Here is a 118,719-nt window from a genome sequence, read left to right as displayed (position 1 = left end):
GAGGCCAACACTTTGGTTTGCACTTCCACGGGGCATCGGTTCCCAAAGAACCACAAGGAATAGTCAAAACACTGTGTTTATCCCCAAGAATTCTACCTTTAGATACCGCATTGATGACCATCAACTGTGCACAAATCAGCTTGCCCACTAAGTGAGAAACCATGAGTTACTTTGAATGTTGATTATTTACACTGCAGGGAAGAAGTCAAAACTTAAGGTACTGCCATTCCACTTGATTATTTGCAACTTTAGAAATTGCTTTTCTGAAAATATTACCAGATCTATCACTTGATTGTAGACATCCATTCTGCAGCTCGGAGAATAAGCTAATGACATGTGGCTTCACTGTAAAGGTGATGCATCAGGTGCCTGGGAAGGAGACGCTTTCAGAAATCGTTTCCTAATGATTCTCAGTGTTAACGAGAGCGCAGGTCATCAAAACAGAACCCTCCAAGAAGGAGCGTTTCCGGGACTGATGAAATGAAGCCGTGCCTGCCTCCCTGCCTGTCAGAAGGATTTCTGCTCTCTCTGCAAACGCACACTGTTCCCGGCCCGCCAACCTCGGCGGCTACTCCAAGGAATGTGCTTCCTCCTCGGGCAGGAAACCCACGCCGCAGTAGCCCCTTGTGTTAACGTGGGTTGGAGTGGGGTGTTGATCCAGTTTTTGTTCTTTTTTCTTTCTTTCTTTGAGGTACTCACAGCACATCAGAAAGACGTATTTACAATAAACACAGCAAACCTCACTTTCTACAGCACAGGAGGCACATGAAAAAGTGTGGCCACCGTCTCCCATGCTCGTGTGTGTCTTCTCGAGCAGACCCGAGCACATGATGAGTCCACTAGCCCAAGGGGTCCCCCGTTGCCTTTAGGGACCCTGGAAACTATAACATCAGCAGCAGGACTTCTCTTGGCGGAAGTAGCTCCAGAAATCCTGCTGAGGGACAGAGGGGTGGCCTCAGGACATTTCCCAAGGACATCTGCCCTTCTTTTCCGAACCGGGGACTCTCGATGGCCTCATGTGGCTTCACTCCGTCCAGCGAGCCCCCAGCCCTGGGCCGCCAGACTCAGCCAGGAAGCCCACAGGTGGGGCAGAGGCGGTGGAGGGCTGCGGTCTGTGAATGGGAGACAGGGAGGTCCCCCTGGCCGGTGTCGTGCTCAGCCTGAAACTGCCCCGGGCCTGGCATGTGTTCCCGACAATCCCAGTAAGCAGCAGCTGCTTGCGCTGGCCCACTGACCCGCCATGACAGACGAGGCGACTCCCTCGTCCCGCGGGGTCCCCAGCATTTCACAGCCTCCCCAGCTCTGGGGTCCGTGACTCTGCCGCGTGCAGACACGTGGGCTTTGTCAGGTGCCCAGCGGCAAAGCTTTGCTCCCTGCCCTCAGGCGTGGTGGAGGGCCCCAGCCAGGCCTCCGCTCCTTTCCTGGTGGTTCTTTCTGCTGGTTTGTTTGCTTTTGTTTTTTTTCCAAAATAGAACACGGAATTTTAAAGCATGTTCACGACAAAGCAGCCACTATAAATGAGTGTGCGTCACAAACTACTGTAAATGAGCATGTCTGAGCATGAAGAGTGTCTCAGGTGTGAATGAAGCCAAAGAATAAAAACAAAGGCTTTGCTGAAGAATCTCTATTTTTCTCTGAAATGTGTAAAGAAATGCCTGGCAGCGAGGCCTAAGATTGTATCCAGGCGGTCAATAAAAGCATCAAAAAGCTCTGGAGTCCGTGTTTGAAGGTACCTTTTCCATAAAGGCTGGCAGTGCGGGAGGGAAGGCCAGGAGCTGGCCCTGGCCTGAGAGGACAGCCCGGGGGGGCCCGGTGGCCTTTCTTCTTAAAACAGTGTCTTTCTTACATGCGTGCTCCCAACATGTGGAAGTGCTCTAATGAGCAAACCATCATTGAAAAGTTGAAGTCACTTCCCTGTGTCATCAGCAAACTTTTCTAATAAAGGTTTCAACGGAAGTTTGAGTTTGAAAGACCCTAAGGATTTTTCTGGACTGTCACTGCAGGCGAGGTCAGTGGCTCTGCCCTGCTCTCCGCGTGGGGGGTGTGGACACTGCCTTCCCTTTATCGGCTGCGCTTTGTTCCTTCCCACGGCTCCCGTGTAGCAGCGACCTGGGGCGGGACGTTCTGAGGGCCCCTCCATGCCAGACACCGCAGGACCTGCCCCCAGGAAACACAGAGTTTCTAGGAAGGACGGCCCTGACCTTGGCAGAGCAGAGAGGCAGCAAAAGTGGGTGCATGAGCCATTGCACCTTGGGGACCATACCACGCTGAGCTCCCGGGGCTGTTATGAGAACCAAACAAATTCATCCACATGAAGCACTCAAGTGCCTCGCGCGTGTGAGGTGCTCAGTAAGAGTCCTCTATTATTAATAAGAGAACAAGTCAGCAGAGACCACCCAAAAAACTTACCAAAAAAACCAGAACGAATGCAAACTCATTGCAGATGCCAGGGAGGCGCCTATGGGGGTGCATTGAGACGTTTAGGGACCCGTGGTGGAGGCGGGGACAGACGGCGGGGGGATTCTGTGGCTGGATTACCTGCCGCGCAGCCCTGCAGTTTTCCTCCAAGGCAAGTCGTCATCTGTGTTTGAAAGACCCAAAGGGCCCCGATCCCGCTGTTACGCAGATGAGCTCCGGGGTGTCCATTAGAGAGTCGATGTGAATGGGGATGAGGAAGCACAGATGTGCAGTGTTTAATCAAAAAGAAGCAGCGATGTGGGGAAAACCCTCATCGTTGTTTGGGGGGGGTACATGTCCCACCTCCTTACCTACCTACCCTCCTTGGCCACTTCCGATACCATGGAGAGAATCGATGTCAGTTTTTCTAAGAAAACCCTGTTTTAAAACAGCATTGAGCCTATCTTCGGGTACCCACTGTTACTAAACTGCCCAACCACCAATATTTAAGAGTTTTTTCTACAATTTAAATAATTTTGAAGAGAAAAAGGCAGGAAGCATTCTCTGGGAAGAATCATCAGCCACACAGATTGCTTGGTGCTGCCTCAGTGGGGCCACAGTGTCCCCTGGTGAATTGGCTGACACAATGCATTTTGTCACTGAGCCAGGAGGTGACGGGCCTCAGAAGACTGACTCATGCTAATCCGGCTCACGAGAGAATGAGGCACGACATGTACAAGGCCCACTGACAACCGATATTTGTCTCTGGCCACCTTTAGGTCTCCCTCCAGCCACCAACTGGCTATGAATCAGGGGTGCCCACAACCCTACCTCAGGATGAGTAATTCACTAGAATGGCTCACAGAACTCAAGGAAGCGCTTTACCTACGCTTCCCAGTTTGTTACAAACATGCAGACTCAAGAGCAGCCCCATGGAAGAGCTTCGGGGCAGGTATGGGGGGCAGGGGGGGGCAGTGCGGGCTCCCTCCTGGCCAGGCACCCACCCTCCCTCCCAGGGCCCGCAGTGCTCAGCACGCTGACGCTCTCTGAAGCCAGTTGTTGAGGGTGTTTCCGGAGGTTTCATTAAGTAGGCACCATTAATGGTATCATTGGCCATTAGTAATTTGCCTAAGATGCAGCCCCTCTCCCCTCCTTCAAGGCTAGGGGTTGGGGCTGAAAACCAGGCCCCGTCCTGCAGCTGTGTGGGCCCCCAGCCTCAGCCTTCACTGCAGAGATTCCAAAGGGCGTAGGAGTTGGGTACCAGGGACCAGCTATATATTTCTCATCTTTATTTACCTTCATTATTTCACACCTGTTTTATATATAATAACTATACATGAATATAAGTAATATAAATGAATATAAAAAATAATATAACACACATATAATAAGTATGCATATTTATGCTATCATAGTAGCATTTATTGTGTGAAATTTTAATCACTTATTATTTCCCTTCTCCTAGGAGCAGACAAGAACATAGCTATTATACTCACCAAACCTACGTAGACAATCAAAGGACAGTGAAAAGCTTTCTTGTTGAGTCTAGACTCAGAGCTCAGTGACCAACCGCATGGTGTTGTTGAGCAGTTTCCCAGGGACAGACACCTTGATTCCCATCACGACTCTGGTCTCAGGTCCAGTAACCCACGTCCCCCAAAGGAAGCCCCGAGACCTGTGATCCAAGGGTTCTGCCCTTGAACTCCCCGTTAGAACTCCATTGCCCTCTGCCCCCAGTGGCCCAGGTGGCCTGACCTGTACCTTGGGCGTCCCGAAAGCTCTCCAGGAGCACACGCACTGGGTTTTTCCTTTCTACAGAGAGTATGTTGCATCCATGATCCTTGGGTTCTTAATTTCAAACGCTGAGCGGCTACAATAGCATTTTTGAGGGGTGCTATTTAGCATCCAATCTCCGCTCAGTATTTCTCCCAGTCAAGTTTCCCTTATGTTTTTATTTGTATAATGAAATAATCATACCATTATCACTTGCTCATTACAAAAGGTAAAAAAAGGCAAAGGGAAAAAATAACAGGCACCACCTAGAAATAATTATTTTTCAACTTAATATTTCCACTTAAAAACATATGATGGGCCTCTTCCCATATCAATAGGTTTCTAAAATGACAATTTCTCAGGGCTTCATCATGGTCTAGAGTATGGTAATTGACTTAATGTTTATTTGCAATTTTCAGAACTAATTCAGAAGTGTTTTTCAGGTAGTGATTAAACAGTTTGGATATGAAAACTATGGTGAACATAAACAAATATTTACAATATAATGGGTAAGTGAGAAGTTTACCAAAACTGTATGAGTCCTGGAATTGCAATTATTTTTAAAAATTGATTCTAAGAAAAAAATATCGAAAAACTGGCACAAAAATGCAGTTTGCTATGGTGATAAAATTATAAATGATTTATTTTTTACTTGTCTCTACCTTCCATGTTTTCTGGCAGTGTGAAAAATCACTTTGTAATGAAAATTTTTTTTCTTAAATTTCCCATGACAGCACGTAGCTAAGGAGTGAAGGTTTTCTAATCAATAATTTTGATCTTGAGCTTTACTAAAATGATAACAAAACATAGTAAAGCCCCCCTCCCTAATGCTTCTTTCAACGGAGTTTTGCCAGATGAGTTTGGGCCAGAAGGGACCAGGAAGCGAGCTGGACTGAGTCTCTGGGGAGACGGCTCTGCCTCCAGCCCCAGCAGGGAGGCGACCTCCCTGAGTTTCTAGTGAGCACCTGCTCCGCCGTGGCAGGTGACCTGCTCCCGTCTCCTCTGCTCGCCCAGGACCGAGATGCTCCCTGGCACGTGGCAAGACCCCTAAGGAAACAGAAGGCTAACACGCCAATGCACAGAGCCGCTCGGTCTTAGTAATAGGAAAGCTGAGGATTTTATGTCTCTGATTTTGCCCTGGAAAAGCACCTTTCCCAGTGTGACCTTGATCTATGTCAGGAAGCTGTGCTAGTCCAGCCACAGCCAATGGGGTGTGTGAGGAAGAGGTGAACTCAATGCCAGGCGCAGGGCGGTGACTGATTTTGTTCATAAGTCATGGGGTATACTTCTCCTTTTGTGGAAGTAAATCAGGTAAGTTAAATAAAGGCATTTTAAATTTTCTTTAAAAAAGGTTTGAAAATGGAGCCAGCCTTGGGCAAGCAGGGCCGAGCTCGCTGCCACGCCCGTAGGCCCCACTGAGTGGCCAGGCAGTGGGCACAGCCCTGCGGCAGGTCCGGACGCCTGGCCGAGGTTGGCTCCCGGGCAGCCCCGGGCTCCTCCTCCGGCAGCCAGACTTGGTGACATTTCCACTGATCCTCCTCAGGCCAAACTAAGCAGGAGGCTGACGTCTCCGATGCTGACGCCTGCCTAAGAGGCTTATCCCACCGAGAGCAGCATCCGCTGAGCGGGAGTCAGCCCTGAGCCTCCCTTGGGGCCCCTCCCTTGGGAACAGAGCATCCCTCCATTCTGCGATGCCGCCCCCTCTGCACCGGCCTGCCCGAGGCCGGGTGCTGAGCGTGGATTCCCATGGGGTCCACCAAGAAGAAGCCGATCAGCAGCCCCGGGGGAGGTACGTGTATGGCACACGACAAAAAAATATCAGGAGGTTAGAGAAAGGAGGGGTAAGACCTGTGCTTCTCACCTGGTTTTTCAGGGCAGGGCATCCAGGTTCTCCGACACTGGAAACTGTCCTAAAAGATATAGTCTTAACACCTCCCCTGTTCATCGGGATTTTCAACATCAGAGGCCACGCCTAGGATCTTCTGAAGTAACGTTTATATGAGTTGAGCAATTCACGTGGTTTCACTTCATTTTCTTCTGTTAAGTTTGTGTGAAATGGAAAGTATTGAGATATTTCACAAGAAAAGAGCATGTCCAGTATGGCTCCCTGCTGGTACCACAAAACCACGCCTGTTTGCGTTTGGTCTGCCATCCATCCATCCTCCCGCCGTGTGCCGGCACAGGGATGAATGAGTGATACTTACCGAAAGCAAAGCTGGTTTTTGGGGGCTGGTGATTTTGGGGGGTGATTTTTCTTTTCTGTGCTTCTCTTTAGTACTTGAATTCTTTATTATAAGGAGATACCATTTTCATAGAAAAGTCATTCCTTAAGAGAGAGAAGGCCGACAGAAAATGTATAGGTCAGAGACCAGCCTCGTTTGTGAATATGGATTGGGGGTTCTCCATGTGGCTCAGGGGGAGACAGCCACACTACAGTGCCCACATGGATAGAGCCAAAAAGTAGAGAAGCGGCCTGGGTCCAAGGTGTTCTGTTAAAACGGAACGTCCATCTGTTGGGCAGGAGTGTGTCCCAAGGGGTCTGATTAGTGAGTTACCTGTCGCCAGGGCTCACACACCTGGACAGAGGCATGGCGGGTGGCCGTGGAGGCCCGGTAACCGTACGTGGGGGCTTCCTGAGGACCTCCCCGACTGGACAGTTCCATACCGACTTTCAGGCCACCAAGCCTCCTGCAGATGCTGGATTTCCTTTCCTGGCTGTTTTGCTACATGTCTGCATTAATATTCACTAGTTGTACTTATGCGTGTGCACGAGCTAAGGTAATTCCCTATGACCCAGAGAACTTAGATGTGGGCATTTAAAATTTTTTAAAAACCTGTAAAAACAGTTTCAACAGCATATTAAGAGCACTGCCCACGACAACCAAGCAAGTTTGAATCCCATTCATTTAATGATTTATTATTATTGTTGAAAGATCTATAAATATAGCATGCCACAAAAGAGTGAAAATTTATCTCATAAAATGATTTTATTCGATGGCAAAAGTTTGGTGGAAGTAAGTGTCTATTCTTACTGAAAAGCACACCTCTAAAACCTATAAGCTGAAAGATGCTTTGCCAGCCTGGCAAAGAAAATGACTCATTGGCGAAACCTGTAGGACACTCACGAAAGTCAACCCTCATCGAAATAAGAAACACCGGAGTGACCGCTGCTGGTGACTCATCCGGCACCTGTTCCCCCCCTTTTCCTGACCAACCTTGATTTTGTTCAGTTGTCCACTCCTCCCCTCAGGGAAAGGGGGCTGGCCCCACCCCCAGAGAAATAACAACGTACACCCGCACAAAATCTTGTACGTGAATGTTCAGAGCATCTTTATGCATAAGAGCCAAAAGATGGAAACGATCCAGGTGTGTCTTGGCTTCACCCTGAGGAGCGGCCGTTGTCGTGTCTTCAGACTAGAAAAGGTGTGTGAGTTTTTTCACGGAACAATCTAAACGTACCTCTGGCAGGGTAGCTCTTCTTTAGACACAACGACCACCCCATCTAGTCAGCGTTAATAATAGAGCAGCAACCACGGACCCCGGCCTTCAGAGCCACGCACTGTGCTAAGAACTGGACGCATCCAGCCTCGTTTTGCTGCAGAACGAGGTGACTGCCACTGTCCCAGGGAGGAAGAGACCTTGAAGAGACTGCCTTGTTCAAGGTCACCCAGCGAGGACACGGCCTCCCCCGCTCCCTGGGGACTGAGCTCTGGGCTATGAACCCCTCTCTGTAGAGCACCCCGTGCGGGGACAGGGGTCGTCAATGCTGAGATCTGATTCCCCTGCACACGTGGCCCCCAGAGGCGTGCATCACGCCGGTGGGACTGGCTCATGCCACAGGATCACCTACTCACCCAATTCATCAGGTTCAGGCAATTGGCTTTAGTTCAGAATTTTTAAAATGTATCAGATGCAAACGTTTAGCCTCCCCATGGGTACCCTAAAGCGAAGCACACCTGTGGCATCCTTGGATGACTTCGGTGACAAGTGAAACACAATTAAAGACTGTTTCAGAGAGACACAGGCTGATTTCACCCGTGATTTCACTTCCCTGGGTCTCATCCACGCTCAGTGTGGTCCCTTCACAGTGGGAAAAACACACTCCTCTTTTCATCCAAGGAGCTGGCAGTTTTTATCAGTTGCCATTTTCCAATCCGATATGGGGATTGTTTTAGCTCATGTTTTTTTAGCGCTTCCTGTAAGAAATCTATCGTTGGATTTTAAAAATAAAAGATAGACTAATGCAGTTTATAAAATAACTGCTACCTAAAAAATGGTGACGGATACTTCGTTATCACCGTCTTTTACATCCGACATGAAATTACTCACTAGTATGATGAGATAGAGTCATTTGGTTTTCTTTAACCCTGCCCTCTGCTCTTTGGGGTACTATTTGCTTCCCTGTATAAGAGAAAATATTGTGAATTTAGACTGGAGGAGGCTGTCCAAAAGCTCATGGGGGTAAAGGAAATGCACGGTAGCCCTTGGGCCCCCCCTCTACACCCCCCAGCCCCGTCACCCAAAGCTGCCAGGTCACTGCCCCGTGACTTAGGGAACAGTGGTCCCTTCGCATCAGAGGTTCTCTGGAGCATGTTTTTCAGGAAAAGAAAGCAGCCACTGCCTGAACAATGGGTGACTGTCACTGCTAGGGGCCAGCGTGTTCCCAGAATAGACCACGAGGAGGTCCGGCAGCCGTGGGCCGAGAGCATGGTCCAGTTGGGAGCCAGCGAGGCCTTTTCATCAGGACGCGGCAGGTCACATGGGCAGGCGAAGGACGATGGGGGGCTTGGGGGCCTGGTAAAGGGCGCCCTGGGAGTTGGGGAAGGATTCCAAAACTCACCCTCCATGCCCGAGAGTCGAATTTCAGTCTTGCCAACACAGTGGTTAGGAGTGGGGACCAACGTGAGGGAGAGATTTCTTCCCAGCGGTGTGTTTGCACCGTGCAGCTCTGTCGGAACCGAACGCATGTTGTTTCCCAGAACATTAAGGACAGTTGTTCTGATGCGCCCACAGAACTTCCTTAACAATGACCTGCTGCCGAGGTATTTATGCCAGAACTTGGGGCGCATGCAGCCTTGAAAGGACGCATAGGGGGCATTGGAGAAAAAGAGGAAAATAAACGGTCAGGGGGCAGACAGACGGAAATCCAGCCCTCTTTCTCATGAAAGGTAGCCGTGATTGTGAAATGTTTTCTCCAGTGGCCTCACGTTTTAGATGCCCTGCTCCATAGGGGGGACCGCAGAGCCCTCGATGTGAGGCCGCCTGGGGACCCGGAGCTGTGAGCACCGCCCCCCACCTGACAAGCCCCCCATCTCAAGGCGGTTCTCCACGTCGGACGTCCTGCTGGGGCTGTCTGGTACCAAAGAAGGAAGGAGAACTTTCCTCTCCAATGTGAGGCGGACGTCTGCCTCGCCGAACAGCGTGCCCGGCGGCAATGAGTGTGCTGTCCGTGCCCACAAAAGCCTCTCTGTGACAGGTCACCGGTCACCGCGGACACGGCGAATGCAGTCACCGCAGAAGCTGTGCCTGTCTTTGCTGCAGGAAGTGAAATCCTGCTGCGGGGAGCGCTGCCGCCCCCGCCTGCCTTTTTCCGACACTGATTTGCATCCTCAGTCATTTCAGGTGGTTTGCGGCCTGGGAGAGATAGGAGGTCTGATAACAGTGATTCTGATATGTTTCACTTTGAAGGGGCTGGCCAAGTTCCTGACCATTCGCCTAACCGCCAGCAACTTAAGTATCACCCGTCAGATGACAAAAAGCCACAGTGGCAAAATACATGTCCTGTTGGGGTGTAAGGTTTCAGCCAAGGTCAAAGAGAAGAGCTCGAAGGTCATTGCGATTCCCCCGTGGAGTTCACGAACTGTACAGAGTCCCTCGCCTTTTCAGGTCTGAAGACGCATCGGAAGGCACTTTCCAGGCACTCCTCTGTCCCTTCATTCATTGAACTAACACTTGCCGAGGGACATCTCTCTGTAGCAGTCACCTTGTGCTGGACCCTGAGCGGAGCTGGTCAAGCAGGGAGGGGAGGGAGAGTGGACTCAAGGTTGAAAGTTACATTATCTCTGACAAAAGAGCCAGAGCAGCATTGGAGCCAGTCACAATACTGAAGCCATATTAAATTCTTGAGGATGATAATTGTATTGTAACTGCGCAGGAGGAGGTCCTGTTCTGAAGGGACATATATTTAGGGGCAGAACGTCACGATGTGTCCAGCTGTCTGATACTTTGGCAAAAGGTACGTATATGCCTGTATATGCATATATAACGTATAGTGTATATACATTGTTATCAATATGTTATTGTGTGCATGTGTGTCTACATAAAGAAGAAGCAAACACTGCACATTAGTAACAATTGGTTAATGTAGGTGAGGAGCACAGGGGTGGTAGTTTTCATGTTTCACAATACGGAGTTAGCGGGAAATCTATCTGTGGCCTCAAGGAACTTACTGTCCAGAGATCAATTTGTTTTTCTAAAGTAAGAGAGGGAAGAATGTGATGGAAGGCACAGCATTAGGAGTCACTCAAAGATCATGAAAACTAATATTAGACCCAAGGCCGGGGTCTTTGGCGAGGAAGCCTGGGCAGCTCGTGTCTGGCACTCGGGCCAGTTCCGACCATAAAGGAGTTGGCCCTGCAGCAGGTGTGCTGGCCCGTGCTGAGCCCCCGCCTCCGTCCACGGGTGCCAGCTAGGTTCCCTGAGACCCCAGCATGGGTGCCCTCAGGGGACCAAACACTGCGAGGTGTCACAGGGACCTGGAGAGGTGCCCTTGTCATAGCCCCGCCCCCCCAGAGAAGACAATAGTGATGTGAGTGTCTGAGGCTGGGGCAGGGGCCTCAGGCCAGTGAGGGACAGGTACCTGGGGACACTGGAATGGGTGTTTAGCCACGAGGACTGTAGCGAGGACGCTTATGACCGTAGATCAGAAAGAAGGCGGAGCAAACGCCCTGCTTTACGGGGTCTCAGGGGACTCCACAGAAGGCCACAGAAATGCACGTGGCTGCAGGGATTCTCCTGGCTGCATGGAAGCTCAGCCCCCCTGGGAGACCAAGGGAAGCCCAGTTTCTTTGATAATGACGTTGACCGGAGGGGACGGAGAGAGGAAAGGGGGAGCGGGAGCTGGCACAAGGAGGGCTGGGCTCAGACCCAGCTCTGGTGGCCTCAGCGCCAGGCTGGCCTTGACCCAGCTGGGGAGCTGAGGGGCCACCCCGAGCCTCAAGGATAGGATGAGAGTCAGGCTCCTCCCCACCCCCCAGGGCCGCAGGCCACTTGGCAAAGCTCTGATCGTAACCCTCCTGCCTGTCCACTTCTGTGCGATGACACAGTCAGCGGCAGCCACCAGTAAGTCCTCCATCGCGAATACGTGACAGTATCAGGGGAGTCGGGAAACGGAAACGAACATCAGTGGCCCCGGAGGAAACCTCCGCGGGGACCACAGCTCCCTGCCCACCGCCTGCTGGTGCCGGACCCAGGACGCAGACCCCAGGCTGTTCCGCCCCCGCCTGCGTCTTTCCTGAGTGCCATGAATGCGCTCTTGCCCCACTGGGGCTGAGTCCGAGATTTCCTCTGTCCCGTCGTGCTCAGTGGCATTGACACCCACCTTGACCTTCCCTGTGCCCCAGCCTCACAGTTCTCTGAGCTTCTAATGCTTTCGACCCAAGGGTCACCTCAACTGGCTGGCCTAGACCATCCCCCCAACACGCCCGGTTTGCCCTTGGGCTCCCAATCCCAGAACTCTCTAGGTCGTTAGATGGGTTACCTTGCACATGCGTGGTCTCCAACTGCGCCCGGGGTCCCCTGCTTCCTGGGAATCAACAGCTCCTGTGCTTGGTGCGTCCCAGCTGCGCTGACGAGCCTCAAGGTCCCTTCGAGCGGCAACAATTACTTGCTCTTCCTCTGGTTGACTCTCACGTCCTTGAGTAAATCGAGTCCATCCACTTTGCTGCCACTTGCTCCTGTTTCCCAGAAAGAATTTTTTTTCTGTTGGCCAAGGCTAAGCCCTCCCACTCTGTGCCTTGAATCCTTCCTGGGACCTTGTTCTATTCACTCCCCGTCTTGTTCTAGGATTTTTGACCACCTGCCCCCCACCCCCTGCCTCCCTGAGTTTCTCCAATATCCAGCCTCTCTCCCACTCCATCCTCACATGCTGTGAAATGCAAAGCACACGCCCTGCCCCCGCACAGGGGAAGTGGCCATGGGATGTTTTGGGGACATAAAGATTCCAGGGCTTGTATCACGTACTTTGATGAAAGCAGCCTGTACCCCAGATATGACTGACTGGACCAGTAATTGGTGGTCGAGCCTAAGGGAAAACCCATGTGCGAGGCAGCGAGACCCCAGCTGTGACCTGAGCAGGCATTCCCGTCAGGCCCCGTTCCAGAAGGACGGCTCTGAAGTTCAGGCGGAGGAGACCGTCTGACCTGCTGGCTCGGAACTGGGCTGGGTCCGCCCGTCCAGTCCGTCACCCAGTCCGCTGCCCGTCCGCCTGTGGAAGGTGCTGGGCGCACCTGGATTCCTGCACTTCCTCCGGTCCCAGGTCACCTTGCATCAACCCACCGCCTGAGGGCTTCCCAGCTGTGTGTTTCCTGAGCGCTGCAGAGCCTGCCAGGCCTTCTTCCTGTGGGGATGTGGGGCTGGGCTCCCGGGGCCACCTCGCAGGAGGCTTGCCCCCTCCCGCACACCGTGTGGGACACCATGGGTGTCGTAGTCAGGGGTCTGGCCCCACGGCTCCACCTGGGCCACGTGCTTCATCAGCACGCAACGCATAGTTAGAACTCCGCATGCACAGTTGACCCAAGGGGTCCCCTCTCGTGTCTGAATTTCCTTTAATGGTACCACCAATTCACAGCTTCGCAATTCCTTCTGATTCCTTCTCCTCTCTCTAGCGGGTTATTCACGCTCCCCTTTCAGCTTCTACGGGGCCTGTCGCATTTGCCACCACCTTCCCGTCCTTGCTGTCACTGCCGTTAGGCTTCTAGCTGGACTTTCTGACCTCGTGCCCCGACCCTTCAATCTGTCCTGTACAATTCTTTCAAAAGGCAATTGCTGTGTAGCGCTCCCGCAGGGATAACTTTTGGCTCATGGAGGAACTGTTCTGTGGTTTTAAAACACTTAGAGGATATTCAGGTTATAGAGTAGGTGGGGGCCCGGGGTTAGAGCAGGCGGGGACATGGTCGTCTGTCCCCGTCCTCTACCCACTGGAGCTGCAGAGAAGAGCCCCCCAGAACATTGCCGGCCCTGTCCGGTGCAGCCAGACAGGAACACCTCTGAGGGGGACGGACAGACTGTTCCTGCTTTCAGAACGGGGTGCGGGGTTCAAAGCAAAGGAGAGGCAGAGGCACACCTGAGGACAGAACCCACGCTGCGTGCAGTTGGGGCGCTGCCTTCCAGGTGAGGTGGCCTCTCTGGCCATTACGCCTGCCGGTGGCCACACACGCAAGAGCAGAAGCGTCGTCTGCTCGGTCAGCACAGAATTCTGAGGCATCTGCAATCATACTAAGCGATGAAAGTAAAATAAATTTTTTTCTCTATTATTTTTATACAAAGGAGCTGGCTTTCTTAAGGCCATTAAAGGCCTTTTTGTGATTTTGAGATTTTCAGCATTTAAAAGCAACAGCGGTTTCCCCAAAGGATGAGCTATTATTTCAAAAAGGATTATAAAAGGTGAAGGGATTAGGCAAAAGCAAACAAACAAACAAAAACTGATAGACAAGAGTATGCTGGCCACCAGAGGGAAAGGGGGTAAGTGGGGGAGGGGGAAGGGGGTAAGTGGGGGAGGGGGAGGGATGGCGAGTTCTTTTCTCTCACCCTTCCCCTCTCAGGCTGCGGATGGTGAGCTGATGATGCACATTGTGTGGTAGAAACAAGAACAGGGAAGAAGCCGTGCCTGTCCCCCCTCCTGGGTGGAGCAGCTAATGGGGGAGGGGTGTGAGATGCTGTTGGTTGAATACAAGGATTGTAGTCAGTTGGATACAAGGACTGAGGACAGATTAAAGGGCCAAGTCCTGAGGCCCCGATGCAGCGGTCACAGCCATGGCCTGGGAACCGAAGCCGTGGCTTTTCTGGGCCGGCCCCTTCCTTCTAGCGAGCGGCAGGGTCCGGTCAGCCACTCCTCCGTTTGTGCGCCCGGAAAACGTGAATGGGCCCAGCTGATCTCTACGGTCCCCTTTTTGTCCTAAAAGTCTATGCTTTTGATTCCTAGTGATGATTTCCGGTGAGGACACGTTAAATTAAGTTCTGACTATTCTGCTGAAGAGCACAGGCAAGTATGTGCTTGATAGTGTGAACGTTTCCATCACGGTGAGTCGGATTTGAAAACCATTTTGTTATTTAAAGATGTGAGGCCTAGAGACTGGGTGTGAGTGCTGGGGAGCCTCTCAGCCCCCAGGGTGCTCTGTGGAGGCCGCTGTCCCCACCCCCGCAGCAGGGCGCGCCCAAGGTCAGAGCTTGTCAGGGTCTGAAAAGCACACTGGTTCATGCACACAGCAGCCCTGAAAGGCGGCTCCCCATATCGAACCCCAGTTTTCTTCCAGAGACAGGATTATTACTCAAGCCAACGAAAATCGGGGATTTATAATGCTGTTAGCTTCTTCCTTCCTGAGGAGTCAGTGGTCTCTGAAGATCGATAACATACAGATAATTTCCTATCTCCATTACAAATTATTTTCAAACAGCAATTATTTCACAATTAAGACAAAGGGAGTTGAAGATGGTACCGCTGTCCCTCGCCTCTTGGCTGAAGAGGCATTTGCTTCCCCTTATTTCAGTATTTACCCCTTAAATGAGATCAGAACTTCCCAGCGAGGGCACGTGTCTTGACTGAGGAAACACCCGCTTCTTTACTCTCTTCTGTCCACTTACACCCCGTTCTCTCGTCTGTTCTGTGGGTTCCAGTGTCACGTGTTTTGTTGGTTCCTTTCCACTCTGAGACTACCTCTCCCGGTGTGACTTGTTTGGGACACTGAACCACTGGTTTTCCATGGACAGGTGACACCCCCAGAACATCCTGTGGACAGAGGAGACAATGCTCAGAGCTGTCCAGACCCACCCCACCTCCACATCCGAAAAAGCAACCAGGGACCCTTCCTCGGTTTTCTCCCAAGACGACACCCACACTTACGCCTCTTTACTCCTTCGACAAGCGTCTGTCAGAGGCCGTTCCGGGCAGACAGTCTCACAGAACGCTGGAGTCCCAAGGAATTTCTAAAATAACCAGAGCCAATGCCTTCATCCTGCAGTGAGAAAACCAAGGCTCCTGCCAGGGCTCAGGCGCAGCCAGTGCCTCCCTCGGTGACAGGCAGCGAGTCCCTTGCAGAGTAGCCCAGGCCAGGGCACGGGCAGCCAGGTGTGACCTTGTCGGGGCTCAGCCGGGGCACCCTGAGGTGTGACTCTTCTCATGCAGACAGAGAAGTGAGTTCCCAGGTTCAAATTCAAAGACATAGCCAGGAATGCGAATGTCCTTAATGTTGACCGCAGCGTTTTCACCACCCCCAGGCCCCCCAGCTCCAAGTCACCAGAAGGAGGAAAGAGCTCGCGCAATTGAAACATGTTATCAGAGCACATCTTGACTTAGGAAAGAAAAGGACCAGTCCGTGGGTGGGGGTCCACTCTGGGATTCTCAGGGCCTGGCCGCGGACCCCGGGCCACAGTCCTGGATCGACTCTGAGGTATGCTCACCTGCGTCCCAGTTTCTCACCTGCAGACTGAGGAGTGGGGCGGGGTGCTCCTCGTGGCCCCGCCTGGCTCATCGAGGAGACCTTCTTTCTAGATAAGCTTTGCTCCCATCACGTAATTTCTCTGGGGCTGGTGTGGTCCCCGAACTGCGGCAGGTGCACCACCTCGGAACTTGTTAGAAAGGTATATTCCCAGGCCCCACCCAGATCTACCAGGTCAGAGACTCCGGGGTGGGGCCCAGAACGCTGTCACCTAACCAGCTCTACAGGTGGTGGTGACATCCCTGAGGACTGCGCTCCACCGTAAACACCAGACCATGTGGGCAGGAGCAGGCCTTACCGCCCCGCTCCTGGGAAGCCGAGAACCAGTGAATAGCACTCACTCAGGAACTACGAGATGTCAGAAAGCATCGCTTCAACACATTAGCTTTGGTCAGCAGCGTGCGCCACGCTGAGTAAAATTTCACAAACAATATATAAATGTGTCGTTTAATGTAGTTAAATAATTTTGATTTTTAAAAAGAACAGGGTAGTTAACCAGATACTCCTACCTGATTAAATATACAATAGACACAAAGCTTTCATGGATGAAGACCTATACTAATTAACTTAGAGGGATCTGTGAAAATTATTTTTCAAAGCCATGTCATCGAACTTTCCAGCGGGGGATAACTTGTAAAAGCAAAATGAATTTAAGTTCAGGTAGATAGAGTATATACGTATTTAGTTCCAATGTTGTGAGAGTTAATTGTTTTTTCTTTTAATTTAAAAAAAAATGTTTTTTTTCTTTTAACGATTTGTAGTCATGCATGGCCCTGTGTTCTAGCTCCCTTCCTAACACAGAGGTCTGGCTAAGGTTTGGGCCATGATATTATTATGTGGATAGGGAGGCAGATGGGAGCCAGAATGTTCTTTTGTGTGGCAGCTCTTGGGTGGTACTCGAGGTGAGAGACTGTCTTACGTCTGGGGCTGGCTCGCCACGTGACAATCCCCCCGCCTCCCGCGTCCAATGCCGTTTCTATACCTGCGGGTAGTGGGAGGCAAGCTGTGTATCAGAGGTTTGCTTTGGGTTGTCTGTCTGGTGTTTGAACTCTAAGAAACAAGGCCTGCTCAGCGACCCAAGGCAAGGCCTGCGCCTCATTGATTTCAGGTGAGGAAACAGTGTTGGCTTTTCTGGCAGGAAGGGGCTGAGTGGTAACAGCTACCTTCTAACCGCATGAACGGGTTCTGGCGGCACACGGCTGCTTTTGTTTTCCAGGGAAAAAAAACAGAGAGAGAAAGGTTTGCTATCTGAGCTTTGGAACAGGGCTAAGTGTGCTGTGGCACGGGGTACCCTCTGCTTCCTCCCCATTCTCCGAATGAGGTTTTGGGGTTCCAGACGGCCCTTTAATTTTCTCCGTTGTCAGCAGGCCTCCCAGTTTCCATGGCACCTGCCGCTGTCCACCTGCCCCCGCTCTGTGTCCTGCCCTCCAGGTCGCCTTTGCGGAGGGCCCTCTGCCGCCGCCCCTTCCGGCCCAGGCCCCAGGACGCCGTCCCCGTTCTCGTGTGCCCTGCTCACCTCCCCGCATGTCCCTCGTCTTGTCCCCACCTTCCTACTGCTCAGACCCCTCCCCTCGGCCCCCACGCCGGATGCAGCCCTCACTGACCGGTTCAGCGGGTAAGGATTCAGCTCCAGCTGTATTTCAGTTTCCATAAACAACCAGCATTTTGCAGTACGACTATGCCCTGCATATTGCACGGTGCCCAAGACTTGCCTGGCGAGCGAGCGAAGGTTGCACGAAAGCTACTTCTGCTACAAATGACTACCTATCTGAATTCACGTTTAATTGGCAACCTGTGTCACCTGCCAGACGCAAGCCGATCACTCGCCGCCAGTTTCACCAGCTTGCAAGGCTGGCTCCTCCCGAAAATTCTACTCCGGTCGAGATCTCTTTCTCTTGAGCATCAGAGTCCTGCTGCCTGTGTTCCATTGGCCCCATTGAAGGAGGATCAACGGATCTCTCAACATTAACATGCCAAAGGCTCATCTTTACCCCCAATACCAGCGCTGCTCACAGGTACCTCTGCACCCCCATTAGCTCAGCCTGGAAGCCCTGTGGTCCCGGCCACCAGCAGCTTCTCCTGGGCCATGACACACACCTGGCCTGTGGGCTTGGCTTTTTCTTACCGACTTGCAGGATAAGAGTTCTCCGTCCGTCATTGATGTAACAAACGTCTTCTCACTCTCTGTAACTTGCCTTCTGACCCTTAATGTGCTCTCTTGTAATGAACAGAAAGTCTTCGTTTTAGGATAATCCCGCTCCTCAGTCTTTTCCTTTACGGTTCATGCTTTGCGAATCCTGTTTAAGAAAACCCTCTCTATTCCGAAGTCATGAAGATAGTTTTCTACTCTGTCTTCAACGACAAATGCCTTGTCTTCTCTTTCCCCCAGGAGTGGCTTCTGAGTACAGTGTGAGGAAGGTCTAGTTATACTTTTGCGTGGCCCTCCAATGGACTCAGCACTATTTTAGTGGGTTCTTTTTTTTTTTTTTTCTAACTGTTCTTTCCCCACTGCCCTATAGTGCCACCATCATCATAAATCAAGTGCTGGTAGGTACATAGAGCTATTTCTGGACCTTCCCTTCTGCTTCATTGGTCTACTTTCTATTCTTGGACGGTTTTAATCAATGCAGCAGTATGAAACACACCCGTAGCTCTTGGGTCTGACAGAGTAGGCCCCCCCACCGCTGGATCTTGGCTCTGCATTTCCATTTAAGTGTGAGAATCAGCTTGAACATCTGATTACATCTAAACTATAGACCATTTTAGGGGAAATTTACATCTTCGGGTTAATATTTGAATTTGTGTCTATGATATATTCCTCTGTTTGTCTCTTTTAATTTCCTGTCATGGAGCTTTATGGTTTCTTGTTAAAGGTTCACACATCTTTTATCAGATTCATTCTAAGGTGTTTGAGCTTTTATGCTAGCATAGCTATTTTGCTTTCTTAAATTTCACCCTTTTAATTCATCATCGTGCATGTTTTGATTCTCCAAAACTAATGTTGTGAAGTAACCGCCATTTCAATGTGTTTCTGGGGGCTGTGGAGAAGCAAGCGGGACATGCTCAGTGAGCGTGCCTGCTCTCCGCCCCACAACGTCCGGCCCGGCTGGCGAGACCCGCACAGCCGGGGTCACTCCAGCGGCTGGAGGACCATCTGGGTGCAGTCTGCACTGACCTGCAGGTGGGGCCCCCCTGGGACTGGTCCAGAGCCCTTTGTGTGCCCACGCGGGGGCTTGGGCTTCTGCCAGCTCTGCGGCCAGGCCCTGGGAGGGAGACCATTGACAGGGACCCTGCCGCGCCCCCGCGTTGTTGGCGACGCAGGAGGAACTTCCTCGGCCTTTTCTGACAGGACATTACGCAACCGCATTCTATCAGTTATAGTTGAGTCCTAGGCCACCAAGATGCCAAGGAGGAGAAGGGGACCTCATTTCTTGATGGGGAGTGGCAAGCCACACTGCAGAAGAGCACGTGGGACAGCAGAGATCGCCATGGCATCTCTGGAAAATATCTGTCACACGCTCTGGAGATACTGCTGATGTTGAACCTTGAAAACTCGCTTTTTAATTCTAATAAGTTAGCTGTATAGTCTTTTGGCATTTTTTAATCCAAAAATGTCTTTGTAAATAATGGAGATTTTCTTTCTTCTCTTTCAGTTTTTACTTCTCTTTCAGTAATTGCTTTCTTCATTGTCTCAGAAGTGATTGTATTTGCTCATCCTTCTTTCTCAGGATACAGTTGTTCTGAAAAGTGTTCTATACAAACACGCAGAAGGTGCCAAGGTTACAATGAAAGGGGGGGAGCAGGAAGGACCCCTTTTCTTCCTAAAGCACAGTTTTGAGGCCCTTTGATCCCCTTTTTTCCCCCTCGGGGCCTGACTACAGAGTGGGGCAAAAGTAAGCCTACAGTTGTTTGTACAGAAAATAGTGCAATAATAATAATACAAGGATACTCTCTGTGCTTTTCACACTCTCAGCTGTAAACCTACTTTTGCCCCACCCTGCGTGGAATTGGCTTGAAAATATTTGTTTCAGAATTTAGCCAAACTGTGATCAGGTGACCGAAAACAGGTCTGGCTGCCACTAGGAAAGCCAGGGCTTGAGAGGCAGCGCCTGATGTAAAGGAAAGGGGTTTGTTTTCAGGTGCCGGCCGCCTGGGAGGTGGGGGCCTCACATCTCAAAGCTCATCTCCTGGGAGGTGGGGGCCTCACGTCTCAAAGCCTGTCTCCTCCTCTCAGTGGAGGCAGAGGTTTTTATAAGGAGGGAGAGGGGAGCAGAACAAGAGATCAAGGGAAGGGGTTGCAAAGATGAGCACAGTCCATTCTGATGAGGCAGATGATGGTCCAGGTGGATCATCCTGGTTTAGTCGTCCCGGCTCCGCGTCATCCCAGCTCCATGGATGAAGGTCAGCAACTCTCCTGGAGCTGGGATGCCTGAAAGTTGGAGCCCATAACTTTTCAAGTTAGTTCCTAGGATTCTTATACAAACATGCTCTTTATCTACAAGCTACCGTATTAGTCAGAGTCCGCACTTACAGAAATGATGTCAAAGGAATGGTGGGGTGGGTTACAATTTCCCACCGTAACAGCTTCTCTCTGTTACAGTTGTTAAGACATCCCCTAAGAGGGTTCTATTAGAAACAAATGATCAGGCTCCTCCTTTTCCGTTCAGCCAAGAACTGACTGAAAAAGCCAGTGGGGAACTGCCCCCCGCCCCCACTGCCCCCAGCTCCCGGGCCGGCTCCGTGCAGAGTCCTGGGCACAGCAGCTCCTGCGCACTGAGCGCTTGCCATCTGGAGCTGGGTCCGGACGAAATGTGAGTGCACACGCGGGCCGCGTACTTCAGGGGAGGCACGCACAGGGGCAGGAACACGGACCAGCTCTCACCGCGCCTGCCCGAAGGCAAAGCCTGGCCCTGGGTCGGCAGGGCAAGGCTCTGAGATTGCAGAGAGCGGGGTGATGCCATGTCACTCACTCAGTCCCAAGGAGCCGTGTGCTCCTGCCTGCCAGTGCTCACGAGGCAGGTGCCGCGCTGCAGACAGTGGGGGGCACGAGTGAGTGACAGAGGCAAGGAAACACGCGCCCGATTCTACAGAAGGAACTGTGAGCGTGGTTTGGAGGATGCCGAGCAAGGCACGGCCACGAGGGAAAAAACTCCCGAAGGACCCTGTCCGTGGAGAGGCCAGGAGGAGCCTACTGGGTGGCAGCACATCAAGGCTGCCAGGAAGAGAAGGAGCCGTGACAAGCTCAGGGGCCAGGTGTGGCCAGGGTCTGCGCCAGTGTATCCGATGGCCTGCCACAGCACGGTGGGGGCCGTGGGGACTCACAGGGACCTTGGGGACCAATGCTGCCGAGCTGGATGCATGGTGACATCGGGAAGAGCCCTCCGACCTTGGAGGGCCACCTCCACCTCTGTGCTTTGGGCATGTTGGCATCTCTCTGTGCGGCATGTCACAGGTCCCCCGCTTGCCTGTGTCCTCCGGCAAAGGTTCCTGCCCAGCCAGCTGCTGCAGGTCCTCCTCTGGTTACTGGTGACGTCTACTGCCTTGGGCCATCCAGGCCCTTCGGGGGAGGTCCGGCTGGCACCGCTGTGTCCTGCAGCTTCAACTTAGAGGGAAGCTCTCGTCCCCCAGCCAGGGGCGCCCTGTATGCAGAGCATGGTGGAGGGGACAGGGGACACTTCAGGCTTCCTCACTCCCATTCTCTGTCCCATGCCCCCGAGTCCAGCAGGTGGGCAGAAGACGGACTGCGCTCCCTCTTGGGAAAGGCCACCCCCAGCTACGATGGCACTGGTTTCCTCTGCCAGGGTCCTAACCCACACCTGCTCTTCTCCAAAAACCTGAACTCTATGTCAGCACACTCAAAATGTTTTTTAAAAATGAAGCCACTTTAGAACGGAGTCAGAACTGCCGTCCCAGAGGACCTGCCTTGCACGACCCGGGCCTCAGTGCTCTGGAATGTTAACAGGGCAAAATAACCCTTGGACTGGGCCTAAAGCAACATTGTGTCCCGAAAACTGTTGCAAAGATAACAAGAAAGGCCATATTATGACTACCAGACTGAAAGTTAGAAACATTGTGTAGAATCCGCGTCCTTGTGTTATGTTATCTGCACCAATAGGAAGCCTTCCTTCTATGGATGGAATCGCTCCCCTTCCGTCTCACAAACACCCCTGCCTTGGTCTCTGATCCGAACACTATTGGGCTTCTGCCTGAATCAGTGCCTTGTCTCTCCCTTTGGCCTTTTCTTTTCACATTAATGAAAGCAATGGAAGACATTTAATAAATGGCATGAGAGGGTGGCAATTTGCTAATTATCTTAAACAGGTTACACCGTGTACAGAAGATGAACTAAAAAAGAAGTTAAATGTAGAATGATAGGACAGTGACTAGGAAAGAGAGCTGAGCGTTGCAGCGTGGAGACCGTGGACGAAACGGAATGACAAATGGAAGTGTATGTGCAGACGATGAGTGAAGGCCAAGACCAAGGCATGACCTGTCAACGCATAAGACTGGGTCTCACAAAAACACCTACAAGGGGTACAAATAAAAAGAAACACTTGGAAAGAGCTTGGACTTGACATGTAATATACAAAAATTGTGAAACTTGCCAAGCATTTTTTAAAGTATGTTTTATTGATAATGCTGTTACAATAGTCCCAATTTTGTTCCCTTTGCTCCCCTCTGCCCAGTAACCCCCTTCCCTCCAGCAATCCCACCCCCCTTAGTTCATGTCCCTGGGTCGTGCATGTAAGTTCTTTGGCTTCTCCCTTTCCTATGTTATTCTTAACGTCCCCCTGTCTGTTCTGTACCAACCAATTATGCTTCTTACTCCCTGCACCATTTCCCCATTTCTCCCCCTTCCCCCTCCCAGCTGATAATCCTCCAAATGATCCCCATACCTATGATTCTGTTCCTGTTCTCGTTGTTTGCTTAGTTGTTTTAGTTCTTATTTTTCAGATTCCCTTGTTGATGGTTGTGAGTTTATTGTCATTTTAATGTTCATAGTTTTGATCTTCTTTTCCTTAAAAAAGTCCCTTTAACATTTCATATAATAATGACTTGGTGATGATGAACTCCTTTAGCTTTACCTTGTCTGGGAAGCACTTTACCTGCCCCTCCATTCTAAATGATAGCTTTGCTGGATAGAGTAATCTAGGTTGTGGGTCCTCGCTTTTCATTACTTTTAACACTTCTTGCCAGTCCCTTATTGCCTGCAAAATTTCTTTTGAGAAATCATCTGATAGTCTTATAGGAAACCCTTTGTAGCTAACTCTCTACTTTTCTCTTGCTGCTTTTAAGATTCTGTCTTTATCTCTCACCTTTGGCATTTTAATGATGATGTGTCTTGGTGTGGTTCTCTCTGGAGCTAGCTTTTTGGGACTCTCTGTGCTTCCTGTACTTGTATGTCTATTACCTTTGCCAAATTTGGGAAGTTTTCCTTCATTATTTTTTCACATAAGCTTTCCATTACTTGCTCTTCCTTTTTTCCTTCTGACACCCCTATGACTCAGATGTTGGCACATTTAAAGTTGTCCCAGAGTTGCCTAAGCCTCGCCCCATTTTTTTCAATTTTTGTTTCCTCATTCTGTGTTGGTTGACTGTTTCTTTCCTTCCTTATGTTCCAAATCATTGATTTGAACCCCAGTTTCCTTCCTTTCACCAATGATGTTGCATGGTTTTCCCTTCATTTCATTTAGCTTAGCCTTCACTTCTTCCCTTATGTATTTGCCATACTCAAGCATATCTGTCAAGCCTGTGAGCATCTTTATCACCAGTGTTTTGAACTCTATGTCTGTTAGGTTGGCTATCTCCTCATCGCTCAGTTCTCCCACTGGAACCCTGACCTGTTCCCAATTTGGAGCCGTACTTCTGTCTCCTCAACTTGATGGGCACCTATGTTTGCCTCTGTGTCTTAGGTAGAGCTGTATGTAGCACCTGTTACGATGTAAGGGGCGAAGCCTTAGGGATTTGTCAGTACAGGGCAACCTGTTTCACCACATTGTGGTGCTGTAAGTGGGGGAGGGGTTTGAGAGTCAACAATGCCACTTGCTCAGCACTTGCCCCTTTTTCAGGTACTTCTCCCACTTTTGTATGGGACTGGCACCCCTCTAGCTGTTGCCCTGGCTGTTGTACCTGGAGTGGGTGGGTCTGCAGACATTCTAGGACCGTGGGGGCCCTTTAAACAAGCGGACTCTGCTGAGAGACCAGCAGTTTCTTCCTCCGCCCCAACCCCCACGGGTCTGCACAGTCAGAAGCACTGAGGCCTGATTTTCCCCGGCGCTGGGACCATGAGCTGTGCTGTTTGGTCTTGTGCTGGGAGCGCTCCCCAGGTGTCCCTCCTGACTTTATTTTAATGTGTTACTATACTTTCTGCCAGCCCTGCTGCTGCCTCTGCCACCACTGCCACTGCCACACACTGTCCTCTCACTCCTCCTCCCTGTCTGGATGAGTTTTGCTTCTCTATACCTTTGTTTGTTGGGCTTCCACGCACTTTGATTTTCTGGAACTTCTGGTTGTCTCTAGTTTTGAGGTAGTTGTGTTCCTTCTTAGTTGTGGAGGGAGATGCAGCGTGTCTGTCTACACCTCCATCTTCGCCAGAAGTCCCTCCCACAAAACAGTTTTAAGGCATTAACAAATGCTACCGGCGGGGTAATGAGCTGCTGTGTGCTTATCAGCACGTTCAGTGGGACTTTATCCCCGACCATCGCCCCAAAGGAGAGTGTTTGCTGTAATGCTGGTGTATTGTTCTGTGTTAGAAACCACGGTCTGAGTGAGGCACACCTGAATCTGCTCGGCTATTTACCTCTGAGGAAGTGACTTGCTCCGACTGAATTTCAAACTCCTCATGTATCAAATGAAAGAAAGAAAAGAATCTGTTACAAAGTGCTTAGTGTTGGATGAGAGGAAGCAAGAGAAACTGAGGACTGAGCCGCCACAGGGAGCCCGGAAGCCGGCACTGTCAACCAGGACAATTACGAACATCATTGGGCACTAAGTAGGAACGCTATTTGGAAAGTACTGGGAAGTGAAGTATAGAATTCTGCCAAGAAAATCTGTTAAGGGCGTGCAAAATAAAAATACGGTGGAACTTTCTGCACTACTATGATTTAAAAATCATAGTAGTACTACTACTTAAAAATATGCATGCAATATGAGCAAAGACTAGAAAAGAGCCTACTATGTGAAACTGAGGGCTGTGATTTTATGGAGAGTTAGAACTTTTTCTTAAGTATATTTGTAATATATGCCAACCAAGGATAAAGAGGGGCCTGAAAAGAAACGGTTTTGAGTTAGAAGAGTAGAAATAGTTCGCCTGCTTGTGTCACCAGGCGGTACAAGCGATGACACTCATTTATTCCACTAGCGTGTATGGAGCCCTAGGACATGCCCGGGTTCTGCAAACAAGGATCTTGTCCTCCCAAGCTCGCAGCGAACAAACACACAGGAGCAGCTTAAATGCATTGGGCATCAATAAGTGCATTGATACAGGAAGGTTCGGGCCAGTCTTCCTAGTAAAGGAGTGGAGGACTTCCTGGAGGAGAGGGGAAGCAAGTCTCCAAGGCTGGGTGATGACGTGAGTCACCTGATGAGCGGTAAAAGAAGCGTGGTCCCTGGAAAGTATGGACCAAGGCAAGCAGTGAGACTAGGGAGAGAGGGAGGGGCAGATGACCAAGGGTCTTGTACGTTACCTGAAGGCGTTTGAGCTTTATGCAGAAACAGGTAGTTAAGGAAGAGATCTGTGTGTGTGTGTGTGTGTGTGTGCGTGTGTGCACACAGTCACCAATAGAAAGGTGATGGGACCTGATCCAAAGCCGAGGGCCACTTGTAAATATCCTCAAGAAGAGAATTAACGGGATGCAAGAGGGACAGAGAAGCATCAGAGATACCAATGAAGCCATTGTTCGCCAAAACAGGAAACCAGAAACTCGTGGGAGGGGCTGCCAGGGCGCAGGCAATGCGGGAGCCAAACGGTCAGTTTTGGGTCACGGTCCATTTGAGACGCCTTTAGGGTCTCCCCATGAAGATGTTCATCGGGCCTCTGGGTAGATAGAGTGAGGTCTAGGAGAGACACCGACTGGAAATGTGGTTCTGAAAGTCACCTGTATTTTAATGGCCGGGATCAGGAGAGGAGGAAAGAATGGTCATTTTCTGAGGTTCTACACTCTTCCCAGTGCTTCCCAGGCCCTGTCTCATTTGAATGTCTCGTCCACCCCATGGCTTTTATGTCTAAAGAAGCCGAGGCTCTAAAAACTTACAGGAAGAATCAGAACTCTTTGCCACATCTTGCAAATCAGTCACGAAGCTACGTTTTATTGAACCAGACTTGGCTTTGGCTTGAAATGGGGAATCATGGAGAAAAGATGCCATGTGTTTTCTGCCGACTTTGGCCTGATAGTTGCCAAATCCCCAGATTAATTTTGTTTGGGTGGACCTGACTATGTGTAAACTCAAACGTGTGACACTTCAAATGACGAGCAGGAGTTTAAGTAGAAATTCTCTTTTTAACCTTTTAATGCCGACAGATTTTTCTTTCAGGCTTGTTTTCCAACTGCAGGGCTCGGGAAAGCAGCGGGGGAAATGGTAAGGTGGGAATATGAAAAACCGAGTCAGCTCTGTCTCGTTTGCCATGTAACCCGGGACCGGCAGACTCAGCTGTCCTGGACTCGGCCGCGTCCCCTGAGAACCGAGAGACTGGGACTGAAACTGGGACTTCTCAGGCCTTCCCATGCACAGGAATCTCCTGGGGCGTTGTTTAAATGCAGCTTCTCTGTCACCAGGTCCACGAGCGCACTTTCTCTGAGGCGCCGGTAGGCTGTAAGCTTAAATGGTTGCCGAGTAGTAAATAAAAGCATTATGTCAACAATTGATAACAAATATCTGTTTTTAACATAAAAACACCTTGGTGTTCTGTTTATAAAAGCAATGCATGCTTTTCCAACATTTTTTACAAGTCATGCAATAATGTAAATGCAGGGGCTGAAAATCACCCAGGATAGTGCGCTCTTCACCTGTTTATGAGGAATATGAATGCCAATGGTCAGTATTGTCCTATAAGAGCTTGTCTCTCTCTCTTATTTAAAAAAAAATTATTTACTTATTTATTTTTAGAGAGAGGGGAAAGGAGGAAGAAAGAGAGGGAAAGAGACTTGATGTGTCAGAAAAACATTGATTGCTGCCTCTCATACCCCCAGCTGGGGACCTGGCCCACAACCCAGGCATGTGCCCTGATCAGGAATCAAACCAGTGACCTTTTGGTCCACAGGTCAGCGCGCCATCCACTGAGCCACACCAGCCAAGGTGTATATTGCCTGGTCTCTTAAGATCAGATGGTGAAGCTGGTAACTTTTAAATTTGTTACCCATCAGTTGGGCATCACTTGATTTGAACTTAGTTCTTCCGGTTGTGGTAGATTTGCTCCTGTACTGAGTGATTTCCAGTTGCTCATTGCCTGGGTGTGGGAGGAGGTTGGGCGTGACTTTCCAGGGGCACCCCTGCCAGGCTGAAGTGCCCTTGACAATATCCAGAAGAGAAGGGAGCTAAATGAGTACTGAGAACAATTTTTAAGAGGTTTAAACAAAATTAAGATGCACTGAAAGCTGGTCTAGACAGGGCTGCGCACGCACATTCCTGTTTTGGGAATGACTTGGGTCACGACCCTTACTTGTCGCGGAGGAAACCCTGCCGAGGGCCCCCGCTCTTCCCTCACTGAGGACGCCGAAGCCGCTGGGGTGCACTTATAATGGTTGGAGCATCAACACTGAATCCATAAGAGCTTGCGGGTCATTGAAAACATACAGATGGCACATTTTAAAGGTTCTGTTAGAGCTGGTTGAAATATACAACAATTAAATGTAAGGTTATTATCGCGTTCAAATACCAAATTGACTGCATTATTCACCCTTTTTTCTTTGTCTTCTTGAAGCACCCACAATTCCTACCGTGTCCCAATTTACTGTCACCAGCAAGTGAAGGGACAGCCATTGCCTAGCATCTGCTTTACTTTGTGCATTACAGTTTTTTTGAATGTTTGACAAGTGGATGGTCAAACAAATGGCTTCTCTATCTTTCTCCCTGTGTTTTTATCTGAGGCTGCATCTTCTTCTGCAGCCGTTTCATTGGCTTTCTGCATATCTTTTGTAAGCTCCCAGCTTCTGCCTCTTATCTCCTTTGCAATCTCTCCAGCTATCAGCATTCATTTCTTGCCGTCTCCACAATAAAGACACCCTCACTCTCACCCCCTTTATAGTTCGCTGTGAGACAGAAGTGGTGTGGGCAGGTGCCCCACTTCTCCGCTCCATCCTTCGGCCATCGCCGAACTTCGTACAGACTGTGGTAATTACCTCTTCTATGTCACACCTTAAGTATTTACCTGTCTCTCCCCTAAGACTTCAAGCACCTCGGGGCAATGCACGTGTCAGATTCATGGTTAAGTCTTCAGCAACTAGCACCGTCTCTCAAATATTTGTTGGACTGGGTTGTTAGTGACAATGAACTTTTCACAGCTTCTTGTTTAAATAGACATCGCTAAATAAGGATATCTAAAATTAAGTTAGACACGAAATGGCGCGCTAAACAAAGTCCATACAATTTAATCCATGAATGTGGTACTTCCACTTTAAATTTTTAGGGGGTCACTTTTTCTCCCATGTGTCTCGGCTACATTCCGAGGTAACTGAGACCCGGAGCAACACCATCTAAACAGGCAAAGTGCTACTGTAGCAATAACAAACCTGCTAGTAATCGTTGTACTCAAAATGGAACAAAGACATGAAAGTGCTGAGATCTGAATAAGACTTGCAGTTGTCAACGATTTAATTTCAGCTTCTACTGAAATCATTGATTATCACTGTAATCAATATAGTACAAGTATATGCAATTTGTAGATTTTGAAATAAATTTCCATTCAAAATTCAGATATGAACAACAGTGCCTGTGGAAGGGCACTTTGAAACCTCTTTGCAAGTTTCCACAATACTCAGAACAAGTGGATTGTAAAACATATTTGAAAACTCATGTGGGAGGACTTTTAAAATTGCACTGGGTGCAAGAAAGTTCTGTGAACACCTTTTATGAGCCTTGCTGTATGGTCACACTTATATTCACATGCACATTAAAAGAAGCCATTGCCACCAGTGGGTTTTCTGCGTGGACCCCTTTTTATGCCTTAGAAATCCTTCTTCCTCATCCCCAAACCCTGCTTCGTGAATTATAGAGACCTCTCCTTCCATGTAACCAAAACCAGCTCCTTCCATCCTCTCTGTCCTCAGGGCACACTGGTTGGTTGGTTTGTTTTGTTTTGTTTTTAACACTTTCGTGGCTGTTAATAATTCTTCAATGCGTTCGTCATTTTTGAACATTTAATTTCCCCCTGTAAGTTGTGAACATCTGAAGAACAAAGGCGAACACAGAAGACACATGTAAATAAATACGCAAGCATCATTTGTACACTGGCTCTGATAGTGAACATCCGATGGGCACACATCTTGCCTGTAAGAACAGCCACAGGTTGTAGGATACAGTGTGGGGAATGTAGTCAATACTTTCGGAATAACTGTGTAGGATACCAGGTGGGTAGGGTACTAGCCTTGTCGGGGCGATCACTTCATACGTTATATAAATGTCTAACCCGCTATATTATACGCCTGAAACAATTATATTTTATGACAACTGTAGTTGAAAAAAAATGTTTTTAGTTAAAAATACATCCTGACTCTTTGGAGAGGGAAATGATCTTTTTGTAAGGAATGTTAGAGACCTGGCGTTTCTGGACTTTTAAAGTTGTGGAGACACTGTTTTGTTACCCAGGTCTGCGGAAACCCTCTGTAACGCGCCGTGAGTGACACGCGCCTGTGCCCGTATGTGTGTGTGTGTCTGTGTATGTGTGTGTGTGTCCGCGTGCGCGCGCGCGCCTGTGCGCACAGGGCTCAACCCCGCGGGCAGGGCCGCCTTGCAGGGCGAAAGTGCAACGGCCTCTGAGCCTCTCCTTCCCGTTTCTCACCATCTCGATCTCCCGAGCTTTCAGGAGCATTTCGCGGGAGGAGCCTTGCGGCTCTTCAGAGTGGAATGCAACCTCCTTCCCGCACAGCGCACAAGGTGAGGGGGGCCTTTGAAAGTGCGGGTGTTCACACTACTAATTGATCGCCTCCTCGCCGTGTAAACAGGAGGCAGCGCGGGACAGGGACATTTGCAGGCTGGCGTCCGCGGGCGCTGAGCCCGGAGGGGCCATCGGGCCGGGATGCAACAGGACCGGGGAGGCGCCGACGAAAAGAACGGCCGTCCGTCGGGCGTTGTCTCCGCTCGGGCAGGCTCTCCGCCCGTGGTTCCAAACGCGCGCCGCCCGGCGCCCTGGCCCGCGCCTCGCCTCGGAAGGGGCCGGGAGTGACTCACGTTTCGCCAGCTCGCTCTTCCCTCCCTGTAGCTGCCTGATTGTAGCTTTAAAAGGAAGTGACATGTGGTGGGGAGAGACGTCAGCCGAGGACCACTTTTTTTCCCCCCGAAGGGTCCACCCCGTGGGTGGAGTCTCGCCTTTTCTTTCCAGCGCTGGCCGACCTACAGCTCCCAGAAACTAGTGGCGGTCCCCGCAGCCCAGCCCGCGCCTCCGGGGTCTGGGGTCTGGGTCCCTGTGTCCCGCGCGGCGGGGAAGGAGGTACGTGCGGCCGCGCACCGTTCCCGGGCGACTGCGCCTCTGGGCGTGGCGGGTGGCTGTCCCCGTCCCTCTCCCCGGGGCTGGATTTCCTGAAACCCTCTGGAAGGAGCAGGTTCGGACCCAGCAGGAGTGGAGGCGGAGGAGAAGGAAGTGAGGCGGCAGCGGGAACGTGCGGGGCAGTCCCGGAAGGCAGGGGGGCTTCGCTGCCCCCCAAGGGCCCCTCCTTTGTGCTCAGCGGGGTGAGCCCGCCTTTCCCGGCCATCGCGACCTGCGCCTCGGGGCCTCCCGCGCCCCGGCCCCCGCCGAACCCCCGCTTTAGGTCGTTTTTTCCGCAATAGGTACAGCCCGGAGAAGGTTCCCGTTGCATGTGGGTCTCTTTTGTGTCATGCAACATGTTCTTCCCTCTCGGGCGTTCCTATGGCAACCACAAAAATACTACGCGAGACGCAGCCCCGGCTTCCACTGATTGATGTGCCTCCAGCGGCTGGCCAGCGTCCAGCAGGCCGGCTACCCCTCCTCACCTCGCTGTTGGTTTTTCCCTGTGGCAGCAGGGCTGGGGGAGGGGTGTTGTCAGGGAAACAGGGATCGGTAATCGCCTCTTTATTTACTTAATTTTTGGCCTATGCATTTCTGCCTCATATCTAGGAATTAGAAAAGGGGCGCTTTGATGTTTGTGTAAGCCTTCAGTTTCTGGTCTTTTTGAAGGAAACCCAAACAGGTCTCCAGACGTGATGTTTATGCTGTGGGCAGACTCACTGGGGTGGGCAGGAGCGCTCACTTCTTTATTGATGAGACCCTGGAAAAAAGTTTGAGAAGGAGCTCTGAAAGCCATGGTATTATTGTCTGCTCTGGTTCGCCCAAAAGCCTAAATGTTGAAAGGAGGGGGGGTCTTTGCTCTAGTCTGAACTTACTTAGCACCAAATCGTGAGTTCAGCCAATATGGGGAGTGACAAAGGTGTCTGCATGCGGGCAGGATGCTCCGTGTTCGTGCCTTGCGTGGGTCCCTGCCCCCCGCTATCCACTCTCCTTACCCTCACCATGGTCAGACCTTCTCTTTTTGAACGCTGGGAAAGGGTTCACCCATCTGTGATTGTCAGTCCAGCACCCTCCGCTGGAAAAAAAGGTATCCTGAGATGAGGAACCAAGTGGGGGGGGGTGTGTTTCAGTGTGTGTAGGCGGTATGTATGTGGAGGTGTCGGTGTATGTTATAGTGTGTGTGTGTGTTTATGTGGGTAGGGACTATGGAATCTTGAGAATGCCCTCAATGAGGAGAAAAAGAATTGGTTTGCAGGAAAAATAAAAAACTGGACAGGGAAGCATCACCCACCTAGTAATATGCAAAGTTAAATATGATTAGAATCTAATGAACACGTGTTAGGAAGACATAGTCCATATGGGCCTAGAAACAAGAAGGAAGAGTCAAACTGATTTTTTATTCCTACATCCTAAAAAAAAGAATGGTGTCCATTATCAAACATTTCTAAATCACCACATTAGCCTTTATAGGATCTATCAGTAGTAATCTCATCCTTGATTCTTAAAGTTTTTGGTAGTTTTGGATAAAGACTTATGAAGGTCGCTTACAGCTCACAGTGCCTTCCCGCTATCAAAGCCAAAGGCGTGACTTAGGAACCTCACCGTAATCCCTCCACGCGGAAGCAGGAGGAAGGGGTGGTTTTCATGAGGTTCTGTTGGCCAAGATTTGTATCTAAACCTGTTATTATGTATGACTTTTAAAAGTTACTAGGGTGCGAGAGGTCTTGAGGATATCAGATACACAACCTGCCTGAGACGGGGGTCTGGAGAGCGTGGCTCAGAGCTGAGCAGGGCTCCGTGCGGTCGGAGAAAGAACTCGTTAAAGGGCATAAAACGTAGAAAAGTCATGACAAAGAACATGACTCATCTTGAAAGGCATGTGTTAGAACACAATCAGTTGGATGGTGGGTTTTCAGTGTTTGCGAAGAGTCCCACAAAGCAGTGATGCCAGTTCCTGGTCCTCAAGCGTATGGGTATTCTGCAGAACCCTTCAGAGCAGGTGGACAGTGTATAAGTCCAAGTCTGTGTGTGGGCACAAGGGTTTCCGGACCTAGGAACCGCACAACGGAAAGCCTTATGGGGTGGAGCTCTCAGGAGGGGAAGCAAGAATCATTTGGAAGGACAGCGAAAAATAAAAATATAATAGCTGTCCTATCATCGGACCCTGAGTATAGAGGTTAAACACATGATAAGTAGCCTTGGCCTGGGGAAGGTCCATGGAACTGCAGATGCAAAGCCAAGTTCAGGGTCCCCGGAAAAGCTGAATAGGGGTGATGCCAAGGAAATCGCCACTGAAGTTGGGGCCAGTCACCTTTGTACGGGACCCCACTATCTGCAGGGCTCTGAAGCAGGCGCTGGGAAGTTTGTGAAGAAGACAGTCAATAGACGGTATTGTCTGTGCTAAGTTCAGACCCACCAATCAGGGCTGACGGCATGTAAAGATGAGCACGGAGTGGGTGGGAAGGAGGCCGGGCAAGAGTAGGGTGAGAAAACGGGATGCAGTTAGTCCGAGAAGAACGTGAGGAGGATGACGACGTTGAAGGCTGGAAGGAGAGGAGACAGACACAGTCCAAGGGGAGGAGGGCACAGGTGTCCCGGATGACAGGGATGGGTGCTAAGAGACGGATCACGGTTCAAGGTTCTTGTCCCCAGCGGAGAGAAATCCATCTGCGGTGTGGAAATAGGGCAGGTATACTGTGTGCTGGTGGACAGAAGTAGTGGACAGGGACAGAATTTTGTTTTATTCAGAACAAGAAAGCTTGGTAGGGGGAAGGCAATGGGCATAGGAAGCAGAATCCTTCCTAATCCAGTGTTGTTGAGTGGACGTTCAAGAAGTAAGGGCTGTACTTAAATCAGACTTCAGACAAGTGAGTGGTTTGAGAGTGGGAATCCCACGTGCACCCACACATAGTGCTAATAATACCAACCATAGCCCTCACGTTCAGTTCTGTGGCGCTCCCTTGAGCGTTTGGCAAACTTGTTGCATTTTGTGTGATCCGCTACATTCTGACAAGAAGGTCTAATGGGCGTAGGAAGGTGTTGCGTTCACAGTTCAGAATCGTTCTTGACACCTAAACTTTTGGAGAAGCGTATGTGGTCAAGCCTCGCTCAGAAATTGTTACCCTTACCCCATCTTCGCCCAAGACAGGATCCGCTGGGAACGCGAGTTCCGGAACTCCGAGCCCTGGCTGCGCGATTAGGCCAGGGAGGCTCCCCGCTGGAGCCGTGGGAGAGAGGAAGCCTCGCTCATGGTCGTTTAACAGTGTTTTGGTACATTTTTGATTTGCCAAGTGCTGTGGACACTGTGAGCAAAACCAGACACCGTATAAATAGCTACTGTTTTCACCTCTCTGAAGGATTTTAACGGAGATGCAGTGACTGGCTGATCTCTGTACTCTCTTAATGGCCGAGCAAGAGGTAATGCCTTTAAATAAGAACACCTTTTTGGTGAACGGTATCATGGAACAATCCTGCCGACAGCTCTTCCTCTCTTTGTCAAGAAGCACTCTTGCTCCACAAAGATTTTCTACCTCTTTTCATGTTTGTCTTCATTTTGTTACTCCAGTCTGGTTAGCTCTACTTGCTTTGACCCTCGGTCCTACCTTCCAGTCACCGTTCATTCATCATCCGTTCACCCATCCATTTAGTCATTCACTCAACAGGTGACATTGAGTATCATGTGTCAGGCACTATGTATTACGGATATAGAAATAAATAGGAAAGAAACCATTTCTTCCCTAAAGAACCCTAGGAACTAGCAGGGAGATGGTGTAGAAATAGCCACGGAAACCAGGGGATGTTATTTCTGGCAGAGGCATTCTTTTTGTCCAACGGCACTGACGCATCCTTTATTACTGAACAGTTTGGTACCTAGCTGTGCTGGGCAGAGAGGCAGAGAGTCGTTAGCAGCTGACTATTGTCCATCTTCTGATTGTCTTGTGTCTCCCAGGTTGCTTGAGTTTATGGCCGCTGTCAGTAAGCATTTGTTGATGAACTAAGGGAAGAAGAGGGATTTCTGGCCCCGGAGGCATGGAGGAGTAGATCCAGAAGTACGTTCTGTTCCTGAGAAGTACAAGCTGAGCGAGATAATCCCTCCTAGCCAGTTACTCATAGCCTTCCATGGGGCTGCAGTTCCCTCCAGATGAACTCAAAGCCACATATTTAAAAGGGAAACTCCCACCTGCATCAAAACCCCATGCCCAGTGGCTTCCTAGATTTCCTCTTGTCATTTAGAGCTAGATTGCCCACAACACGTTCAAGTCCGACAAAACCAAGCAGCTTTCAACACCTTAAGTCTAATTACCCAAAATGAAGAATGCTTCTCTTGGTAGAACTGTTTTGCCCCACTCCTACCTTCAGGGTGGAAATTATATGGGCGACAGAACCAAGTTTCTCGGGGACACTGTCCTCCTCTGCTGGCCTGGCAACGGGAGAAACAGTCTGGCAGCTTCCACTTCTTCTCTTCCCGTGTCTTGATCGCAGTTGAGATTAGCTTCTCCCGGAGGCAGGACGCTCTTCCAGGTAACTGGTTGCCACAGGTCTCCCCCTCTGAGCTTGAGTCATACTTAATAACTACAGCAGGGTCATTTCTGTAGGATCCTACAAATGAAGAGTCACTATTTGAACTTCATGGTCGTTTGAAGCTGGACAGTAAAATTCCTGCAGAGGGTTATTCCACGGTCTGGGCGATGATAGGGAACCCAGAAAAGCCATCAGACACTCTATGGTGACAGCCAACCTGTAGGCTATGGAAGAATGAGAACAGTTCACCTTTCCTGAGGGCTTCCTGTGTGCCGGTATGTGACCTAGACTTTGCCTTTCTTAATCCACTTCACCCCCACGGCACACTGAGCAGGTAGAAACTATGATCCTGTTCCATGTTACGGATAAAGAAAGTAGAGATTAAACAAGGGTGCTCACCTAGTATCACAATAAGTAACAGCTGCAATGTGAACCCAGCCTGCTGTCTTCCAGAGCCCCCGCTATGAACCGCGGCTTCATCTGTCTGCCTCCGGGGCCAGCGCAGGGCCAGCCCAGGGCCCGCACGGGACCACAGCAAATATTCTGGAATAAGGAGCACCTATCTGTCCCGTAGTTCTCCCCTCGCCATCCCTCCCGGTTTCTAAAAGTGGCAGAACTGCTAGAAGAAAGAGCAGCATCTTAGAATACGGGGGAGAACCGCGAGCCGTGGGCGTCAGACGAGCGGCTGTGCTTTGAGGAGCTTTGTTGCTCTGTTGTGGTTGAGCCTGCTGGCTGTGCCGTGGGGAAGGGGAAGGGCCCTGGGATGACAAACCTGAGGGACTGGGCAGAAGCCACCCGTCCAATTAAATGTGAACTGTCCTCAAACCAGCGGCATTTAACCACAGACGGACCGCGGCTGAGAAGTCCTCTCAGGGATACCTGGGAGCTGCTCCCGGGGTCCCCAAGGCCATAGGTAGAGTCAGAGACTTCATGTCCCATTGTCCATTGTCAACACACCTCTTACCAAGTTCAAAGGCATCATGTGATCAGAAAAGACAGGGCCAGCGCTTTCCTTGGCCCAACTCTGAAAGGAGGTGGGAGAGATGGTGGACCCAGGTGTGAAACTTGGGCTTTCCCCTCTCCGCTCCCTCTGCGCCATCACCCCTCTGCGAGCAGAGGTTAACCAGGCTGATTCAGGAGCCCACCCAGACCAAGTGCTCCTGGGCTGCTGCCCTCATCCACACACCTGACCCCGCCCACCGCCCAGGTGTGAGTGATCCTGAGGGCTCCTCCTGACCCCGCCCACCGCCCAGGTGTGAGTGGTTCTGGCTCCTCCTGACACCACCCACCGCCCAGGTGTGAGTGATCCTGGCTCCTCCTGACCCCGCCCACCACCCAGGTGTGAGTGATCCTGAGGGCTCCTCCTGACCCCGCCCACTGCCCAGGTGTGAGTGATCCTGGCTCCTCCTGACACCACCCACCGCCCAGGTGTGAGTGATCCTGGCTCCTCCTGACCCCGCCCACTGCCCATGTGTGAATGATCCTGGCTCCTCCTGACCCCGCCCACTGCCCATGTGTGAATGATCCTGGCTCCTCCTGACACTGCTTACCGTCCAGGTGTGAGTGGTTCTGGCTCCTTCCTCCTCTTCCCTCTCCTGCTCGAGAAAGGGAGGCGGGCCAGACAGGCAGTGAGGGGCTTCCCTCCACAAATGCGTGTAACCCTCCTCGCCGGGCCCCATGTCCTGACAGCCTCCTTGTCCCTACTCCGCCTTCAGAAAGCAGTCAGCCTTTCCAGCTCCTGTTCCATTTTATGACGCGTCTCTCTTCGTAGTCTGTCCCAAAGACTGCCTGGGTGCTTAGTGACAGCAGGCCTTTCTCGTCACGCTATTTCCAGCATGGATGGGTGTTGTCGCCTAGAAAAAAGGGAGGCACAAGTAGTCACACCGTCAGATTTGCCTGAACAGATGGCCTCCCAGCCAGGTCCTCCCAGGCTGACAATTCTTTTAGGGCAAATTCTCAACCTTGGCACTGCTGGCATTTTGGGTCAAATGATTCTTGGTTCCTGTGCTGTCCTGGGCATGGTAGGATGTTTAGCCGGGAGTATTTCCCCACTCCAGCTGTGACAGCCCGAAATGCCCAGACGTTGTGAAATGTCCCCAAGAGGGGCAGACCCCTTCTGCTGAGAACCACTGCTCCATCTGAGCCGCAGAGGTCCGGTTAGTCACTCCCTGATCCGAGCACTAACTTACGTTTACCAGATTTACAAAGACAAGTCCCAATCAAAGGTTCAATTCATTTATTTAAAGTAATAAAGAGAGAGGAATTAAAAAGTAATAAACAAAGAGCAGATATGTAACCAGAGGAATTCAAAGACTCGGTGCCAAACCTGCTGCCAAACCTTCTTGTTACCCCAGGTGGCCTGAGCGAGCAGGGGCGGCCCGTGACAGTGCCCAGCCTACCATCCAGAAATCTGTTTACAGAGGCCCTTCCCTCCTAGCTCTCAGGGGGACCAGCCCCCACCTCCCCATGGAAATGGGTAACGTACCTAACGGCAGAATAGAAGAGCGAGAGTCCCCAGGTGCCTGAGTCGCCCACCGGCTGGGACTTCCGGCTTTCCTAGGCGTGAAGCCCTGCACCCCACACCAGGTCTCGCTCGTTACTGATTTGCACCTTAGCGTCCACCCTCCCTCCGTCCCCAGTGCCTGTCTCCCTTAGCCCAGGGGGCCCTTTCTGGGATCCTCCTGGGAGCAGCCAACCCGGAGCCAGCTTCTGGTAAGGCCCCGCTCCCAGCCCAAGGCCTGGGGCACCCAGGCGGGCCCTGCCCTGTGTCTGCCCTGCTTCTCCCTTCCAGGGTGAGCGCAGGGGCATGAGTGGGGCGGGTCTGTTATTCCAACGTTTCATGCAATTCCAGAACCCTCTTACAGCTTGTCTTCCCGAATCCTGTACCAGCTACTGTTAGCCATGGACCGGGGCGGGGTTGGGGGGCATGACACACAAAGATGAGCCCGAGTTCTAGAGGAGGAGATGGACCTGCATGGGACACAGGAACAACGTTGGGTGGGGGGAGGGGCTGGAGGGAGGGGTGTGGATCAGGTGATGAGAGATGAGAGGAGGTGGCCAGGTGGGGAAGGGGCTGGGGCTGGGGCAGCAGGTGGGTGAGAGCCACCCTGGGAGGCCCGCAGAGCCCAGTCAGCCTGCTGCCTGGTGCCCTGCCGGGGGTGGGGGAGGGGGGGCGTGGCCGAGGGCCCTGGGCTGGCGGAGGGGATGGGGTGGGGGGCGTGGCGTGGAAGAGGGACCTATCTGAGAATTCTGAGAATTGCTGGGGGTGGAGCCACAGAATGGCGAGAGGAGGGCCTCTTTGACCCTCAGATACTGAAGACAGATATTCTTCCCCAAGCCTCACTTACTTCATGCTCTGTGGTGCAGTCGTTGGTGCACTTTAGCACCCATCAGTGCGTTTTATTCGACACTGAATACCGTGTTGTGTGCTCTGTGTGGCTTGTCTCGTGTCTTGACTCCAGCCCAGTCGGTTCCGGACTGTCTTCTTTCATGTGACCCGAAATTGAGGCCCCGAGAGGCCAGCTGGCTTTCCGAGAGTCACGTAGCCAGGAGTACCTGCTTGGGACCCAGACTGTGACTTTGATCTGTAAAGGGTTTTTGAAGCGCTGCATATTCTGATATGATACATTCTTTCCCACGGTTTCCCGGGGTATCCTTTTAGGGTGAAAGGACTTTGCATAGCTTCCAAATTTGCAGGAATTCTACATCCTAACCTCCCAATCACGTAAAAATGTAAGAGGTTACTTAAGACCAGACGAGACAATGGAAATCGCATGGTGTGGCTAAAATCCTCGTTTGGCCTCCATTTCTAGAGGAAGAACAGGGTTCAAGTTTAAGGAGGGGACACAGGGAGAGAGGACCACAGAGATTTTAAATGTGCCTGATCGTTTTAATTATTCCTATTGGTTTCAATATTAGCCCAATGGGGGCGTCCTCTGCCCCTTCTCCCCACTCCTGTCTTCTCAAACGACTGAACGGCAGTTTGTCTTTAGGACGGTCTGGCCTTCCTCACTCCTCAGGGAAGACACACCTTTCTGGAAACGCGCTTCGTGTGCGAGGCTGGGACCTGGCTGTGTCCCGTGGGTGCTGGGCAGGCCTTCTGCTGCTGTGTCCTGAGAACGGGCGCTCCCCGCGACACGCCCCTGCCTCTCTGAGCAAGGACAGGAGTAGCAGCCTAGCCGCTCAGGTGTGTGTCCTTGACAAAGGCCACAGGGACATTTCACTGAGGAGAATATGGCATCAGTTTTGCCGAAAGATCCAAAGGAGAGTGTTTTAAAGTAAAACAGACATGGATGTGGCATGATATAAAACAAAACTGACATGCGTTTTCAGACAGAACTGGATTCCTGCGCTTGGTTGTTTGAGCAGCCTGGGGCTGGAATGGGCTGGAGCAGGTCAAGCGGCATCCCTGTCTCTGCCTCTGCTGGTGTCACTGACCCTGTCCCTTGGGGCTCTGGTCACCCACCTTTTGGGGCTTCCCTCCCTTCTATAGAAGAGGCCCTTCTCCAGATGAGCCCAGGCTGGTTCTGTTCTTTGTGACCTCGCGTCTCCCATTACCTTGATTCGCTCTCTGATGAGGAAGTACTTTAACTCCTTCTGCGTGCTGATACCTCTTATCTTATCACTGTTTATGATAAGTTACCCTCCTACTGCCATAAAGGCTTTCTGCAGGATATCTTTTGCAATCTGAACCAAACAGTCAGGCATGTGAAGTTTGCCAATGGGAATCCCAGCAAGCTATCATTAAGGTAGCCCAGGGACTTGAAGAATAACCCAAGCAAACGGCCTGTATGGAGGAAAAAGCTTGGATCGAACTTGTTGTAATTGGTGGAGAGGAGAACTCGGTATCTAAGGACCCCAGCAAACCACTTTTCTTTTTACAAGAAGGTGTTGGAGGAGAAAAATCTGAGCTGTGGACTTTGCCCAGGCACAAGCAAACCTAGCTTTATGTGATGTACTGGAGAATAATGAGGAAGAAGAGCGGGTCTGTGTGTGTGTGTGTGTGTGTGTGTGTGTGTCCATGCTCTTTTTCAAACCACGTTGTTAAGTGTGGATTTGAAGTGTCACGACTCCACGTTTCATAATAATCCTTTGGAAATGGAAATAGTGCCGTGAAATTATCAGGTGCCATGGAGTCTGCGCACAGAAGCACTGCCATGTTCCAGTGAAATTCCTGTCTGCATTTTCACATGATTGGCCTCACGGTATGGGGCCTGCAGGAGGTGGGGAAAAGGTTCTCTGACCCCTGGGAGTTCATTTTCTAGTTCAGGTGAAACCAAGTCTGCTAAAACATGTCCCATGTGAGAGATGGTAAAATGTCTCCTTGGGGACAGAATCAACGACAGAGAACACGACCCCAAGTCTGAAGTACAACTTGAGCAAAATTATTGCCAAAAGCCTATGTACTTGATTGGGTTTAGTCTGATTTTAGTCTCACGGAGCGTCTGTTCCCTGCTCTGTTCCTGACCGGGGCTGAAACGGGATGGGTGGGAGGTGAATCGGGGGAGGTGAGAGGGAGCTAGAAGGGGTTAGACGGGGAGGGCTAGGTGACCGGCCACACACACTTGGGTCTTCGATGCAGAACAAGGACGTGTCTCGGAGCGTGTGAAGGGAAGATGTGACTGCAGTCAGCAGGGAGCCACATCTCACCTTAGCCAGGTGTTAGGGCAGAGGCTCACCCTTGCTCTCACCCTTGCCTGTCCATGGGAATCACCCACCTTGGCCCAGCTGGTCAAGTCTCTGGTTCCTCGTTTTTGTTTTTTTAAGTTTTCTAGTTAATTCCAATGGTCTGAGAGAACTGGAGCTATATGATAGTAGGAGGGTGGCTACAAGACAGTGACTGGACCGAAAGGGAACCAGAGCCAGGACAAAGACAGTGGTGATGGCAGTGGCCATGGAGATGGTGATGGCGATGGTGATGGCGATGATGGGGATGTTGATGGTGATGATGGTGATGATGAGGGAGATGATGGGGAGATGATGATGGGGATGATGAGGGAGATGATGATGGGGGGATGATGGGGAGATGATGATGGGGATGATGGGGGAGATGATGATGGGGGATGATGGGGAGATGATGATGATGGGGATAATGGGGGGATAATGATGGAGATGATGGGGGATGATGGGGATGATGAGGGAGATGATGGGGAGATGATGATGATGAGGGAGATGATGATGGAGATGATGATGATGATGAGGGAGGTGATGCAGATGATGATGGGGAGGATGATAGAGATGTTGATAGAGATGATGGTGATGGTGATGATGATCGTATCTACACTTAAGATTATCATGTAACAGGCCAGGTTCTAAAAACAACTAATCCCCATAAGCCTGTGAAGTAGGAACTATTATTACATCCATTTTACAGATGAGGAAACTGAGGTTAAATAATGTGCCCTGGGTCACATAGCCCATTAAGACCCCTGGCTCTTCGGTTCCGGAGCCTGCGCTCAGGTGTTCGGGGTGATGCTTGTGCACTGCACAGCCTCCTCGGCTGCTCAGCATTCGAGGCTCTGTGTCTCGGGGTGCAGAGAGAATGGGTGGTCTACCTCAGTGCTGATGACCAAGGGAATAGGAATGATAAAACCAGTTAGGAGAAATCCCCTTATCCTTAGTTTTTGTTTTTCTCAACATCTCTTGAATTTGACTTTCATGGTGTGGTGGAAAGTTATGGTAGAAAGAATCTGGAAGGTTTTATTATTTCTAACTGATGCCTCTGTTCCCAGAAGAGAGGTAGGGGTTCAGTTACTGAGTTTTTCCACATGAAATACCAGGCTGATAACAGTACATTGTTCGCTGGGTTTATGGAAAGGGAAGTATCCCACCTGTCCGTATCAAGTCTTGCGTTGTTAATGGTGATGCTGGGGCCTGCTCTGTTAATGGGGTGCAGTGTAGCAGCTACCTTCCTCTGGCACCGTGGTCAAGGTACTAGCACATCACAGCTGAGCGTTTCTCTGGAACAGGGCGGGGGTATTCCTGACCATTCAAGTCATTCATATTATGGAGATTTACCGATCACCTGCCACGGCCAAGTCTGTCCCGGACACTGCGGACACCAGATACAAAGTCCTTTAGCTCCTAAGGTATTCAGGCTTGTGGGAAGGCAGGCACACGAATGAAGGGAAGTCACATCTATTGATTTATACGGCCTTGGCACCATGCTGCATCTCATGTCATTTATTCCTGCAGTAAGTAATCCTTACCGCCCAGAGGTGAGGTTCTCACATAGTGACCTCAGCCGTGAATGGAGAGGGGACCGTGAGAAGACAGGGGAAGGTGCACCTCACCATTTAGGGGCAGAAAGCAGGCCGGTGCAGGCGGGAGCACAACGTTTGGCACGTTAGCAATGGGAATAAGGGAGAGAGGCCATCAGGCAGATGGGACAGAGGAAATAACCAGAGCTAGGCATGTAGGAAGCGCCCAGAAGCATGCACTTCTCCAAGAAGGCCGTCCGCACCCCCTCACCGCCCTGCGCCTTCCAGGAGAGCAGCTGTTAGCCTTTGACTTTAGCATTTAGTTACAGCCCCTCTTGGCCCTTCCCACTTGTGGCAGCTCCTCGGGACCCCAAGGGTGTCTGCACTGCCCAGGGGCCGCCTCGGTAAATGGCTCTTGCGGGAACCAAAGGCATCCCCTGAGGAAGGGGCGAGGAGCAGGGACACTTAGTGGGGGACTGTCACCTGTGGTGCTGGCTGTTCGCCCAAAGCCTGAATCTCATCCTGGCAAGAAGCTGCCAGATCAGATGGCGCTTCTGTCAGCGACTGAGTCTCCCTCCCAGATGACGTTTCTGGGTGTTGAAGTGACACGCACTGGGTTTCCAGCCCCGATGTTCGCAGTGACAGGTGACGGAGTCACAGCGGGCCCCTGGACGGGTCAGAGAACGGACGCCGGGCGCGGGGTCTGCTGCTGGTTAAGCCCGCAGGCCCAGCTCTGAGGGGAGCCCACGGGTCTCTGCTGGGGGCTGGCTACTGACGCATTTCATTAAGATGGACCCATTTCCCAGACGCCTGTTTACTTTCTGGAAATGGCTGCATGTCTCCATGAGTGGGACGGATCTGCGGAGGGCAGCGCGCCCCCCTGAGTGGGAGTGGCGTCGCGGGCGTGTGAGCTGGAAGGTCACACAGGGCCTGCTCTAGGGGTGAGGCCACGCTCGCCCTGTCTTGAAGTTCTTCCTGGTTTCTGAGCAGGGGCCCCACACTCCCATTTCTCACCAGGGCCCCATGGCACTGAGCCGGGTGAGTGTGCTGAGCGTCCCCGCATGCCCTTAGCGTGGCAGGTCCTCAGCCCGCCGCCACGTCCAGAGCAGGGCTGGGAGCCGGGGGGACCGCAGGACGCTGGCATGTCTGCGGGGCGCGTCCCCACAAAGCTTGTGGTGAAATTGTTTCCAAGGCCTTCCCTCCGGGCGTGTGATTTTTCAACCAGATCTCACTAAAACCTGGTCTGAAAAATGACTCTGTGTGTATTGTTTCTCAATGATTTTTTTTGGGGGGGTGCTGGGGGTGGGGATGGAAATAAGAACCATCTCTCAACATATAAAGGTAACAAAATCCAAGACTGAAGGTGCCTCATGGAAGAGGCAACATCTTGTCTTCGGTGATGACGAGACTGCGGCCTCTGTGTCCATTTAAATGTGTGTGTGTGTTTTCTGTATTTCAGTTGCTTCTTTGAATCAAGACATGAATTAAAATGTTTGTTTTAGGGCACCTATCAAGGGCATCAATTTTATATTCAGGGATGATAACTTTTTAGAAAACAAAACTAACAGTGGTAGTTGATCACTTACAAGTGTTTGGAAAATCCGCTAACCCCGTGTGTAGGAAATCTGTTTTCAAATGGGGAGGGCTCTAAAAACATAAAGATGGAACGGCCACCACTCTGCGTTATTTCCGTGGTCCCAGCGAGAACGATCGCTTTTTAAAGAACAAAAGAGACTGACCGTTTTCGTCTCTGGACATCGTTCTCAGTCTCAAAGTCTCCTGGGGAAACTGGAAAAGTATCAGAAGACCGGAGATGAGTAAAATTTCCTGTTTCTCAAAGTCGGGACATGGAAGTGCCCGAAGCTTTGTCCTAGTGTGCAGGTCTTTGTCCCAGGATTTCAATGTGGCAACGAAGACACAGTCACAGGGGACCCACGTGCAGGCACCAAAGCCAAGCCAGGCCGAGCAGACGTAGCCTCACTTACTCCATCGGTGCCGTTATTGGATGAGCCCACTGGAAAAACGCCAGAGTGAGGGTGTCATTTTATTTAAATAAAATGTGACAGAATATGCCATTGCGTCATCGTGTAGATGACGAGGACGCTGAGGGTTTGGAGACCAGCTGGGCCCCTAGCCAAAGGGACACCGGACAGGCTTGCCTGTGCATCCGCTATAAAATGGAAGACGGAACTGCTGCTGTCTTTTCTTCGCCTCTCTCCCATCCGTTCTTGCCCACATTCCTTTTTCATTTGCACGAGGGAAATTCAATTGGCACCTCTTATTCACAGATCATTACCTGTCATATTTTGTTCCTGTTGGGATTTCAATAGTTCTTTCGAATCTTTTTTCTTCCATTCATTCATCTAATTTTTTGACAGCTTTATCAAGATCTACTTGGCCTACTTGCCCTGGCTGGTTTGGCTCAGTGGATTGAGCGTCGGCCTGCGAGCTAAGTGTTGCTGGTTCGATCTTCCAGTCAGGACACATCAGAGAAGAAAAACTCTGACTCCAAAAAACCTCCGCTGCCTTGCGGCATACCTCTTCAGGGGAAAGGCTAAGGGAGTAAACCCCGACAGAAAATCCGGAGCCGGAGTCCCTAAGGCGGTTTGACGTTGTAGTCAACACCGGCAACTCCTGCGGCGCACCTGAAGCCAAGCTGTATTGACTCCGTCTTTCCCTTGGACCCTTCAGCTGCGAAGAGGGGGGGGGGTCTGCTGCATGGGCAACAGCAGACCCTCCATATCCCTCTGCCCAGGCTCTGTAGCTTCAGCTTCACTGGAGAGGACACTCCAGCGTCATCACAAGATGTCGATTCAACACGGGAGGAGACAGATACCGTGTCACTCCCGAGTTGGACTGCACAGCCATTCTCGGCAGTGCAGATAGACTCTTAAGAAGCTACACCATCGTCTCTCGAGACGGACGGCTGCCAACAACAACAACAACAACAACAACTTGGCCTACAATAAAATTCACACCTTTTAAGTGTGCAGTTCAACGAGCTTTGATAAACGCGTACAGTTGGGCACCAAAATCCAGTCTGAAGCCCTCCTGTCACCCCGGCAAGCTCCCTCAGCCCGTGCACCTGCTCCCAGCTGGCACCCTGGCCTGGGCGCTCAGTCCTCCATTCTCTGTCTCTGAGGTTTTGCCTTTCATGGGAGCTGCGTATCGGTGAACTACCTCAGGTCTGGCCTCTTTGACTTAGCACCGTGTTTTCAAGGTCCGTCCACATGGGTCAGGAGATTGTTCTTTGTTTCACTGAGTAGCAGTCCCTTGTTTGGATAAACCATGATGTCCTGTTTAATTCATTCCCCTGGTGATGGCTATTTGGTTGGTTTTCACCTTCATCTCATGTTCAAGTTTGCTAGTTTTAGTCCTGGCCCAAAGTACATGTTAGAAACAAGTCCCATGGTCTTTGGCACTTTATCTGCATCCCAAGAATCCTATGTGGGGACACAGATCTCCATAGCAATGGCTTAGAGGAGGAGCAAAGAGTGGCCCCCCTCATCCTTGGCCACGAGGCTCCCTGGGACGATAGTGCGGCGGATGTTTTGAATTTGCTGCTGTGGGTTGATCAGATTAACAACTGAGCAGAGAGAAGAGAAAGTCTCCCACACCTGAAACTGGAGAACAGGGAACATGACTTCGTGCTGTCTCATGGGCTCCTTTGTGTTATACCCACGGAATGAACATTCAGATGCTGCCAAGCCCATGTACCCATTTCTTTTCCTTCAATTATTTATATCCCCACTGATTTCATTCACTTAATGAAGCTTTTGGCAATTCGCCAAACTTCATTCACGAACGCTCTCTGTGTGTGTCTGCCATGGGCAGGCCTGCGCTGGCTCCAGAGGGGACAGGGAAGCCTCCGGACACCACCCCTGCCTCCCGGAGAGCCCCCCAGCAGAGGTGGTGTGAGCTTCTGCTCTGCTTGGGAACCAAAGGCAGCCGATTCCACAGCTCTGGCGTCACTTCCCCCGCACCCCTGAGTCCTGAAACCTCGTCCGGATTCCATCCCGGCGACCCTGCTCTAGCATGAGCTGCGGTGATCCCAAGCAGAGGGTCAATCTCATGACCCCAAAAAAATGAAAACAGAGGGAGAGTCACTCTCTCCAAAACTGGGACGTCCCGTGAAGGGCATGACCTGAAACCAAAGCAGCTACCTGAAGGGGAAGCCTTTGGCCCACGGAGGATTTTCCCTCGATCATTCTAGTCGGTGACAGGAGAGGCCACTGGGTGCGTCCAGGGCTCGGGTCCCATCGCTCTTTCGGGCCACCTGGGAAAGATTGGTACAGCCTTTGCCACTCCAGGTGAGGTCCTGTCCCACCTTCCTGGCCCAGCCCCATGGGGATGGTGCCGGTTGGGGAGACCCCACTGTGCTCTGGTGGCACGCATGTCCCACCAGCAGACACTGACATCCTGCTCTGTTCCCTGGGTGAGGGGACAGTGCCATCCCCCTGCAGGCCGACACGTCTCTCCTTCTCCTCTCCATGAGGAGGACACGTTTGTCCTTCCAACACCGACAGAAACATGCGGGCTGAAAGCTGACTACATCTGCTTGGTCTCCTATCAGGCCAGGCGTTGGTTTTTTGTTGAAAACCACTGTGTAAGATCGAATTCCCATGCCATAAAGGTCACCCCTGTACAGCGTAAAATGTGGTGACTTATAATATGTCCCTCTTCAGCTGTGCAAGCATCTCCTCTTTCTCCTTTTAGAATATTTTCATCACCTCAAGAAGAAACCCCACCCCACGGGCAGCCACTGCCCGTCCCCCAGCCCCTCCGGCGTGGGACAGGCACTAGACTGGCCTGTTCTGGACATTTCATACAATATATGGTCCTTCGGGAGGGGTTCCTTTCACTCGGCGTAATGTTTTTGAGGTTCATCCACAGAGCGGTGATTTGTTCTTTTTTGTGGCTGAATGATAGTCCGCTGTGCAGGTGTGGCACCTGTTCTTCACCTGCACGTCACTTTTTGGACCTCAGGGCTGTTCCTGTCGTTTAGCCGTTATGAATATTGCCGTGATGAACATTTTCTGCACCAGGTTTAGCATAACTGTGTTTTCGTTTCTTTTGGGTCATTCATCTCTAGGTCATGTGGCAACTCAGGAAGTGTGTGAGGAGCTAGAGCCAGATGTTTTTCATTCACTTTCCAGAATCTTCTCTAAGGCTGAGGAAGCAATGATAGTGGGGACAGACGTCTTAGACTCTCAAATCCAGTCCCTGTGCCGTTCAGACCCCCGTCAAAATGTTGTTACAGAATTCACGCGGGAGCATGGTACATGTGAGTTGCTACAGGAAAGGCAGGAAGAGGTTAGTTCTCAGAAGAGCCACTGGTTCAGTGCAGGTGGGGTGGTTTCAGGGGGTTCCCTCACAGAGCACCCCATGTGACCGTGCGCACCTATGGGTTGGCGTGTGCAGCCGCCGTTTGCCCGGCGTGCTCAGCTGTGCGTCCCTTCTCCTGAACAGTTTCGGGGCACTGGCTTTTTCTAGGCATGGGCTTTCCAGAGCGCTCTGCTCTGCCAGGATTGGCTTTCTTAGAAGCCAGGAAGTCCAGGGAAGAGCGTTATCTGAAACCCAAAAGCATTTGCCTCTCCCAGTGAATCCACTTTTGTGTTCCCTGGTTTGGGTCGGTGTTGACTGATCTTTAAGAATTAAATCACTGTTAGACCAGCACACAGATCAAGGATTAAAGGCGCGAGTCTCCCCATAGTAAACCGTTTGCTAAACTTCTTTTCCCGGGAAGGGCCAGCCGCAAGGGTGCTTTGAGGTTTTGTAAGAGTGTATTTTTCCCATATTCCCTGATACTTAGTTACTTCTGTGTCCAGAGATTGACAGAGATGTAAAGAACGTAGCCATGAGAAAGAGAACCAATGAATTGTATATACGGATAAATCACTTCCTTTAATAATTTTTTGTATTTCACGTTAATTGTCTTATTTTCCACCCTCAGTAGCTTTGTACGGTAGGTTGATGGGACTGACGGAGAAGCAGGCTGAGGCTCAGGAGCAGGTCCGGACCCAGCAGCTCAGTGACCCAACTAAACAAGTCATAGGACGACCTCGAGCTTCCATTTCTTTACCTGTAAAATGGGTCCACTAATAAATCAGAGAGCATCACCAGCATCAAGTCATACGTCTTAACATACCTAAGGAATCCGAAAAACATGGTGTAAAGATTGGAACTCTGTTTTTCACTGAACTATATCACCAAGTAGTAAATACTCCTGATAGAATAATTAGAAAATACAGAAGGGTATAAGGAGGAAAATGATTATTTCCCGTTATCACGCCAGCTCGGAAGATCTTTCTTGGAGTGTTACTTGTCCGACCATGAAGAGCAGTTGATTGACAGCTAATAAAGCTGGAGGTGGGAGTGTCAGGGAGACGTAGAGAAGAATCCAGTTCCCATGGTCACCGATGCATTGTCTCCATCCATCGGCAGCCGTCCGTCTCGAGAGACGATGGTGTAGCTTCTTAAGAGTCTATCTGCACCGCCGAGAATGGCTGTGCAGTCCGACTCGGGAGTGACACGGTATCTGTCTCCTCCCGTGTTGAATCGACATCTTGCGATGACGCCGGAGTGTCCTCTCCAGTGAAGCTGAAGCTACAGAGCCTGGGCAGGGTGATATGGAGGGTCTGCTGTTGCCCATGCAGCAGACGCCCCCTCTCTTCGCAGCTGAAGGATCCAAGGGAAAGACGGAGTCAATACAGCTTGGCTTCAGGTGCGCCGCAGGAGTTGCTGGTGTTGACTACAACGTCAAACCGCCTTAGGGACTCCGGCTCCGGATTTTCTGTCGGGGTTTACTCCCTTAGCCTTTCCCCTGAGGAGGTATGCCGCAAGGCAGCGGAGGTTTTTTGGAGTCAGAGTTTTCCTTCTCTGATGTGCCCTGACTGGAAGATCGAACCAGCGACACTTAGCTCGCAGGCCGACGCTCAATCGACTGAGCCAAACCAGCCAGGGACTGATGCATTGTCTACAACAGGGAAAACGAGAGATGTTCTAAATGTCCATCAGTATGCCCGGAGCTTAATTTTGGGTGTAGTCATGCCAAAAACAAATGAATAAACAACGACACTCTGCAGCTGAAATGACTCGGCTAGATACAGAAAACTTCAAAACCAGTGTCAAGTGCTGAAAGGAAATCACACAAAGAATTCAAGTATTACTCGTGCGCACCTTTACAACACAAAAACGATACATAGTTTGTGAATATATATACATACAATAGAAGAACAAAAGCACAGGACACACGCCAATTTCAGTCTCAGAGTAGGGAAGTGGCTTCAGTATCTATAATATTTATTTCTTTAAAAAAGCGAAGCGCCCCAGTGCGCCAAGGCTGCGGTTTGATCCCTGCTCAGGGCACATCCAGGGACCAGCCAGTGAACGCGGAGACCAGTGGGGCAACGCACCTGCGTTTCTCCCTCTCCCCCTTCCTCTCGCTCTCTAATCAATACATTAAAACGGTGTCTTTTAAAAATGAAGCAAACATGACTAGCTATCAACCTGGTAAAATGTTTAGTGTGTTTTGTGTGCTTAAAATATTTCAGCATTTTTTTTAAAGATGAATTACCATCCAGGATACTTCCTGAGCCTGCCTAGATACATGTTTTGTCTTATACAGGTTGGCTCATACTATACATGTTCTTGTTGACTTGAATATTGGAACATGTTTGTCACTGAACATGGCTCCTCATTGTTGCTTCCTGACCCGCCTCTGTGTCTTCCTTCCAACTTAAATATTTACTCAGAGAAGAATTTTTAGAAGGAGCAAAATTGCCAAGGCTTCCACTTAATATTCTATAATCATCTTCTACTTATTCATCTCTAGTTATTCACAGCTGTTTCTAATTTGGTTATGATATAGTTGGTCTCCGACACTGAAGGAGCTCAGAACCTAAAAGCAGAGGGAAAATTAAAGTCTGGTTTAGTCAAGACACAAAGAGTCCACTGACTTTGTAAAAGAATTCCTCCATGCCGGGGGATCGGCAAGGTGGGACACTTTATTTCCCGTTGCCCAAAATGACAATCACACGAACATCCGGGTAGGAAGGAGTTCCTGCGGCCCCCCTGCCAGATGGAAGCACGGGCTGCTGTCCCTTCAGGTCTGGCCCCTGTGTCTTGTCCCGTAGGGTCTTCAGCAAGAACTGTCCCAGGGCCCCCTGAGGCTTCGCCCGCCTGTCTGTTCCTGCGTGAAATCTGGTCCTGGGTCCTGGAGGCATACCAGGGAGGAAGAGAGCTAAGACTCCCGCCCCGCCTGGGGTCCCCAATCCCTAAGTTCTCATTGGTGAGGTGTCCCTTTTAAAAACCTGAACTTCCTTCCCGCTCTGCGGAAGCCATCCTATAGGTAGATTTCGGCAGCGTCGGAGCTAGGGATACCCTTACGTGTGTCGAGGGCACCACTTTGATATTTGAGTGGGAGCAGGAAGGCCCACCTCGCTTTCTGCACCCCCATCCGAGGATGTTGGCTCTGTGAGTGGGACTGGGAAGGGCTGAGGTATAACCCACGGCAGCAGCGCACTGCCTGCCAGGAGACAGCATCTGGTGGAGGGCCAGGGAGGATGTGCCCACAGCTCTCTGGTAATTTGCTTTGTCCCTAATCACCTGGGGGAAGGAGGCCAGTCACCTTACTCTCTAGGTGAGTTTTTTGTTTGTTTTATTTTTAAGTATATTTTATAGAATATGCTGTTAGTTGTCCCAATATTTTTCCCTTTGACTCCCTCCACCCAGTTCACCCCTTTCCCCCAGCAATCCCACTCCCTTAGTTCATGTCCATGGGTCATGCATATAAGTTCTTTGGCTTCATCCTTTCCTATATTATTCTTAACTTCCCCCCGTCTATTTTGTACCAACCAATTATGCTTCTTAGTCCCTGCACCATTTCCCCATTTCTCCCCCTCCCCCTCCCAGCTGATAACCCTCCAAGTGATCCCCACACCTATGATTCTGTTCCTGTTCTGGTTGTTTGCTTAGTTGGTTTTTAGATTCAGTTGTTGATAGTTGTGAGTTTGTTGTCATTTTAAAGTTCATAGTTTTGACCTCCTTTTTCTTAAATAAGTCCCTTTAACATTTCCTATAATAATGGCTTGGTGATGGTGAACGCCTTTAGCTTTACCTTGTCTGGGAAGCACTTTACCTGCCCTTCCATTCCAAATGACAGCTTTGCTGCGTAGGGCAGCAGTTCTCAACCTGAGAGTCACAACCCCTTTGGGAGTCAAACGACTCTCTCACAGGGGTCACCTAAGACCATCGAAGACCACATATGTAATTACATATTGTTTTTGTGATTAATCACTATGCTTTAGTTGTGGTTGGCATCACCACAACATGAACTGTATTAAAGGGTCAGGGCATTAGGAAGGTTGAGAACTACTGGGATAGAGGAACCTTGGTTGTAGGTCCTTGCTTTTCATCACCTTGAATACTTCTTGCCAGCCCCTTCTTGCCTGCAAAGTTTCTTTTGAGAAATCAGCTGACAGTCTTATGGGAACTCTTATAGGTAACTCTCAGCTTTTCTCTTGCTGCTTTTAAGATTCTCTCTTTATCTTTAAGCTTTGGCATTTTAATTCATCTTTGGCATTTTAATAATGATGTGTCTTGGTGTGGTCCTCTTTGGATCCAACTTGTTTGGGACTCTCTGTGTTTCCTAGACTTATATGTCTATTTCCTTCACCAAATTAGAGAAGTTCTCTTTCTTTATTTTTTCAAATAAATTTTCAATGTCTTGCTCTTTCTCTTCTTCTTCTGGCTAGTGCCAGTTCTTCATTTATAAAATGAGCAGTTCTTTTCTTCGCTGTTTATTAATATTTAATATATGAAATTGTAGTGTGAATTAATGAATAAGGGAAGGAGTTTTCAATAAGTGTCTTATATATAGATGGGTTAGTATTTCGAAATAAATTGATTTAGATCCTTTTGGAGCATCATAGCCAAAAATAAAATTATGGAAAAACTAGATGAAGTAAGTCAACGTTTACCAGTTTTCTGCGGGACAAGAAACAAAGGTAGAAAGAAGACCTTCCTAAGTCTAAACTTCATCAAAGACATCACAGTTCTTTGTAATAATTTAAAATTCCAATAAGCTAAAAATAAAAGTAAACCAGAAGCAAAAATTGGTCACTCTAAATAAATAGGAAAGATACTATCCTATTTAATATTTGATGAGCTCATGAGAATCAATGGGCAAGAGGGAGAGGATGGTAGATAAAAAGGTGTGTTGTTACAGACCAATAACAAACAGATACTTACAGATCGATAAAAGATAAGGTGAAAAGATAAGGGAAAAGCAGCAGTTCAATAAATGTTTTAAAATATCCAGCCTCACTTATCACCCCCAAAATACAAATTAAAACAACGAGATACCACTTTTAACATATGAAGTCAGTGTGGTGTTTGTTTTATTAAAGGAAAATTCTCATCGTTGGCAAACTTGGGATAGAACAGGTGTATCTGTCTGTTGCTGGTGAACAGAAGGAGCTACAGGCCTTTTGGAAAGCAGCCGGGCAGCACTTACCTGATGTGTTAAGATGGTTGTTCCTTGAACCCAGAAGTCCTGTACCTGGGAATTTAGTCTAAAGAAATAACCCAAAAATTCAGAAGGAAAAACAAAGCTTTACACCTTATGTTGTTACTCATCGCATTCTTTGTTATTGGAAAGGCAAAAAGAAGCCTAACTATACCATGAGGAGGCAGTACTATAATAATTATGGCATGTCCAGTATAACTCCTAGAATATCTATGTGGCGATATGGACATTGAAAATGACCTCGCTAAAGGTTAAGAAAAGGACATATAAAATCGATTTCACAGAAGAGCTCAGCTCTATTTAAAAAGAAAAACCTCTGCCGTGGCTTTTCTGGCAAAGAAAAAACAGTAAAGCACATGAACTTACCAAAGAGAAAAAATAACCCCCAAATGTCAGTGACTGTTATAGGTACTAACATTTCTACATTTTAGAACTTTACAAGTTTTATATAATGATGTTATAGTGGGGGGATGTTACCTTTCAATATATCTGTGACTCACACAGCGAGCATAATTTCCTTCATTTCTATCAGATTTGTATTTTAATGAAAGATTCTTTCTTTAAAAAAAAAAAAAAAAAAAAGTCAGCTCTTCCCCGCCACCATCCGAGCTGCCCTGCTTGGGTTTAAGTAGAAATTTGCTTTCGCTTTAGTGGTTCTCACGTCAGTCTGGTGTCGGCGTTGGCAGGAGAGGCGTCTGCGCATGGCTACGCGGCGTGGGGGATGCAGAGAGCGGTCGCGCGTGTCCACCCACCCGGCTTGTGCTGGGAGAACGATGGGCACGTCCGCTGCTCTCTGCTGAAGGCCGTGAGGAAGAAAGCTAGGATTTCTGTCAGTCTGTGCTGCCGCTTTTGTGGGTTGCTTCTGGCAGTTCAGAGTTCTTGGTATGGAAATGGAATGTCTTGGGTTGTCTAGAGCTTCGGATGGAATCGGCGTGTATTGAGCACCTATTTATCCTGTAAGAAGAGGCAGGGGTGGGGCTCCATCTTGGTCCTGGAAATATGGCTCAGTCAGAGCTTCGGTTTAGGGGGCACAGGACTTGCCCGCATCAAACAGAGAGCAGCTCTAATGTCTGATGTGCTGACATCAGAAGCCTAATGCGATGGTGACAACAAAGCTGTAACAATACGTAGGAATACATGCATTTTTAACTTAATGAATGAATGGAGAGCTTCACAGACAGACAATGAATGAAGCTACCAATGAATTCATGAACATTTGCATGAATCCCCAAATCCCTGTACTTGAGTCTCCTTCATAGAAATTGAAGATGTCATTGCTTTGACCAAGCACCCTCCTCTCTTCCTGAGCTTTGTGATTAAAGTAGGTGAGAGAGAGAGAGAGAGAGAGAGAGAGAGAGAGAGAGAGAGAGAAAGAGAGAAGGCCCTGCTTCGTGTTTTCTCCCTGCTGTTATTAATGAAACTTTTCAAGGAACAGCCGGGCCACGTGACCCTGAAAGCACCCTTCCTCTCAGAGTACTTCAGTAATCTGCGGTCATATTTCAGACCTCTCGAGAAACCAGGATCCTGTAAGGCACCTTCTTTGGGGCGCTCAGAGCCAGCAAGCCTGTCTTCAATAAATGATTCATGTCAGGAAAGCATTGAAGTGCTTTTGTTTTCGAGTAAAGCTCTCTTCGGGTCCATTACGCATGAATCAAGGCAGGGAAACTGCCCGGGTCCATTGGCACCCCTTGATGAAAATCAAAGAAATAAAAGATTTAAAATCCAGCCGTGTTGATCTCTCAATTCCCCACACCCCACACCAAAAAATAAAGGCTGGCCACAGCAGGGTCTCAGAACCCAAGGGTCCAGGCAGCTTAACAAATAGGGAGGAGGGTAGAGAGGGACCCACCTGAGTGAAGAGAGCCCAGGTACTGGTGTCCGGGACACCGGAGAAAGAGAAAAGCCATCCCTTCTCCCCCGCCCCCCACACTAGCCCCTCTGAGCAGCACCCCCTCCTGAACTGCCCCAGCCCAGTGAGCTCCGTAGATAGTGCCAATGCCCCCGCCGGCAGAGCGCTGCCCCCACCCTGCAGTCCCTGGTGAGTGCCCCGCGTGCTCCTGCCCTGTGAGTGTCTGTGGATCGGGGCGCGGTGGCTGAGGGCCTGTGGAGGGGCGGCCCCATTTCCCACGTTCTGAGCCCTAAAGCCGCACGTGACTGCAGACGCCTCCGCCTCCGCCCAGCACAGCCCTCGCACGGGCTTACCTCGGTGACCTCTCCGCCACCTCTGTGAGGTCGGACTCTGTCAGCCCCTCCTGGTGACAGATGAGGAAGCTGAGATTCCTAGAGGCCAAGGGACCAAGCGGATACGGACGCACAGATGGTCCAAGTCCACCGCAGAGCGCCGACGCGGGGCCGAGGCTTCCCCTCCGCGGGGATTTCTTCGACCACTAGCAGAATCACAATTTCTAGGTTCCCAAGGAGGGGGCCCCGGTGCAGTGGACAGACACCAGCGCGGAACAAGTTCCCAGCTGACGTGAGCCCCCTGGCCTGTGTGTGCCCCGGGAGGAGCTTCCAGGCCCCCCTGATTTTGCTCCACGGCCGTCAGGCTTGGCTTGCTACCCCTTTGCTTCTTGGCTGTGTGAGGCAGCCCATCTCTGATGCCCGGAGCTGGAGGTCTGGCCTTTTGTCCCGGGCTGGTGACGCTGCTCGGGGACAGGGTTTTGTCCTGTGCACTGTTTTACCTGAGCGGCAGAGGGACACTCCTGATGGAGCTGTTGCCCTGGACGGACAGGGTGGGCTAGGCCAGCCTGGGGGACTTGAGCTCGCTCTTAGCAACTCTCCTGGGAACCGGCGCGGAGAATGGGCTGCTCCCTCTGGGTGGAGGCTCCTGGCCGGCTCAGTGCCGTTGTTGGCCGTGCAGGGGCCTGCCTCTGGCCAGAGCTCCCCAAAACTGCAAGGCCAAGGGTGGCCCCCCTTCCCCAATGGGCACTGAAATGAAAATATTAAGTTATAAGCTTAAGGAAATTGCCAACAAAGGCTTGCATTTCGCCATCTATCTTCATTTTAAGGCTTCTTAATAATTTGTCTTTGATTTTGAAATATCAGGGATCAGACTTTATGAAAAACCCGAGGGGCCGAGATTTCCTAGTGACGTGCGCACCCACCAGTCTGCACCGTGAGCTGGCCTGGCCTCGCTCAGATGCCTTGTACCCCAAACTGCCCCCGGCTGAGCGCAGGGCCCCGGCCCTTGGGCACCCCTTCCTCGGGCACCCCCGGTGGGAGCTCTGGTGCGTTCCCAGGGCACCGAAGTGGCGAGGCTCTGGGCCTCGTCCATTCCAGCGTTACTCTCTTCCCCCCGGTGAGGGCAAGGCCCGCAGCATGTGCTCAGCTCGTTTCTTCAACACAGTTTACGCAGGGGACCGGCGGGGATGGCCACGGCCATGGGGGGGCCTCAGGACCAACGACGGTGCCCCCCTTCCTTTAGAAATGCTGACTCAGGATGAGGACGTAGTCACTGAATTAAAACTCGTGACTGGACTCAGGTGACCAGTCACGTCAGCGCAGGGCCATCCTGGCTTGTGTCCATGGCAGAAACAAGAAGTGTCCAAACATGAAAAATCTTACCAAAGCAAACAGAAGAAAGGGACCCTGGGAGCGGCTCGCTGGAAGGTTAGGAAGAAAAGATGGGAGACGGAGTGGGGGGCCCGTGGGCTCGGCGGCTGACGGGAGGAGACAGCCTGGGGTGTGGGCAGGTAGGACTCCTGGGAGGTGGGCATTATTACCCCCGTTAAACAGAGGCAGACGCTGAGGCTCAGAGAGGGTGAGAGCCTTGCCCAGGGTCACACAGTTGACGACCGGGGAGTTAAACCTCAAGCCTGCCTGCAGCCTCGCCACGTGCCTTGGTCGTGGCCCATGTAGGAGGGAGAGAGGGGGCCCTGGGCTGAGACCACGGTCCTGACCACGTTGCCTTGGTAACGGTAGGACTGGAGTAGGCGGTGGTTGATGTATTGACTCAAGTGCTCCTTGTTGGTTTCTGGTGCCAGCTGGTGAGGCCTCTTATCTTCTGCCGGCTTCCAGCCCCGGAGCTGGTCTCAGGCCACTTCCCTACTTGGCTCGACTTGAGGGGACGGCTGCCCCTTTGTGTTCCGCAGCTTCCGTGTGTCTCCAGCCTTCGCAAGTGTGTGCTGGAGCTGAGGGCCACCGCCATGGGGCAACAAAAATGGTGACGAAGGTCAAGACCACAATTTTGATTCAATCTCATCCTGCTTTTCTTCCCTATGTGAAAAAGTTTTATTATTAGCTGGAATATACTCATTTAAAGCAGAAATGTGGCTGCTTCCCCATTTGGAAGATTAATTTCCCAATTTTCCTCGTATCATTCCAGTTTTTGGTTCCATGATCATTGGATTTTTATCAGAACTTAAGAAAAAAAATTGGCAATGTCCAGAGCTTGACTATAACTCGAAAATTTATTTCCACCAAGTGTCTTGTAAAATAGTTCACGCACCCATGGTTGCTGGGAATGCAAGGAGCCAGGGGGTTGCCAAGATTGCACAAACCTACACTGCCATCCCTACACTGTGACCCCGTGACCCTGGGAGAGGAGGCGAGGGTGGTCTGCCTGGCAGGGGAGCCTCTGGAGGACGGACAGGCAGAAGCACAGCAGCTCAGGAACCCGTGGTCGCCTCCACAGTGAGGACTGGCAGCGTGAACTGACACAGGGAATAACGGCCAGCCCTGGGCAGGGCCACGGTCACGTGTGGTCCCGCTAATGCGGCTTCCTGTTCTACAAGCAGCGTAAGCGTGGTCCAGTGAATGAGCTTGCGTTTCCGACAGTGACTCACTTTTGACCTTGGCCTGTGACCTTGTCTAACTAACCCTGAGTTTCCCCATCTGTAAAATGGGGCTAACAGTCCCTTATCTGGTAGGCTTTTGACGGTCCATGAGGTAACGGGTGCAAATCATTCAGGACACTGACCCTGCTGCATTAGCTACTGGTCAGAACCCCTGGTGTTAACTCTAGATATTTTAATCTTATGATCTTAAAGTCTGCAAAGGCCTTAGAGAATACCTAATTTAATTTCCTTCCATCTCCGTGTTTTCTCATGGCAGAAAAATGTATCGAATTTGTTCACCTGTGTGTACCACTGAGTCTTGGTTTCCTTGGATTGGACATAAAAACCCTTTAGAATTTGGTTTCCTCTTTAAGCTCAGAACCAACTATGGCATATAAGCTTAGACTCCTCAGTTTTCTATAGACTTAAGTTTCTATCAGCTTAAAATTAGATTTTGGAGAGAGACTCAGGGTCATTTATGAGAGGGCATAATGAAAAAGCTGAGTATAATTGAAGACGTTTTTGGAGTTTGGTTTGTTTTGATGGACATCGTGTACTGTACAGGGATCTCAGACAAAGAACGGCTCCATAAAATTTTAAAATAAGCTAATTTTATACAGGCTTCTGCCAAACCAGTAGGCAATGATGATTTTTTAATCGAGGGGTATTTTAGTTAGAGACGGTCCCAGAGACAATCCAATTAGGTCTTTGGGCACCTCAGGCCACTGTGAGTCCCAGAAATCCAAAACCAGAGCCCGTCCTTGTGTGTCAGGGCTGAGTGCTAAGCAGCTGCCTCGGGTCTCCACAGGTTCCTCGCTGCCTTTGTCTGGGAAAGAAATGCCAAACCTCCAGAAAGGCTTCAAGAGTTTGTTCTAAGCCAAGGGTTCGAGGGCTAGTCCCAGAAGCAAAAGCTCCAGGGACTGAGAAAATGCTCAGGGGAGTAGCAGTTTTGTGATTTACTTTATACACTAGAGTCAATGGAGAAGACAGGAGGAGGGTTCCATTGGTGGCGAATTAAGGAGGCGGGACAAAGTCAAGTGGGAAACCCCGAGGATTGGCTGAAAGGTACAATGGAGGGGTGCCCTCTTCCTTCACACTGATGTGCGCCAAATTGTTAGCATTTCCCATGTGCAGTCCCAGAGGGACGCGGCCAAGACAACAATGAGGAATGTTGACAATGAGGAATGTTGAGATTGTCTTGTTTTGACATCTGAAGTATGTCATCGTAGAGGAGACGCACAGAAACAATGAACAGGTCCCGTTCCAGGCAGAGACTCATCTTTCACATCGGCCATAGGATGTGACTTCCCACCATGACTTGCTCGGTTAGGATTTTTTTTTTTATGACCCAAGCAGCCTCTGTGGTCACTTTGTGACTGAGCTTGTCAGGCTTGCCAAGGTCGCCCCCTTTTTGTTCACACCCTCCTGGACATTTCTGCTGAATTCACTCAACCTAACGTAGAACCTGAGATCTGAATGTTCCCCGACCAGGACACCCCCTCACATGTCCCCCGGGACTGCACCTGCTTGATCCTTCCGTCTGGGGGCTCCACTGCCCCTGGGCATCCTCTCTCCAATGGACCAACATCACTGCCCTGGAGACAAAGCTCACCACCCAGCCACGTTGGGCATGCTGCTGCCTGGGCCAGTCCCTGCAGAGCCTTTGCTTTCTCCCTCCGGTTCAAACCTCACCCACTCGAAATCCTTCTCTGGAGGTGGGAGCTAAGGTGGAGATCGGAGCTGCAGCCCCGTAACCACTCCTGAGGAAGCCCCATGGGAGCATGAGGGAAAAGCCTGGCTCATGAGACATCCATTCTCTGTATCAGAATCAGAGAGGGGTCGGTTTATAAGGGACCTTAGAGCTTGCCTACCTGAGGGGGAAGATGCTGAGGTGGTCATCGGGCCACATCCAGACATCAGGCTGGCTGACTCACCCCGGTGTGTGGGCGTGTGTCCGCACACGTGTGTATACACCCAAAGATAGCTGCTGTTTGCGTTTTGGTAAGGCTTTCTTCTCTTCCACAAAAGGTAGCCAGTAGTAACAGGTAGCTGCGACTGCAGAAACAGGTGCAGGTGTGAATGATATAAATGCATTCCCAATCCTGCTCCTTTGTTGATACTGCTCACTCTGTGTTCTCTAATGTTCTTCTGGGGTCTGTCCCAGCTGGCTTAGCGCCTCTGTTAGCACAGCCCTTCAGTGTCCTCTGTGCTCCCTAGGTGTCTCCCATCCTTGTATGAACAACTTACTTTTACATCCAAATTGTGCCTAGGGAGGTAGACTCCGCCTATTGACTAAGAAGCCTCCTGCAACGTTAATGACAGTTATCTATTTTTTTTCAAACAGTTATGAACCAATTTAATATAGATTCGTACCCTGAGGCTGTCTGCCTCCAACGTCCTGGCTTGGTGGGAACTCCTGTCCAGCAGAGGTTTGGGGATCACGGATGAGAAAACAAAATTACACAGGATACTGTCTTTTGTCTGGAAGGAGGAGAGGTGGCAGATCTCTAGTGGAGAAGAGCCTTGAATGTCCTCTCCTGGACCCTTTTATTGAGGAGGGGATTCAGGAGATACAAGGTCAGGATTCATGACTCATCTCAATTAGCTTTAGACGCTCAGGTTACAGTTGACAGTTACTGTTTACAGATCTCAATGTAAAGAACACGGTGACCCGTCTCTGTCAGGGTCTGTTAAACATCCTGGCGCCATGCTGACATCAGGTGCAAGGCTTTACACATTTTTAGCTACACACTGTGTATAGTTAACTGAGAGATAAGAAAAGCAGAGCAAGCTCTAAAGCATAGTATGCATTCCTTAAATCCAGTTCTCCTGGGAACCTCTGAGTGGCCTTCACGTCCTGTCTGCCTCTGACCTTCCCGGTGTTCCAGCCAAGTCTTACAGGCCTAGGGGCCTGCCTCACGGCTTGGGCTACAGTTCTCAAAACCAGACAGAGCGGTCCCCTACAGTATCCAACAATGTGCGCTGGCCTGGCAGAGACTTTGTCAAATGATTAATTAAATTCCAAGTCTACTAAACTGTCAGTAGCCTGGGAAATAAAAGTAATTCAGAGTCAATGACCTTGAACCTAGTGATGATTCCTAGTGACAGCTGCTTTTTGTCTGTGTTTAAAATGCTGACTCTATAATTTTCACGTGTCTATTAAGCTCATGGGTTAGACGCTACCTTTGGAAGAATCCAAATAACGTATCTAAATGCTAGCATTTTTCTAATACTCTGTGGCTTGAGGACATATGTGGAGAACCAAACCAAACCAGGCCTGCCTGTAACCCCCCACGGGCTTGTCTGTGACTCCTGACATATCCCCAATACTGGTAGTTCACGTGGTTCATGCAGAGCTAACAAGGGTGTTACCAGAGGGCAGGGTGGCCCTTGGTCTTTTGAGAGGAACAGAGACTTACCTTTCCATCACAGTGCCCGACTCCTGACTGAAAACTGGGAAAGGCGGCACTTAACCCCCTGCACCCCTCCCCTGCGTCGGTCACCCCCATTCCTCAGTGTTACGTCCACATGGCAAAGGATTTGTCAGAGACTTTACAAACACTCATCTCAGAAACCTAGTGAGGAATGCAATGCCATCTGGCCAGATCGTCTGGCAGCTTTTAGTGGCTAATCCAGGGACAATGACTAAAGTGCATGAATATTCAACATCACACCCTAACCCCGGCCAAGTGTAAACCGCGGTACATCTGTCCCGTTTATGTGGCTCCTACAACCCGGCTCCTACAACCCAAGTGCACGGAGCGTGAGCTTAACACCTGTTCCTTGGAGAGAAACTGGGTGTGTTTGCTGACACTGGGCGTGTTGGAAGGAGCCTGACATCCTGCAGACAGATGTCTGGGAGATGCGTCGCGGAGGGGTCAGCCACGCGATGCCGCAGCCCCGGCAGAGCCCTGGCCGTGTGCCCAAGAGAGTCTGCGGAGAAGGTGCATCTCAGCTTACTTCAGAGAAATCGGGCAAAGGGTTCCTTTCCAGTTCCTTCCTGTCAGAAATGCCTAGAAATAAGGCAGGAACACGGAGTGCCTTCCAGATCGTCTAAGCAAGTGTAAACATTTCAGAAGCACGCACCCGGGATGGTCCCTAAAACCGGCCTGCGTGGCCCAGAAGCAGGTGCGGTTTCCCCACCCCGCGCAGGGTTCGTGAGCACGAATCTCACAGAAGACTGCACTGTGGTGGCCCTCGAAGTCACCTCTGGGCTGCTCTGTGGGAGGGAGGTTTGCACCCAGCAGATCCCCCACCCCATACCCAGAAGCAAAGCCGCCCAGACGGCAGCAGGGGAAGGTGCTGGGAGTTCAGGCTGAGTCCTAAGACCGTTCATTCCCTGTGGTGGCAGCTTCAGGCACAGCGCACAACCTATGGGCACCCCAGTTTCTTATTCTGAAAAATGGGGTAATAGTAACAGTCATCTTGCAGGATTCACGTGAGGCTTACAACGTGCTGATATATGTGAAATGATGATACAGATGCTTTTGGCTTTATTCATAGAGATTGTGACAAAGCCTAGGGCCTCTCAACGTGAGTCCGAGAGCCTGGGCCCTTCCGGGGCCCCTTTGTGGTGATGCGCGACTTCCAGGAGAAGTGAGGTGGCTGGGCGCTGGCCCCCCGGCTTGCTTCCTTTCCCACCCACGGATTTGGGCCTCCTGCCTTTACACCTCTCCTCAAAGGCTCGGTTTGCCAAACCCATGAAATCATTTCGTTACTCCAGTTTGGGGGCAGAGACTGATGACAGAATGTGGGTCTGGTTGCTGTGGGTGCATGGGGTTTCTTTCAGGTTTTAGAACGTGTGTGTGTGTGTGTGTGTGTGTGTGTGTGTGCGTGCGCATGTGTGTGCTGGAGAGACCTTGATGATGCTCCGGATAATCGTGTGCCCTGGAGAGCTGACGGGCATGGGTTGGGGGGATGGTGGACAATGGGGCGTACAAAGCGGCCCCCCCAGTCCAGCGGCCTTGGCAGGCAGAGCCCACCCCGGGTCACCCCGTAATCTCACTCGGAGCAGGCTTGAGTTCAGGGAGATCTTCCCAGAAGGGACGTCTGTGCTGAGATCTGGGGGATGCAGTGGGGAGGGGGGGTGCTGGCAGGTGTGGTGTTCAGGCAGAGGAGGCAGCTGCAGGGACCACCCAGAAATGCAGACACTCTTGTGAGCACCCCCACAGGAGACAGGAGCTGGCAAAGATGACACGGACCCCAGCCCGCGGGGCCACGTCTCTGTGGCAGGAGCTGTGGGACCCAGTCAGAGCTGCTGGGCCGCTCAGGGTCTCAGTTCCATCCTGTGTGATGACAGTGCCCGCCTCCCGGCGTGTCAGCACGGTTAAAGGACTATTCGTTTTCCAGGGTGCCCCACACTCGGTAAGCACTGGTTGTCAAATAAAACTAATGCACAATGTGTTTAATCTCAAGAGTCTGCTTGCTTTAAAGAGCTTTTCCCCTGACTGTGAAAGCATGTTAGTTTCCCTGACGTTTGCCATTGGTTTGTGTTTTAGACGCTTTCCTGAGTCCCGGACCGTTTTCCCACCCGAGAGGTTCTGCGGCCGGCCTTGACTGTTCTGATTAAAAGCCACCGCCCACCATGGACCTCGTGGGGCTGCTGAAGTCCCAGTTCCTGTGCCACCTGGTCTTCTGTTACGTGTTTATCGCCTCGGGGCTGATCATCAACACCATCCAGCTCTTCACGCTCATCCTCTGGCCCATCAACAAGCAGCTGTTCCGGAAGCTCAACTGCCGCCTGTCTTACTGCGTCTCCAGCCGTAAGAAACTCACTTGCCCTTCCCCTCTGCCCCGGCCCTGCCGGGCCGCGGCCCGAATGCGGGCATTTAGACGGGTTCCCGGGGCTCGCGTGGTGCGCGGAGCTGTATGTTTTTGTTGCTTCTGTTTGTTTGGTTTTGGTTTGACGTGTCTATTTTGTCCCCACTCTTAAGAGATTGGTTTTTGAATGGGAGCTGCCAACAGCCTGTGAAAAGCGACTGCGCCGTCCGTGCGTTTTGTTAGCTCCCCTCAGAAGGAATCAGCATTAATGCTCTCCTCGCCGTCCCTGCAGAAATACATGAATAGGGGAGTATACATGGGTCTCATGTGTGCATGGATGCAGGGGAGCCTCTGATATGTACAGACACACGATGCATGCGCCTATGAGAAAAATAATGGCAGTATTATATGTTGTAGTCTTTCTTGCTTCTTTTCTTTTAACTTTTTATTTTGAGATAATTGTAGACTCACATGCGGTTATAAGAAATAATACAGGAAGATCCCATGTGCCCTTCAGCCAGTTTCCCCCAGAGGTACCCTCTTGCGTAACCACAATGTAATATCCCAATGAGGAAGTTAGTATTGACACAATTCCCCAACTGTATTCAGATTTCTCAAGTATTATGTACACTCGTGTGTGTGTGTGAGTGTGTGTGTGTGTGTGTGCTTTGACTATACTAGACTATTGAAGCATGATTAATTCAACTGGCCTGAATTTCAAAACTTAACCCTTTGAGTGCCAACATCGCTGTGAGCGACGCTGACAAATTTTCCCAAAGTGCCAGCATCGCTCCCAGAGACTCTTTTTTCGATGGCTATTGATGTAAATAACAATGGAATAATTCATATTTTATGTTTTGCTCCTTTTTTTTTTGTACTTCAGGTTATATATTGATATAACTTCTTCTCATGTTGATCCAAATTTCACATTATGATGGCACTCAAAGGGTTAAAATTTTAAAAAAAAGAAGAATCACAATAATGGGATGTCCAGCAATGAGTTCCATTGTTGATTGACCTTAGATCTTTATGTTTGCACCAGCAGAAAATGTAGTGCATCATTAGTAATTATATACATATATATATATCGGTATGTGTGTATTTTAAAGTACAAGCCCTTCCAATTTAAGCAATTTAAAAATCTTAGCGACTTAGATCATGCCAAGAGTCAAAAACTATTGCTATCATTCTGAAACCCTTTAAATGCAGCAATCAAGTGTGAACGTTACTCAAAACAATACAAGCTGTATCGTCGTCGTCGTCGTCGTCGTCGGCAGCCGTCCGTCTCGAGAGACGATGGTGTAGCTTCTTAAGAGTCTATCTGCACCGCCGAGGATGGCTGTGCCGTCCGACTCGGGAGTGACACGGTATCTGTCTCCTCCCGTGTTGAATCGACATCTTGCGATGACGCTGGAGTGTCCTCTCCAGTGAAGCTGAAGCTACAGAGCCTGGGCGGGGTGATATGGAGGGTCTGCTGTTGCCCATGCAGCAGACCCCCCCTCTCTTCGCAGCTGAAGGGTCCAAGGGAAAGACGGAGTCAATACAGCTTGGGTTCAGGTGCGCCGCAGGAGTTGCCGGTGTTGACTACAACGTCAAACCGCCTTAGGGACTCCGGCTCCGGATTTTCTGTCGGGGTTTACTCCCTTAGCCTTTCCCTGAAGAGGTATGCCGCAAGGCAGCGGAGGTTTTTTGGAGTCAGAGTTTTCCTTCTCTGATGTACCCTGACTGGAAGATCGAACCAGCGACACTTAGCTCGCAGGCCGACGCTCAATCCACTGAGCTAAACCAGCCAGGGCAGAATACAAGCTGTATACAGTTGTCCAAATGGATGGCTCCTGATCTGATCTGTTACTTTTTAAACCTCAAAATACTCACTTGTGAGAAAAAAACAATGATAGAAACATCTTATTCTTGACTTCTTTCGCCAACTCGAAACTCGCAAATATTTCTGCTACTATTTCTGACATGCTTCGAGTCCTAGGCCTACTTTGTCTTGCATTAGAATACTACTTTATGTACATATGTCTTTACAATGTTAGTAAGATCATAAAGCCAAATTTTAATTGCAGAACAGCGTGTTTAATCCGTGTGTGCCTGGGGCCTGTTGGGCACCATTGACCATTCACTGCGAGGTACGTCATGCCAGGGTCCTCATCCCACATTTTACGCTAACATTGGTCTCTGGTATCTGGGTGTCTACCATGGTGCCAAAAAGAGACCACTTGTCAGAGCAGAGCTGAGGCCTCAGATGGCTTGAACTTGAACCACAGCTGAGGAGAGAAGAGTCTGCCTGACAAGGGAAGGAGGTAGTTGTCTTTTACCCCATCGCTTCAGCTGTCCTTCTCTGCCCCAGCTACGGGCGTCTGTTGAAGCCAAACGAAGTCTAACAAATCAGAGCTGAACCCTGCGCTCCCCACTGAAACCTGCGTTCATGCCGCGTGCACACCCCGACGAAGACCCCCAGACCTGTCAGTCTGCAGTCCCAAATGCTCTGTGTCTGCCCGGGCACAGCCCCGATTCAGATTTCAGACAGATGGTTAAAAACTGGGATTCTCATTTGGAGTCAAGACGTCAGAGAGGATTCAGGACGGGAGCTCCCAAGGGTGCTGCTTTGCCTTGGGTGGGGAGTGGAGACGTACCGAGGCTCTGGCAGGACCTTGTCAGTATTCTCCTGAGGGCACCCTAGCCTAGTTGCTTCTGGTGGAAATTCAATGGCTAACATATTCAAAAGACAAGGTGTATATGTATCCATCACAAATTAATTAAACGGCTAGTTGTTCCAAGGAAACTCAAGAACTAGCCATCCAGGGTGACTGGCATTTCCCCACACGGACTGCAGTGCAGTGCCTGCAGTCCCATGTCACCAAAAGGCAAAGCACATCCATGCGGGTGCCCCCACCCAGGTGCACCGCACAGTGCTCCGCGCCCGCAGCCCCAGAGGAAAGCTTCCATGGGCCGTGGGCGGAGCAGGAGCAGCACCATTTTCTCGCCACCCGAAGAGGGAAGCGAAGGCTTCTCTCCCCGGAGGAGCCGTCCTGGCTCCTGAGAGGAGACCAGGTGGCAGAAGGGCCGGTGACACATCCTGGGCTTGTCCTGAGCCCATCGGGTGACGGGAGCTCACCCTCCGCTTTCCTGCGGCGACCCTTGCTGGTATCCCAGCAGGTGTGAGAGAGCAGGGCTGCTCTCGTCACTCTGCCTCACCGTCCTCTGTAGTTGACGGGTTTCCCTCGGCCCTGAATGTCCCACAACAACCAAGACAGAAGCTTTGCCGGGCGCTGGCCACCGCAGGGCTCCGTTTGTGAGCTCAGAGGTGACCTTTCTCTTTGCTCCGCCTTCCCTCCTCCTCACTCCCAAGTTAAAATATGATAAAAACTTCCCCGGGGGTTAATTGTGTCTCCTGGTGTACGAAGCACTCTAAAGCTTAGAAAATCGGCGGCGTTCATCATTTGCAGCTCATTTTTGTTTTAGCGAAAGAAGGCAGAATAAATTGTTTCCTAGAGTCTCGGGTCCCCTGTTCCGCCCCCTTTTTCCTACTAGAGCTACGTGATCATCCTCATCCTTCACACGTCTGTTTAGAGCCTGGTGTGGTACCAGGTAAGCCCCGAGCAGCTGCCAGACCTGCGGTGCTGACGTTCAAAAGGCCACACTGATGTAAAGGACAGACAGAGGCACATGCAGTGAGCACAGCATGGTCACCAGCAGGACACACAGAGTGGGGGGCTTTTTTTGCTTTAAAGGCGAGAACCCGCACCCTGAATAACAACTTGAAAGCATGTGTAATCTAGATGGCTGGCTTTTGGAAGGTGGCGTTACTGGATCTTGCCTAGAGGTGTAGGCAGGAAAGGGCCCGGCAGGGAGGTGGGACGGGCGAGCCTCCACCAGCGAGGGCAGGAAGATGGTGACCAGCAGCCGAGTGAGGGCCCGATTCCATTACCTCGCCGTGGTGCCGAACGAGCCTTTCCGTTTCTAGGGGAACGCGGCCACGATTGGTTGGCTTGCTTTTCTTCCCGACACTGTGGGTTTCAAAACAAAAACAAAAAAAACACAAAGCTTAGCAGAACCTATTCATGGCAGAGTTATTCAAAAGGGGGTGGGGTAGAGAGGGCTACAGATGACCTTGAGGTTCCAGAAAGGACAGCTAACCAAAAGCAGAGCCCGCTGCGACCCCGCCCTCGGCCCCCAGCCCGGGGCCTGGCTTCCCGACTCCAGCTGTCGCTCACTAGTCCTGGGGGGTCCTGCTGGGTTTCCAGCGGCTGCCCGGCTGCCTGACGCACAGCCCACACTTTCTCTGAGGGACCAGGCTTGTCCCTCGTGCCGCCTGCCTGCCAGGCTTTATACAAGGCCGCCTCCCAGAGTGCGCACGTGACTCTTGCTGTGTATGTCTCTCCTTCTTTTGTCTCCCACTTGGAATTGAAGACCCTTCTCTCACCCCAGCCCATCCTGAAGCAGAGCAAGAATTAAGGGAAAGAAAAGGTCCCGATCTAAGCTCCAGGTGCTCGGGCACACGTTAGCTTCCCTCCTCAGACTGGCAGGGCAAGCGTGGCAGGTGCAGGCCAGGGACAGGGACGAGGAGCCCGGGAGTGGGAGGGAGAGGGGTGCAGAGCATCCGTTGTCGGAGCACAGACCACCACCCCTGCCCACCCAGAGGCGGTCCCAGGCTAAGGCCAGCCCCGCTGAATAGACGGACTGCACCGGAGCGCCTCAGGTGGCGGCGAAGATGCCCGGCCCCGCCCCTGGGGCAGGAGAAGGAACTCCGGGTGCTCCCTCCGCTAGGAGGCTCCCAGGACCTGTGCCTGGATGTCCCCAGACTTTGGTGCCGTCTTCCAAAGGGAAGCTTCTTTTGATCCATTTGGCAGGAGCTGTCACCGAGGCTCAGGGCTCCCCGGGCTAGTCCCTGCCCAAGCAGCCCACCCAGGCCCACCCAGCACCTAAGCACCCGCAGCACAGGGTCCTCCTGCGGGGCTGCGGGAGGCAGGCCCAGCTCGCCCAAGGTTTCCATCTCTGAGCAGGACGAGGAGAAGCAGGGGTTACGGGTTCTGCTGGGTGCTGTCAGGATGTGAAGCCACCTCCGGGTGTCCCACGTTACATGGAAATACGAAGCAGGTCTAGGGAGTCATCAGTAAGAAAGCGAGCCATCAAAAGGGGGTCCCTGTGGCATTTTCCAGCGTGATCCCGGGAGAAACAGCGCATCCTGTTAACTGGGCAGCGGTTCTGGGCTTGGACCATGCCAGTCGGGGCACGTATTTTAGTTGTCTTATTTAAACAATCAAAACCGTTTGAAGACCACTGCCTTAGCCTGGCGTTTGGGTGTTGGGATGCTGCAGGTACAATTGAAATAGCACAGTTTGAAGCAGGAGGAAACTAGGTTCACAGAATGACGTTCCAAAGCAAACGGCCAAAGGCCTTTCCCTTTCTTCCCGTGTTTATCTCAGGTCCAGATGGGATATGAGGCGTTTTCAAACACCCTCCCAGGGGTCTAGATTGTAGATGAAAAGTATTCCGCATCCCACAGTTTGTTTTGAAAAAAGACATCCTAGAAATGCTTTAGTGTTTTATCACCGTGTTTTAGAAGAGCAACCACCCCACCCTCCGGTGCTGGAGTGTCAGGTTCCTATCATAGCCGGGCCCTTGCAGAGCCCAGGTGGGGTGGCTCTTCTCGAATGTTCTTTGCCCGGCTGCTCCCTCACAGCTGTCTCAGGTAGAGCTGGCAGGGTGTCCCGGATGCAGGGCCGTGCAGGGGGACCCGCCTGGTGTTCCTGGAATAGGCTGCCTTTGGAGTGTGGAGTCCTGGCTCCCTGGGCACTGGCCTGACCACCCTGCTTGACTGGGCTTTGCTTTTTCATTTGTAAAATGCGGGAAAATAACGAATGTGCTATACAAGCAGACGGTATTCTTGCTGTGATTCTGCGCTTAGCCCAGTGGGGCACAGATGGGGTCAAACGTACCTTACAAGGGGCTCTGGGAACCTGGGGTGGGTGGGGGGCACCTGGTGGAGGAGCCCGGAGAGACACCTGGAGGGCAGGGAGGGGGGTCACGTGTTAGTGCTCCAGGGACAGTGAGTGGGTGAGGAACAAACGTCTCATAACTCGGAAGGAAGGGGCTGGGATCTGAGCGAGCTGCCAAAGCCGGTGCAGACCCCAGATGAGTGGAGCTGCCCAGCAGCCCGGGGGCTCCCCTGTGCGCAGCCGCCTGCGGACTCAGCCCAGGCGGATGGCCTTTTGGGAATGTTTGCGTCCGTGGGCGGAGCTGTTCAGACGACCTCTGAAATCCCTCCCAGCATTAAGAACCCGTGTAGAAGGACTCCGAGGAGGTAGGAACCCGGGGTGCCTGCCCTTCTGGGCGCTGAGGAGAGTGTGCAAATGCTTTCTAATGAGGTGGCCCCTGTGAGAGAGGAATACCGGGGTTTATTTCATATAAAGCGGTGACCGGGGTACAGGCCCGCTACACATGGAGGGAGAGGCTGACTTGGCCTCGGTTAGACCGGCAGAGGGAGGAGCGTACGAAATGATGCGCGAACAGCAGAAGTGAGCCCTGGCTGGTGTGGCTCAGTGGGTTGGAGCGTCGTCCCGTAGCTGAAAGGTTGAGGGTTCAATCCCCGGTCACGGCACTGGTGTGTGCGATCCCAGGTCCGGATACGTGTGATCCCTGGTCCAGGCGTGTATGGGAGGCAACCGAAAAGCAACAGAAGTAAACATTTTGGGCAAGAAAAATAACATTGTGAACTGGCCAGAAGGTTAGGAACGTGAGTGAGGAACCAGCCTGTTTGGGGACCACTTTGCCTGATGGTGTCCTGAGAGTGGGGGAGGGGTGAAGGCTGATCCCTTGATAAGGCCCCCTCCCCCACGACTTCTTCCAGAGGGACTCAGGGCAGCCACCAGCCTCCCCAGGATGTGGGACTTGCAGCCGTAAAATCGGGACAGCCCCAGGCACACTGGCAAGTCAGCGCCTTGACTTTGCCAAGTGCCAGAGCCTAGGCCTGCCCCGTCCCCAGAGCCATGGAAACCGGCCAGTGCTCACTTCCCGCTCACTGGGGCTGATGCTAAGCCAAGGGCCACTCCTATTACAGGCACGCATGCTCTGAGGTACGGATTTTACAATTAACCTGCCTTCCATCGGCAGGATTCCCCGCGTCTCCCTTCCAACGGAGCGTCTTGTGACCGACACTCCAACGTGACACTCTCGTTTGGACATCCGCTGAGCAAACACCACAGCCCCACACCCTGTGTTTTGTGAGCGTGGCCTCCGCTTGCTGGTAGTTTTTTCTCGGTGGAAAGGAAGGAGCTGTATAAACTCACCAAACGTTCTTTAAAGTGAGGTTTTTGTTTGGAGGGCAGATATGCCTGGCTGGCATTGCGTTTGGAGACCATGTTCATGCCACGCACATAACCATGTAAGCCATGGCAAAGACGTGCATGTGGAAGACTCAGGTCATTGTATCCAAATGATGGAGTGTGAGGCTCATGACCATTTTTCTGGAATTAAAAGAGGGGACTGTAACATTCGCAGTATGAAGTGACGCCTTCCCCAGAGGCATAGTATGGGCATGCTAGGCCCCTGATGTCTGCGACAGTTGGCCATCACCGCTCACAAAGCCCGGGCTTGCTCCTTCCCCTCCTGCCCTGAAGAGCAGCGTCACTGCCTGCCTGGTCCCCTGGCATCTGTCTCCGGCAGGACCTGTCTCCTTGCTCCCAGGCCTATGAACTCCCCGGGGGCAGCGGTGTGGACTAGGGTTGCCCTCCGGGAGCCGGCAGCCAGCACTGCCCCAGTGCAGCGACTGTCCCTTCCCTAATGGCCGACTGAATGAATGAAGGGCTCACGTTCTGGGCCGGGCCTGAGCCCTGGTAACACACGGACTACCCACCAGGACCCTGAAGATGATTTTACGTAATCTGCAGGGTGTGGGTGATTGGACGACCCAGACGGACGCATGGCATTCCGCTATTTCTAAGTTGTATTATTTAATGAGCCCAAACCTGTTTATTGATTACTAATCTAGTTTCAGAGAAGAAACCAAGGATCCCACATGAGATGGGGAGATGTAAGACTATAACTCATTCTTGAGTAATATGGCAGAGACCCAGGTATTGTAGGATTTCAGAGGGAGAAGTCATTACAGTAGTCTGAAGTAGTCAGGACAGGGAGTGAGGCCAGCCAGACCTCAGTGGCCGGGGGCGTCATGGGTGAGCGGAGAGACAGGGCGGTGGGGCAAATTGGCCAAGACTCCCAAGTACCTGGGGCCGACCCCCAGCTCGCCAAAGCACAAGTCCGGACCTCATTAGTGCACAAACTAAACTCCAGGGAGGGTGTGAGGGCCAGTGACCACTGTCACGGGAGCCTGGGTCTGGCAGACACTGTCACTGCCCTTCCAGGGCTAATGCCCCTGGCGCTTTGCTGCTGCTGGTGGGCTTCCTCCGTGAGGGGGCCACCAGCAGCGTGGCGCTCTCCTCACCCCGCCTGCCGTCAGGAGGAAAGGGGATGCCCCGCCCCTGCCCCCATGCCGGCGCCTGGCCCGGTCTGAGCCACGGGCCTGTTTGCGTATAGCCAGCCTCTCGAGTGTCAGCAGCGCGCCAGGTCAGGTACTCGGCACGGCCCCGGTAGACTAACGACACGTTGTGTTATTAAACAAAGGTAATGAGTACTAGCACATGTCACTCCCTGGGGCACCGCATGGTCCACAATCTCTGCTCTGGAGGTTGTTGAGGCCGACCGTGCAGGTCCAGCAGAAATACCATGTCCCTCCGCGTTCTGCCATTGCAGATCAGCAGCGCCGCGTTGGCCGCGGTGCGAGTATTTCTACCACGGAAATGGGCAAAGCTACACAGCAGGGCTTTTCCCTGGCAGAGCTGGTTGTTAAACATTTTCCAGCACGCCACTGTGTGCACGGTCACTCCGGCCAGGGAAGAGTTCTGTCGTGACCTTGGCCAGGGCCCACGACCACCCCTGAGTGTGTGGTTCTGTCACCCAAAGAGAGAGGAACCCACCTGGTCCAACAAGGACCCCAGCTGTCACAGAGGGTGTCCAGCAGGGGACAGTGAGAGCGTTTGCAGGTGTCAGCATCGCACAGGCTCTGGGGCAAGAGGAGCTAAGAGAGGAAGAGCCAAGGGACTCAGGGACTCATCCTGAAACTGGGCCCCCTCTGGTGAGAGAGGGCTCTGCGCACCTTTGGTACCAGGAGTGAGCCACGTGGCGGCACGGAACACAGGCAGCCGACCGTGCCCGGGCCGGGGCCGTTCCAAGTGGGCCAGGGCAGCTGGCACCAGAGAGCGGGCTGGCAGGCTGGGGGAAAGCCTCTGGCCAGGCGTTTCTCCCCGGAAGTCTTCTCGTGCCAACTGGAGTAGTTGTCCCGCGTCGGTCGCTCTCACCAGGATGCTCACGGCGCGAGGCTGTTCTGTGCGGCGTGTATCCTGGTAGCGCCTTCTTTAAACCGAAGGGAGCAGCTTGTGTTCCCGGTCTCCAGAGGCTAGACTCGCAAAAGGAGGCGTAGGGATGCCGTCAGCCACCTTCCCGTGGGGTTAGCGTACGTGTGGCTGGACCTCCATCCAGGCAGATGCCAGCACAGGCTTCCGTCTGGGACTTGGGGGGAGGGGGGGTTTGGAGCCCTCCCCGGTGGCACCACAACAGCATGAAAAGCGCATTCCAGCAAATGCCATGCCCTTCGATGCAATTCAGTAAACGTTCATTGAGCACATCCTGCTGGCACGTCCCAGGCATTGTGCATCCCCCGCCCACGTCCCGGGCCTCTGTCCTGCCCCGTCTCCCCTGATGGGTGCTTCCCCGGCCACCGGGAAGGCCTGGGCACCGTGAACCGGACCACGTGAGCACCAGGCCCGCAGCTGGGCGGAGAGGCAGGAGGAGATCCTCGCCGGAGAGTCAGGGAGGGAGCTAAGGCAGCCAGTGGCGTCACTGCGGAGACTTACCTGAAAGAGGGACTTGGGGACCGGACGCTACCCAAGCATGTCTGGCGCTTCCACGAGTGGGAGGAAGGATTGTTCACAAGCCATTTCACTGATGAAGTGGAGCCTGAGAATTCAAGGAGGCCTTGGTATGGGTGTCTGCCGCCCAGTGCAAGGGGTGCATGTGGCAGACGTCGGCCTGGGGACAGAAGGGACCGGGGTGTTGTCTCTTCACAGCTGTCCTCCAAGAGCCTCCACAGCACCCCCTCCTTGCTCTGCCCATTAGTTTATTCCCACCTGAGTCCACGACCCCAACATGGGGTCAGAAGTGTTTTTGCTACAGAGGCATCACCCCCTTGTACTCGCATCCAGACGTGTGAAAGTGTCCTGTGTCAGGCTATGAACAGCTTTGTGCATCGGGAGGGACAGCCTCCCCAGTGTGGCTCTCGTTGAACGTCAGGTTTTGTTTGTTTCATCCCCACCGACGGGACACGGACAGGAGGGAGTCAGGCAGGTGTGAGCGGGGGGGCACCTCCACCCGCAAAGGAGACGGGGTGGTGCATCCGTGACTGCGGACTGGGACCGTTAGAACTTGAGTCACCAATGGGAACTTCGGAAATTTGGGGTTTTCTGAGGGGGTTTCAGTGAGAGGACCTCTGAGCTCTGGCAAGCCTGAGCGTCTCACGGGTGTTCATTAGGGGTTTAAGCTGCGGTCTTTGCCCACAGTCTGTGGGAGAGGCACAGCTCTGGGAGAGGCACCCACGCCGGAGAACCGAGATCAGCCGTGTGATCCCAGGGGCTGGTCCAGACGTGCACACGGCCGGCTCGAGGCCCACGGACGCGCCGTGGCCTCAGCAGCTGGACATCGGGACACGTGTGGCCACGGGGCTGGGCAGACATTTCGCCTCCCAGCTGTGTGGAAGCCCGGGTCAGGGACGACTTTGGCAGACTACACACCCGATTAGCACGCGGTGCTCGGAGAGCCCAGGAGTGGGGCCGGCAGCAGGGCAGAGTGTGTCGTGCCGCTCTGTGAAGGCTCATTTCATATTACACTGTGCTCGGGGCTGAAGACGTGACAGGTGTCTAGATACTCCCTCGGGGGGGTTCAGTCAGCGTTGAAACTGTAATAGAAAGGGCTTAGCTGTAGCCTCACGGAAGGAACAGTGGTTTGTATTGGATGGGGACTGATGTTGCGGAAGTGCAGTCAGCAGGCCTGTGGCCTTGATCTCCATCCTGTCCAAGGAATCTTAACAGCTCAGGTTCGCTGGCCGACAGAGGCAGAGCTGAAAGACTCTGGCTTGATGTAGGATACAGACCGTGTGAAACGCTGGACTTGGGCAGGCACGGAACCGGGGCGAGCTCTGGGGGCAGGGGGCAGGGGGCAGGCACGTGGCCGCAAGCCTGAGATTGACCAGGTCTTCGGCAGCCCCTCTGAGGCCCCGGTCAGCTGGGGCCAGCTCGCGGACCACAGCCGCAGCCTGGACATGGAGCAGAAGCAAGAAGCGACCCTCCACCCCCCTCAGGCAGGCGCACTGTGGCCTGCAGGGCTAGGCCGCCCCGGCTGGGTCAGGTTCTGCCCTCACAGCCCTTCCATTCCTGCCTCAGCTCACCTCCAGGCTTCTCTGCCTGTCCGCTCAGGTCCCGGCCGTCGCCCTGGGATTGGACTGACCTCATTCACTCACACAACCAACAGGCTTGGCCTCTGACCCTCCAAGACTCTGTGGCCCTGCCACGGAGTCCCGCTACCTAGGTGGCCCCCACACTGGCTCCCACATGCCAGCACTGCCCTCCCTGTCCATGTCTGGGCTGGCTTGAGTCTCTCCTGCCTGGGCTTCCAGACTCCCTCCTGTCCCATGGGCCCGGCCCCCCGCTGGGTCTCAGCTGGGTGCAGACGACCGAGATCAGTAACAAAGGCAACGAAGATTCCCTCCTCTCTTCCTCTGTGAGCATCCTGAAGGTATTTTATAGTTACAACTGTGAAAACTTTTTCTAGGGTCTTGGCAGCCCGTTCCACCTCAGTGAGTGGTAACGGAGCCCCTTCTTCCAGCCCCGTACGTACGCGCGGCGCCACCGGAGCTGGTGCAGTAATCCAAGGGCAGCGGAGGAGGAAGCAGCCTGTCACCTCTGCTCGGCCCGCCAGCCTTTCTGCTTGGCACTTCCCCGGAGGGAAGGGACGCAGGTCACACATCGAGCTCCCACCTTGATGACGTTGTTGGAAACGCAGGACTCTTTAAGTTCACATCTGCTTTGGAAATGGTGCCTATTTTCTGGGAGCCCAGGAATTCCTGGGACCGTTCCGTTGAGTAGCTCCAAGGACTGGCTCCCAGCCTCTTTTCTCTCTCTTGCTCAGTAGGGCTCATTTCTCTTGTCCTGTCCTCGAGTCCCTAAGCCTTCCCTGTCCTGTCCATTCCGTCCAGCCCAGCCACTGAGCTTCCTATTTGGGTTAGTGCTTTTCCAGCTCCCCACTGCCCGCCCGTGTATTTGCTGAGGCCTTCCACTCTTCGTTAACTTCAAGTGCGCGTGTTCAGAACTGGTGGCGGCCCCTGGAAGACCCTGTGATAGTTCCAACATCACTGGTCCTTTCTCATTCAGGTCGAGACTTGCCAGGTTCCTGGCACATACAGCGATGTTTCAGTCACAACCTGGACATCTGGGCTGCTGTGAACCTCTGGGTCCTATTTACGCCTGTTTCAGCAGGTTTTCTGTGACTCCCTAGAGGACAGGAGGGTGCCTCATTCCCATTGGGCAAAGGTGGCATCCAGAGCCCCCACCAGGCCTCCAGCACCCCACTCTGGCTGGGAGGCAGGGTGCCTTTTCCCGTGGGGTGGGGGCTCCTTACCCCTGGAGCTTGGTGAACGTTGCAGCTCCTCCCCGGACACCGTCCAGTGGGTGAGAGAGTCGGCCATGGTGCCTCATTGCAGCCTGAAAGGCTTCCCCGCTGGGGCTTTGCTGACGGGGCTCGGAGTGAGGCCCCAAGTGTCTCCATGACGCTTGGTTGGAGCAGGGCAGTGAGTATCCGAGGGCTGTCTGTCTTGTAGAACTGCCCTTAGCCAAAGAGAGCAGGCTTTTCACGGGACTCCTTTGTTGTCTGCACCCCATCGGCATCTGCAGGTGGCCAGTGACCTGTGAAAAAGTGCGCATGAATGACCAGGGCTCGCCACCGGGCCCTTTCTCCGGTCCCCTCGCCCCAAGTGCCTGCTTCACTCCACCCCCCAGTCCTTCTGTCCCTTCTGCGCACGCTGTCCTGGAGGAGGAAGTGTGTCACTCCATCTTGTCCAGCACTGGACATCTAGAAGGGTTATTTGAATGTCCTAACTTGGAAAAGGAGGCCAGAACAGAACAGAATAGATTTTGTGTTAACATGTTTTTTATTGTTGTAATTGCAACTCTTACAACGGCTCCTTCCCTCTCATCTACTTTCCAAAATTGATTTTGCCTTTTGATCTTTTTGTCGTCTGCCAATGGGGAGTTTTTTTCTTGTCCTGGAAGCGCTGTTGCTTCTGGCTTTAAACCGGGTGTTTTTCTCGCTGGTCCTCCGTGCGCACTGGGCCCGTTCCGAGCAGCAGCGAGCTGGGCGCGGCTGAGCTGCCTGATGAGGGTCCCGCAGAGCTCTGCCCTCCCTGGCCGGGCGGTGATGCTCTTCCAGGAAAGCATCCCCTGCGTCACTCTCGATGGTGCCTGAGTTATTGCACAGAGTTGACTCGAGAAAAGAACGCTCTACCCTCCGCGTCGGGAAGCAGGAGGCTCCGCCGCCCTCGCTTCCTCTCCAGGCGGGTTCTGCGCTTTTGGCTCCACTGCCCGTGGGGGGTAGAGCAGCCTGGAGGGAGACGGTGGGTCTGGGGCTGAGAGTCCGTGAGTGGTGACATCCCCTCCAGGGCAGGTGGGCACCGAAGTACCTCCCACTCCTTCCTTACAACACAGCGTGTGGGTCAAACTCCTCGCTCAGCCGCCAGCGGAGAGGCAGAGGCCACTCCCCCCACCCCCCCAACAACCAACCCCTTGGTTTCTCTGCACTGCTCCCCCATCCGCAAGGCCAGCGACATCAGGGTCCCCACCTGTGTGCTGTTAAACCTGAGACCCTTTCACAGTTGAGGGTGATTCTGTTTTCTTTTTATTTATTTTTTTAACCTACAACTGAAATTAATTCTCTACAAGATAGGGCAGTGGGGAAGAGGGAAGGAATGAAGAATCGTTTGAAACTTAATCTTACTCTCAGGATGCGTTTAATTCTGGAAACACGGAAGTCCTGCCTCTTTCGTCAGCCCTGTCAGAGTACATCTGTGCTTGACAGCATGTGCATTCTTTGGACTTGGAGGGACAGTTTCTTCACAGGTGCTGATGGCAAACGACTGTAGATCAGTTTTGATTGACATCTCATTTGGTTTTTAAGGTCTGATCAGTGCTTGTAAAATGGGGAGAGTTAAACTGAATCGTGAGATGATGAGTCAGGGAGAACTGAGTGCCGTTTCTAGATCACGGTCTCTGCGGGTAAAGATAGAAGGAAGAGACTTTTGGTGGGGGTAGTTAAGTATTGACTGAAGTATTTCCTTTAAGGCTGGAGCCGGTTATAAAGTTGAATAGTAAATATTCATATTAATGAATTAATATTCATATTAAAATATAAATATTAAATTGGAGGCATTCATTGATATTAAATCCAATAAAATAGCAAGTAAAAGTGCTGGACCAACCGGAAGGCATTTGAGAAGTGTCTACTCAGGCCAACTTAGAGGTCATTTTCTCAAGCCTCGGACATGTTTAAAATATATTCGTTCCTGTAGAAAGATAGACAACATGTTCATAAACAAAGACAACTAATCTTCTTTGTATGCGCACATTTATTGGTATAAGATGAAATGCGTCCAACCTCTCTAAACGCAACTGAGAAAATCCAAGATTTTTAAAACGTGTCTTCCAGCCCATATACTTAGGAGGGAGAAGGTAAAGTCAACTCAAGAGCCTGAACTTGTTTTTCAAACATTTAATAGCCTAAAACCAAAATTAAACAGAAGTATCTTGGAGTGTTGAGGTCACGATCACTTCATGGTCATTATTATGTTTATTTATGCTAATAGATGCAAGTCATCGCAGCAGAAAGAGTCCCTGATTAAATACTTTCGGGGTAAATTTGGCTCGAAAGATGGGGGGAAGGAAATAATACACACAGAAACAAACTCTACAAGAGGCAGGGATCTGAGCTGGACAGCGACCTCATGGTAACTTCTCTATGGGACTCAAGCCAGTGTGGGCCTCAGGAACTCCGGCCGAAGAGAGCTGTGCCGCCGGCCCAGTTCCACAGACTTTATTCCTGGGCTAGACTGGGCGCTGGCTTTATAAGAATAAGACACGGCCCTACGCCCTCGAAGGGCTTACGGTCTGCAATCTGATGGGAGGGAGAGCATAAATAGACAGTGAAATGCAACACGTGTTCCAGTTCCTGAATGTTGTGCAGCAAACTACCCTAACACTTGGTGGCTTAAAATAATCATCCCATTATGCCTATAGATTCTGGAGGTCTTGAATCCAAACAGGGCCCATGGGAGCGGCTAGAGCCTGCGTCTGGATGTCTGGTTCTCAGAGCAGGGGCTGGAATCAGCCCCAGGGGTGTCTGCTCCCCGCTGTGGCGGTCGATGTTGGCTGTTGGCTGGGACATCAGCTGGGCAGCCCGCTGGAGCGCCCTGTCCGTGGAGACTGGGCTTCCTTGTGGCACGGCAGCCTCAGGTAGTAGGATTTCTTAGCTGGTTGTTTCGGGCTCCAAAATTAAGTGTCCTAGCTCGTGGGGCAAAGGTGCTCTGCCTCTTGTGACCTCGCTTGAAAGTCAAGTGTTTTTTCTACCATACTGTATTCGTCATGAGCAAGTGAGGAGCCCTGTCAGAATCAAGGGCAATGTGATTCTCCCTCTGGCTGGGCATGGGCATAGGAGATGTTGTTACAGCTCTTGGGGAAATACAATCTGTTGCAGGACGCAAATTTCAAATGCGTCCCTGTAAACAGAGGACCCTAATTCCTCTCGCTCTCGAATGTGGGCAGGACTTGGCAATTCTCTTCTAGTAAGTTGAGCAGTTGTTTGCCCCCTCTTCTTCCTCCTCCTCCTCCTCCTCCTTCCCACTCTCATTCTGGGGAAAGCCAGCCACCAACCAGGTCAGGAGGACAGTCAGACTGCCCCGAGGGAGGCCCATGAGAAGAGGAATTGGGATCTGCAGCCCTGGAGGATGATCTTCCAGCCCCGGTCAAGCCCGAGCTGACATCTTGACTCCAAGTTCCCAAGAGACCCCAAGCCAGACCTCCTAGTTATGTGAGACCTGAATTCCTGACCCCAGAAACTGTCAGAGAACATACATGTTTCTTGTTGTTCCGAGCCATTAAGTTTTGGGGTGCACTAGTTACAAAGCAATAAATAACCAGTGCATCTAGTACAAGCATATAGGACTGTGTATTGGGTGTATTAGGCCAGGCGGGCTTCCTGGAGGAGAAGACACACATGGTGAGTCTTCAGAGGCTCAGACTGGGAACAGCAGGCTAGGCGTGTGACCCAAGATATGCCTCAAAGAACACTGAACCGAGGGGAGGCGTTCAGGATGAATAGTGACCAGCTCTAGCTGATTGTCTATCAGATGGGACCATTCAGAGAATGACTAAAGCTAATTTATTTTAAGAGCCGAGAACAGGGCCTGGCCCTCGATTGGGTGCGATAATTTACCCACCCCTCCCCTAAGTCAGCCCCAACCCCTCCCCGCACCCAGGCCTAAGAACCTGCATTGCAGCGCCACCTCTAGAGGGTGCAAAGGCCACTGATGTCTCAGAAACCCTGCCACTGGGGACGGAGGCTGGTACCACCCCGCCCCGCGCCCCACCCCCCCACCCCACCCCCACCAGCAGACTGAGATGGCAGCCTTGGAAACCAGAGCAACTAAGAAAAGAAACAGCAAACCAACTTTCCTGGTTGTTACAAATGACTTTCTTACTTCTATGTTCTATTTTTAACCCGAAGAGCTCTTTGAATAAAAATAAGACTTCAAAAAAAAAAAGGAAATTAGCCCCTGTAATCTCCTTTGCTTTCAGTACTTCAAACGCCTCCCTGGGGGCTGCAGTGCTCATTAATCTGGTCCCCAGGAAAACTTGTCATTTTCATTAATGACTTCTTCACCTTCCCCTCATCTGATTAGAGGCAGAATTAAGTCTCCCTTGAAAAGGCCTCTAATTCCCACTTCCCTGCCAGCTCATTGCTCCAGCAAGGACCAGGAAGGTCAGCGTGGCAGAGGAAGCTGAGCTGATCCGTGGGGCAAGATTTACCTCTAAGGCCGCTCGAGTTGTGTGACGAGTTCCCCAGCTCATCACTCACCTGGTGACCGGCCAGGTAGAGGGAAGAGGCGCGGAGAGGCCTCGGCTGGAAGCGGCAGTTCTGTTTCTGGCCCCAGGAAGGGTTGTCCGGGGCTCGGCCTTGCCCTTGCCTCCCCAGGCTGGAATGTCTTGTGCCATGACATCCGGATCCTGAGCTGTGACAGGGTCATCCTTCTGGAATGAGGTGGCAGAAGATCTCTATGTTATGACTTCGGGTAGCTCAGAAAGCAGGGTCAAAGGGGACACCTTCTCAGAGACGGGGGCCGTGTGACAGCAGCACACCTGATGGCCCAGGGACAGATGGGTCCTCCTTGCAATTCACACATGTCACTTGTCTGACCCCGATTCTTTACAAAGGGGAAAGACGGGCTGTCTGCACGCGGTCAACATAATAAACGTGATTGTTGAAGAGGACAAGGGGGACATTTCATTCTCCCGGAGTGTTCCTGAGCCATCAGAAATAAGGTTAGGCTGCTCCGTGACCTGGGTCCCAAGACACACTCCGCCCCGCTCCCCGTCTAGTCCCCTCGGGCCGGCCACTGGGCGGAGGTGGAAGGAGAGGAAGTGAGTGCGGGTCCTCCCAGACGCTCAGGAGGTCACTGCACTTACCTGGGGATGCAACGGCGTGGTATTTACAATGAAACTCGGAATGAGGCAGCCTGCTCCGTTATTCCCCGGCCTGGCAACTCCTCACTACAGCGCTTGGCCCACGGAGCTGAATTAAAAATATTTAATAACGCTTACTGAATGCCTTCTGTGTGAGCAGTAGATATTCAAATGTTAGTGCTAATGTCATTACCATTATTCTACTGGGGTTGTCTTGTAGAAGTGAGGCACAGCTCTACGTGTCCCTCACTGGGTCTGATTAAAGGCCTAGCTCTGAATTTCCAAGCTGCTCCTGTTTCCTTCCTTTCTTATTTCTTCCCTCGCCTCTATGCCCAGAGGCATCCCAACTCAGAGTTGGGTTCCCCTAGAAAGGCTCTTTGGGGCCTGCTCCTTTGTCTTTTTCTCCTTCCCCGCGTCAGTCCGGGAGTGCTCACAGAAGTTCGGGGCTCTGGGAGATTTTAGGGAGCCAGCCTGATATTCTCCGAGGCCAAGAGGCACGTACTGTTTATGCAAGAATTCACAGGGCACAAGCGGGCATAACCCCAGGCCATCTCTCCAACGGTGGTGATGAATGTGGTCATTAGTCATTGTCCCCTTGCTCTTGGCCAGCCACTGCCTTCAACCAGGGCCAGCTGTATCAGCTGTACCAGCCAGGTTCTTTAAAGAATATATTCACATATCTATTCTTTAAATAATATATATAATATATAAATATATATTCATATCTCCACATCCCCGAAGAATCCTCCCGGCAGCAGCAACCCCTACATTAAAGAACCAGGTGCTATCGTGTGGCCAAGGGGACACATAAAAGCCACCATCATACCAGCCGTGGCTGGGGGGCCAAGGCAGGGTGCCCACACGTGGTCTGAGCCCTCAGCTCTGGCCTTGGGAACCCTGAGACTTGGACAGCAAGAGTGGGAGGGGTGGGCGTGGCCCGCGGGAAGGGCTCGAAGCCGACAGAGAGCTTTTTCCGTGTTTCTGCAAGTCTGCTGTGTGGCGCTGTAGCATAGCACTTATGCAGAAGAGACCAAGAGGCCAGTCGATGGTTTTTGTCATTTCTCTGTCATGACCAAGCCGGAGGCTTTTTAAACCTGCGTTGTTAGTCGCGTCGTGTCCGGCTGCCCCACGCTGGGCCCGTGGACAGTGTTGAGAATGGAGGTGACCTGTTCCGAAGGCTCCCTGCACCATGAGTTTCAGCAGCAAATCCTGGGGCCACAGAGGGCGAGTCACTGTTAGCAGTAATTCTGATATATGTTGAACTGAGGATTTTCTAGAGCTTAGGATAGAGAATCTTGGGTACGATGAGCAAGGTGTTGTTCCGTTAACAAGCTATGGAATTTTATATTTATTTGAAAGCGTGCAGGATCCAGGTCAGGCCTCCTGTTCACGTGCACGCACTCTGCCAACGTAAAGAAAAAAAAAGTAATAATCACACAACATCGCAGGCCCTGTCCCAGGTCCTTTACATGTGCCAGCTTATTTAAACCTAGCACCAACTATGACGCATGCAGAAACTGAGGCACAGAGCGACCCGAGTCTGACAGCCAGGACGTGGCGGAGCCCGGAGTGAGCCGAGACTGAGCGCTCCGTGCGGCGCCCGTTTGCGTTCCCACTGCGGGTGGCCATGAGCTGGTTTCTCAGCCTCCATGCGGGTCAGGGACTATTCTGTGCACCGTAGGATGTTTGCTCACACCCGTGGCCCCGACCCCGTGAGGCCAGTAACGTGCCCACCACACCCCCACCAAGTTCTGACAACCAAAAGTGTCTCCAGACGTGACCAAATGTCCTGGGTGGGGGGGCACAAAGTCACGCTCGGCTGAGAACCACTGCCCCAAAGGGAAAAGTTGTGCGAAGACGACGCAGAATAATTTCTAGGTTTTCATTATACTTTGGAAGGAGTATATAAACCATTCTACTTATCCCCTTTTATTTTTTTTTTTCAGATTTAATGTGTTTTATTGATTAAAATATTACATTTGTGCCAATTTCCCTTCCCTCTGCTCCCCTCCACCCGGTGGCCCCCCTCCCTCCAGTTGTCCCCCCCTTTTAGATTATGTCCATTAGTTGTGCATACTCTACTTATCCCCTTTTAAAATTAAGAATAAGCATCACAAAACTCTCCCATAAGCATATCAGTAAGGACAAGGGAATTGTGTTCCAGTTCTTTATTACAGAGGAGTGAAGGGAGAGATAGGAAAGTATAAAAGGAGGGTAGGAGAAGAAGGAACTATGGGGAAGGGAGGGAGAGCGGGATGAAAGCAGAGGTAGAAAACACGCACCGAAGAGGGAAAAGCGTGACCCAGACCTCGCAAGTTGCTGGCGGAAGAGCCCGGGTGAACTCCAGGCACGGCTTTTCATTTCTGTCAACAGCGAAGCCAAGACTACGTCATTCATTCAGTCAACAGTGAACACGTGTTGATTGTGACATTTCCTTTGAAGTCCAGATAAGTAATAACTTTACTCCCAGAATGCAAATGTCTGCAGGCCCTCGGCCGTCCCCGCAGGTCCCCTTCGTGGTAGCCTCTCTGGGCTGGTCACCACGTCTCCCTCAGAGCCCCCCTTCCCTCATCCAGGGCCCTCCAGGAGCTTCTACAGAGGCCTCCTCTGTGTTAAGAGCAGCGGGGGAGCTTCGGGCTGAGCTGGGAGACAAAACGTAAGCACAGGAGGGAATGGGCCCCCCAGTGGGTTTCTCCCTCCGAGGCTGACCGAGCCAGTGCTGATGGAGTGGATCAGACCTGGGGCGCCCTGCCAGGGCAAAAGGAACTATTGCCAGGGAAGGTCCATTAGCTTTAGACCTTGGATTTTATTTTACCAAGATGGAACACATTTTTAAAAATCAAGATAAGCCTGTATATTGACGTCATCAGGAATCAGTCATCATTTCCTGGCTCTCTGGTCCCTGTCGGTCCCTGTGGTCAGGAGTTACGTGCTGAGGCCACTCTGTGAAAAATCTCATCGGTGCATTAAATGTTGTGAGAACTCAGGCGGCAAAGACATTAGTTTGTCTCGTTTTTTCCAAAGGTCCCATCCCCCGAAACACTCACGAGCATCGCCGCACCGTGCGTTACAGAATCGGGGTTCCACGGAACGAGGTTTGGGAAAGCGGGTTTGTGGGTGCACAAGTCCACGCATGTGACCAGCTGTGCTTAGCTTTCCTGGGAGAGCCTGGTGCCTGGGTTGGTGGGAAATCCTTCCTCCCAGGGACGGAACCCCCCAGCTGGTTTCCCCTCTGCCCATGAGAGGGGCACAGAGCCCGTCTGCAGCTCCCAGCCGAGCCTCTGGGCCGCCCTCTGCCCCCCTTCTGCAGCTTTCAGACCCTGCACCTGAGGCCACTGTGCCCCCGGGGCTCCATCACGCCCACCGCTCGGCCCCCAGTTCTTCCCGGGCTCCTCTGACTGCCGCCTCCCGCCTCGGCCTCACCCTGGCCTCCTCAAATGAGCGTACTTTATTTCTTACAAGCAGTTTTTAGGGTTACAGAGAAACTGTACAAAACATCCAGATAGCTTCCCATGCCCGGTGCTCTGGGGCACATTTGTAACACCTGACGGCCTCAAGGCTATGGGTTACGTCAGGGCTCGGCCTCCGTGGCGTGGCTCCGCGGGCCCAAGGGAGGCGCAGTGCCATGTAGCCACGCTGACGGCGTCACACAGAACAGGGCTCCTGCCACCGCGCCCCCCGCCCGGCCCCAGCACGCCCCTCACAAGCAGCCACATTTCTGATCCAGCCCCTCTCAATGGGTCAGTTCGCTGAGGTCACCTTGTCTTATTTTTTGTGTGTCTGCATGTCACAGACTCTGAGTCGGTGGTGGTGGTAACACGTCACTCCTCTGTATACCTCTGAGGGAGGACAGGCGCTGCCCGCGGGCTGAGGCCACTGCGGGTGCCCCAGTGAGGCCCAGGCGCCCGATTCTACGTGTGTGGGAACGGGAACCAATGCTCTGCTCAGATGCCACCAGGAGCCAGGCCCGCGCAAGGCCAGGGCTTGACTGACGACAAAACGCATACGCAGAGGTGGCCACGCGGAGGGCAGCAGGTGACAAGGGGTGGGCACAGCAAGGCAGCAGGAAGTGGAGGGCAGGAGCTGGGCTGTGCAGCCCACCCCCACCCTGTGGCCGTGGCCAGTCTTGGAGGCTCACAGACCTGAGACCGGGGCGAGCCCCTGCAGCTCTGAGCCTCAGTCTGTGCCTCTGCGTGGGTGACACTCACCCTGCCCATGACTGGGCTGCAGGAACACATGCGTGTGTGACAAGCCTACTCGCTGCCTGCAGACAGTGAGTGCTCAGTGAATACTGGCTCTCCCTTCTTCCCGGACTTCCCTCCTCCTCCATCCCCTCCGTGTGCTTCCACGGTCCCTTCCCCCAGCCCGGGCTGGGTCACCTTACCCTCATTCCTACTGCCACCCCAGGCCACCATGGGCCACGTCCTGGACCCTGGAGCGCCTGCCCCGCCTCGGGCACGTTACTCAGCTGCGTGGGGATTCCCCAGCGCACCTCACAGAAGCCAACGCCTCTGCGTCCTTGGCCTTGGCGTTGCCAGGGCTGCACAGCCGTCGGGGTTCAGGAACTGGTGTTCGTGCCCACGCACAGGCATCACAACTCGTTTAGGGAAGCTCAGACAGACCCCAGCGAGGTGACTCCCTGGCGGGCCTGCGACAGCGTGGGCTCCGTGGAAGCGCAGGTTTCTTACTTAACCAGCGCCAGGCCTCACAGAGACGCATACTCTGCACGGTCACGTGGCGAGTGGGCCACTGAGCTGCCGAGACGTCCATGCAGCGACTGCTCAGCCGGCAAACCCGCGTGTGAGAAGCCAGGCGGCCTCGGGAACGCCGCTCACCTCCGCTCTGTCCCCTGCAGGACAGGGAGTAAGCGCCCGTCTCTCCAGATGGCCATCAGGGTGACGGGAGGGGACGGGAGCGCACCCAGGCCTGCCGGCTGCGCAGCCCTGACTCAGCATCGGCCTTCGGGAAGCTGCCATCCTAGTGCCACAGCCTTGGTGCCTGTTGCCATGGCGACCGCCGGGTTGCTAAGGACTGGGCCGGCCAGATTTAGCAAATACAAATTCAGGGCTCCCCGTTAAATTTGAATTTCACGTAAACAATGAGCGCATTTGTAGTGGCTCACGCTTTAGGGGATGTCTCATTCCGTGTTGCATGAGAGGTGCTCCTGCTACAAAGGAATCTGTAGCCTATCTGATGCTCCGCTGCCACCGGGCACTGAGTGTTCTATCAGACGGCTCAGGAGGGACGGCGCGTGACCTCGCTGGAGACGCCAGTGAGGGGTTGTCCTCGATCAACTGACGTTCTGGGAGTTTCAGAGCCATCTGGTGACCTGGCTCCTCACGCCTCTGGGAGACGGGTAACAATTTACCCACAACCCTGGACGATTCAAAGCTGCTCTAGTGAATAGGTCTCGTTTTAGAAAGAACGAAATTAAGCGTCCTGGGGGCGACCCCTAGGCCGAGGGAAGGAAGCAGTGTCTCCTGAGAAGGGAAGGGTTTTAAAAACACAATTCCAGTGTGGTTTCTCCTTCCCATTTCTGGCCGTAAAAATTATTCTGGGAATTGTTTACGTTTTAGCATTTTATTGTTTTTATCCTTTTCAAAATCACAATATACGTCCCTCTCTGTGAGTCATGAATATGAGCTACAAAAACAAGTCTAATTATATTTCGATGAGGGGAAAGGTGAGTAAGACATTAAATAGATGAAAATTTAGAACCGGTATTAATCTTCAGTAGATTTTAGTCTTTTCTTCATGTTGCTTTGAAAATTTTTAAAAAAGAAAAAAAGTTAAGGGGCTTGAGGACATTTGCATTGTTAACTGGCTTTTGATGGATGTGGATCTTGTGCGTGTTCTAGAATTTAGCTGAAGGTCAGGCCAGCTCCCAGGCTGCGGAGGGACAGACAGTCGCTGTGTTATGTGTAAACCCCGGACAACAGGCTGGGCCGGCCAGGCGCTGACATTGGAGCTCCACCGCCATCCCGTGGTGGCATTGTCCCCACTCCAGGCCGCAGGACACTGAGGCAGGGGAGACGTGGCTCCCCAAAGTCACTCTGCCGGGAACGGACGAGGCTGGGACCCAGCCGGGGTTACCTGTGTGCATCAGAGCCCAGTAAGACCCAACCAGGATATTGCAGCAAAGAAGGTTAGGGCCGGGCCTGGAGAAACGGGTGAGCTCATGCTCCAAGGCCTGGCCCCATGGTTCCCGGGGGGATGGGAGCTACAGGGGAAGGGTCCTCAGTCGTGCTGACGAAGGGTGTTAGGGTCCTGGTCAGGGCTGCGGTCCCTACTGACTGGTCTGCGCCAGGGTAGCGGGTCCTGATATCGGCCATGCTGTCACCTCCTCTGGGTGTCAGGCCTTTCCGATCCTGGAGCTGAGACACAGCTGAGGCCTAGATGCTGTCCCTGCTTTGGCTGAGACTGTCTCGGTGCCCAGCAGGCCCGGGGCCTTGTTTTCTGCTGCTTGCCGGTCCCTGTCGGACCTGAGGGCCAGCGAGGAAGGGGGACGTCCTGCGGGGGGGCAGGAGGCAGGGGAGTCGGGGGGCTGGCTGAGGCCAGTGTGGGTCAACGGGAAGGAAGGGAGCAGGTGTCATGTTAAAGAAACGCAGTTTCTGTGCTGGTCCATGTGGCCGCGCCCAGCGTGGGAACTGTACTGGGGGGCGGTGGGAGCCGTGGACTCTTTGGAGACTGGCCTCTTCCCCATCAGGGAGCTAAGGGAGAGCAGAAGATGTGTAGACTCACACCCTGGGAACTTCAGACCTTTTTGTCGCTTAACGGAGTGACGTTGAAAGTCAGGTATTTTCAAATTGTATTTAATCTTCATCTCTCTCAGAAATATAAAAAGCGGAGGTGCACCTGGGCCTCGGCCTGCATTTTCCTGCGATTCCGTCCGTCCCTCTCCTGTTGCTCCCAGAGGATCAGAAGTGACGCCAGAGAACGCAGTGCTTGGGCCGTGCCCTTGACTCTGGGATTCCCTCCACGGAAGAGGGCGCTTGTTTCCTTCTGCGTTTCTATTAGAAAACAGTTCAAACTATGCATGTAAGAGCACTTCACTCTCCCCACGGCAGCCCGGTGGCCTTCTGGGCGTCCTCCCAGGTCCACGCCCTGGACGTTCACCCGTGAACAGGACGGGTCCCTTCTCTGGTAGGGGTTACGTGGTTACACTGTTGCAGGTCGTGTTTAATGAGAGCGTGCCCTGTGTCACACTGCACTCCCAGTGACTCCCACAGAGGCCACCTCCGAGCCTGCAGAAGGTCAGCCTGGGCTCTGGTGGCTACGCGGCGCTCACCGCCATCTGCCATGCCGCATGTGCGTGCGTGTGTGTGCGTGTGTGCGTGTGTGTGTGGTAGTTCACAGCTGTCACCCCTGCTGGAAGCCCTTGGTTCCCTGTTGTATCCAAAGTCCCCCCTGCCCCCCGCAACATTGCCGAGCACCCGCGGGCTCCAGTCGGTGTTTGGCAGATGAATAAGAACATCGATGTACCCGGGACAGGATAATCTGATGGCCTCGGTGTCACGGAGCTTCTTTGCTGGAGGGGACTTGTGAGAAGCCAGCCTGTCAGGGCCCCGGGGTGGCAGGGTGGGGACTGGGTCCCAAGCGCTCTGCTCCCTCCTCGCTCCCGAGTGTTTGGGTGGAAGAGGGGTGCACAGGGCTCCCTGCTCTTCTACTCAACACTTCAGACATCCGTGTTTCTCCATGTTTGCCTCTTTCTGAAAGCTCGACCCAGCGAGGAAGCAGGGCGATGAGTCCCCTCTATCAGAAACCGCCCCTGCATTCCTCACGCCGGTTCACACGGCAGTGCCGGTCACACTGGCTTACGCCGTTTGCTTGTGGTCCCCCTCTGTCTCGCCTTGGTTCCCCGGTGGCCTCTCCCTGTCTGCAGGGACGTGCGTGGGAAGGGGCAGCTCTCCTCGCCCTGCTCCAGGCGCATGTCATCGTGGCCCCTCGTGGCCGTGACCCACCATCTGCGGAAATCCAGGAACCCACCAGGTCAAGTCCATTCCCTCCGCACCCTGCCCACGCGAAGCCTGCAGAGACACTCGAGGGCCGGGAGGGGACGGTGGCAGCGGAGGCCATGTTGTCCTGTGATCCCAACCCCTGGCAGCTCAGTCCCCACGAGGGACGGGTTGGAGGGCTTCTCACACCTGCTCATCCTGCCTCCTCCCAGGAGCCTTGTGAGGCGTTGCTTCTCATTCCCCCCAGTGCACTTTCACGGCCCAGACAGACTTGTGTCTGTTTGTGGGCTCCTGCCTCTGCGCCATCATCGGGTGACCCGAATGCCCGAGGGGGACGCTTGGAGGACTCTGGGTGGGGTGAGGTGTTGCGGGTACCACTGGGCCCCCAGCTGGGTGTCACAGAAAGAAGGCACTGAAACCCGGTTGTGGCTGGAAAGCACAGGACGGTGAACAACTAGAAACCATTTGGAATAAAATACAAACAAGTGCCCACGTGCATAGAGCACAGAGCCCACTGTCAGGGGGTTAGGACGCCCGGGTCGGTGCCCTCGGACCCAGGATGGCGTGGGAACCCGGGCACATTCTGTACCTGGGAAGGTGGGTGCTGCGTGGCCAGGAAGACAGACGTGGGGAAGGAGAGGCAGTGAGGAGCCGGGTCCGCGGATATGGCCGCTCCTGGGCGGGCGGTGGGGAGCCAACTCCAGCCAAGTCTGGAGTGTGTTGGGGGGAGGGTGCTGGTTGGCTCCACAGTTGACTGTCGCGGGGGGCGGGGACCAAGAACCCCAGACTCCGCGTCGAGCGGTGTAACAGGAAAGATGCCCTTGGTTGCTGACCTGCACGGCTGCCCCAGCGCCTCCACGGCTCCCTCGGGGCCGGCCGGCCGTGGCTCCCGTGCGTGCGACTCCTGCTGGGTGCCAGGGCCACCACCAATTATTCAATTTGGCACTTTTATTCCGATTTCTGCGTGGGGCCCGGGTGCCGGGCGTGGCCTGCAGGTGCAGGGAGCAGACAGGTGCTCAGCATGGGGGAGTGAGACTGCAGTCATGAGCTAGGACTTCTTACCTTCGCGTTTTGGAGGTTTTTTTGTTTTTGTCTTTTTTAATGAGAGGCTTAATTGTTAACCTAAATAATTACCAGTGAAAAGTTACACTATAAAAAGCTATTACAAGTACATAATTATATATACTTATGTTAGAGATTACATGTAATTATATATGTAATCAGGTACCGTAATTAGTGAGATTAGGTAACGTTAATTGTGAAAATACCGACTTTCTTTGCCGCGTCTCTCGCATCTGTTCGGAGACAGGAGACCGGCCCGGCTGACGCGTGTTTGCACGGCAGACTCTGGCCGTAGTCAGCTTTCGGGGTCCTCGCAGGGGCTGTGCCTTCCCTCCCGCCTAGAACCTTCCTCGGTGCTTCTACCCTGAGGGGCGCAGAGAACAGCTGTCCTTCCCAGCGGCGAGGGAACCCGAATGTGGGGGGTCTGCGGGCCACGGAAAGGTCACGGCCGTGGTTGGAGAAGGTGCTGGGGTCCTCCAGGGGGCGCGTGGGCTCGCGGGGTCCAGCCTGGAATGGAGCCCCAGTGTAACGTGGTCTGTGTCTGGGGAGACGTCGGGGCTGAGGACAGGCAGGTTTAGGGGTGGCAAGCAGGGGCTGCCCGGGGCTGGCGCTGGGGGCGGGCTCTCCTTTCTTCCCCGGCTGCTGCCTCTGCTCCTGAGTCGTGTCGTTGAGGTCACGGCTCTGGTCGCAGCAGGAGCCGCCCTGCTTCTGTGTCGGGCGCGTGTTAAACACGTGGAATATTTTACACCGTGAATCTTCACAGCAGACCTTTGAGTCGGGTCTTTTTCTCACAGAGAAGGACCTGACCCCAGGCCCACCTGCGACCTGCCTCCTCTCTCCCCTCCCCCTCCAGATGCTTCCCCTGACGTGTTCGTGGCTTTGGGGTCTTTGTACCCTTGGGGGGCCTGTGGGCCTGCGTGTCCCCAGTCTGGGTTCAGGCCCCAGCATGGACCCTGCTCGGCCAGCCGCCTCGCCTTGGTGCGGCCATCCCCTAGTCTGTGCATGGGGACAGAGAGAGCTGCTGTCCTGGGATGGGCGCTGAGCGCTGCCTCAGCAAACGTCTGATGCTGAACCCGGAGAAGCCGGTGTTCCTGCTGCCTGTCACCTCCCAGCCCCAATAAGCAGAGACAGGCGTTGAGTGTTTATGGGCGCATTATTCAGACGGTCAACGATCTGAGAAGACAGCGGGTTTGTACCCTAACAGACCGTCTTAAATTCCGTGACAAATGAGCCCTTTTTTATAAGAAGAAAAGTGTAGGTAAGGGGTTTGGAATTCAGGGAAAAGGTTAATCAGATAAAAGCTGCAGCAGTCCTTCATCTGTGTCCTGGGCGGTGGGGGCCTCACCCTGGAGCACAATGACTCAGACCCGTCCTGATGGCCTGCGGGCCTCCTGAGGCACGAGGCGGAACTGCTCATGGTTACCTGGAGTCAGGCTGGGCCACATCCCCAGCTCCTGAAACAGCAGCTCTTTACATACATTGATTACCAAGCTTATCAGCTGTTACCTGAAGCCAAAATTCTCCCACATCTGAGCCCCTCATCAGTGTCAGGATCTTCCTCCTCTTCCTTCTCAGATGCGCGCGGGCGCCTCTCCCCCCACCTGCCCTCTGGTCCCCTGACTTCCGTTTCCTATGGCACAACAGCAGCTGTAACCCAGACAGATGTCCACTTGCAGCCCGGGCCCCAGAGCCCCCTGGGTTTAGTCCTTCCGTCGCCCGAAATCCTGGGCAGCAGGTTGGGGGTTTGCAGTGAAGGTCACTCCTTGTGCCACACGCGCCCCCTGGCCTCGACCTGACAAAACCGGACATTGTCCCCAAGGGTCCCCATGTGGAGTTTGTGATCCAGGGGTGGCCGGGCCCTGATAGGCAGTGGCTGGCCTCAGGGCCCAACCCACAGGGAGACAAGAGGCAAAATCTGGCGAACCGCGCTTTGTAAACTGGGACCGAGGTTGCAGGGTTGCTGCGTTGTACCGGAGAGACCCTGGCCACTAACCCTGTCTGTGACGACGGGCTCACTCCACGCCTCGGAACCGGTCCCTGCGTCCCAGGGGCCCGGAGTCAGTGTGCACCTGGGCCAGCGGGACTGGGCGGAGGGAACCGATAAACTAGGTATCCGGGCTGTGGGGAGGGGAGGGGTGGGGAGGGGGAACTGGTTTCTGTGATCGAATTTGCCAGATCAGAGACTGGGTGGGGCCCAGAGGGAGGGCTCTGCCTCCTTTTGAAACGCTGAGATTTCAGGTCTCTGTGGGGAGAGGGGCCGCTGCTCCCTCTCTCCGGGGTCCCTGCTCCCTCTCAGAGGCCCCGCACATCTGCTCCCCCCTCTGCCTCGAACACGTACTGATGCGTCCATCTAGATTTGCTCTGGGGTCGGAATGAGGTGGCACAGTGGGGCCGGGGGAGTGTGTGCATAAAACGGGGCATCAGTCCACTCTTCCTTTATGGTCACCTGGGAATGTTCACGAGGACTGGGACGGGCATTGAAAGGTGGCTGAAGTGGGGACCTGGGTGACCTGTGAGCCCAGGCAGCCTGAGGGTGTGGTGAGGACGCAGAGGGGTGCCCTGGGACCAGGAGGCTTGGGGCTGGGCCACTGCGGTGTCCCCTGAGGTCCCAGAGGCGCCCAGGCCTGCTGGCACCACGCCCTACCCTGGGAGACCAGAGGCGAGGCCACGGCTCCAGGCCTAAGGCGCGGGCACTCTTGGTTGGGGGAGGGGCAGCTGAGAAGGGGGAGGATGCCCCCCAGCCCCCTGCTTGGCTCAGGGAACTAGGTCCCCTCCTGGCCACCAGTAGAATCTGACTCTAAACAAACAAACGTGGAAATGTGCGCACAGGCAGGCAGGGCACACGGGAGGGCGGCGGCCCGGGCCCACGCCCCCTCCTCTGCAGCGTCATCTGTCCCATGTGGACCCCCTGCCCACTCGCACCCCAGAGAGGCGGGTGGCAGGCAGAGCCCCCCACCCGTGCAGTCCCGCCCCCGGCCCCTGACCAGGCGGGGCCCAGCAGATCAAACCAGCCCCACCGGGAGGTCAGCAGTCCCAGATGATCAGAGCAAACGTTGGGGTCACCTGAATTCCCCAGGGCTGTGGTGGTCAGGGGCCTTCACGCCCCGGGGCTGCGTTCTTCTCCCCTTGGCCCCTTCTCTCTCAAGGACGTTAGGACCCCCAGGAGCGCCCCGGTGACGCGGCCTCAGGGGGGCAATCTCCTTGGCCCCCCAGATCTTCGGGGTGCACAGCAGGCCCAGGCCCGGGGGCCGGAGCGTGGAGCTCAGCACTGGCTCTGTGTCCGGGGCTCTCTCCCCCTGGCGGCTGCTAACCCTGCCGCGGCCACATCCAGCCGCCTGCCACAGTGGACTTCCTGGGCAGGGACCTGCCGGGACACGGCTGTGCTCCAGCCCCCCCAGACATGGGTCCCTGCTGCTGGACTCCCCACTTCCAGGTCCCGTCCATGTCACTGCCTGTGTCACAGCCGACTTGGGGCTCGGCATCCTGTCAGCTCCAAGGAACAGGCGGCTCTGACCTTGTCCCGGAAGGGCCGCGTTTTGGTTGTTTTAATGGTTCCGCTGGACCCCGACTGCCTGCCTGCGCCGGGGACGTGCCCGCCCTGCGTTCTGCGCCGTGACCCTCAGAACTCCGTGAGGCAAACCCGTTCTAAACATCAGGACGCTGGGCACAGCGAGCTGCATTGTCCTAAGTCCCACAGCGCTCCCTGCTGAGAAACTGGACTGCAAGGCCTTCCAGAGAGTTCTGGCGCCCGGTCCAAAAGCACCCGTCTTCCGCCTCAAGGGGAAGGGTTTGCAAAGGCAGCCACTCAAGCCTTTAAGACATGAGGCTTGGCCGGAGTCAGGGCCACACCTGCGTGTGTGTGTGTGCGCGCATGTGTGTGTTTAGGGGGTGAGGAGGGAGTGAACCCTCTGCTAAGTGTGTACCCCCCTAGCCAGTGGTAAAAACGAAGGACAGCCTTTGCAGAGGGCTCCCGCCCGCCCGCCCGCCTGCCAAACTCCTGCTCATTTCCCAGCTGCCCTGTATGCACCTGTCCTTTCAACCATCTGTTTTTCGGGACCATTTCTGGGCGGAGGCTCCTCTGGAGGCTGCCTGGGTGGGAATTCATCGTTCACTGCGTACAGTCACATCGGTCCTGCTGGCCTGGAAAGAAGACTTTGTTATCTTGACCAGCACCTAGGAATACCCTTTTCGTCCTTCCGCGCAGGCCCAGGTGTAGCGGCTCGAACCGGGCCTCACGCCCCAGGCGCTGGGGCTTCTGGCTTCTCACGGCAGAGCGTGTAGTGCGTCCTGGTGCCCCGGGTGTTGCGAAAAGGAGGGGAAAGCTGGGTCCTCTGTGTGCTATGATGGGGTTTATAAACGTCCCAATTCGTCACTTCCCAGGGTATTAAGAATCCCGTAGATCATCTCGTGCCGCCCTTCAGCCTCTGTAAACACAGGGCGCGGAGTCCTGACGGATCCCAGCTGTCGATTTATTTTTCCCCAAGGCCCTTCATCAAGAAATGCAGTCACTTGTCTTCTCAAAGCTCCCCTCCTTCCCTGCAGACTGGAGTGGCGTCGTCCGTGTGCTGCAGGACCCCGTGTGGAACTGGGGACTGGGCTGGAACGACCCAACCTTTGCCCCTCGGAGGCGCGCGGCCCGGCAGAGCGGCCCGGGTCCCGGAGGGCGCGCAGTAAACGTGTGTCTGCTGTGCTCTGTTGCAGAGCTGGTCATGCTGCTGGAGTGGTGGTCGGGCACGGACTGCATCATCCACACGGACCCCCGGGCCTACCCCAAGTTTGGGAAGGAGAATGCCATTGTGGTGCTGAACCACAAGTTTGAGATTGACTTTCTCTGCGGCTGGAGCCTGGCCGAGCGCTTCGGGGTTTTGGGGGTAAGTGGGACGCCCGTCCGCCCTGCTGGCCCGTGTTTCTCTTGCTCACCCCGTAACGAGCCTTCTACTCTCGGTCACTCGGGATCTGCAGAGGCTTGGGCGGGGTTTCTGCTCGCTCAGGTGCTTTTAACCAGCTGTCTTTCCCTCCCGCTTGGAATGAAGGTAAGTATCTTCCTACGGACAATACTAATACGCGTCTATTCAGGAGTGACTGTGTGCTAGTCAGTATTCTACGCAGCCTATTTATTTAATGCTCACAGGCACGTTTATTAGCAGGCAATGCACACCCTACCTCTTCCATTATTTTTTACTTTTTCATTCTGACCTGAGGATATGTTTAATGATTTTTAAAGAGAGCAAGAGAAAAAAAAACAATGATGTGAGAGAGAAATATCAGCTGGTTGCCTCCCGTATGTGCCCTGACCAGGGGTCAGAAACCCACAGGACAGCGCTCCCACCGACGGAGCCACCAGCCAGGGCACACCCCACCTTTTTAAAAAGCTGAGTTTAAACAACCTACCTGCTCAGGATCCCCCGGCTCTTCAGCAGATTTGCGTTTGAACTCATCTTGTTTGATGCTACTTCATATTCTTAATCCCCGTGTTCTGGTTCCCAGCCAATAGGCAGCATTGGCCTCGGAATTTTCATCTTCGGGGCTTTAGAAAGTTGATTCCCCGAGCGAGAGAGTTTGAACTGCCGAATTCAGAATAAATAGGAAACTGTTTTTCTCCAACTGGCGTGACTTCCTGCTCGCCTTGGGGTCTGGGTCTCCTGAGTTGGCATTTGTCGTCCTCAACACGTTAGCGACAGAGCCTGTGTTGGATGACTGAATTGGGTCACCCGTGGGGATCGGTGGTGCTGACAGGAGTCACACGTGGCTGGGCCCGGGGCTCCGAAAGGCTGTGACAGTAGGTCCCAGAACGTGGGGGACAGATAGGAGGGCTGCTCATGTCACACGGGTTTTTGGTGGCCCAGATAGACAGAAGCAGTGTTGGGAGTGTAGAAAACTGGAGACCAGAAAAGCAGAGGGTCAGGAGCCCTGTGTCGGTCCCCGAGGTGCCTGAGAGCCTCAGAGTCGGCAGCAGCACTTGGGGGCCTCTTTGCCTCTGCCTGCCTGGGAAGACCCTTGGCTAAGGAGGATGAGATATCCTTGGGACACATCTTATATGTGCTTCTAACACTAGTGTATTTTTTTCAATATGGAGCAAAAGGAGAGAGAAGGACATTTTCAACAGAACACATGCCATTACTGTCTGTAGGACAGATGATGGTCATTATTATGCTATTAAGCTACCGAAAGGCCACGGAGGTCCTCGGCAGTTTTTCAAGAGACGCAGCAGTGTGTTGAGTCTTGGTGGCTGCCCCACGGCTCCTAGACACCCGGGTTACCTGGGGGTGACCTGGTGGAAAGGACTTCCCGGAGGCAACCAGCCCTCCTGTCCCGTCTGCTCCTCGGGTTTTCTGGTCATCATTCCGGTCCTGCCTTGGAATCTGTGTGCGTGGCTGGGCACAAGTACCTCCCTGGGAGCAGAACCAAGCATTCTAGTAACTACCTGTCTCTGTACAACAGCCTGACTTCCTGAAGGAAGACCGTGGTGATAGAATTTTTGTTTCTTACTCTTAAAGACCAAACAACTAAGGCCTCATGTAAAAGGCGTGCGAACATGGCCGCTGTACCTGGAGACCGTTCTTAGGTGATTAGGAGTTTGTGGAGACTCTGCCCAGGGGTGACAGAGGCAGGCCTCAGCCCTTTGGCCAGGATGGCACATCTCTCCCTGCTCCCTGGAATTGGGGAGCCCCTCAAAACCGCCAGAACTATGGGGCTGGTGGGGAGGGGCCACGTGCGGCCACTTTCCTCTGTCCTCAAGCACTGGACCGATAGCCTGGGCTGGGGCCCCACAAATTCTGGTGAAGCGGGGTGCAGAGTGGCAACGGGCACCACGGGGAGAGGCAGAGGGAGGGCATGCATGGGGACCTTGTGGGGGGCTGGGCAGTTCAGGGGGAAGCTGCCGGCTCTGCTTTCCCAGAGGCATGTCCTCCCTGCATCAGGGGGGCAGTTTGCCATCTGTGTGTCTCCCAATGCGGCTGAGGTCTGGTCGGAGGGGGTGGCCTCTTTCCACCGTGAGCCATTCAGCCTGCCACCCTTGAACGGAATGGAAATGGCATCTTATCAGATTCACCATTCAGCAGTGCCTTCTGCCTCAAACGACCTTCACACAAGTCACCTGGGTCATCTCCTTATAAAAATAACGCGTGACACTGAGAACCTCCGCAGTCAGAAGGGCTTGCTCTTCGAGAAGAGATGGGAAGCAAGCTCCTGACGGGGCATTTTTCTCCTTGGCATGTAGCAGCCCGGGGAGAAGAGGGTTACCTGCAGCAAGTGACATTCACAGACGTGGGTGGGGGCGGGACCTCCTGTAGGCGTCTCAGGGCCCTCACGGCCCCGCAGGCTCTGGTCTGGATCTTTCCTGTCTGGGCTGAGTATGACGTGAGGATGGTGGCAGGCGTGCCACCAAATGGCAGAGCTCACCGGCCTGTGCGTGTGCTAGGCCAGGACTGCTGACACTGCTTGCCCCTGTTGACCTTTCCGCCCCAGGAACGTGGGCATGTGGCCCTGGAAGGTTACTTAAGATCACGTTTTCTGGGTCTCTGAGTGGCGCCAGGCCCGGGGAACATTCCAGAATAGCAGCTACTCTTGTGGGTATTTATCTGCTGGGTGGGTGTGGCTTGGTTTACCCGGGGCCACCTGGCCTGTTCCCATCATTCCTTAGGGAAGCCACATGGATTCGTTCTGTATGGCAGCATGACAAGCCGCAGTGCCGGTCTGGATCCAGGCGCAGCTCGGTGGGGGTCTCGGCCCCAGGCTTGTTCTGGGGTCGGGGAGCTCTGCCTCCGAGCTGCCTGCTGACGCTCCCTGTGTCTGTTCCTGGGCCGGCTCCCTCCCCTGGGCCTCTTCTCGGGGTTGCTGCCTGGCCTGACTTCCCCCAGGGTGAGGGACGCAGGAGAGAGAGGAGGAAGCACCTGGGGTCACAGCCTTTGTGTAACCGAACTGGGCATATTCTCCTGGTGAGATCGGAGCCCAGGAGCCCACGGGCAGGAGCACCAGGACGCAGGCTCCCGGGGCCAGCGTGGGGCCGCCTGCCCATCACGCCACAGGCGGTCGGGGGCCGGCACGTTTCCCGCCTGAGAAGTATCATCAGGGGATCCGCCCCGGCTCCGCCTGGAGACCGATGGCACTTGTGCTGCGTTTCTTTGTCCTGGGAGAAGTAGGAAGAGGCGAGCAGGATGACTGTCCTCGGCAGAGGCCCCTGGGGGACGTCCTAGGCTCCGGGCTGCCCTCCGCACAGGAGGACCGATGACTATGGCAATCGTAAATCCTCAGGGTATTTCTCCAACCAGGGCGACCTGTGGGTGTCCCCCGGAGCAGGCCCCGGGCTGGGTGCTGTGGGCCACCGTGAGGGACCGGAAGCCACAGTGCTCTCCGTCAAGGACACTAGAGTGTCCGCAGAGGACAGCGGACAAGGGTGTGCCACCCACCGCACAGCCCGGGCTGCTGAGGGTGAGAGTGGAGGTGGAGTGCGTTCTCTTGGGGCAGCAGGGTGTGAGTGGGCGGGGGGTCCCCCGTTGTCTGAGTGTCACCCCAGGGGAGGAACTGGGGTGGGCGGAAGGAATATTAAGGAACAAATTTTGGTGCCCGGGGCAGTTCTGTTTACCGACCCATGGGGAAGAATTTCAGCATGTTAGCAACTGGCACAGCCTTTGGGGGCTTCTTCCCACGCTGACATGGGCCCCCAAGGACAGGGAAGCCTTCCAGTAGGTGAGGACATGGAATGGCCTTGAAGAGTGGGTATGATTTTAGGAGGGGGTGGATGATCGAGGGACCTGATAAGGATGACCTATGAGGGATAATTATGAGTCCAGGGATGGGGCAGGAGGGGCGGGGAGGGCCACCATGCCCATCAGGGAGGGTGTGGCCCATTCCCAGGGTCCTAGCTGTGCTCGTGGCTCTTCCCCATGTGGGTCCGACCACGTGCACAAACCCCCCCCCCCCGCCCCCGGGCACCTCCCTCACGTGTGCGTAGTCTCAGTTCACTGGCCTCCAGCTCTGTGAGTCAGGGCGGCAGTGGGGTGGCCTTGGACTTCCTGAACCAAGTCAGACGTGCGGCTGGGCCTCCCTGCTGCTGCGTCGCTGTCCTCGCCTGGGCAGAGGCGGTGGCCGGCACGGCTGTGGGGACGCCCAGCCGTGCCCCGAGACCCTTTTAGAAAGTCGCTCAGGAGCCAAAATACCCACCAAGCCCCAGCTGCCGGTGTCCCGGTTTAATTTTGTCAGGGTGCTTCTAGGCGTTCACCTGGAATGTGGGTCTTTATGGGGAAGACCCACATATCTGAAAACCAGCATTTCTTCAAGTGGAATTATAAAAAGATCGGTTTTCTAACTAAAAGTTTTCCGCAGGAGAAATGTCAGTGCCGACCAGTTTGTAAGGGCCGGACCTCCATCAGCTGTTACCGTTCCCCCCAAATGTAGGGTTCTTGTATGCCGTTTCTGAACATCTAACACTCAGCAAAAACTTAGTACTTGGAAAGATGAACCTATGTGTTCTGTGTTCAGATATCAGTCGACTGCTTTTCCCCCTCTCCTTACTCCAGAACAGTTCACGGACAGGGGCGGCAGGGAGAGAGATGTGTCAAGAAGTAAACACACAAAACACAAAAAACAGTGGCTCAGGTGTGACCTTGAACCCCGTCTCCCGTGTTTACTGGCTTTGTGACCCTGGGAGGTTACCTGGCTTTACCGACCTCAGTTAATAATCCCGTTTCACGGTGCCCTGCGGGTTTAATGACTGTATCTCAGGGTTTAACGACTGTAAGTAAAATGCCTACTGCAAAGCAGGTGTGAGTAAGTGTTCAGCTCCTTGGCCCCACGGGACTGGTCTCCCTTTGTTTATGGTTCCTGTAGTGGGACAGGAGTGGGGGACAGCCGAGAGATCGCAGGTCCAGCTCACGGGGCCCACCCGGCGGCTCTGGCCCTGGGTCCCCCCGTTTGCGTGCATACAAACCAATGCTGTGTCAGCGTCACCACGGGGGCCTCACATGCGCTTGTCAAATTCTCTCTGGCTCGCGAGCGGTTAGAAGTTTCTAGATGTGGAGTGGTTTGTTTTTATTGGCCACGGATACACCTGCAGCCACGTTTCCGTCAGCTGTCAGGGTGACTTTGGCAACGGCGGCCTCTGCCCTGTCCCCTCCCTCACCCGCCGAGCAGCTCTATCCCCCGGGCACCCCAAAGCCCTGCGAGAAGGCAGGGGCGCCACTTTTGCCTCTAAACATTCATCAGTTGGGCCTGGCGGGCTGTGACTGGGATTATGCAGATGAGGAACCCGAAGGAGAGGCGACGAGGTGAGAGCCCGGCAGCCAGGGAACCTGCGGCCCAGGAGGGAAGGCAGCAGCTCACCCGGGCAGTGCGGGGGTCCCTGAGCTCGTAACTGGGCCGGTGAGCACGGCCCTGATTTGAAAAGCGCTGTCCCGAGTCGGACGTTCGGAGGCTGCTGTTTCCCGACCGGACTCCTGGCGGTGCCGTCACCACGCAGCCTGGTGGGTCGCCATCCGGGCTCGCTGACGGCAGCGACACGCTGGCCCCCTCCCTCCTCTTCCCACACCCTGCCCTGCCGCACGCGGGCAATGCCACCAGTGCCACCGGCGTCCCCTCCTCGGCACACCGTCCTCTGTCCCCTCGGCCTGTGCTGTCATCACTGTTTATTAGAGTCCCACTGTCAAGAAGGTGCTGGGCCAGGAACGCCCTCCCGTTACCCTCTGCACTCGGGGAGCCCTGCACCCCCACCCCGTCCTGGCAGGCCTTCTGCTCGGTCGCCCTCATCCTGGGCCTCCCCAGGAAGGCCTCGGACTGGCCATTCGGAATAGAAGGGGTCATGAGGGCCTGTGACCGGGGACGGGGGGCAGGGCCTTGCAGGGAGCGCCTGTCTCGGCCACTTCGTCCTGGAGCCCTGACCCAGGGACCTGAGACCTGCCGTCCGGCCCCACCCACCCATACGGAGCGCGTTCGCATCTGCACACAGGAGGGCGTGGGCCGGTGGCGAGCCATTAGCCAGAGCCCAAGCGCCCGGCGTGTCCGGCTCAGCGTCCACCCGTGACACGCACTTATTTCCAGTCCGTGAGCGATGGATTCTCTGGGCGTTCTGTGGCACGTCTGTGGCACGCGTTCCCCGTGGCTGTGACTGACTGTGGCGCAGCGTTCATTTTGTTTCCTGCTCCTGAGATTTGTCGGGTGGTGTCAGGTCTCCAGCATTTTCTCCTTTAGCATCCGCGTGGGGGGAATGAACGCAAGAGGAGGGGTGCAGTGTATGCAGAGCTGGGCCACACTGGTGTCACCCTCGTCGGCACCAATGGAGTCTGCCACCTCCTGGCGCGCACACACGCCCCTGGCTGGTTATTCTGAGCTCCACGCTCATCTCCTGCATTTTACTCCAGAGAAGGGCTACCAGCGCCAGCCTCAGCCTTCCCTTCCTGTGCCCTCCTCCTGCTGGCGGGTGTGTCTGTTCAGCCACTCAGTCACAGAGCTTAGTGGCAGAGCAGTGACACAGACATGGCTGGCTTTCTGCTTTTCTCTTCCTACTATACTTCGAGCACCTCGAAGCCATGGATAGTCATATCCATCTCTGTGCGCCCAGCACCTGGCACATGCCTGGCACAAGGGAGGTATCTAATTAATATCTGTTGCCCAGATGGAACTGTTTTGCGGTTCACACATCACACATCCAAACAGAGGCTGAGCTGTGAGTGACTTGCTGGTCCCCAAAGACAGCTGGCTGGTCTCCAGCAAGCGTTAGCATCTGTGACTGTCTCTCTAGCTCCCAGTCAAGGAGACATTCCAAGGTAACGTGTGGATGTTTCAGCCTGCTTTTTATTAAAGTCTCACCTGTCTTCAAAGATTCACTTAAGACACCCCATTCAGATATTTTATGTATTTAGTAGAAATAAATAAACTGGGTGAACCCAAGTGACTAACTCATGACCGTACTGGTAAACCTTCGGGAATGCTCTATCTGTTGGGAAGTAAACAGCATCTTGACTCAGGGTTGTCTCGCTGACTGGTCTCCGCCCCTGACTGTGTTCCCTGCGGTCCCTCTGGAGTAGTCAGAGGAGGTGGGGGTGTCATGGGACGGGGACTGAACGGGATGCCCTGCCAGTTCCAACCATGTTACCAACTCACCATCAACACCTCATAGTTCCATCGTGCCTGCTGGCAGGCGGCCCTATTAGGGCAGTCCTTCCCTGGCAAGTCCTGGTTCCACCCCTTTTTCTCCCAGAGACGAGAGCCATGCAGTCTCGGGTCGGAATGCACGGGATCTCCGTATATTCTTAAAGCGGTTCTTTCTAGCAGCGTGTGGTTTCTGCCTGCGGGTTGACCAGTTGGCTGGAGGAGCCCGCCTCAGGGTTTGTGATCAGTGCAGTTTCTCGTTATTACTGCATGTTGAAGCGTGACGGGGAAGTGGGCTGCATTCAGGAAGACTCCGCCATGCGCCTACTCCAGAGGTAACAACAGCTGCACGTTACTTAACTCCCATGTGTCAGACTCTCGGCTCTGTGCTTTTGCGTGTTTCCGTACGCCATCAAATCTTTACAGCAGCGCGTTGAGGTATTATTTTCCTCATAATACAGCTGCAAAGACTACTGAGGCTCAGGAAGGTTAAGTGTCGTAACCAAGGTCACGCAGCGGGGCCGTGGCAGAGCCTGATTGAAACCAGGACCGTCTGATTCTGAAGCTTGTCACGAGGTCCTGTTGTCCCTGCAGAGGAGAGGAAACCCAGCAGCATTTCTTTGATTTGGGAGCTTTCATATTTAAAAACTTTCGTGTGCCAAGGGCACATAATCAGCATCAAGGCCTGGGCCTAATGGGCGCCTCCCCAAGTTCAAGGTTGAAAGGTGTATTAATTCAACAGAAAAGCAGAAATGCGCCCGTGTCCCTTCTGATCCTCACTTTGGTGATCCAGAGCCTCACTTAGGGTCCCTAAGAAAAAACACGCTGACGTCAACCACGTCTTAAAAGTGACCCCGTGAGAGGGACACAGCGAAGTCTCTTCCTGATCAAAACCAGGAAAACCTAATTAACTTTAGAAATCACTCCTACTCTGACCACCCAGCAATCGCTCCCGTTTTTTTCTCTGTTTTACTCTTGTTTCCCATCAGGCTGTGTAGACTCCGCTTTGATTCCAGGTCTTCTAAAAAGGCAGTATTACGTAACAAGCATTTCTCCAGCCATTAAACGTCTGTAGGAAACACATCTCAGTGGCTCTAAGACAAGGGCTGACAACGTCATCTGTAACAGCTCAGATGACGCGCAGTTCAGTCTCAGTGAGCCGCATGGTACTGCCTGTCACCAGCACTCAGCTCACCCGCTGCCGCGTGAAAGCAGCCGGAGGCAATACATGCGTGAGAGAAGCTGCGGTATTGCAATAAAACTTTACTTACAAGCCCAGGTGGCGGAGCAGAGGTGACCCACAGGTGCTGACTTTGCCCGGTGGTGGGTGCTACGTTGTGCACCGTACGGCATATCGTGTGTCCTGTAATTCATCGAACGGTTCTGCTGTGAAGCATTCCAGTGGTTTCCAAGGGTCTAAGGAAGGAAAACCATGATGGGCCTGTGGGCCCTGAGGTCACCTTCTTGGGTCTGCACTTAAGTCCCACATCACTGTCAAAGCTGCCATTGCCTCTTAGCAGGACAGCGAAGGCCAACCACTGACACCCACATGGTTCACGTGGGATGGAGCCGTGGATAGGAAATATCCGAGGGTACTTTTCCCCAGCAGACAGGATGGTAGAGCAGGGGCCACTCCCCTCCCAGACCCAGCGGCTGCCGCTCGGGGTACGTGGTCCCCTCCTGGCTGTGGAGCAGGTCATCTTTTATAACTTTCATATTGCCACAGATCATTTTTAGAATGAGTGCAGGTATATGTAATTTTTTAAAATAGTCTCAACCTCTCAAGAAGATAAGTCGAGTTCATTGGTGACAATTTTTTGCTTTGTTTTCATCTTGAAGGGTCTAAGTAGGGAGGTGACAGGGATGAAGGAAACAAGGCACACGGGGGACATCCCTGCTGACAGAGGAGGACTGAGGGGCTGGAGAGGGGACCCCATGGCCAGAAACCCCCAGTGGACACTCAGTGGGTGGGCTTTTAAATGGCTCTTGTGGGGAGACGGGTGAGTCCCCAGGCCACGTGTTTTCACGGATTTGAGGGCCAGGCAGTTCCTTCTCGTTTGTGGCACAAGAAAGCAGGAGTCGGAATGATTTGTGCACCCTCTCAGGATTTGAACCCCACGGGAAAAGAGAAAAGTGGAAGACCGGAGAGACTTTTTTAGTCACGTGACTGAGGCTGTCCCGGTCCTCGTTCAGGCCCCTGTCAGCTTGATCCGTCACAAACCTGATTCGGTGGCTTTGGCCATGAAGACGTCCCCTACCTCAGGGGACTGCGGGGCTGCAGCCAGGTGCCTCCCGTGGTGGTGGCCCCAATGGCCTCAGCAACATGCCCGGCAAAGCTGTGACAATCTCAGCAACCGTGTTCATGGCAGAAAAACTGGGTAGGCCTCCCGGCCGTCTCTCCTGTTCTCAGGGACCCAAGTCTTCCCAGGAGCCCCAGAACACTGGCACCCCCTGAGCAGACCTCTGAGCCACCTTGCCCAGAACTGGGTCAGATGTCCACACTAAGCTAAGGGGTCCATGGGACACTAGGCTGACGTCACTCAAGGTCACCCCAGAGTATGTTGCCTTTAGAACAAAATGGAGGATCTGATCAAAGAGGAGGGGACAGTGGCTACTGGGTAGGTGGCCCAGCATCTGACCCGGGGACGTTCATTAACGTTTACCACAGACCTTGGCCTCCGACAGAGCGCCTGGCCTAATATCTCAGCTTTCCCTGTTGTTAGCTGTGTGATGCTGGGCAGGTGACTTATCACCTCTGAGCCTCAGTTTCATCACCTGTAAAATGGGTGACCTATTCCCGCCGGCTTAGAATTGAACAGCATTTATGTGAAATGCGTCACCTGTGCCCGGTGCAAGGAAAGCTGATGTCTCACACGTGACGAGTCCTCTGGCCCACGGGTACCTTAGGGGGTTCTCTTTGAGCGAATTCACGTGTTGGATTTATAGGAGAAAAAACAAAAAGCCACCAAAACACAGAGATGCTAAACCTGAAAGATTTCTGCTTTTTCTTCCCCCTTGGGGAAGACCTTTCTTTTTAATTGCTTTTCTCTTACAGCCGTCCCACTTTTCCCCCATGGCTCCCCCCACCCAGCCCACCCCCCTCCCACAGCCCATCGCCACCCCGCTGTCCGTGGCCAGGGGTCATTCATACCAGCTCCTTGACTAGCCCCTTCCCTTCTTTCCCCCATTTTAAAAGTAAAGAGAGCAGTGGCTGTTCATGCCTTTCTCCCGTCTGCACGGTGGGTCAGGGGGTGTGGCCTGGTGCTCAGCCAGGCTGGGACTTTGTGACTGTCGTCAGGTGACGGGGAAGAGGGGAGAGGGCTGTGCAGAAGCACCACTCTTCTCACGTCGGGGCCTTGTAGGGTCGGGGCACAACCAGACCCCTGTCAGCAGGAGCACAGCTCAGGTCACCCTGACTGTCCACGTCACCACCTCCGTCATCTGTGCCATTGACCTGGGACGGCTACTCCAAGGAGCACCTTGACCAATTCCAAAATTAAGGGTGAAAACACAGAACCCAAGTCCACTAGATAAAAAGCTGTTTTTGTGTCTCCCCTGCCTGCCCCCTGCACACCCTGGATCCTGGTCTTCCCCGCCCAGGGGAGGCTGCTCAGCCTGGGGCAGCCGCTTAGGGACCCGAGGCAGCAGCCCAGGGCGCCGGCCTGCCGGTGGGCCAAGCCGTCAGGCCTTGTGTCAGCCAGCCACAGCCTCTGAGAGATGCTGGCAAAGTGGGCGGGGGGGGGGGGGGTGTGCCCTGCATGCTGATCCAAGCTGAACTCCCGGTGCCCTGTTCCCTCGTCTGCGACAGGAGCACAAGGCCGGCCCTGCAGCGCCCGCAGCTGGCTGAGGACCGAGGCAGGTCATGGAAAGAGCTCGGTCAAGTGCTGCTGCAGCTCAGGACAGGCTCAGCGAGCAAAAACGATGGCTGTCACCAGAGACGCTTGCCTGATGGCCATCCGTGACCCTTACTGCTCCTGACTGTCCCTGGTGCCCACCCACACGCCCACCCTCCCCATCCTGCCCCAGGCCAGCTTAGCACAACCTTGGCCTCCGGCGGACCGGCAGGGAGTGCTGCTTGTGTCTCTGTGTTCTGGGCGGTCCCCTCAGGCTTTTGGAGTGAATGTTCACTGCTCTTTTCCCAGTTGGATCCCCATCACCCTTCCCCTGACACCCTGGGCCCCTCCTCTGTTTCAGGGCTCCAAGGTCCTGGCCAAGAAGGAGCTGGCCTACGTCCCGATCATCGGCTGGATGTGGTACTTCACGGAGATGGTCTTCTGCACGCGCAAGTGGGAGCAGGACCGCAAGACCGTCTCCCAGAGCCTGCTCCACCTCCGGGATTACCCCGAGAAGTACTTCGTACGTAAGGCCTCAGGGCGGCCGCCACCCCCGAGCCCGGCAGCCCACGTGCCACCTCAGCAGCCCAGCACGCCCCACGCTGGCCCAGCCACCTGCCTCACTATGCACGCGCCGCCTCTGTCCTCCCTCCACCTGAGCGCAGGGGTGCAGACGGAAATCCCCGGGATGCTGTCGTCACACCGCACACACTTACAATTCTCTAGTCACACTTAGTCACACTCATACACACACTGGGCAGCCAGGTGTCCTGGCCTGAGCTCTCAGCAGAGGACAGCGGCCTCCAGTTCACCATGAGGACAGGGACGGGCATAGCTGTCAGGCCATCGCCCCCAGCCACATCCCAGAGGCTCCCCTGGGAACATGTGTGACTTGGGTGTGTGACACAGGAGGGCGTGTGTGACCCGGGACCCTGTGTGACCGACCCCGGCCCTGTCCCCTGCAGTTCCTGATCCACTGTGAGGGCACTCGGTTCACGGAGAAGAAGCACCAGATCAGCATGCAGGTGGCCCGGGCCAAGGGGCTGCCCAGCCTCAAGCACCACCTGCTGCCGCGCACCAAGGGCTTCACGGTCACCGTGAGGAGTCTGAGAAATGTAGGTAAGGAAGATCCCGGGGCCCCGGGCTCCCCACTGCAGCAAGGACACAGCCCGCGCCCCTGATAGGCACAGCTTGGTCCCTGGCAGGGCTTCTCTGGTGGCAGCTGGGAGGGGAAGAGGACAAGGATGCCATTTCACACACCTGGTTCTCCAGGGACCAGGCGCCAGGTGTAGGAGGTGTGGCCGCAGCCTGCATGCATGAACACACACACACACACACACACACACACACACTCTCACGCTCGGCCTGAGGCAACACTGCCCTCCACTGCTCAGCACCGGTACTGCATGGCTGTGGGCCGTGGGGAATCCTGGGTCCACTGTGGCCCGGCACCCGGCTTTGTTTGCATTTCCTGCCCATCTGCTGGCACCAGCCGCCCCCAGATGATGAACTCTGTGGCCTCGTCATCGGTGGCAGCCGGCCCTCTGAGTGTGGAGCCCTAAGTCGCTGTAGGTGAGGAAGAAAGCAGCAGCAACAGCTGCCTGCTCCGAGCGCCATTCTTTGTTCTTTTCCCGCCAGGCCACCAGCCCCCCTCCCAAAGCCCCTTGTCCCTCGGCTCCAAAGGGGCCGGAAGGGCAGAGTTGGGGCTCTGGGGCAGCCCAGCCTCCCTCAGGGCCTCCGGGTGCCCTGCTGTGTGTGGGGACGGCTGGGCGCCCTCCCGGAGGGCAGAGACGCAGCCCTCACACGTGGCTCTGTGCACACGGCCCTGCCCTTGGCCTGGCCCGCGGGGCTCCCCTGCGCCCCTGGGGCCCCCAGTGCTCAGGGATTTGGGTCGGATGCTGCGGTGTGGCCCACGAGTGACCTTCCGTGGTACTGCCCACCCCAGCGCATGAAAATCAGATTCTTCTTTGTTTCTCGGCCACATTTCAAATGACTGTAGTTCCATCTGTCCGAATTTCCAGTACCTTCTTCCAGTGCCTGGCTCTCTTAATTTTCCCTGGAGAGCTTGTGCTCCCAGGCTCAGACACACCCTTAGGACGCCACAGGTCGATTTATCTCACTATGGACACGTTTAAATATGGGCATTTGTCGCCGTCCGTCTAGGTGGGACATGGCAGTACTGCCTGCCACCCCTCTGGCCTCGGTAACAGCCCCGGTTCCCATCACTGGTCCTCGTGCGCGTCCCTGGCTACCAAACGGGACGCGTGTTCACCGCACAGCACGTGGACGAGACAGACCAGCACGAAGGAGGAGCCGGCAGCCCGGCCTCCGCGACAGCCAGCTAGCACTCTGACGATCGTTTTCCAATGTGTGTATCTGCAAAACAAAATTGGGTTCACACGCTATATACTGCTTTGTATTTGTTTTATTTTTTTTATAGTTTCAGCTGTATATGACTGTACACTCAATTTCAGAAACAATGAAAACCCAACCCTGCTGGGAGTCCTGAATGGAAAGAAATACCACGCAGATTTATACGTTAGGTGAGTGGGGGACGTGTCCTTTCCAGAAAAGACAGGACCCACCCCCAGGGGAACACATCACGGATGACCTACAGCCCTCCCCCCGGGGAAACCTACGGAACATCCTGTCCGCAGCCTGTACTGCATTAAACATCTTCACGGTCTGCATTCCCATGATGCCCTCGAGAGACACACGCCCCTAGCGGTGACACTCACGTGAGCTTTGTCCCCTCCTGGTCCTGTTGCATCAGTTCTGTCTGATCACGGCGCCCGGGCCGGACAAACGGAAGTCAGTATTTCACAGTCATTTTGAGACCGAGTGCGAAGGGACTCTTTTATGGGCCCCTTTTTGGAGGATGTGCCGGCTACATACAAATACACACAGATAAGTACACACGCAATTTCCGAGGAGGCCTGGCGGCCGAGAGAACTCTGGAGTAGCATCTCACGTCCGTGTTACAGCCCCAGCTGGAATGACTTTGCTGAAAACAACTCACACCGCGTTAGACAAACCAGCTCTCGTCGCCTGTCCATCGGTTCACGGGATGAGTCTGACCCTGGAAACAGCTGGAAGGTGGCATCAGACAGTAAAGCCATGGTGACCCACGCACGAAAGCCCACGTGACGGGGCTCAGACTGGTTTTTTTATGATCAGTACTGTCTGACGTCCCAATGATTTTTTTTTAAGACCTTAGAGAAGCTAAATCACAGCCCAGCGCAAGGAAGACTCAGTGGCGGGTCCCCAGCCCAGGCTGTGGGAGGCGCGTGAACCTCCCCTGAGAGGCGCGCCCGTGGGACAGCCTGCGTTAAACAGCTCTCACCCCCAAGCAGCTCTGGCTCCCCCTTACGGGCGGGAAAGAAGCATCGTAATTACGGCTCGTCTGCCTTACCGCTTGTCCTAAGGTGCGGAGGCAGGAAATGCACCCACCTTCCCAAAGGAGGCGTCTCCCAGAAGGGAAGTGAGGCTGCCCCTCCAGTTCCTCCAACACCCAGCAGGAATCCAGCTGGGGAGCTGGGGGCGAGCAGGGCCGGGCTGCCTGGCGGAGCCGCTCGCCCCCACAAGGCCTTTCCCAGGTCCCTGCCCCTCTGGGGGCACCTGTCCGAGTCGGCAGGGAAGCAGCTGAGCCCTGCCCCATCCACCCTCTGCGGCCAGCCTCTGGCGTGCACCTTGGCCCCTGCCAACGGCTGTCTCGAGCTGCTGGGTCTGGCAGGGTCCCCTGGCTTCTCCCATCCTGGCGGGGGCATTCATTCCCCAAGACACGCGTCATGTCCTTGTGTTCTGCAAACCCCTTGCAGAAAGTCTGCCTCAGCCCTACCCGAGAGGCTCTGGGACCACTGATGGGAGACACTTCGCCATCAGCATCAATCATCACCTGGCAGAGAAAAGTACCAGCACGTCGTCAGCCCCATTCTGTGCACGCGGCCTGTCTCACAGGGAGACGGAGGCAGCGCGCCCTCGGCCGGGCCTCTCCATCAGGGGGAGGGAGGGCAGTGGGAGGCAGAGACCTCTTGGTCCTGCCGTGGGCTGGGACTGTGTGTCCCCAGTACGGATGTGGGCTCCCCGCTGCCTCGCAGCTGAATTACCCTCTTCACAGCCTCCTGACCCAGCCACCTGCGGAGAGGCCAGAAGTTGGCGGCACTGTTATTTTTAAAGTTATTTTTATTTTTAGTTTTTTAAAGAGGGGAAGGGAGGGAGAAAGAGAGTGAGAGAAACATCACTGTGTGGTTGCCTCTCACCCCCAAAAGGGGGCCTGGCCCACAACCGAGGCGTGTGCCCTGACTGGGAATCGAACCGGCGACCCTTTGGTTCACAGGCCGGCGCTCGATCCACTGAGCCATGCCAGCCAGGGTGCTGTCGGGTTCCCGGCGCTGGGCTCCTGCTAGCTCTCCTCTCTGCCCCGCAGGCGGATCCCTCTAGAAGAAGTCCCAGAGGATGAGGACCAGTGTGCCGCCTGGCTCCACAAGCTCTACCAGGAGAAGGTCAGTGCCACGCGGCGGTTCGGCAGGCTCCCAGCACCCGTTTCAGGTTGCACTGTGGGCGCACGGTGGGGCTTCTGGGAGTGGGGGCCGTGGCAAGCCCTTCCCCATGGGGCGGGGTCTCGTACCCCAGTTCGTAACGATCCCGGGGCTGACCCTTGGCGACAGCAAAGAGAACACAGCACAGTATGTTTTAAAGGGGCGTCACAGAACGCATGCAACCATTTTATGGGGACGGGGGACAGAACAGGAGGTGATGGCCCCAGCAGCCCTGTCGGTCTTCCTGCCTCTGCTCCTAAGGCCGCGTATTCCTGGGGGTACGGTGTCCCCTTCAGAGGTACGCAGGACCTCGGTGGCTCCAACGTCCACAGTCCGGCTGTCTGTGTGGTCGGAGCATCGCCGCGTAAGCAGGAAGGCGCCCACGAGGCCGCCTTGGCCGGGTTCGATCTCTGCCGGGCCTCCCCCACCCCGGTCTGTGGCCCAGCTCCCCAGGACCCCCCCTTTCTCTTTCCTTTCACTAGTCTCTCTGCTCCAAGACGCGCGCAGGGCAGAGGGAGCCGAATCCCACGGAAGCGCCTGATCTCGCAGAAGGAGGGGGTCTGGCTTCCTCCGGGTGTGGGGGGCACTCATGAGCAAGCCTCCCCACCCAGCGGACACCTGGTTCTGGTCCGCTGTACGCGTCAAGCCCACCCCGGCTCCTTATCTAGAATCAAACACACGCAGTCATTCTAATGGCCCTTCCCAGCTTCTGGAAACCCCGAATGCCTGGCACGTGGTGTGTTTTCTGCCCCGTCCCCAACACAGGACATCCCGGGCCCTCCACGGCTGGGGGGTAAGAACTTGAGAATGTTTCAGGATTTGGGTCCAAAGCACCACCACCAGATGAAGCAGAGACGCTCTCGCGAATGTGCTGTTTTTTGAAGGAAGCCCCTGAAATTCTCTCAGCAGGACGTGGCTTCTGTCTTCCCGAAGGGAGTGATTTTCCAGCGATGCCTTTGGCAAACTGCTCCCAGAACGTGCCCCTTGGGTCTCTTTTCTGGCTGGTCCTGGGCGCAGCTCTCCGGCCTCCGCCTGCAGCTAGTAAGCAGGGCCTTAGCTCACCTGTCACCTGAACACTAGCTGTGTGGACACCTGGGCCTCAAGCTCAGAGACCGTTCTCAGGAAACCGGGGTGGAACTGAGGAAGGCGTGCTTCCAGGGGTGTGAGGACCCACGTCCCGGGTCATCGGGGCCAGGCCCGAGCAGGAATGCAACATAAATTCTGCCCCCTCCGGTGTCCTCACGAGGCAGCGTTTTCCTCCTGCCGTTCCCCGGTTGAATCATTTAGGCCAGGGATTTTCAGCCGGTGTGCCGCAGAACTCAAAGCATGCCACACCTGACTGTAGTCGGGGGTGCTGACCTCGCTTCCCTGGGACTGTCAGATAGAAATGACAGCAGCCAACACAGCAATAGCTGTCCGGTGTGAGTGAATCAAAATCAGACCTCTTTTTCTGGTCGGACTGGCAGAAAATAGAATGTATATTTTGGTGTGACTCAGAATTTTAGTTATTAGTGTACATGTTCTGTGAGTTGAAAACCGCTGGTATGAGGTGGTATAAAAAATGTCACTATTAGCAAAAAGGGAAGTGCGCTCAGAAGAGGCCTAAGAGATGAATCCTTTTGTAAAGAGCCACACAAATCAACAGGAAGGGCAGCCCCTAACCCCTCAGAGCAAAGGGGCGTGTCCCCGATCGGCCCAACTGTGTCCTAGCAGGAGCCTGTTTGTTCTCCGCCAGCCCACCTGTGCTGAGGCAGGTGCACTGAGCCCCCGGACTTTCAGTGAAAGGGCTCCTTTCCTTCTTGATAAAATCTCAGGCTGTTTTTCTCTCAACTACGTTTGCGTTTAAATGATCGCCTTCAGTTCGGAAGGAGTTCCCCATGCAGCTGCCTAGTTTAAAGCTCCTAGGCTAGTTGAGTAGGAAATCAAGGCCTGGAAGAGGACGTGGTTTGCCTGCATCTCCCAGCTCATTCCTCAAAGCCAGGGGCTGGGGGCCAGGCCATTTTTCTCCATGGAGGGCCAGGGTGGCCGCCTGTCCCCTGTGGACAGACCCATGAGGCTGGCTTTTCCCTTCAGACTCAGTCACTGACCCATGAATGCCAGTGGTCAGCGGCGCCTCCGGGAGGGAAGAGCTGTTGCTTCTGGGCCCACCCTGCTTTCTTGGGAACCTCGATGGATCTGGGGCTTCACATGCCCCAAATCCGAGTGCCCCCCAAGCCCGCGGAAATGGGGTCCCGTTCTAATCATCGCTTCCCTTTCATGGACAGGTGTCTGCAAACTGCGGGGGCGGGGGGCACCAGAAGGGGTGTGCCGACGTATTTTCGTTCAAGCAGGAGCATAAATAAAGAGAAACCCACTGTCTCCCAGCACCATTTAACGGCTTCTCCAACTGGAAGGCATCATGTCTGAGAACAGGGCTGTCCTTTAAGTGGGACAAACTCAGCATTAGAAATGCAGTGTCTATTGGCAGCACGTGGGACCCCTGCTGGCTGTGGGCTACAGGCTTCCGGAAACCTCCTGCACCCTCACGTGATCCTCAGGGACCCAAGCAGTTCCCAGATCAACTCCATCTCAGGCTGAACCCGTAACCCCAGAAACACAGGGCAGCCCATTCGTGAATTCCTCATGGGGCGGATCTTGTGGGCGGTCACGCCCCAAACGTCCCACTTATAGTCAGAGGTCTGTCTTCGTCCTAAGCCAAGCCTGCCCGCGCCTTCTGTGCGTCTAGCTTAAGGCACCTGTGAAATAAGCGCCCTGCCCTGCAGTCCCGTCCCCGCCCTGCTTGCTCACGGACTCCCCTCCATCCCTCCTTAATCCAAATGCTCAAACGTGGAGAAGCCACGGGCCGCCATTCTCCAGGCCTTTCCTCGGTCTGTGGGGATCTTGCTTCCAGGTGCGCCCTCTGTTGGGCTCAAATGTTTTTATAAAAATCCTCTACAGGTTTCGCCGTTCTTAGGTCGGAACGCCTTTCCCCGGGGCCAACCTAGTTCACCTGTGCGTTTCTAACACCAAGGGCCTCCCGGGTGTAGCCTGAAGTTGGCCGCTGCATCAGGAGAGCCCCTCGTGGTGAAAGCAGCGGCTCTGGGCTGTCTTGGGGTGTGCGCCCTGGGCTCCCTCCTGGGCATGGCGCCCAGCCTCCTGTGGGGCCTGCACACCCCACGCGACACGCACACTCGGCGTCATTTAGATGCGGACACGCAGAACCCCTGGAATTTAGTCTCCGAGGGGGCGGCAGAGGAGAACACGCTCCGACCAGCCCAGCAGGAGCCTGCCGACCGTTTTGGCCTGTAGTGTTAATTACGGTCTCGGCCGCTGAGATAAACCCGGCCGGCAGGATGATTGGCCAGTAACGAGCGGAGGACTGTGGCTCGCTCTGACCCACAGCGGAGAGCGGGAAGCCTCATCCTCTTTTTATTAGGATTTCAAAAGCTACCAGAACAGGGGGTGTGACATTCCAGCCAACAACGGGAGAACTTTACAAGTGAAAGAATTCTTACAGTAGCATTAATATGTAAAATACAGCCGGGGTAACTCCTGGTTTAGCTAGCACCTATCAAGGAAGCAAGGTAGACACACTAATCCTCAAGGCCAGCTTCATTTTAAGACTTCATTAACAAGGAGGCAGATGGAGTACACAACAGAACTCGCTGTTCCCAGGATTCCATGACCCAGTGGCCTTAGCAGCCTAGAGCTGAAGGCGGAGACAAGATTAGCTCAGCATCTCCTGGGTCATGGGACGACACCTGGGCGGAGGGGCGGCATGAGAATGCCCCGACCCAGAGATCTGTGTTCCTGCAACATGCCCTCGCGACAGTCACTTAGCACAGCCACTGACCCCTGAGGGAGGAGGGAGGCCCGGCCGCAAGGCCTGGGCCCCGTGCCCTGTGCTGGAGGCCACCGGCCGCGCAGTGGGGCTGGCGTAATGGGCTGCGTGCTGCAGGCTCCCCGTCCAAGGCGCCGGTTTCCACTGCGCTCTGTTCTGCACATCACGAGGGCTGGGGGCCAGGTCAGGGTCAGGGTCAGGGCCGCGTCTTGTCTCCTTCCCCGCCGATCCCAGGAGCCTGGGTCTCTGCCAGGCCTCCTGCCCAGGATGGGAAGGCAATAAGGAGCACCCTAGGGTGGAAGTTGGCTGGCTCCGCCTCTCCAGATGTCACTGTGGGAAGGGGACAGCCCCATTCGGTTCCCACAGGAGCCTTCTGTGGGCGCTCCGACCCCCAGTTCCACGGAGCCCACAGCGGGCCCCCCCTGAAGCGGGGCCTGGGTGGGGCCTGCGGGGCCCGGGCAGTGTCTGAGGAGGTCCCCGCTCTGTCCCCAGGACGCCTTCCAGGAGGAGTACTACAGGACGGGCACCTTCCCCGAGACGCCCATGGTACCTCCGCGGCGGCCCTGGACGCTGCTGAACTGGCTGCTGTGGGCCTCGCTGCTGCTCTACCCCTTCTTCCACTTCCTGGTCAGCATGGTCAGCAGCGGGTCTTCCCTGACGCTGGCCAGCTTTGTCCTCGTCTTCTTCGTGGGTAAGTGGCTACGGATGGGGGGCGGGGGGCGGGCGGCAGCGGGGCAGGCCGAGTGGGGACCAGATAGCACAGCCTGGGGCGGACCACCGGGGAAGACTGGATTCCGGGCCCGGGGGTCCCATCCCCCACGTCCGCAGGCCCCGGACTCACGTTGGCGGTCCGGCCTCTCGCCCTCCCTGTGGGGTGCCTTGTCCACGGAAGCCAAGTCCCCAGGACACACGGGTAATGACTGGGGTCTCCGAGTCCTGGCGCACACAGGTGCAGAGCCACCGCTCTGGCCTGGGAACTCGAGAGGGAGCAGCAGGGACAGGGAGCCCCCCAGCCAGCGAGGCCCACGCGTCCCACGGGTCAGTACAGACCGGCGGACGGCAGCCTGGGGCCAACTCCGGACGGACGGGAGCCCGGTGCCACCCCCGCGCAGGGGACCTGCTCAGTAGGTACTGGAGGGAACGGAGGCGCTGAGGCGGGGACTCCACTGCCCGAAGCCCTCGGAAGGAGAATAAGGTGCAGCGGGAACCGAGGCAAAGCGCAGTGAGGCTCGGGCTCCCGGGAGGGGGGCCTCGGTCTGTGGGGTCCGGATACAGAGCAGCCGGCTCCTCCGAAGCTCCTGGGAGCCCCGGGGCCCAGCCTCCCGGTCTCAGATGCGGCACAGACGCGTTCACACGAAGGAGCCTCTGGTGCTGTTCCCTCCCAGTGACTCACGGCCACCACCTTCCACAGCACGCCAGCCCCGCCCACCCTCCCGGACCAAGCCCACCAACCCGCCGCTGTTTCAAAAACGGAACCTACCGTTGCCTCTCCTAAACTTGATACATTTTAAAGATTAAAATAACTACATGTAAACAGTATAGAAAGATAAGGATGCAGAAAACCCCTAATGACTGACCGTCCCCCATACACAGGCTGAGGCCCCACCCCCATGCGGTGACAGAAGGTGAGTGCAGACACCAGCGCCCTCTGGAGACGGCTGTGGCTCCTTCGAGGGGCTGCCCAGATGTGGTGTCAGTGCCCAGAGGCTGAACACTCCCCAGGGGCCCCCCTCCCGGGAGCCCGAGCCTCACTGCGCTTTGCCTCGGTTCCCGCTGCACCCTGTTCTTCCGAGGGCTTCGGGCAGTGGAGTCCCCGCCTCAGCGCCTCCGTTCCCTCCAGTACCTACTGAGCAGGTCCCCTGCACGGGGTGGCGCAGGGCTCCTGTCCGTCCAGATTTGGCCCCAGGCTGCCGTCCGCCAGTTTGTACTGGCCCGTGGGACGCGTGGGCCTCGCTGGCTGGTGGGCTCCCTGTCCCTGCTGCTCCCTCTCGAGTTCCCGGGCCAGAGCGGTGGCTCTGCACGCGTGTGCATCAGGACTCGGAGACCCCAGTCATTACCCATCTGTCTGTTTTTAAGTGCGTAGCGTCCACGCGTGCTGGGTGCTGCGGCTGAGTGAAGCGGGGTCCCTACACCGGGCCACTGGCCACACCTGGCCCCCCCAGGGGCACTGGGCCTCCGCATCTGGGCAGCAGAGCTGTGCCACATGGGGCTCTCCTGAGACCCCTCCACCAGCTCTGTGGGGCCAGATCCCACTGTCGGAGAAAAGGCTTCCAGTGGAAGCAGGGACTACGTGCCCCCAGATCAGTGTGGAGATGAGCTGGTGCTGAACAGGTGTCTGAGCACCTGCATCCTCCAGGCTCTGGCAGGTGCCCCGTGAGCACCCACCCGAAGCCACGAGGGACCGCACGGGAGGCAGGAATTCCGTGAGCCCACGGGCAGAGGGCAGGGCTCACCAAGTTCTGTTCTCCGGCCGGTGTCCAAGGAGTCAGACCCGCCCACAGAACAGCCTTGCTGTTCCTCCCAGTGTCACTCGGTCCACTGGGACCCGAGCCCCCGGCCCAGGAGGGCGGAGGCCCCAGGTCTGCCAGCTCTCTGCTGACAGCTGCCTTCCGTGGGTCTCGGCATCCCGCGGGGGTGCCCCGGCTCCTCTAACGCCCTGCCCTTCGGTTGCTGCAGCCTCCGTGGGGGTGCGATGGATGATCGGCGTGACGGAAATTGACAAGGGCTCGGCCTACGGCAACGCGGACAGCAAGCGGGAGCAGAACGACTGACTCGGGACCCGGCCCGCCCACAGGGACCTTGGGGAGGCGGTGGACGCTGCCCGTCTTCCGCAGTGGCGCCCAGTGACGGCGCTGGGAGAGCCCCTGCTGGGGAGGCCGGCGGCCCGGTCTCAACGGCGCCGGACGGGGCTGTGGATATGCTTAAACCTCTTCTTCCCCACATGCTTTAGTGGGCTCCGGTTCTTTCTTTCCGTGTGTGTGTGAGCGCGTGTGCGTGCGTGTGGGCGAGTCCTAGAAAGAACACAGCAGTGAGGCGGAGCGCGAGCCTTGTCCTGTGATCGCCGCGGCGTGTGTGGCGCAGGGGAGGGCAGGGATGGGAGCGCGGGGACTGTCCCTTTCATCCTTTGGTGCTGTTTTCTGTAACCCCGAGGGCCAGGATAGAGTGCAAGGCGCTGGAAGGAAGACGACTAAATTATGCCTCAAAAAAAAATGACAGTGTTTGTCTCCTCTGTGGTGCGTGTTCTCACAGACCCCTGCTCCCTGCCACCTGCTCATGGACTCGTTCCGCAGTCGGCCACAGGTTCGGGTGTTTAGGCCCAGGATCTGGGACTCGCCAGGAGGGCGGGCTCCCTGCGCCGCACGTGAGACCAGCACCGCCACCAGGTGCGAAGGCGGCGGGGTCCCCGTGGCTGGCGGCTTGGGTTATCCCAGCCTCCCTGCCATGGAGTCTCCCTCCCCGAGCCTTGGAGACGTGCCCAGGTCCCTGAATAATCTGATCTTGAAACCTGGGCCCTCAGGAGCGGTCGGAGCTGACTTTGCATCCCCTTCACCTCGGCAGCACCGGGACGCCGCAGGTCCCCCGCCGGCACTCCTCGGCAGGGTCAGGCGGGGGCGAGCCCGGGGCCAGGTGCCCTGGGCTGCCACTTTCCTCCTGGGAGCCCAGACTTCCCACCGTGGAAGCTCTGCTGCTCGGCCTCTGGTCTCTGGAGAGGGGGCCCCACGCAGGACTGCTGCAGACTGCTGCCGCGGACAGATGCCAAATGCACAACAGGAAAGCCAAGCAGCCAGGCTCCCAGGGGAGAGCGGTTAGGGACCGACACTATCCTCTGGCCACGACGCAGTGGCACGGGGTCTCGCAGGCAATGACGATCATGCGCGCTGACACCAGGTGCCTCTCTCCCTGCCGCGTGCCTGCTGCCAGGACAGACCATTCTGCGGGGTCAGAGAGACAGGAGGAACTGCACACACGGGTTGGCCGAGCCGTGTTTAAAGGCCTGTCCTCACGCGTCCGTCACAAACCCGGGAGCGAGGGCTGCAGCTGACCCAGCGCACGCGGACCAGCAGAGCCCAGCAGCACTGAGGGTCCGGGACAGTGGTGTCACTGGTCCAAGTTAGCAGCTGTGAAAGGGGACAAGCTCTGGAGCAGCTGATGGAAGGTTAAAGGTTGCTTTCATGACATTCCTCCCTAAAATGACCGCAAATTACCTCAAAGCGCCCAAACATGCGTTTTCTTCCTCCCG

General features: G+C 53.8%; 1 protein-coding gene across 2 annotated transcripts; it reads left to right on the top strand.

Moving 5' to 3' along the window:
• The first annotated feature begins 29,823 nt into the window (after positions 1–29,823).
• AGPAT4 (1-acylglycerol-3-phosphate O-acyltransferase 4) lies at positions 29,824–117,421 on the top strand. 2 transcript variants are annotated; one of them, XM_090280059.1, is made up of 9 exons: positions 29,824–29,975; positions 63,086–63,349; positions 94,906–95,075; positions 106,483–106,644; positions 107,087–107,240; positions 108,562–108,664; positions 110,548–110,623; positions 114,972–115,170; positions 117,156–117,421. In XM_090280059.1, the coding sequence occupies exons 2-9, from the start codon at positions 63,172–63,174 to the stop codon at positions 117,248–117,250; spliced, it is 1,137 nt and encodes a 378-aa protein (XP_090136185.1). In that variant the 5' UTR covers positions 29,824–29,975; positions 63,086–63,171; the 3' UTR covers positions 117,251–117,421. The 2 variants fall into 2 exon arrangements, with proteins under 2 accessions (XP_090136185.1, XP_090136184.1); XM_090280058.1 differs by lacking the exon at positions 29,824–29,975 and adding an exon at positions 30,363–30,528.
• Positions 117,422–118,719: the final 1,298 nt, after the last annotated feature.

The sequence above is a fragment of the Furipterus horrens genome, unplaced genomic scaffold (assembly GCF_987537825.1).
Source record: "Furipterus horrens unplaced genomic scaffold, mFurHor1.1.pri manual_scaffold_6, whole genome shotgun sequence".
Classification (NCBI taxonomy): domain Eukaryota; kingdom Metazoa; phylum Chordata; class Mammalia; order Chiroptera; family Furipteridae; genus Furipterus; species Furipterus horrens.
Note: the sequence above shows the minus strand (reverse complement) of the source record. Positions and strands in the feature narration are given on the sequence as shown.

Bases quoted from the DNA above. Each gene is read 5' to 3' on its own strand.
- AGPAT4 (XM_090280059.1), top strand. From the start codon at position 63,172: ATGGACCTCGTGGGGCTGCTGAAGTCCCAGTTCCTGTGCCACCTGGTC. The intron at 108,665-110,547 runs GTGAGTGGGGGA...TCTGCCCCGCAG, and splicing joins CACGCAGATTTATACGTTAG to GCGGATCCCTCTAGAAGAAG. The intron at 115,171-117,155 runs GTAAGTGGCTAC...CGGTTGCTGCAG, and splicing joins TGTCCTCGTCTTCTTCGTGG to CCTCCGTGGGGGTGCGATGG.